The sequence below is a fragment of the Gopherus evgoodei genome, chromosome 6 (assembly GCF_007399415.2).
Source record: "Gopherus evgoodei ecotype Sinaloan lineage chromosome 6, rGopEvg1_v1.p, whole genome shotgun sequence".
Taxonomy (NCBI): Eukaryota; Metazoa; Chordata; order Testudines; family Testudinidae; genus Gopherus; species Gopherus evgoodei.
Window position 1 is genome coordinate 92,925,072 of NC_044327.1, and position 144,179 is coordinate 93,069,250.

Below are 144,179 nucleotides of genomic sequence, written 5' to 3' on the forward strand. Positions count from 1 at the left end.
CTGGGAGTGACTATTCTAATGATTATATTAAACACCTGAGCATGCCCAATGTAAACAGTGGTTTCTAGAAATACATGAAGAGTGTTCTGATCTCAGTTCTCACATGGTTAACAAAACGGCTGTGCCTTCTCATTAATAATCGCCCTTGAGTCATTACGAAACATTATATCTACTGTTTTCTCTCTCTTTCACACACGCACGCAGAGCAAAATGGTTTGAGGCTGTCAAATGAAATTCACGTAATAGAGCGGAACTCAGGGCCGCCTGGGGGGGCGGGGAAGGTGAGTGGGACAATTTGCCCCAGGCCCTGCAGGGGCCCCCATGAGAATATAGTATTCTATAGTATTGCAACTTTTTTTATGGAAGGGGCCCCTGGAAATTGCTTTGCCCAAGGCCCCCTGAATCCTCTGGGTGGCCCTGGTGGAACCTGGAGCTTATGAAATGAAATTAAGTTGAAACACTCCCCTTTGTGATAGATCCTCAATGAGTAGCTTGAATTAGTTGCCAGGGCTCTCCCCATTCACCATTAAGTGGGCACTGAAATATTTTACTTAGGCCTTGTCCACATACATATTTAATTGGCAGCCACCCTGCTTTGAAATGGGACTAGATCAAAGCAAACTAACAAACTGTTAATGCATATCAGCAGGGTGCACCTGGACAGATGGCCCATAGCAGGCTAGTGCAGGGTAGAGTCACATCTCAGCTTGTAGCCAAACCCATAGAAAAGACCCAGAACAGTTTTGATTGGATCCGAATCTGATCTTTCTCTCGGAGTCTGGAGAATATTCAGTTCATGCCCAACTCGAGTCTGAAATAAATGGCCAGGCCCCAAAGAGCTTAAAATCTAAACAGACAAGATAGAAGAAGGATGGTAGAAAATAAGCTCCTATAGTTTGCAGATGAGGAAATGAGGTACAGGGAGATTAAGCGATTTGTCCCCTAAACTCAGACAGGAAATTTGTGACAGAACTGAGCTCTGTCTGCATCCAGTGTTCTAGCCACAAGATTAAACTTCCTTCAATGCCACTCATTTTGCAAGAGGAATACTACCCTCTTTTCTGTCCTCTCCAGATAGTAATTTGGGCTCTTTCTGAAATTAAGGGAAAAATCCTCTTGAAGTCACTGGAGTTTTAAGGACTGCAGGCTCAGACCCATAATAATTTTGATAGAGAATGTTATTTCCTGTCAGTTTGAGCCTTGCATACATGGGTAGGCAATTACTCATCTATTATAGGCTTCCACAGACTGGATGACAGCTACTGAACTCTTGGCTTCAGATTGTTTAGATAAAGCAATACCTTAATTCTTCTCCCCCATTCTGTTAATGGGAAGAACAGCAGCTGGGAGGAACATTTGCTGTGGGTAGTGTGTAGGCTGCATTAGGGATCAAGCATTTAAGCACACCATTTCAACATTTATACAGAACCCATTTAGATTTCAGCTGTGAACATGTTTAATCTTGTTTAAAACCAAGCCCCTTAGAATGTAGCTGCAAAAGCTGAGAAATACTAGAAATTAAGCTTGCATTTACCTTTGAAGCAAAAGGTCACTGCAACTCTGTAAAAACACACCCTTATCTGTTTGTGTTGACAAATAGTGCAATCCTAGCACTTGTAGCCATGGTTGAGCTGGGACTTTTATTGTCTGCCCTTGCAGTCGAAAACTTGCATCTTTCAGGAAAAAATGATGTATGAGATTGAAATTCCTGATGAGCCAAAAATGGAATTTTGCCAAATAGAAAAAAAGTGTGTAATTTTATTTATTTACTTACTTCTTTAGCAATGAGTTTGAACCAAAATCCTAAAAAAACCCAGAACTATAAACTTTGGAGGATTCAAAGTCTAAACAAGGATGTGGATCTGAATTTTGCAGCTGTCCCTAGATGCTCAATGGACTGAACCAAAATCCCCAGGACTCAGGAGGAGTTCAGAATCCAGGTGTGAATTTAGTAGCTTAGACTCATCTCTAGTTTGCCAGAAGCTAGAAGTAGACAGTAGGGGATGGATCACTCGATGATTGCTTGTTCTGTTTATTCCCTTTGAAGCACTTAGCATTGACCACTGTTGGAAGACAGGCTACTGGAGTAGATGGACCAATGGTCCGACCCAATATGGCCATTCTTATGTTCTTTTTTGTCACTAGTTTTATTTTAAAATTTTTAAATTAGCCATGGACTTAGTTCTTAATGAGCACAAGTACCTTAGCTATATTTGAAGATGTTTGAAACACCTGAAAAATCTTCAGTTTCTGAACCAATGTGTGTAGTACCTATATGCACACAATCTGGGGCTTCCCACAAGTTTTATGTTTGATAAGACAACACACTCGTCTGAAGATCCAGAACCAGTGGGCCTGCTTTACAGATCCTTGGACACTGTGAAGCAGTGAGTGTGCAATTTTTAGATATTTCCATGTACAAAATAGGTGTGCAGCTGCATGAATTTCAGTTATGTATTGAATTATAAAATACACCTTATCTACATGTAAGAATCTACAATTTGTTCCATTTTACTAGAGGAAATTGGAGACTTCCCTCTGCCCCAACCATCAACAAACCATTTCCTCCACCCACCAAGCTCCACAAGCAGACTCTTGAGAAAGAGATAACCTTCAGCTGTAAGAAACGTCAACCAATCTTGACTCAGTTGGGGAAAATGTAATTTGGTCACATGGTACTAAGGCACGTAAGTTAAAAACATATGTTACACGAATACAGAATTGTGCATGTGAGCAAGAAGCACTAGTAACATTTGAATGAGACCCATAAATTAGGTTTCCTTACTTTCATTCATGTGAAAATTCAAACATATAGTATCAATACATTAACCAGAGCTAGCTGAAGTACAGAAACATTTGAAAGCTTGTCTCTCTTACCAACAGAAGTTGGTCCAATAAAAGATATTACCTCACTCACCTTGGCTCTATAATACAGAAAACGTATCAGTAGAATTAATATTATTGTTACTTGGCAAATACTCTGTTGGTTGAATAGTGTTTGAACAGCTGTTGTTCAAATATACCAAAAAGAGTATTAATTGAATAAAGTATTAATCAAAAAATTCATCCATCAAGCGCTTTATCCAATGAATACTCTTCAAAACAATTCTACCACCAACATAGATTTCTGCATTTAGAGCTCCCATTCTCAAACAAATGGGAGTCAGATTGAGCTTTTAACATATTGCATATTTCTTTAAGCCTAGAAGAAAAATCAGTGGTTTCTGTTACTTAACAATTAAAAATTGCAAATACCAAGCAAAAAACCAGAAACTGTAAATATATTTACCCAGCAAGTAGACAGGTAGATAAATCACTTTAATTTAACAATAATAAAAACCTTTCAAAACCTGGCTGACATCCAGCCCTGACTATAGGGACTGAAAATAATTCTTAATAGATTGTAGTACAGGGATTTAGATGGATGCAGTAATCCCAGAGAAATTCCTGGATCTCTCTCTCTCAGCCCCACCTCCCCTTTATAATGCATATTAATCCGTTTCCAGAGCATGTGTTCATACCAGAGCATGTATGATAGGACCATAGGAGTCTGGCATTTTGAGTACTGTATTCCAACTAACATCATTAAGGACCTTTTGTTTTCAGATCTGGCATCTTTAAATCAGTTTACCACAACCAGTGTTCCACACCACAAAATCCACAATTCCTGGAGCCACTGAGAAAGGCAGGATGGTCCAGAGCCTGGGACTTGTGAAGCCTAGGTTCACCTGCCTGCTCTTGTACAAACTTTCCATGTGACCTAGGGCAAGTCTCTTAAGCTCTCTGTGCTTCAGTTCCCCATTTGTACAATGAGATAATAGCACTGCCCTATCTCACAGGGTTGTTTGCAGGATAAATCCATTAAGGGTTGTGAGATGCTCAGGTAATAGAGAGAGAAGGGCCATATAAGAGGACCATGCATTCAGTGGCCAGTTTGTTACCGCTGAATTTACCCGCTTTTTATTTCTGATCCAAGAGCTCTAGATATTCAGCTGCTACTTTTTGGTAAATATAAGCCAAAACTAGAACCTTGAATTTTGATTGGATCAAGATTCAAAGCCCCAAGTATAAGTACTCCCTTCTAGTTTTGTGTTCTGAGTTTGATTCCAGTCTGGAAGGGCTTATTTTCCTGTTCTGGGTTGGATGCAGCTGAATTCTCCTGTGAAATCTCATGATTTCTGCCATCTTATGTCAAAATCTCATGAGAGAAACTCACAAGGTTATGGTACTTTGAAATTCAAACCTGAACTCAAAACTGATCCCTTATTAAATTAGAATCAGAGATGCCAGAGCCAGAAGGGACCATTGCGATAATCTAGTCTGATCTCCTGTATAAAACAGGCCACAGAAGTTCCCCGAAATAATTCCTTTGAATTAGACCATATCTTTTAGAAAGACATCCAATTTTGATTTAAACATTTCCAGTGATGGAGAATCCCACACAACTCTTGATAAATTGTTCCAATGATTAATTAAACTCACTGTTAAAATAAATTACACCTTATTTCAAGTCTCAGTTTGTCCAGCTTCAACTTCTAGCCATTGAATTATGTTATATTATTGCCTACTAGACTGAAGAGCTGATTATCAAATATTTGTTCACCATGTAGGTGCTGCCAGGGGCAGCTCCAGGCCCCAGCACGCCAAGTGCGTGCTTGGGGAGTCATGCCGCGGGGGGAGCTCTGCCGGTTGCCAGGAGGACAGCAGGCAGGCAGCCTTCGGCGGCATGCCTGAGGAGGGTTCTCTGGTCCCGCGGCTCCCGTGGACCTCCCGCAGGCAGGCATGCCTGCGGGAGGTCCACTGGAGCTGCTGGACAGGCGACCAGCAGAGCACCCCCTGCAGCATGTCGCCGTGCTTGGGGCGGCGAAATATCTAGAGCCACCCCTGGGTGCTGTAGACTGAACAAGTCATCCTTTAACCTTCTTTGTGTTGAACTAGATAGATTGAGCTCCTGGAGTCTATCACGATAAGGCATGTTTTCTAATCCTTTAATCATTCTCATGGCTCTTCCCTAAACCCTCTCTAATTTAACAACATCCTTGTTGAATTGTGGACATCAGAACCAGACACGGTATTCCTGCCGCAGTCACACCAGTGCCAAATACAGAGGTAAAATAACCTCACTATTCCCACTCAAGATTTCCAAGGATCACATTAGCTCTTTTGGCTCCAGCATCGCATTGCAAATTCATGTTCAGTTGATTATCCACCATGGCACCCAAATCTTTTTGACAGTCAATGTTTCCAAAGGCCATGAACCTCAACGTTAACCTAAAACTAATCCAGATGTAGATACATCTTCAGCTGTAACATTATATAAAGAGGCATGGAGTCAAGCTGGTTGGAGAAGAGAGTGACAACACTTTTATTAACTGCATAAACATACATCTCAGACTGAGCCTCCTTAGGTTTTGCAATCAGTAGGCCCACCCAGGGCACATTGGGTAACAAAGGTATTAGCATTGTCATCCCCAGATTAATAATAGGTAAGGCTAAAATTTTGTCACGGGTATTTTTAATAAAGTCACAGGCAGGTCATGGGCAATAAACAATAAATCATGGATGCCTGAACCAAGCAGCACGACCTGGGGCTGACAGCCTGAACCCGGCTGCCTGACCCTGGTGTTGTGGAAGTCACATAAAATCACGGAATCCATGACCTCCGTGACCAACTCATAGCCTTAATAATAGGATATGTAACTTTACATCATTTCTATTTATCTCATCTCTATTATCCAGTGCCCATGATCAGAGCTGAAGTGTATTACTACAAAAGCAACCACAAGTCACTGATTATGCCAAATATCTGACTACAGGAATGTCTAATGTACAGATTCACCTATAACTGTAAACTGATTAAAGATGCTAGTTTGTAAAACGGATCCTTAACAAAGTGTGTGTAATGCCTGAGCTAACTAAAAAAAATTGAAACTTAGTCTTTGTAAGATGATGTGAGCAGAAAAGTAGCAGCCTGGCCTATGGAGTTTCCATTCTTTCTACCCCATTCAAGCAGCTCTCACAGTACTTTGAGGTGTAGAAACAGGAGACGAACAAAAATTGAAAGTGGAGTGCATTCCAACCGCTCATATTTCAGTGGGAGAGAACCTTCTCAAGACTTTAGAATCTAGAAAGATGGGAGCCGGTGGAAAGCTGGTAGGGTTGAAAAATCTATAAGGTACTTACAATTTTTCCTCTGCTGCGGAGCCCACAAATGGCCAGTTTAGTCACAAAAGTAGATGGCCAAGGGATATGCTGATTCAGCAATTTCCAGTGACCAGAGATTAGGGTTGGAATTTTCAAAGGAGCCTGAGGAAGCTAGGTGCTCAACTCCCAATGAAATTCAATGGGAGTTGGTGCCTAGCTCCCTTAGCATTCTTTGAAAACTCAGCTTGAATCTGCCCATCACTGGTGGAAAGATGATGTGGTTGGATAGAGGGAACAGAGGGCACAATGTGGCCCGCAGAACATTACTGATGATGAGGCACGAGTCAAAGAGAATAGTTTGACTTTTAGATCCCAGACTGAATTTGTGCAGCTGGCAGTAAACTGAGAAGAAACTGAAGTGTAAGTCATACGTATGCCATACACATCAAATCCAGACGTGCTGTTTCAGACTGGAACGGTACTTTAAAATCACTCCAACTAAAATGGCCATGAGTGCATAGATGCACTGTGCTGCTGAACAGGCCTGCGATTGCCTATTTTGCGCATGTATCTTAATCGCGCCTTTGTTTAGGTGCCCTGAGTTTCTTAGGATTAGAAGACTCTCAGGTCATCAGTTTTCTTCATTAATGTTCAACCACTTTAAGAGACAAAGTAATTTAAAAAGAAGTGGTGGAAGAAATTTAAAACTTGTCATGGGGCATATTCATCTAGGGAACTTAATGCTAGGTCTACCTTTGTGTGACCAGACCCATGCTCCTGATTCAGGCAGCACTCCCCCTTACTTCAGATGCAATGTTTCCAGCTTAGAAAGTGCTGGATCATTCCTAAAGTTGCACTCCTGAAATGAGCTCAGCATGAGCATCAATGCCAATGTGGTTCTTCAGAGTTACAGGAGGAGTCAACTTATAATGGAGACCATTACAAGAAGCAGTATCTACATTTATTCTTTATTCTGGGGTATACAGTGTGAAGGTGATCATGCTGGAGAATAGTCAACTCTCAAGCCAACCTGAAAAGGGCAAGGGACATCTGGAATACACTCGTACTATCTCTTGATTCTATTAGTTTTGACAAGATAGGTCTTCTTTCTTCCTGTATATAACATCTGATATTGATGCCTGGCTTATAAAGGGAAATTGTTTTTGAATTCATGAAGTTGTGGGAGGTCCAAAAGAATGAAGAATAAATTATTGGCAAATTTGTTATTTGCAAACTTCACCTGGAAAACTGTCCTTTATAGCTATCATAGATTTAAGATCATAAGTATTTTAATATTATTTGATCTTGTACAAATGCTCTTATGAGTTTTCCCCACAAGACAGGACAAGAAGTAATGGGCTTAAATTGTAGAAAGGGAAATTTAGGGTAGGCTTTAGGAAAAATCTTCTTAATGGTAGGGTTAGTTAAGCACTGGAACAAATTAACTAGGGAAGTTGTGGAAGCTCCGTTGATGGAGGTTTTAGGACTAGTTTGGACAAAAAAACTGTCAGTGATGGTCTAAATAATACTTAGTCCTGCCTCAGTTCAAGAGACTAGAGTAGATGACTTACTGCAGTCCCTTCTGATCCTACATTTCTATGATTCTATGAAAATAGAAAGTACCAGGCAAGCAGTGGAAAGTAAACTAGATTGTTAAAGTATTTTCAGTTTTAATAACTTAAGGTGTTGTTAATAATGTAGCTCTGGACATTTAAAACACTGACACAATATAGCATTCCACTTATTAAGCCAATCCGGATTCCTTTTCTGTTTATCCTGGCTTCCTCTAACACTTCCCCCTCCATGACCTGCCCCCGTAAAGAAGTTTTTGGGTTATCCACCCGTTGTCTTATAATATATAGAGAGTGTAAACTTCTAGCACAACAGACTGGTAGCTCTAGGTACTACTGTAATACAAATAATAAAACCTGACTTTTGACATCCATTTTTTAAAAAAGCCATTCCCCTTTTAATTTTTTTTTGAACACCAAAGTCAATTCTTTTTTCAAAGTTCAAGTATGAGAAGCCCACTCGCTTTAGGGATTGTTTTTATTTCAAAATTTACATGTTGCCTAGCACAAAACAATGGCAAACAACACATTCCAAGGATCTTCCACCAATAATTATGGGGACTCAAAGGTTATTAGATTTCAAGGAGCTTTAGAAAATTTAATTTTTTCCTGTGTGCACTATCCCTTATCAGTATAAGCAACAGCTGCTTGCAAAATAGCTTTGGCCTGTTTATCTCAAGCCCTCCTAAGGATATCCATAGATTTTTCACAGTTACCACCCCAACCCCGCAATTCACTGTACCTGCACAGCACCCTGTTGAAGTCAATGGGGTTCTACATGGGCACAACAGTTAATTTCAGGACTAGGGACTTAGCTTTCATTTTACTAGCGATTTCTTGCAAAGTGACACTCTTGCCTAATGCAATTTAAAGAGTTTCCTCTGCTACAAAGTAGAGTCCTGCAGCAGGACTGGGATCCCGGGGGTACTGCAGGACCCACTGCCATAATAGCAGGAGCGGGATTAACAAAATAGTTCCACGCAGGGCTCTACTACAAAGTTCACTGTAATTGTAGGATGTGTGTAGTACTATATTAAGAAAATGCTACAGGACCTGCTGTTTTCTTGCATTATCTGGGTAATGGGTGCATGGGGAATCTCATACTGCCAGGCTGCCTAAGGTAGAGAACAGTCAGGCTGATAGGGGGTTTGACTGCAGAGATTTTCAACGTAGTTTTATCTTCATTATTTCCCCACCCTCTATGCCTGAGTATGGACCCTCTTGACAACAAAGAAAAGCTGGAAAAGCAAGCAGCTTAAGTTCTTTTTGTCTAAGGAGGGAAACAGATATGGTGAATAGCAAACTGATCTCACTAGAGAAACTCAGCAGTGTGTCTTCTCATTCAGTCATCTTTCCTCAGCTTACCAGGATCACATGATTTGGCAAGAGGCTGTATTATTACTTACAGATAGGCTTGGAAGGGTTAGCTTTTTAATTAGTAAATGTTGGTTAAAAGTTGATTTCATTTTGCTCACACATACACACAACATATTTCCACTGATAATCATTGAAATTTACAGATACGCAAAGCAAGAAAAATGTTGTTTGACAACTTAGAGTTTGATTTAAGGCTATTTCCTCTGGATATTTTGACATGTGATGTTGACAATTTGTGTTTTAGCAGTTATAAAGCTTTAACTTTTTGAATCTCAGGGTCTACTGTTATAAATAATTGTTGAACTCCCCGCATTATCTCCTCCCACCATAATATCCCACAACTATGAAAATTTAAAACAATAAAAATAAAAAATGCTTAAAAATAAACAGATGTTCTGTCAGTTATAAAAATACAATTGAATTCTGCCAGGCCTACTTATAGAGCACCACAGATGTACATTATACAACAGACAATGATAGAATCCCTGCCCCTAAAAATGTACAGTCCAAAGCCCTGATCAGACATGCCCATGATCATTCCATGGCTTGTTTTGGAATCAAGAATAGAAACAGAGCAGCAAATTCTCCCCTTCCATTATTTATCTCCATTAACTTTAATGGAGTCACAGTGATATAACTATGAGGAAAATATGGTCCTGAAAGTTTCAGACATAAACTCCTTCATCAGTGAAAAATGAACTACAAGAAACACTATGACATGAAATGGGTTGACCTTCATGTCACAAACTAATCATGTCTTATACTATATTCTTCATTATGATGATATCACACAACATTTGACAGGATTAAAGAGAAGTTAGTTTCCTATCCACCCGCCACATGTCCCTGAAGTTATCCAAATGTTCTGTCTTATCGAAACAAGAGAGGGAGAGAAATTTGTAGAAGATCAAATGAACAGGATTGGATTAAATTCAGACCTTATGTAAGCAGGTGCAACTCCATTTGGCATTAAGAAGAAACCATTACTAAACTATCTTACTTTGCATTTTCAGAATATCTTTCCTCTGAGGATCTATAAGTTCTTTACAACCATTAAGTCTCACAATATTCTAGTGAAGTATATGAGTGTTGCTATATGCATTCTCTAGCTGGATAATAGCTAGGCCTTATGCACCTCTGATAAGTGATATGTCACAGCAACTCAGTATTAGTCAGGCACAGACTCTCAGAAGGCCTGATTTCTCATCCTCTACTTTGGCCTGGTCTACACTACATGTTTAAACCGATTTTAGCAGCATTAAACCGATTTAACGCTGCACCCGTCCACACAACAAGGCCCTTTATATTGATATAAAGGGCTCTTTAAATCAGTTTCTGTACTCCTCCCCAACGAGAGGAGTAGCGCTAAAATCGGTATTACCATATCGGATTAGGGTTAGTGTGTCTGCAAATCGACGGTATTGGCCTCCGGGCAGTATCCCACAGTGCACCATCGTGACCGCTCTGGACAGCAATCCAAACTCAGATGCACTGGCCAGGTAAACAGGAAAAGCCCCGTGAACTTTTGAATTGCATTTCCTGTTTGCCCAGTGTGGAGCTCTGATCAGCACAAGTGGCAATGCAGTCCCAAATTCAAAAAGAGCTTCAGCGTGGACCATACGGGAGATACTGGATCTGATTGCTGTATGGGGAGACAAATCTGTTCTATCAGAGCTCCGTTACAGAAGACGAAATGACAAAGCATTTGAAAAAAATCTGCAGGCTATGATACAGAGTCCACAGCACAGTGCTGTGTGACAAGTGTAACGGAAAGCCAAAGAATCAAATGGACGCTCATGGAGGGAGGGAGGGGGTACTGAGGACTCCAACTATCCCACAGTCCCCAGCAGTCTCCGAAAAGTATTGCATTCTTGGCTGAGCTCCCAATGCCTGTAGGGTCAAACACATTGTCCGGGATAGCTCAGGGTATAGCTCCTCAATGTACCCCCCCCCCCACCGCTGTGAAAGAAAAGGGAAAAAAATCGTTTTTGACTTTTTACAATGTCACCCTATGTCTACTGAATGCTGGTGGTAGACGCGATGCTGCGGCAGTGAAGAGCAGTATCTGCTCCCGTCCCCTCCCCGGTGGCAGGTGCTACAATATGACTGCTATCCGTTGTCATCATTAGCCCGTGAGTGCTTCTGGCTGGCCTCAGGTGAGGCTGGCCAGGGGCACCTGAGTAAAAATAGGAATGACTCCCGGTCATTCCTAGTAGATGGTACAGAACAGCTGGTAACTGTCCTCATCATAGCAACTGGGGGCTGAGCTCCATCAGCCCCCTTCCTTTCATGTGTAAAGAAAAGATTCTGTACTGCCTGGACTATCATAGCAGTGGGATGCTGGGCTCCTCTCCCCTGCACCGCTTAATGTCCTGCCTGGACTATCATAGCAGCTGGAGGCTGCCTTCCCCCCATTTTATCTCAGTAACAAGTCAGTGTTTCTTATTCCTGCATTCTTTATTACTTCATCACACAAATTGGGGGGACACTGCCACAGTAGCCCAGGAAGGTTGGGGGAGGAGGGAAGCAATGGGTGGGGTTTCTGCAGGGACACCTCCTAGAATGCCATGCAGCTCATCATTTCTGAGGGATCTGACACGGAGCGGCTCTGCTCTCTGGTTTTCTGATACACTGGTTCTCTAGTACACTTGCCCCATATTCTAGGCAGGGCTGACTCTATTTTTAGAAACCATAAAGGAGGGAATGACCCGGGAAGTCATTCCCATTTTTTTCTTTGCGCCCCCGGCCGACCTCAGCCGGGGCACCCATGACAGCAGCAGATGGTACAGAACGACAGATAACCATCATCTCATTGCCAATTTACAATGGCGCAGCAGACGGTACAGAATGACTGATAACCATCTCTGCTGTCATGCAAAGGCAAATGAATGCTGTTGTGTAGTGCTGCAGTATTGCCTCTGTCAGCAGCATCCAGTACATATACGGTGACAGTAAAAAAAAAGCTGAATGGGCTCCATGGTTGCCGTGCTATGGGTCTGCCAGGGCAATCCAGGGAAAAAGGGAGCGAAAAGATTGTCTGCCGTTGCTTTCCTGGAGGAAGGAATGACTGACGAAATTTACCCAGAACCACCCGCAACAATGATTTTTGCCCCATCAGCCACTGAGATCTCAACCCAGAATTCCAAGGGGCAGAGGAGACTGCGGGAACTATGGGATAGCTACAGAATAGCTACCCACAGTGCAACGCTCCAGAAATCGACATTAGCCTTGGACCATGGACGCACACAGCAGAATTAATGTGCTTACTGTGGTTGCATGCACTCGACTTTATAAAATCTGTTTTATAAAACCGGTTTATGTAAAATCGGAATAATCCCGTAATGTAGACATACCCTTTAACTGCTAAATGACACTCCTTTCAGGCATGTCACTGAAACATATGACACTTAGATGATTGAGCTGCACTATTTCCATGTGACCACATCTTCAAAAAATATTGGGGGACTTGTAATGCAAAACTATCTTGATAGATGTGATGAACACAAAGTTTACTGCTGTCAGGATCATGACAAGTGTCATCAGGACTAAGGGTCAGAGCAGGGTCAAACATGAGGCTAAGCGTAGCAGAGGATTTCACAGTAAGGCTCCAGGCTGGGGTTGATACCAAGGATCTAGGGCCAGAACAGGAGATGAGATCCAAATTAAGGCAAGATCAAAGCCAGGCATTCAAGAGCAGAAATGAATATGGCAGCTACAGAAGATCTGTGCTGCTGACTAGACACTTCCTGGATCACCCTTTGGATTTATAAAGGGCAGGGAGCCAATCAGAAGCCAGGAGGCTGCTGCCTGGCAAACCCCTTGAGGAGGAACATTCTGTGATTTGTGTTTGCAGCAGGTCAGGGAAAGTGGAGCATAAGCTAATTACAGCAACCCTTGGGTAGCAGCATGCAGCTGTTTGCTGCCTAGTTGCTCTATAGGCCCATGTTTGAGACCCCCTAGCCCTTATGGTTACTCTCCTTCCCTGAGCACCAGTTGCTGGGCTGGGCTTGTCTAGGCTGTCATGAGGTCAAGGCCATAGACTTGGAACAGTGGCTCCCAGGATCGCTCTCCTGGCCCACAGCCCTCCTCGCCTACAAGTTACCAGAGGGAGCTGCATTTGATTTTTGAGTCCAGCATCTTGTGGACCTCACAACTGTCATGTCCTTGGACCCACATTGGAAGGTGCAGTGGTTGGGCCCAGTGAGTGAAGGGTTTCTCAGTGTAGGGTTTTAACAAGGATATGTGGAACACCAGGTGGATTTTGAGGGATCTGGGTTATTGAAGTCTCTTGGTCAATGTGTTGATTACCTGGCTGATGGAATATGGCCCGGAGTATTGGTAATCCAGTTTACAACACAGCCAGTTGATGCAGAGGTGTTTGACTGAGACCTCCACTCTGCCCGATGGCGAATGTCAGGTCTTCCCAGCGTCGGCAGTCAATGTGCTGCTTGTAATCTTCCTTGGCCTGTCCAGATGTGCCTTGAATTCTTCTTGGATCTCGAGGATCAAGGGCACCCAGTTGGTGGCTGCAGGATTGGTGGAGTTCACAGGTACAGCCAGCTGGAGACAGTGGTGGAAGTCACAGCTGGCCTAGAACAGACTCTGCCTGGTGGAGACATTGTAACAAGCAAACTCTGCAAGGGGTAGGAGGCTTGACCAGTTGTCCTGAAGGAAATTCATGAAGCAGTGCAAATATTTTCTAACACTCAATTCACTCATTTGGATTGACAATCAGTTTGTGGGTAAGCATAGAACCTGAGCAATCATAGGGTTTTGCACCAACACTGCGACACAAACTGCAGACCCCAATCAGTTGTGACTAGCTTCCGGAGTCCATGGAAAAAAATGACATTAGTCACCAGGGGCTGAGCCATTTCTTCTGAAGAAGGTAGGTGCACATTGTGGACAAAGTGGGCCATTTTTGTCAACTGGTGACCACAGTGAAGGCTACAGTATACCTATTAGTCGCATGGAGCTTTATTATGAAGTCCTGGGTAATGGTTGCCCAGAAGTCAGGAGGGGCTCTCAGAAGGCATTAGGATGCTGAGGGGTTTTCATTGCAGCATATTGGTGCAGGCACATGTCTCACAGGAATCAACATACAAGTGGATTGTTGTGCTCATTCATGGTCACCAGTAGGAGCTGGTGGTCACACGAAGAGTCTTGAGGTGACCCAGGTGTCCTACTAATGATGAGGCACAACAGAGCCATGGTACCTCTAACTGCGAGAGTCCTGGCAGAACATACAAGCAGCACTGGACATAAAGAAAGCCATCCTGGATCTGGTGTTGCCCTTGGCTTGCTGCCTCAAGTTCGTTGGGAAGCTGCTCCTTCCCTGCAGCTGAGCAGATCAGTGACACCAGGTCTTGGGTAATCGTGGCATTCAGGAAGTTCCAGGGCTTAAGAATACCTGGGGACTCAGCATGTATTGGCTGGTGAGGTATTCCCCTTTTCAGGACAAAGCACTGGTAGTCTTGTTCTGGTACCCTGCAGGGTATGTGATGGTGAAATTGAAGCCTGTGAAGAACAAGGCCAAGCATAGCTGCCTCTGGTTCAGTGCCTTGGATCAGTAGAGGCATTACATTTTAAGGATCCATGTAAAATTGTATTGGGTACCAAGCATCCTGTAAATAGTTGTACCAGTGGTGCCACTCTTTGAAGGCTACTTGGATAGCTAGAAGGTGAGGAGTTGAGGGGGTGTTATCTTCAGTCCATAGTATTGCCAATTTTGGTAGGAAGTATTCCTGGAGGTTGTTATACATGACTATCTTTAATTAAAAATGAATCTTTAATTCCTGGAGACTCCCGGACAATCCCTATCAGGCCAACCCCCTCTACCAGTCCTGAGTTTGCTTTTTCCTGAACTGAGTCATTCTGGAGCTCATGATGGGCAGTTGGTGAGAGTGTGGCCAGATCCTCCACAATAGTAACACAGTCTACGGTAACAACATTGCTATTTTTCCCCAGGGGTCACATGGCAATGGGTAGTATCCAAGTGCATTGGTTCAAGGTCCAGGTCAGAGATGGGAACCAAAGGGCACCAACTGGGGGTGGCCTGGACCCACTCCTCTCCTCACGTCACTCATGGAGCCTATTGTCAATGTATAGGACAAGGTCAACCAAGGCATCTAGGTTGGTCGGAGTCTCCATGTGAGTTAGCTCATCCTTAAGCTCCTTGTGTAGTCCCCACCAGAACTTGTTGAGTAGGGCTGCTTCATTCTAATCAGTGTCAGAGACTAGTTGCTGAAAGTGGGCAGCTTAGAGGGAGGATGGTCCCTGCCTGGCTAGAGTTTGATACGTTTCTGCTGAAAGGGCACATGGGGAAAAATCATCAAATATGGCACGAAAATGCCTAGAGGAAGCCATTTCAGTCAGACAGAGCCGGGCTTGCTCATTCAAGCAGGGACAAGACCCAGTCCAATACATAGGCCATTAGGAGGCCAACACGGTGTACTACTTTTGCTTGGTCAGTGGGGAGGACCAGCAGGAGGCATTGGTTGTTAACTCTCCCCGAATTTTTGGCAGTCCCTGTTAAAACCTTCTTGGAGGTGGTCTGGGGGGCCTTGATCCAGATAGGCAGCTGCAATGTGTGCCCATATGCAGTGTTCTCATCCTGCAGAGGGGCTGCCTGCTCTCTCAGCATCAGGTTATCTGCCACATGCTGTGCCAGTTCGGCCTGCAGTCTCACATTATCATCATGGCTTGCCAAGAGCCTGGTTCTTTGTTGTGAGTTGCAATAATTGGGCTTGAAGAGTGGGGAACTCTTCCTGGGAGTGGTCAGTCCATTTACTTATCTCCAGTACCCTCTGGGGTTTGCTGGGCAGGGAATGACCCACTGCCTGTCTGGTGCCCCAAGGTAGGCCAGGCAAACTATCAGGATCCTGACAAGGGCAGTCAGGACCAAAGAGCAGAGTCAAACAGAGGCTGAGAAGTTCATAGTCAAGTTCCAGGCTGGAGTTGATACCCTGGATCAGAGTCTAAGGCAGGTTTCAGATCAGGATGCAAAGTCCAAGTGAGGAATTTAAGTGCAAGAATAGTCAGAGCTGGTATAGGAGAGCCACAGTATTGCCTGGACACTTAGAAATCATAGAATCATAGAATAGCAGGGTTGGAAGGGACCTCAGGAGGTCTAGTCCAACCCCCAGACAGATTTTTGCTGCAAATCCCTAAATGTCCCCCTCAAGGATTGAACTCACAATCCTGGGTTGAGCTACCCCTCCCCCTGAGCATCCTTTAGATTCATATAGGGTGAGGAGCCATGAGACTGCTGCCTGTCAGATCCCTTGAGACGGGACTTCCTGTGTGTGCAGTGGGTCAGTGAGTAGTAGAGAGGGAGCTGGTTAGCGTTGCCAGAGAAAGAGTAATGTGCAGGTGTTTGCTGCCTGCTTGCTCTGTAAGCCTGGGTTTAAGACCCCCTGGGTCTTGAAACTACCCCCTGAACTAGCAGCCTAGCTAGAGCATAGCTTTTATAGTGAGAACAGAGTGATGAGGAAAAGGAAAGTGTCTGGATAAAACAGGGTGATCACCAGGCTAGTATTTGACCATCCTTGACAGTTTTTTTAATGGATTTGCCAGTTGCCAGAAAAATAATTTAATCTGCCGTTCTTTTTTTACATGGGTCTAAAGATTTTCATTATCATCACAATACACTGGGATATCTATTGTGAAAAGTTTCTGTGTTCAGTGAAAGATGCTGCAGTGTTCCCGCGTCCACAGTTTAAGTGATAACAGATCAAAATAGTTGAAAATACAGCAGCTGTCTGCCCACCAACACCCAAGTGCACCAGGCATGTGTGTGTGAGAGGGTTTGAGTCATGTGAAAGTGAGGAGTTCTCTGATGTTACCAATCTTATCTGTACATGTTATCTCACTCAGGACCAGCGCTAGGGGTTTGAGCACCCTAGGCGGACAGCAATTTCACCGCCCCACGCGCTGGTCCCGCGGCTCCGGTGGAGCTGCCGCAGTGGTGTTTGCGGGAGGTCCACCGGAGCTGCGTGCGAGGAGCCGACCGTCCGCAGGCACGACTGCGGCAGCTCCACGGGAGCTGCCTGCCGTCCCCTCCGGACACCCTGGGCTGCCGGCAGCCTGGGGTTTCCCTGGGCCAAGGGACCCCCGCCCCTGGGTTGCCGGCTGCCGGGGCGGCGCCCTGACCCAGGGGACCCCCTGGGCTGCCGGCAGCCACTGGCAGCTCAGACTCCTTCTCTGTCCCAGCAACAGTGGCTGCTCAACCATTTAAAAAAAATTGGGGGGCGCTTTTTGGCACCCTCAAATCTGGGCGCTCTAGGCAACCGCCTAGTCTGCCTAAATGGTTGCACCGTCCCTGATCTCACTAGATATAATAAGTGTCTGTTGAAGTGGGGGAGTTGCAGAGTTATGGTGGGTTTGCCTTGTGCGGGGTGGGAATGCCAGTTTTTTTGCATTTCAAAGGATAAAACAATAAGTATTTTGCCAGTTGTGGACACATTATCTGTTTTTTCCATGATCCTGCACCTTCAGCCTAAAATTAATGATTAGGATAAGATACATATTCTAATTAAACCTATCATTTTAATTAGCTGACTTTATGTCCAGTATTATTGTCAGTAGCCAGTGACTGTGTGTTCAAATGAAGGCGGGTGGGAGGTTTTAGTGTGCTGCTGTGCGTTAGCCATCAGGTCTGTCTTCTGTAATTATTTGCATGTGCTTAAATTAGTGGCTTAAATTCCATCTTTAATAATAGGACAAATGTCATCTCTCCGAAATATAAGGAATGAGTGGTAAGAAGTGGAAGGTTCTCATAATATTGTTCTGGCAATAGACATGGCTGGGCACGCACATGGTTAATAATCCTAATTTTTCTAGGAAACCTCAGTTCCTTTCTGATCAGCAGGTTGACGACATCACTATCCAGTAGGAGGTTAAAGTGCTAGTCTCCACAAAGGTCATCCAAAGTTTGAATAGTGGATGATCAATCAGTACAGCTGTTTACATACTATAAGAAGTGCCCCTGCACAGCTTCTATTTTTGGCAGTCCATGTATCTGAGGGCTTAGGTTCTTTGAACGATCAAGATTCAGCACTGTTCTGTACAAGAATTTTGTCCTAATCAGGACAAACTTAATGAACATTTTTTGTTATGTCAATATAATTTATACAGACCTTCCGTTGCTGGTGTGATTAAAGTCTGATTGGGGCCATGTTTAAGCCCACTCTCCTTGACCAGAGGGAAGGGAAGAATATTTATTTTCCTACTTTTAGCCAGATAGCACCTTCCTGTATTTACTGATTTCCTTTTCTAGTATCTTAGATTCTATAGAAGCCTCATATTTGGATGGGCTGGTGGCTACAACACAGCACTGAGAGTCAGGCCATGGCGTTCTAGTCCTGGCTGTGACACTGATATCCCCTCTGGCTTTGGGCAAGGCATCCAGCCTCATAGACTTCAGAGACTTTAATTTCCTCTGTTCAGTAAAGCAGCTGGAGGGCTCTAAATGTAAAGTTTTGGAGTACTACATCATCCTGAGGATGTACTAGCGTACTGTACTATACTATCATAATGGTCCCTTCTAGCCAGAACATCTATGAATCCTTTAAAAGGAACCCCTGCAGTACTCCAAAAGCATTCCTCATCCTCACAAGGTAGAGGATCCAAGGCAGAAGAGCAAAAGTAAAGCAGTGTCTCCGGCTAAGGCACCTATCAGGCAGCTGCAGTTGTATAGTAGGGCCCACAAGTAGGAACTGTAGTAGAGCTTCAGTGGGCAGCTTAGAATCAGGAAGCTCAGACTGTGGGCCCCAAAACAGGTTTAATTTACCAGCCATGACTCGAAGAACCAAACAATCAGGGAGCTAGAAGGAAGGGTGCAGACTGGCCACAAAGAGAATGAAGCTGCTGCTGGACTTGGAGAGGAAACTTCTAATGGGCAAGGAGGATGCTGGGATAGAGGCCTTATTCCACCTCATTTTAGTGAACTGTGGCTTGACAAGTGTTTAAAACTGCTCAAAAAGTAAAGAAATAGCATGAAACACAAGCTGCCACTGCTGCTATCTTTTACTGCTTCCTAGCCATTGATTTCACAACATCAACTGGCAGCAGCATGAGGATGAGTCATACATACCTTCAGTCCAGTGGCTGGCTGACTGCACGTCAAAGGTCAGATTGACTAGCGATTACTGTACTTGAAATGTGTTTGGGGAAAAGGAAAGGTGATTAAGGTCTAACTTTGCTGTTGTGCGCATGCAGTACACCCCTCCCCCTATGCTTTCTCACATAGTCTCTACCTGTTCTTTAGTCCTTTGGCTCCTATTGTTTAGTGTGGAGAGTTGCTGTTTATCTGCTCCTTGCCTAGTTGGCATAAATTGCACTATGCCTACCAGTGGCATTGCTGCTTAATGCCCAGTTGATTAATGTTGGCTCTTGAGTTGCTGGGTCTCTGATTTATTGATTTAGAGCAATGTACTGTAGTCCCCTGGTTTTATGAACAATCAGTCTTATGACGACAAGTTACATGAGTCATTTACCTGCCACCAAAATCATCTTTCTTCCCCTGAATGTGACTTCAATCCTTTAGCCAATGTTCAAGCAGTTGTACAGGTTTGAAAAAGAGAGATTTGATAGCAAAGAAAAGATGCAGTTCTCTCAAAGAAAAAACAGGCAGACTGTGGACCTTTGTTACCATTCTTTATGTACACTTCCACTGAACAATTTATTAATGGATGCACTTTTGAGCGGTTCAATTTTATCAACTTTTTGATTTTATGAAGTCCTCAATCCCCAATTAGTTCCTATATAGGGATTCTACTGTATAGGAAAGAAAATTCACTTAATTGCATCAGGGGCATACGCAGGTTAGCTTTAGGGAAGGAAAAATGGCCAGGAAGAAGGGTTAAGGGGGAGGGACTAGTCCCACAATATCATCCTTCAGGGTGCTTTATTGAGCATGTGAAACTTCCAGAAATCACAGTGTGTGTATCATCTTTTAATCTGAAGGTGGCAACAAATGAAGGATTTACCATTTCTTCCTTTTTTGGGTTCGTAAACTCAGGCAAAGGGACTAGTGTGGAGGGCTCGCTTATGTACCTTATTTTGCACAAATTAGACTTATTTTGTGGGGGAGGGGAAGTTGGCATTCCGCAAGAGAAAGAGAGAGATCAAAATGGAACGGCAACATTTTTGCTAATTTCCATGTGTGTCTGCCAAGGACCACATCTACACTGTCCAGAAATACGCTTAACCAAAATCATTCCACTAGCTGACAATAAAATAGTCTATGGTTCAGAATAACACCATATAAGTTTACATCCTGAAGTTGGATCTTGTGGAAGTTCATTGTTTAGAAGAGAAGCTTGTGTTAACGTGTTCTGGTAGAAGAAATGAGAGAAGTTTGCTATGCTTTCAGTTTTACCAGAAGAGAACTGCAGTGTGTGTGATCAGTTTAAAAACCCAACCAGACTTGATATTGAGAGGAATAAAAATTTAACAGTAGCCCATAGTAAATATTTTAAATAATAATCTCCAATACACATTTGCGATGATTTGGGGAATCTATCTATACACAGCCTCTGAATTCTGGTTGACTTTCTGATACTGCTGCATCACTGACTACTTCAAAGAAAATCCCCAAACATGAATAAAAGGAAAGAGGTGACAAAGCAGAGGTTTAAAAAGAATAAGGAGGCTTGGGACAAGGGAGACGAATAGAAGAGCATGCTTTTGTCCTTTTGATGGTAAGATCAGCTGAGGAAGAAGTAGGACAATGAGAGAGACTCCCTGATTCAGAGGAGAAATAATGTGCAGGATGTGGGATCTGAATACTCTATAGGACTGATCAAATCCCAAACAACCTTCAAAAGTCGGGAGATAATTGGGTCAGGGAACGACCTACAGGTGCTTGTGTCTAGATCTGTATATCGCTAGTGCTAACGCAGCGTGTGTTAGAAACCCTTTACAAAGCCTGTTATGTGCTTCAATTATCATGTCTCTGGCAAGAGAAGCTGTAAACCAGAGTGCCCATGAGGTTGGAGTTCTGCTTAAGCTACTGGAGTGTTTTGGGGGATCACCACAAGTCACCTAAGTGCCATGGGCAACTGGATTGCGAGGTAGGACTTTTGCAGAGGAATAAGAGTCAGTGTTTATGCCCAGGCAGTAGTCTAGAGAGGCCCAAGAGATGGTTTGGGTAGGCTCCAGGATTAAGGGAAGGTTATGAGTACATGGATCCAGCATCATGGGACCCAAATCATGGGACCCTGGCGAGTGTCCAGTAATGGGAGCTCTACTGGGGCTGTGAAAACATAAATAACTATTATTATTTGCATGCTGTGATTTTTGGAGGCCCCAGTATGCAATTATAATTTGCACTATTTGTGCAACTTCTACAATGGAACATTTGCTATAGATAGAACTGGTCACCTGACCTCCCCAGATAAGGTTATAAGCCTTCAGATGTCTGGATTTTTTTTTTTTTTCGTTAGGGGCGATGGAAAGGGAATCTTGATTGTTTTTCCCAAGTCCACCCTCTTTTTCAAAGTGGAGACAATTAGACATTTTCCACTAGCAAAGTTTGGAAGAAAACAACATTGAGAATGACTTTTTTCTTCTCATTTTTTTTTTGTAGATGATTGTGTTCATGCTGCTAGGTTAAATCTGGATACAAGGGATGAAATACTGGCCCCACTGAAGTCAATGGCAAAACCTTCATTGACATCAGTGGAGCCAGGATTACCCCTAGAGTCTGAAGGTATAGGGAACAGGTGCATTAACCTTACATTGATTTTGCAGTGTGACTGGTCTAGGATAAGTACAATTTTTGGTATCATATGTCTGACTACGTCAGAGTTCTTCAGTGGCTATTGTCACTTCACTAAGTTAGAAGAACTAAGTGAGTATAAATCATAAGCTAACTAGCTCCCTTCACCAATATGCACCTTCAATTCTCCTCTATAAAGTGGGGAACAAGCACACCGTAGGAATCAGTGATGTAACTTGTTGAACTAACTTCTCAAAAAGTCCTTAGTGAGGCCTCAACAAGTAAAATGCAGTTTCAAAACAATCTTTATTCTGCTTGAAGACCTAGTACAATTTTTAAAGCAACTTAAAAACAAGACACAGCTCCATCAAATCTATAGCTTGAACAAAATTTCAAGGAGGCACATTTTTATTATTGCCTTGTAAAGGCAATTTACAACCCATCCTACCTTCCATCTCCTCCAAGACCATTTTTTAAACAAAGTCATTTTAATGTTTTAAGACATTTAACAGAACAGAGCTTTATTTTTTAAAACAAGATACAAAAAATAGCAGCATCTTGGGCAGCTAATGCAGTCTCATAGGGACAAGTGCAATGTAACTATCTACAAACACACCAGTCCAGTTTAGCCTTCTATGATAGTAATAGTTCATATTTTTTTTTGTACAGAATGTTGCATTTTGGAACCTTGTCCCATGGGAGGCATTGTGCGTTGAGCTGCCCATTTCTAAAGTGACCCCGAAGAAAATTATCAGGATTCACTTTCCCAACTGAATACCATGCATAGCAAAAGCACTGTGTTATAATCGGCAGAAGTTTTCCCAATTAGAAACATCAGAAGGATTTCCCAAGCATTATAGTTCATTGCCAATTACAAGACAAAGCCACTCCTTTTCTACAGAACAGCTGGCGTTAAACAGAAGATTTGGCTTTACAGATTTGATAGATAAGCGAACCATCCAGATGAGTTGTTTTTAAAAACAGAACTACACAATCTTCTCACTTTATTTGGAAACAACTTTCACCTAAATAGGTTTGTGTGTGTGTATTTATTTTTAAACAAAGAAATGAGTGACAGCATATGCTTGATTGAGCAAAATGACTGTGTTTGGTGAAAGGTGCACCTAGCTTATGATCCATTCGCACCCACACCCGAAATCCAAGCTTCAGTTTAAAGAAACAATAATTTGCTTTCTCTCACTTTTCTTGTGGTCACATGTACATCTACCTTTCAGCAGCCTTGTAAAACATACCGCCGCAACTCAGAGACTTAAGTATTCAAAAACTTTAATCATATTAGATGGAAAAATTTCTGCTAAATTACATTAAAAGCACCATGTTTCTTCAGTTACATCAACATATCTTTGTTTCATGTTCACATGAAGTTTGAGTTTCCAGGTATATTAAAGCTGGTTTAGTTCAACCAAAGTGAGTGAATCATACAATATATGAAGGACATAAACTTCAGCAATCAAAAAGGGTGTTTGGCAAAGCTGCAGTACTGTACAACTCCCTTTGCAGAGTCCACACATGGACTAGGCACCACATCAAGCCAACTAAAGCCCTATTTTAAGGGTTTAAATGATCCTTAAGTAGTGCATAGACCTTGTGCAGGCTAAATTTCACCTTAAGATGCCTAAATGAAAAAAATCTTCTTAGCTTTGTGCTTGTTTGTCCTTGTTTATGCAAGAGAAGACAGGGGCCTGATTCTCACATATACTAGTTTTTCTCCACCATAAACACAGATCCTCAGGTAGTGTAAATCGGCCTAGCACCACTGAAGGCAATGGAGCAACCCAATGGATCCCAGCTGAGAACTAGGCCCACTGACTTCTGTGGACATGAGAGGAAAGTCAGGTCCCAAAAGTCTAACCAGGGGTTCTCAAACTGGGGGTCGCGAGCTGTTAGCCTCCACCTCAAACCCCACTTTGCCTCCAGCATTTATAATGGTGTTAAATATATAAAAAAGTGTTTTTAATGTATAAGGGGTGAGGGTCGCACTCAGAGGCTTGCTGTGTGAACGAGGTCACCACTAAAAAAGTCTGAGAACCCCTGGTCTAACCACTACATCCTTTCCTGAAAAAAGTGTTTTAAGTGATACATCAATCCAGGCTATATACATTTTGCCTAAAGAAAATAATTGTAATACTTTTCCTCCAACATGTTTAACATTTTTAATTTTTGTTTATCCTTATAAGGATATTTTGACATTCTATGAGGGTTGCTTAACTGCTGTATATTGGATGGATTTGAATTTCGAGCTCTGTTGAATGACATTTAAAGCAGAATTATTGGTGAAGTAAAGGAAAGGCATTACAAAAAACAAATTTAGATTGTCTCACTCTGAGAAGTCTGCCTGGGAAGGAGAGATGAACTGTAGGCTTGTATAATTGGAAAAATGATTTTGAAATTGTAATTGTCCTGAGACATTAATGATGGTTGAGCTTTGCTCCCTGATATGTGAAAGATTAGGTTCTGGTAAGATAAAATACATTCCACAGAAAAGTGAAGTCAACAGGCTAAAAAACCAAGAACAAAATAAAAACAAAAACCTCACAGCATCAGAAATGAAGAGGTAATGTAGAAATAAACCACAGGAGACAAACTAATTGCCTAACAGTATTTCTAAAAGGTAAAGATTTCTAAATAAGTACTTAATACTTCGTTTTAAGAGATGTACATTTTTGAAAGGGGAGCAATAATCAGAGAACTCAATGGGATTTATTCCTGCCATTGTGCATGCAACTAACTCCCTTTAACAATAAAGGTTGTTCCACTTGTAGTTCAAGGAAAAACAAATTCATCATCTCTCACTTGGACTAAAAATCTTTAAGATTCCTCTCAGACATCATTGCCCTATTAATCCATAAAACGTGAAGTAGCAGCACGAATTTATCCAATGTTGTGAGTGGATAACCATGTCAGAAACCCACAGTAAATAACCCTTTACAATTTTGGTAAATGGGACACTGACATCCTTTGTTTCTTTAACTAACAGAAATCCTGTAACTCTTTGGTACCTGGAATTTTAAATTTGTTCTTTTAGATGACATTACCTTTCAGTAAATAAGTTTGTGAAAATAACAAAAGTTTGTTATGGAAATTGTAATGTTAAAAAAGCAAGGTTTTCCCATCTGAATTTACTCTATCTTGTACTCTATTGTTCAGAACAAACTTGGGGGTCTTTTTCTAGTAATACAAAAAACAAACACATTTTAGAGAATCTTCCTTCATATGAAATGAAAGGTATCTTGACATGCTGACAAAAAGTCTCTACTATGGTAGGTCAAGATGCTGGATTTACTTTTTACGATGGATTTACTATGTGGATTGAACTTGAACTTGAAATCCAAACTGACTACTATAGTATCCAGTTTTTCATTTGTTCTTCCACAGTAACACTCAGAAGAGGATGCACATCTTTTTTTCTTCCAAATACAAAGACAATCGGGACAGAAGTTCAAAAGACTTTAAGAAGCAAATATAGTGTGGTACCGTATTCTAAAGATATCCTTGAAACAATATTGTTAGACTCAGTGATACTTTGTAATGCTCATATATTTTTATTGAATAAAGCAGCTTTGAAGCTTATCAGGCACTGCCCAACAAAATATTTAGTTAGTTAAAAAAAACCAAAAAAAAAAACCCCACAAAAACTTTTTAAACCTTCTATACAAGGAAAACTGTAAAATATTCATAGTTTAATTCTGAAGCCAACTTTTACTGGCATCCTGTACATTTCTTAAAAAAACAAAACAAAACAAAAAACCCCAAACAAAATGATTAACAACAAAAAATAATACTCAGGAAAAACATTTTCAGGCAACAAAAAACAGAAAAAAGCTTATCCTGTAGGTATACTTGAAAAAGAAATACAAGCAAAAGAAAATTCAGTATTGCATAGCACTGTCTAAGGATTCAGCTTTCAGCAAACAGAAAAGAGAAAATAGAAACAGTTTGGTATTGATAGTTTCCATTGATGATCGTTAGTCATCCACTATGTACATTTTTATATACCATATGCCATTGAAAGTCCCATTCTCTTCAGTCTTAAATATGTTCTTAACACGGGATTTTAAACGTCTAAACAAAACACTTCTTGGCACTTTGCTACTACATCATTTCCTCTGAACAACATACTGTAACCGAAGTCTTTTTAAAGTGTCTCTTATAAGTGAAAGTGCCATTCTGCTACATATCATTCATCAGGAAACGAAATCCACAATGCTCTGTGCCTGGATCCACTGAGTACAGCAACACCAAATCTGAACCTCACCACGACTGAGAAATTCCATTAACAGAATTACACAGACCTGTTGCCCCTTGGGTTTGCAGAATCCCACATTCTAGCTGGTAAAGCTTCAAAGAGATCGTAAACAAGCACCATGGTTCAAGGCCTCTATGTTCCTGCAGGGAGATAGGTATAGCATTTCCCTCTTGTTGTGTTTTTTTTTTCTCAATAAAAAAGCACTTTAGATTAGAAACATACATTCACAGCTTAATACTGTGATCTCTCCCACTGCAGCTGTCAAGAAAGCTCTAGTTCCATCTGAAGACAGACAGCTTTGATACTGCAGCTGAAATTCACAAATCAGGCTGAAAGGAACCTTCTCTCTCCAGAGGCCAGTGTTGTTGATTTTTTTGTTTTAAAACAGAGTATTAAGGTCTTCATCGCCTCTGCTGTGCATATACTGGGTAGGCTAGTGTGACATTGAGAGAGTCATTGTGCTGCACGAGTGATGTGTGTTGGTAATGTAGCACCAGTTCTTTAAGAGAGCTGTACAAGTTATATGGCTCTGCAAATCCATACCCAGTAGGAGTTTTGTTTATGACACAGTGCTTTACTTCTCCATCCACCCTAAAAGGAAAAAAATAGAAAGGTCTTTAATTTGTCAAGAAAGCAAAGTTTACATGTTAAAAAGCAGGCTAGAGAATAGTGAATTGACAGTGAACATATAAATGGTAAATATATAAAATGACAGCATTCTACATTGGAATAATTCCATTCATCTTAAATCTAACCAGAATTCTCACTGTGTCATGCATTACACACTGTTTGGATAGGCAGAAGGTACAAAACTTGGTGGATCGACAGCCAGTAGTTCTATTTTGTCATTCTTCCCCTTCGCTATAAGGTCCATCTGTGGGAACTTTCCAGGGCTGAACTTTGCAGGAGAGAGAGAAGCAGCAATGAGAGTAGATGATCTTATGCCTGACAGCCCAGACCCAAGCCTGCTGAAGTCAATAGGATCAGGCCCTGACAGGATATCTGCTCATCACCCAAGTAAACTTACTAGCAACAATTTTTTTTTAACCTCATTGTCACCCCTGTGCTTTACAAACAATGCAAACAATCAGGATACATACACAACAGAGCAGGCATAGCAGCCCTGTTTGCTGCTCTCCCGAACAAGGAACGTTCCATCCCGTTTTCCCCGCAGCAGATTTTCAGCTTGGCTTCTGTTGATATTTCCCACATTCCATGTTCGCTCGTCATGATGGGGCAAATCCTCATCATCTTCAACCATAGAGTATTGGCTGTACAAATATGAAAAGGATAATCAGAGAAATGTAGCACTCATTGGGACCTCGAGAATTCATCAAGTCTAGCCTTCAAACACAGCATTTGCAAGGGCTTGTCCAAGATTTTTTGACCCCAGGATCTCACATCCAAAGCAAGAATCATATGCCTACACCAGCAAGCCACATTCAGTAGTGTTAGTGTTACAACCCAGCCACATGGGATGGAATTTCATAGTTATTTGGACTACGGTAGCTAGATGAAGCCTTCAACCAGGGTCAAAAGACCTTGACAGAAAACAAGCAGCTGGAGACTGTGGAGAAATGGAATAGTGCTCCCCCTGCACACTACAGTAAGCCTGCCAGCCTGCACTGGTGGGCCCCTGCAAATTTGTCCATCAGTATACTTCTGTCTAGTAGATTTAGATCTCTGGTTAGTAGGTATCTGGTCAGTTTTTCAAGCACTAAGTAAATACATTCATCTCCGAGTCTTTGATTGTAGTTAGCCTCAATCTGTGCTACAATCATTAGTGTCCACTGTTGGAATTCAGTTTCTTTGGAAAATTCTGGTTTCTCTCACTAATGAACACCAGCTACCTTTCTTATCCTGCCACACCCCATTATCCTTATTTGTATTTCTACCACTCTAACTCCAGCCATCTCCTAGACAGGGATCCCAGTTGTCTGTTTATGCTCATTTTCAATGTTTATTTTGGCTATATTATAACTTCAGAAAACAATCTGAATGGTGTCAGAATAAATATGAGCAGAAATCAGATGGCTCATTAGCAAGGAAAGACGTAAAATAAAAAAAAGCAATTTTTTCAAGATTTCATTTCATGTTTGGACCCTATGTTCCCAAACTGTGGCCTTGTCTGCACTAGCTTTATTTATGAGAAATCTCCAATTAGTTCTAGCGTTCAGAATAAAATAATAGAACCACAGGATTAGAAGGGACTGCAAGGGTCATCTCGTCTAATCCTCCTGCCAAGATGCAGGACTAGTTGTGTCTAAATCATCTAAGACAGATAGCTATCCAGCCTGTCCTTGAAAACCAGTGATGGAGCTTCCACGACTTCCTGAGGCAGCTTGTTCCATTGTCCTGCTCTTCTTATAGTTAAGAAGTATTTCCTGAGATTTAATCTAAATCTGCTATGCTGCAGTTTGAGCTCATTGCCTCTTGTCCTCCCCTCTGTGGCAAGAGAGCAAAATTTTTCTCAATTTTTTTTTTTATGGCAGCCTTTCAAGTATTTGAAGACCTCTAATATGTCCCCTCCTTAATCTCCTCTTTTCCAAACTGAACATACCCATTTCCTTCAGCCTTTGCTCATATGGCTTGCACTTCATCCCTTTGATCATCTTTGTTGCTTGCCTCTGGATCCTTTCCAGTTTTGCTACATTCCTTCTATACAGCGGTGACCAAAATTGGACACAGTACTCCAACTGAGCCTAACTTGTGCTAAGCAGAGTGGTACTATCACATCCAGTGATTTGTAGCACCTTATTGACTTTGTTGACTTTCATTTTGCTCTCTATTCCTACCTCCAGGTCATTATAACAGATGTTAACTAACACCCAGAACAGTTCCCTGTGGAAACCCACTTGAGATCTCCTTTCAACCTGACATCATTCCATTCATAGTTATTCTTTGTTGTGGTTGTTTAAACAATTATGTATCTGCACTTTGGTGCAGAATTCTTGTCATAACAATGATGGGAGGGCTAATTGGGACTGGCTGCCTACATTTTCGCCACGTTATCTTCTACCTGTGCTCTGAAAGGTTAAACAACATGGTTGTAAAAATGCCTGTGCCCTGTCCATCCAATACTTCCATGATTGCCAATCCTAGTGGAGCTGCACCAGTTCTATAGCAATAGAAGACAACTAAGAAAAGCTAAACCACTATTTTGGACAAAGCTAGAGTGGAACCATAGAAAAACACATCACTGACCATGCTGCTGCTACCTTTGACCAAGAAAGCCTTCTACACAGGCAAGGACAGAAAGCAACACAGGGTGATAATGTTAACAGGATATGTATTCCACAAGTATTCCACATGTATGACACCCCTTCTCACATTCAGGTTTTATTTTTTTTAAACTATTGATTCATGAAGTTACTCTCTGCATTCTTCTGTTGGTTAGATTTGGTTTTAAAGGGAAACTAAAATCCATCACTATAGCCACTTCACATAACCTGGAATATTCAACAGTTTCATGATCAGCACTTTTCACCCATGATCCATGTGTGGTGATGATCTAGTGGCCAAAGCAAGTTAAAAACCTGTACCCAACTCATTTGCTTTAATGACAGAACAAATACCTGCCTCCACTAAGAAAAGTCATAAACTGGAATATAAAGGCAGAGCAGATTCACGCTCTGGATGAGCTATTCCATTCTGTCCATTTCTGGTGATGGTTGATACTATATCACCACCAATACTTTGCACTTGTAAAGAGTCTGTCTTCAGAATTTCTCAGAGTGTTTTATAAATATTAATTCAGCTATAAAATACCCCTCTGAGGTATTTATATCATATGATCCTCATTTTACCGACAGGAGCAGCAAGGTTAGAGTTTAAGTTCAAGTCTCTTAAGAGGTCAGTGATGGAGTCAAGAGCCAAACCCAGAATCCTAGATTCCAATTCCTCATTATAGTCACCTCACCATACACTTCTCTTAGGTATCAATAGAAGAGCAAAGGATAAGACTGGTGCCCTTGCTAATATTCTCAGTAAAACAGATTCAGGTCCAAATCAGTATCAGATATGCTCAGATACACTGTGCTGTGCCCGAGAATCTTCCAACAGTCATTGAACTAAACATGCTTAAACTCATTCCTGTGTAGAATTATTTGATTTCAGGAATATTCAATTCCTTAAATACTCACTCTTCTGTATTTTCATTGCCCAGCCATTCATTTAACTTCTTTTGCCGAACACCTTTTTGAGTCAACCACCTGGAAAATTAAAAACAGGTTTATACATTTTTTTAATTGGCAAAATTTGGACATTATGGGAAAACTAAATTCTTCGTAATTCATACATGTACTTACATCAAGTACTGGTCTCTTGTCTTTCTCAGCTGTATAAGGTCTGGTTTAATACTGTTCATACGTTTGTCAATCTCTCTATATTCAGCTGCTTGCTTCTTTAAATCCTCTTCTAGTCTACGTCTGCTGTCTACAATTTCACTTATTCGAGACTTCAGCTTCTCATAGTTGTGCATTATTCTGAAGAGAAGAATTGGGTTTGTTATACTTGGTTAGATCTTGGTACATAATCCAGGTTTCCTATTTTCACTTGTAAATATCTAAGACAAGTTTATTTTTCAAGATTCAGTTGCAAAATTTGCAAGTTGTCACCCACTGCACTTCAGATTTATTCTGCTGGCGTTACATCTCACGTATGGACTTTGTATATTTTACTTTGTCTAAATCACACAAATTTTAAACAAATAAGCACTGGTACCAACCTTTGTATTTCTTTTTCATTTCCTTCCCGTTTAAACTTTTCAATATACTCTTTGCTGTATCTTTCTTGTGTCTGGCACTGCTCTTCAAATATTTTTATTGTTTCATTAAACGCTTCAATAGCTGTCCTTTTCATTTGAATTTCCTGAAAATAAAGTAATCATCATTATAGTCCCTATAAAATTGAAGAGATGATTTATTGGCCTATATCTCTGGAAAAGTTTAAGTTATCTTGTAGCAAAATGATTGTACTTTAATATCCCTGAAGCAACGTATGTGTTGTCTGTGGACTCTTCCAATATATGAAAAGCAAACCTTGTACAACTTGCTACAGTGATGCTGCTTTCCAAGAAAGGCAATGACCACATGTAGAATTATCTACTACATTTGTTTTATATATTAGTTTTGTTTTTGCAATAGGAGCCTTTCATCACTGCTTTGTTCTCTTACAGCTATAGTTGGGACTCCTGAAATATTAAGCTGATCTGAGTGATTACTTGGGGTTTCACCCACAACTCCAGTACGCTATAAAATTCCCATCTTTTAAGTAGTTTCTTGTAGGTTCCAGAAGGCACAGTATTCATTCTGCAACTATAAAACAATGCCACTTCCCTGGCATTTCCAGGCTCTGCTAATTATTGGTAAATAAGAGGGAGGTGGGTTGCTATTCATTCCTGCACTGTGTCTAGTTGTCACATCCATGCTCCATACATTTTGCACATGATACTTTTCTCTCTAAAGAAATTCTAAGGTATTGTGGTCATTTTAATTTGTGCCTTCAAGACATGGGGATCAAGACCCTACAAATGGTCAGTATGCAGAGCTGCAGCCAAACCAGTAGGAGTTTTGCATATTGTGTGTTTGCAAGAGTGGGTACCAACCTATGGTTATATTGTGCAGAGGGCAACAGCTCAGACATGAGTAAATGATTCCAACTTACTGAACTATCACATCAAGTAACTTTTGTCTTTTAAAAGAAGAAAAGAAAAAAAGTATCTCAAAGTTAACATTAGCGATTTATATCAGTGTCCTTCTAAAACCAAAGAAGAAGTCCTGCACTCTACAATTCCTGCTTCAAAGATAACTCACCTGAGATGTTCTGGTGTAATCTTCATAGAGTCTGTCATATTCTCGACTCTTTTCTTGGAATTGAGTGTTATATTCATGTAATTTCTTTCCCACTGCTTCAATACTGTCCTCTTTCACAACTTGATCCTGGGAGGATAAGCAGAAGGAAATATATCCAGTAAAGAAACAGTTACACAGTACAAATCTTCATAATAAAATTGGTTAAGAAAAAAGTGACCATGAAAAGAAATACAATATAACTTGACATTTCTCTTACAATATGGAGAAGAGATGTACTGAATGCACATAATATGCACATGTGAAATGAAATTAAGCACAAAAGACAATTTTGCACTGCCAGCATGCAGCATTATGCTGAAAATGATATATTTCATCATTAAAATTGTCATATTTAACCTGATATGTTTATTTCTTAACGAGCTATCTGCAGTGTTTAAAGTTTCTATTATTTGATGTACAATTTGTAAAGTTGCTTTCTTTTTTTTAAGTCTTAGATCCAGTTTATTCTTATCTCAAATATTAATTGAAGTGAGTTTCTCCATATTGAATGGCTCTACACGCTAATAACTTTTCTGTACATAAGCAGAATAAAAAGAGAATAAAAAATGTTACCTGCTGGTACTTGGATACTGGATAAAGTAATTTTACATCCAGTTTAGGATTATACTGGGCTAGAGACTCATTTCGGTAGTGGTTTATTAGCTCAACCACAGAGTTGAAAGTTAATGGATCAGAGAAGCCATATTTCCCATCTCGGTGAAATATTTTGATTAATTTGTTATTTCCCCCTTTCCTGTAAATAAAGTATGGAAAACAGTCAACCATATGTCAGATGCTCTTGCCAAAAGAAAGTAGCATTTTTAAAATGTAGCTCTGTAAAAATATATTCCAATATCAGAGTCTAGCTGAGTATTTTACCTTAGTGTAAGTGTGTAGTCTCCATGCATTTTGGTAGAAGCATCTCGTACCAAAAAGGTACCATCAGCAGTGTCACGAAGCTTCTCATTTACTTCTTCCCTAAAATGAAAGCAAAAGTAACTATGACTACCTCTTACTCATTTCCTCACTGTAATCTGTCATTTCTCCCTCAATCTTTCTTAAAACAGAAATACATCTTTGCCTTTTTCATCAGCCTTCTCTATCTCCTTAAGAACATTACATTCATTTCATAGTTCTACTGGTGAACAAATGGAATATAAAAATGCTGTACCCAATACCCTCCCACTGCTGGAACAGATTTATATTTATGCAAAGTTCTTCCTACTTGTTCATACAAGCCTGCACAATTGGAGCATCCAGTGACACCCTACTGTACCTATATATAGTAAGGTTAAAAATGTTGCTTATATACAACATTTTTTAGTCTAGTTTATTAACACAACAGTATTGTGCCTCAGAGTTCTGGTCTTGGATACAAGAAGGGGGAAAAATGATGGACATACTGCATTCTGACTGACTGTCAGTCACTTTTTAGCCATCTTTGCAACAAAACCATCTATGTTGTGTTTGTGTTGGAAAATGTTCTGAAAAATGGTTCTTAATATTACGATCATTCTTCTGTAGTTAAGTAGAATACAAAGATAATATAACAAATACACACATGCCTTTTTCTGTCTTACCTTGAGATATCTCCCCAATACCATTCAGCATCTTGTAAAGACATGTTGTTATTCATACCGTTGTTAATTACAGTATTAGGTTTTGGTGGTTTAGGAGGCAGTGCTGCAGAGGAGGGAGGAACAAAAAGTTGTTTGTAGCCCAGCTGCAAATTAAATAGTACATGCCTCAAAATTCTAATTTGTGCTATGATTTACAACAATCATTATGTCAAAAGAAAGCTAAAATGATTGCAAAACACACTGTTTCTGTTACTGGCAATCTTTGAAAGACACCGAATAAATCAAGATATTTGACTGTCAACAAACAATTACACCATTAGGATGTACTATACCCAAAGATGTAGGTTACTGAAGAATACATTTCAAGCAAAACACAACCAAAAAAATTTAAAAAAAAAAAGAATTTTGGGGCAAAAATGTTTAAACTGAAGTTTTTCACCTTAGTCCACCTCCTACAACAAATGTCTATCTTGAGATCATTACAAATAACAAAACATGTCAAGTTTCATTTTTATTTTTCCTTCTATTTAATTATCCAAGAGGAATTTTGCTCCTTTCTTGTATAAGAGCTGCTGTGGGTAATAAAAACAGCAACACCACAGCAATACTATATGTTTTAGGAGAAGGAATGAGTTTCTCTGATCCTCACCATTTTGTACAATGATCTGCTAAAAACCACTTTCAGGAACCCATCTGTGACCCAAATATCCCTACTGTTAATCTTAGTATTTGACAGGATAAATTGTGTTCCAAATGCCAAGTCTGATTAAAAACCACATCCCCTTTTCTCAATGTCACCACTGGGTGCCAAAACAGATACTGCAGCATTTCTGTCTTACTAGCTAGGAGGACAACATTGGAATCAGCATTAAAAATGAAACAAGGTTTAGAGTTCTATATTAAATTTTACATTATTTATGTATATGATTGTATAATATGCTTGACTGCAAATGACAATGTTTTTATAATAATAAAGAGTGTGTCAGGATAGTATAACAATTCCAATATCAAATGACTAAATGATACAAACTGAGGATTTAAGTTATTGATAGATTTTAAAACGTTTCCGCCAAGACAATCCTGCATACTGATGTGTAATCACTGTGTCAGGAAACACAAGTGTATTTATAGGAGCTCTTGTCAGTCATAATATAGAGCAGAAATAGCAAAAATGATGCAACATTTTTAGTATGTAAACAGAACTAAGACTACGTATGAGAGAATACAAACAAAACTGAAACACCTGAATTCAATTCAATTCTTATTAAAGAAGAAAAAAGGTATTTACTACAGACTATGATTCTAATTGCTACTTCTATGCATTAAAACCACAATTGAATTCCAATTTATGAAAAAAAGAATTTGCATCAATGACAAAGTAAGTAAATCCTAAACATCTAATCAGGATTTTGCAGCAGCTAGCATAAAGACCAAAATGAACGGTTTTTACAATAAGACTGCAGTATTACCTGGTAGATCCATTTCTATGTAAAACATCAAGTCTGTGCCACAATTTATATCTGTCTTGGGATATTCTATATCCAGTTCTTCCATATTCCAAACACTATTGTACATTTGTATGAGTTTCACTGAGTAAAGCTCAGTTATAAGAAAAAAGAATCAGGCTCTCTTTATAATGGTGTCTTGGAATTCATTTTAAAACCTATAAGGGGCTGCACTGTAACCTATTACATCATAATCCTCAGCCAATCATGTCAAAATAATGTCACCAGACCACTCCTGTTTCATCATTTTGTTCTACACTAACCTTAAAACAATTTCAGTTTCAGAAAGAACCTACATTTAAACAGAATTGCAATATATGAATGATGTTATACACAAACAGACTGAGTATGTTCTCCTTATGCTGACTTTTCCATTTTATTTTTCTGACTCTTTGCAGCATGGTACATTCCACTGCTGGCAAGCTGACAAAGGCTGATATGCTGCAGCATGTAGCTTTTTTTTTTTTTTTTTAAATACATATAGTGGATCTGTGTATACAGATAGGCAGGAAACTTTTCAGTTTCAATAGCCCACTAAGTTTCCTAAAGATGACCATTCAAGATCCTTTAAAAGCCTTTTGTAGCTACTTGACATATATATTTAAAAAAAAGGGAGGGGGGGAATCATGCACTCCAAATATGTAACAAACAGAAATTGCACTTCTAAACAGCGCTGAGATTTCAACTTTGAAATAGTCACAACGCCTTGATACATTTTATATAATATCCAGTGTCTTGCTTCCTTATTCTGTAGTGCAATACAATTGTTAAACATTTTCACTTTAATTTTGAAAGCTTAGAAATAAAATATTGCAATCTCATACTAAAGACGTTAATGAGATTTTTTTTAAAAAAAAGCAGGGCAGTGAACCAAACTAAGCAAAATCTTGAAAAATGACTCTTCTGAACATACAGAGCCTGACAGTCAAAATACATGATTTAGTCTGCCTTTTCCCTTTGTTTCTCTGCCCTACTCTCATCATTTACCATGCTAGTTATTTTCTGAAAGCAGCAGGCATTGTCATTTTCTTATTTATACATCTGACTTTATATCAGCAGAAGCCTCCTTCTATTGAAAATATTTCCTCTCAATCATACTGAATATGAAAAAAGATTTTGACTATTACTCTCTAAGGCTCCTCTAAAAGAATTACTATTACCGCAGCAGTGGGCTACTATGCATAGCACTTATGCATACTTTAATATTCACTATTCTCTATCTAGGCAGAAAACTAGATACCAAAAATATAAGTAACTGAAGCAATTCAGTCATCTTAAGAAATCCTTTTGACCGGCGTATAGCTACAATCTGCACATATTACACAAATACTTGCTATATACTTTAAAATGAACAAAATTATTTGCATCTCCTCAATATTGCACCCACATCCCGACCCCAACTATCCCATTGTAGTTTAATCCTTTTTAGACAAGTACTAGCATGCAAGAAGATGGCTACAGTACCAACATCAATACTTGTACATGCTGGTTTGCCTACACACAATCATGCTTAAGCTCCTCTTGAAGTAGCTTCCCTCTCTTCCCCATTTAGGCAGACAAGCACCAAAGATTCGTTCTTTTGCAGAGGGTAACAGGATACGTAAGATGCTCCCAGACACAAGTCCAAACATTGAACTTGAGAGTTTAGTCAGCCCACCTACTCCTCAAACAGTTGAGTTGCCACAGTACATTAAAATAGGTTATGAGAGATTTCCTACAAAGAATATATTGCTACATATAGTCTAATAGGAGGTTAGTATGATTTTTATTTAAACTTCCATCAAAAACTGCTATCAGGAAAAAAAAAATCTTCCCACTTTTTTTAAAAAAACCATTGGTCAAATTTTAGAGAGCCAGACTTCTAAAATCAGGTTACCGCTCAGCCCAAACTAGTCTAGCTTGCTGTGATTCCATATGGCAAACCAGAACAGGCAGGACATAGACAGGTGATTTTCCACTGCCCCAGCTTAACCTGGTACATTATGACTGGTGATCAATTATAATAAAAGTACTGAAAATATAAACACCCTTATTTCTATAAAGACTTGGGGAGGAAACGCATACACATTCAAAACCACTTACTTTGTAAATTATGCATCGCAAATGCTCACCCCTGTAATACTTGTATCCAACAACCTGAAAAGTTCAGACAGCAATTCTTTCACATAGAAAAGTCTTTTCAAAAGATTCCTTTGTTAGGACACTTCTCTGAATGAATTAGGTGAACAGTTCTGAAAAGATGCTCTGTTCTTTCCAATTAACACTCCATAAAATCCACTCTAAAGAGCTGCAACATGAAGTCAGAAAATCCAAAATCCCTCTTCTACTCTAAACAAATTAAACTTCTGTGCTGTGCAACGGGTATCCACACATTTCTGGTTCATCATTAAAAAGTGAACAGGATTTTAGTACTGTAGAAAAAACCTCAGTAGCTTGCCCAGCTCTCTCAGATAAAGATCTCAGTTTCATGATTAACTTGGGCAGGTTCAAATATTTGCTGAGCCAGGGATTTCAGATGGGGGAGGAGGGAGCTAGAGTCAAAGTAAAAGTTGTCATCAGCTAACAAATGGCCAATGCAGGAGTAACTTTCTCATTTCGCCAAGTAAATGAGAAGACCATTGTAAGTGGATTTAAAATAGTCTCTGTAACAGGCTGCTCAATGCAGTATTAAAGTAACCAAGTGTCAAGAAAAGCACTATGAGCAGCCAGATACAGGAAGTGGCTGAGTTAGTTCAGAAAAAAATAGAATCAAAGGCTTCCTTGTAAAGTTCTGTACCTCTCAGAACAGCCCAGTGCAAAAGTAGCTTGTTTGCATGCCCTACACCACCTCCCACATACTTACAGGACCACAACTACAGGTGTTGATTGAAGACCCTTAGAATGAAGTTCTAAACTGTTTAGTCAGAATAACAGAAAGAGACAAGGTGTGGGAGGTAATATCTTTTATTGGACCCAATTCTGTTGGTGAGAGAGACAAGCTTTCGAGCTTACACAGAGCTGAAGAAGAGTTGTGTGTAAGCACGAAAGCTTCACTCTCGAAGCTTCACACTCTCTCACTAACAGAGATTGGTCCAATAAAAGACATTACCTCAGCCACCTTGTCTCTAATACCCTGGGATCGACATTGCCACAACAACACTGCGCAGTCAGATTAATATCAATGTAACCATTAAACACATGCCTATGTCCATGGTGGTTTCCAATACCAGATACATGTTCTCTTTATTACTTGGTGAGACAAAGGTGGCTTCATGGGCATGTGGTGCAGGAAGGTGATTGGGACAAGTCAATCTTCCAGATTTGAGTGTCAGGTAGAGTACGCATGTTTGAGGGAAGGAAGAGGGAATTAACGGGTCAGTTTCCCCCTTCACTTACATGGCTTCACTCCTGTACCCTCAGTAGTGAAGACAGTTAAGCAACCACTTCAACTGTTCCACTGAAGGAGATCAGGAGTAAGTGAAAGGAGAAACAGGCCTCCTGGGATGGGGCTTAAGACTTCCTGTTTCCTTTACCACACCATAATTAGTATTTCTCCTAATTAGCTGTATTCCTTGGGACCAATTTGGGCTCCTCTGGATTTGCCAAAAATGCTACTGCAACGCCAACTCCTGGCCCCCAAAACAAAAAAACCAACATACACCCAAATTACACAGAAAAAAACCCTGTACATTAATTTTAGTTAATTTTCCAATTAAGTGGTTTCCCCTACAACAGTTCCTTGCTTTGCGTACTAAAGGACAGCCATATTTACTTGCCCTTTGAAGCGGTATTGTCTGGAAATAACATGGCATATTTCACTTGGATGGTAATCGGTCTTTCTGTACTAACGATCAAACCATGAAAGAACAGAAAAACCCAGCTTTTGGTAGTAATTGATATGCACTCTACTATAGGATTTTTTAAAAAAAATATCTAGCCAGTATGATTTATTAAACAGTGCTGTGGAAGGCTCAGAGTTTTGGAGCCATCAGAGAAATCCTGATCTTAGAGCTGGCACAGACTGTTCACCTGCTGGAGATGCCACTTTCCCTTTTCAACCAGCCGCAGTACACTATGGTATTCCCACAAGAGAGCTGAGGGGGAGGAACAACCATCACACCAGCATTGTAATTAGCACACAAATAAGGCACAACTGTGGAAAAGCAGTACTAAGTCCAATTTTTGTTTAGGCTCCAATGACCCATGGAAAAATGAATTCCCACTCATCCCCACCCATGCGATTCAGGCGTGTGTGTCCACATGAATATATGAACACACATGCATTTGCGCACTACAGCTGCATCTGAGACTTTACTTATCTTTACAAGTTACATCACCTCAACTGGTGTGCAGTTTATAGCTTTTACAACTGCTGAAAGATCAGATTTCATACTAATTCTTACTAAACCATTGCTGCTACTTAAAGTGGTTTGCATGCAAGACATACAGTGTAAAAAGCAGGACTGATAGTTGGGCATGGGGCTGAGTGGCGTACAGTTAATTGGTGTATGCTTGTTATAATACACTACATGTGGTTTTACCAATAATTACAAGGCATTGAAAAACCTAAGCTCTACACATTGTCAAAATTTAAAACAGAACAACCTTGTGTTGCCAAGGCTGGAGATTAGTTAACAATGTATTTTGACTTTGTTAAATTAGGTGTAAACCGCATGATTTTTATTAGCTTAGGAGGGGAGCCCTCTGCTGGAGGAAAAACAGAATGTACAACAGCTATAACGGCGAAAAGTCAAAACATCCGTAGCATAGGCCACAATACTCACAGGACTATTAACATTACAAAATGATGTTGAATTACGAGAAACATATAGGCTAAATCTATGGCACTGCATGTAAAGTACTGACAACTGATAACAGTTACTTTTTTTGTTTGTTTGTTTGATACCACAACACACTATAATACAGTTATGAACTAGGGGGCAGATTCTGTACCAGTGAAGTCAGTGGGAACTTTGATACTGATTTCAATGGGACCAGGAGTGAGCCATATGTTTTCCTGCTCTGTTTGTAACTGTACTAAACTCATCTGAAACAACTAGCACCAGTTACACCTTCTGTATATTTCATAACATTTAAGCTGGAAATCTCTCTAACACATTTACAGCTATAAAAGCAGATAATTTGTCTTTCAGCTTTGCCATTAACATTCACGACCACCCCACCAACTAACATTTCAGCAAGTGACATTTTTACCTTTGACCCTATAAAAGCAGTAAAATCTGACATTTCACACCAAAGTTTGTAACATTTGTCACAAGAGGCATCTTTCACAAACGTTATTTTAAAGCCTGGAATAAACTGGGATAATAGCCTAGACAGAAAAGCCAATGTCACTGATGGGGGACAATGTAATATCTTTTATTGGACCAACTTCAGAGACAAAATGTCCAGCTTACCCAGAGCTCTTCTGCTGTGTACCTTGAAAGCTTGCGTCTCTCTCCAACAGAAGTTGGTCCATAATAATTATTACCTCACCCACCCTCTCTCTCTAAAATCCTGGTACCAACACGGCCATAACTACACTGCCAACATCATTCATGACCTGAAAAATCAGCTGGCTTCTCATACCTGTAGGAATTTATAGCCCCAACTTCCAAATACTCTTTTAAAATATGTACATGTAAAAGGACATGCTCCTTGATATTTTTTAAACTGCACTATAGTTACAATACTTTTCTCCTAGCACTGTTGTTTCATACGGCACATAAGGAACACACACCTTTTCCTGATACTATAACCGTCAATTCAATGTCAGAATTCTCAGTGCCTTAATCAGGAGTAGAAGCAATCTCTCCCTCTCCCTCCACCATCTTTATATTTTTGTTTAGCTGATCAAGTTTGGATATATATATTGAAAAATATTTGGTAATTCTAGTCAAAAGACTGAATAGCTGCACAGAACTAGAAAGGGACAATTTAATACAGAAAATGGAACTGGTTAATAATAATTTCAGCCACCAGACATTTTTTTCTAATCTCTCTAATCCTGTATCATTACCTTTTCTTCATAGGATTACACAGATATTGACAAAATGTATTTCATTGTGGTATATTTTTGTGTGGGATTAAACTGTGTCCTCAGTTCATGAACAAAACAATTTTGGGCTGGACATATTGACAGGGTAAGGTTATGTGATTGTGTTAAAAAAATATCAAAAATGGGCCTATGGAGAAATCTTGTTTTTGCCTTAGGATACTCATCATCATAACTACAGATGAAAAGCTACACATGGCTCAATTTAACATACAAGTCCTATTTTTCTTACCTCCTATGGACGCATAGAGAGAAAGAAAGTTTGCATTTTAAAAAACCCAAGCAATTAAAACAGAGGTGGACAAACTACGGTCCGTGGGCTACATCCGGCCTGCAGGACAGTCCTGCCCAGCCCTTGAGCTCCCAGCCAGGGAGGCTGGCCTCCGGCCCCTCCCCTGCTGTTCCCTCTCCCCTGCAGCTATGCCACTATGCGGGCAGTGCTCTGAGTGGTGGAGCGGTGCGCTCCTGCGGAGAAGAGCAGCAGCGTGTCTAGCTCCATCCGGGCGGCATGGCTGCCAGACATGCTGCTCTGAGCAGCATGGTAAGGGGGCTGGGAGGTTGGATAAAGGGTAGGGGATCCTAGAGGGCAGTCAGAGGAGTAGGGGACTGTTCGATGGGACAGAGGTTCGGGTGGGGGAGTAGTCAGGCAATGGGGAACGGGGGAGAGGTTGCATAAGCGTGGGAGTCTTGGGGGGCCTGTCAGCGGAAGGGGGTGTGGACAGGGGACTGGGAGCTGGGGACTTGGATGGGGGTGAGGTCCTGGGAGGCGGTTAGGGGACAAGGAGCAGGAGGAGTTGGATGGGTGAGGTTCTGAGGGGGGCAGTCAGGAGGCAGGAAGTAGGAGGGGGCGGATAGCGGGCAGTGTCCAGGCTGTTTAGGGGAGGCACAGCCTTCCCTATCCGGCCCTCCATGCAGTTTTGCAATCCCAATGTGGCCCTCGGGCCAAAAACTTTGCCCAACCCTGAATTAAAACATCTGCATCCTGTATATGACATGACTAAAATTCACACACAACTCATTTTAGACAGACGTATATGCCAGGTTAAAGGGCAACAAGAAAGAAAGAAACAGAAAGGCAAAACCAAATCACTTTATGAAGAAGTATTAAATCTTTTTAAAAAAGAGGTTTGGTTTTGTTTTTTGTTTTTTTAAAGTCTTTCCATTTCTCATCTTTGAAATTCTTTTCACTAGCTGTTGTCACAAACTGCTCAAGACCAGGAAAAAGATTGCTGAAAGTTGCCGTTCGCTTTTTTAGGAATCTTCCTTTATTTTAATGTCTTGCAACATCCCTGGTTGAAGCTCAAGCTAGAGATGTTAAAAGGCTTGATTCACAATTATACTGCACATGAATATTCTGCAACATACCAGATATTAGAAATGAACTTTGACAGTGGGTTTTGCATCTTTTTACATATGCTTAAAGTGTTCAATTTTTAGACTTCAGTTATAGAAATGACAGCTTTTCCATCCGGGAGGAAATATGTACAGCAAATCAAACATATACAAGATAATGAGATACTTTCTTAGAGACAGTCAGAAGCACGTGCATGCATCTTTCTAAGTGTCATTTCAAAATATAACACATATAAACCCGTTTATTGTACTTTTGTCAGGTAGAACATTTACATTGTTTAGGATTTATAGGGCATTGGGAGCCAGCCTTGTTAAAATAAAGATGTCAATAGTAAACCCCTGCCTCAGTAAATTGCACTTATAACTATTACAATTCAGTTAGTGTCAAGATGTTTGTAAAGCAATTCAAGTCGAAATTCTCTAGTTTAGCTGCCTAAATTATATGAAGGGCCAAATTGAAAATCTGTCCCTAAATCTTCAATGTGAGCAGTGGGGACTCTGCACTTCAAAACAGATTACTCGATTTTTCAGGAGCCCAAGCAGAGATTTGGATCCTAGACCTGCAAAGATTTACTCATATGCTTCTGAAAAATATTCAGGCATGCAAAGTTAAACACAAGAGAGAGTCTTTTCAGGAGCAGGATTGAAAGGAACTAACCAGAGGCTGCCAAGTTTGAAAATTTTGGCCTAAACCTTTTGGCTACATATTAATGGATGGGCAGATATTATATTTAACTGAAGAATAATGTACAGTATGGCAATTACTACAGAGATTGTCCTTTTGCCAAGTATGGACTTTGAAATATACAGATAAGAATGGAAGTTGTTATAACAAATGCTATCAAAATGAAGAGTTCAAACCTAATAGGCAGGGCTGATTAACAGAGAGGCCAATTAGGCATGTGCCTAGGGCTTATATTCATCGGAAGACCAAAAATCATAGGCCCTAATCCTTCACCTGCTTCTCTTTGCCCTAGCAAGGGGACACAGACCACCTGCAGAGCACCCTTTGCTTTGGCACTGCAACCCTAATCCTGGCCCAGTGTTGAGGAGAGGCACAGGGAGGAAGTTGGAAAGCAAGCCCACCGTGCATTCATCCTGCAGCTTGGGGCGGGGCCTGGCTCCCTGCTCTTGTCACACCGCGGTTCTGGTTTGGCCTAGCTGCCCCCTGCAGCATAAAAGTTCTATAACCCTGCACGTCAGGTTGCAACACACTCGCTCAAATCAATGTACAGTGGGTTGGAAGATACCTTGTTCCAATACTCTGAGAAGTCCTGTACCAGCTCTTCCAATTCTTACCCAATCCTGCAAAACCTTACTGCTGTGATCTCTTTACTATACTTTGGAAGCAGAGAGGGAGGAACACTAAAACAATGTTCTGTTCCTGGTGGTAATTTCTTTGTTAAAGTACCCTTTGCTAATATTAGTGTAAGCCAAGGCTTGCAGCTTCTCTATATCAACACGTGCTTGCTTTGCTTAACTGAGAAAGTCGCGCTGCACAGCAGCACAATTTCCTTTGCACAAGTCTAGCAACCCTGCCTCACTCAAACTAAGAAAAGAAGCAATGCTTGATTTCAAATACAATCTGTTGCATAAAGTTTGCTAACCTTTGCTCTGGGTTGTATGAACAGAGTGCTAGCACAGACAGTAAAAACGTGTCAACTAGCTATCCTGAACCAGTTTTGATTTTGCCTGCACTAATAAGAATGTGGATTTTGACAGACAAATCTCTCTACATACCTGGCTGACAAATGCACAAAGCTAAACAGAGCTCCAAATTTGAGCTCTTTAACCAGTCCTCATTGGGCACAGTTCTTTTGAGGAAATATGCTTAGAAAGGCTTGAGTGAGAGCTGAGAAAGGACTTCAGAATTTGTCCGCTTTTAACAGTAAGGAATGCAAAAGTAAATATATACTGCTTCACAGGTCTCTCACATTCTTGATTTTTCATACAGTGGTCAGTAAGAGGTAATACAAATTCTAAGGCTATGAAAAAATCTGCACAAATTATTCAATGCAAAAATTATTTCAGGAGTAATGGATAGTTCCTTAAAAACAAAAATTAACTTCTGCTGCATATCTACTTACTTCCATAATTTTATTACTTTAATACATTTGTTTAATGAGCTTACTTAATTTGAAAAAAATAATAATGCACATTTAACGGCCACCAAGCTGGTTTTGACCTATTTAAAATTCATCCATAACCAATTACATTTTAAAATCCAAACTGTTTTTACCTGGTACAGGCTGTCTCTCATTCCATTCACTTGTGATTAAAACTTCTAGGATTTTTACGAGGTGTTCAGCATTATCAGAACTGTAAAATGTAATGGAAAAAAAATGTAAAGGCTTACATAAATGCCTTTAGAAAAGTAATGCAAAGATAACAGCATAAGCACAAGTCCTATCCATGAATTTATTAACTATTTTGTATAGCAAAGCTACATATCATGGTTACAATATACTAGATAATTAAGATGTCTCACATACCTTCCTAACTGGAATTTGAAAAGCAGAGGGCTGAAAATTTCAGCTAAGGATCTTGCATTCAAGAGATTTTTGCTGGAGGTTTGACAAAGTCTGAAGAAATGTCTGAGCAAATATTGGAGAGTGAGCCAATACTGGTGAGGTATATTTGGAGACCTGATGAGTTTCTTCAGCAACTGAGCATATTCGTCCGAGCTCTGCACTTCTGCAAGCAAACAGAAAGGAAAATGAAACCATTACATGGTTCCCTGGTAAGTATCAATTTTATAGAAAAAAATATTTTGTCCTTTAATAGGACCTTGACTCTTGTTTCTTCTTTTTCAAAAGTGAAAAACTCAAGTAGAAGAAAACAACTGAATAAAAGTAAAATGGAAACAGAACATTCGTTTGGTAAAAACCACAATATGCGCAGTGCATACTGGTAGAAGTCTGTCTTGTGTTTAGCGTCACACATGATTGGGTAATTCTGAGATGCAGTAGATAAGAATCACAGGTGCTTTTCTAACTTTGAAGGTTACCAGCCACAATGTCCTGCCCGTAGAACATGCAACAGTACTAGGCCTACATACTGAAAGTTGTCAACTGTACTGTCTGAAATGACCACTGCCAAAGATATACCTTATATTCATGTTTTTATTGCTTTGTAGTTCATAACTGCCAATGGACCTCAGAACACTCTGTTCTCTAATACATTTACTTTATCAGCACTGATAAAAGGTTAACAATTAGCTCTTTCTGCACACAGATAAGTCCTTGACTTTTTTTTAAACTAGTACATGCACAGTTATTCTTATTTACTAAATGCATCAAGCTGTGTAATATCTCGCAATTTTCATTATATTTATATTGTTAGGTAATTTAAGCAGCTTTAATCAAAACCAGGTAATATATGATAAGTGAGGAAAAGACTTATTTTTGTTTTATGAGCATCACTTGTGGTGTGCAAAAATCCTCCACATTGTATGTATGCTGAGACAGTATCAGCCCCTTCATGCTGGGTACTGACAATCCTAATAAACCTTCCCGCCCCCAGTGAGTGGAAATACTTTCACATTCATACCTTGAGCTCCTGAAATCATTTCACTGTAAACAGATGCTGGAATGACAGAATTTGGCAGGTCCAGAAGATACCTCTTGAGAGCATCTGATAAGATCTGCACATCAATTGGCTCAAAATCCATTGATGAGGCATCTGAAGAAAAAACCCAGATATATGCAATTTAAAAATTTCTGAGGACCTTAAAATTGTCATTTCATACCAAACCAGAACAGAGAACCCAAATCTGATTTATGAAGAACAATTTGTAAGAAATCTCTGAAGACATCTAAACAAGTCTTTGCTAAAATGTATTATTTACAATGTGCAGTGAATTCCCACAGTAGATACCAAAATTGTTCAGCAATACACTGTAAAGTTAAGGGGTCAGAGCCTTCTTCAATCATTAAGAGATTCTGACTAATAAATGATAAGATGTAAATTACGCATGGGAGTCAATAGCCAATCCAGGAAAATATTTATGTGAAAATGTTACAAGTAACAAATTCTATTACTCAAGAAATAGCTTTATAACATGCTTGGACATTGTCTCATGTCCCTTTTAGTGGCTAATCTACATAGAGAATAACAGCATACTATAGCTGCTATTTGATAGAATTACTACTGTAGCTAAAGTAGGCGTTGTTTTATATATATAGGTGACGAAGGTCCTTGGTTCAAACTCTGTAGATGGCCACAGTGAAGGTTGTTATACCTTCACTGGTATTATTTTTGAAGTGATCAGAATGTTTAAAAGCACCTTGCTTTCTTTATATACTAACCTTGTAAAGTATATAAGGAAGACCCTGGATTCTGCATACTTTTAAAATGTTACTATAATGTTACAAATTATGCTTGTGGCAATATTTGTAATATTGTTATAGGGCTGCAAGGTTAGACACACCTGGATATTTTTAACAGGTTTATGTTTTACTTGTAAATATTTTGTGCAAACACTACTATAGTAAGGAGCAATCCATGGTTAGGGCTGGGTGCAAATGCAGTATTTCTATCGGTAGCTGATTCCAGGTTTAGGTCCTGAATCGCTAAACATTTATGTGAATAAACTGAAGCACGTGTAGATATATTTGCAGAATTGGGTCCTTGGTTTCTTAAATAGCAGTTAGAATTTACACACCTGTAATGACCCATGGCCTGCTAGTGTAATTACAACTTGGGATAGAATATTCTATTGAACTTTATCACTTATAGAATTGTCTGTTAACATTGACGTAGTGAATGCAAGAAGTCAAAATAAAAACCAAAATTTTAGAAGTGTTTATTACAAGCCAGACAGGTTTCCTGTCCGACATGAAGCTCTCACAAAAGTTCCCAAGTGCTCCCAAATCTTGGAAGTTCCAAAAGGCCCAATAATTGGGATGGAGAATAAGGGAAGGAAGGAAAATAATTATTTAAAAAGCCCAGTCTATCGGACCAAGAACTCAAACTACATTAGTTACTGTTGCTTTTATTCTCTATGCTGGATCAAGTTCAGGTTCCACTGGTGCAGTGTCTGTAAGAAACATCCCAAATGACTGGAACAAGAGAGTTTTAGTGAGAGCTGGACCTATTTGATGTACAGCAAGCTATTTGTTGCTGCTGCTGTTGTGACCTTTCTATTTTTGATCACCTTTACCAGCTTGATCCTGGAAGACTGTGAGCTCTGCTCAACAGGAATGAAGGACAGTCAGTTCCTCAAAGGCTAAAGCCTTATCTTCCTGTTTTCCAACCAAATTAAGTTTTGAAGAAGAATACAGGCAAACCCCAGTTTTACAATGGTCTCAGGATACAAGTAGACCTTGCATAAAACTACATTTCAGTTGTGAGATTCTATATGGATTTTGAATAAATTAAGAAATTCAGGTATTTGTGGTTTGGAAAGTCAGTGTTGAAAACAAAAATATTAAGACTAAAGCTTCTGTGGCTAACCCCACAATTCCATACCTTTCTCTACCATCATTTGATATCATGATGCCAGCTAGATTTAAAACATAGTGAACTCAAAAATCATTTCCTCCTCAATTTTAATCTTTAATTACTTATAACAACTAAAATTTAAAGAGCAGAGAAATTACTTCCTTTTTTAGAGTTTGCATAATTTGTGCCTTTGACAACACAGTGTGTAATCAGTTTCACTTCCGAGCCTCATGCAGTGGTATGATGCCCTTGTACCCTCATGCACTGCTCTGAAAGGGGAAGTTGATACACATACTTTCCCCCACAGCTTGCAGAAGCTTGGGTAATGCTACCACCACAACAGTAGCGCTCCTGCTCTTCCACAGTTTGGCTGGCTGTTGCTCTGGAAAGATTTCTCATTTAGATGGTTAGATTTTATTAAATTTTTAAGAATCACAATTTATCTGTGCTAAAGGAGACTGGAGGCAGGGGTGCTGGGACAATTAGTATAGTGGGGGTGCTGAGAGCCATTGAACCAAACTGTAGACCATGTATATAATGGAAACCACTTCAAGCCAGGGGGAGCTGCTGCACCCCTACTTCCAGCACCTATAACTTCAGGCAAGAGGACAAGTAGCCAGGTGGGTATCTCCCCACACCACTAGATCTACTGCAGGGGCCAGAGAAGGGGGAAGCCAGATGAGTGTCCGAAACCCCAGGACTCTGGCACAGGGGAGGAAAAGAGAGAGATAGGAGTTGGGGAAGCATGTTGTATATGAGGGGTGGGGGGGTTGGAGGAATTCTACTGCCCTGATACCTAGATCCCTGCACAGAGTAGCATCAGCAGGTAGGTTCTCTTCCCTTACTCTCCAGTATCACCACAGAACCAGGCAGGGAACCTGCAGGAGAGCCAGTAGGCTTCCCTCCAACCCCCTCCGCTGGGCCAAAAGAAGCAGAAGGCTGAATGTATTAATGTATGCACAAAATTGTGTGCAGCTGTACATGCATAAATAAAATTTAGCCCACAGCATTATTGGGACAGTGCATCTTTATCTTGCTTCTGAATGAGACTCCTTTCCTCTCCTAGAGCCCTGCTTTTTATTGTCCTCAAACAGTTAAGTTACTAATAAACATTAAACTGATTATTCTTGGGCAAAATACCAGTATAATGGGGACTTGGAGAAAAATATTTATTCTATGAAAGTGGAAAGGTTAATATTACGGCAAATGAAATGGAATAAAAACTATATCAACTAAACATCAAATTATATAGTTTGAATAGGGGGCATAGAAAAAACATTCAGTCTTAATACAAAAAACTATTTAGTACTTTAAGAAGAACAGTTGTACCTACCACACTCAAGAATTTGTCTTACTTCTGCAATACTGCTTGACCCTTGTGTTCTGTACAAAGTTGAACATTCCAGACCTTAAAAACACAATAGATTGGACACATGAACTTAATATTCCTTATGGCTTTATATAAGACACAACATATTTGTATTGTCCTCAAATAACCATTTACAGTGTAAGTTAGTATAATTCTTATACACCATGACAAAATACTGTATGCTATTGATTTTACAGGGCAATAATATACCACACAGGAAAATATACCATCTCTGCACACTGCTGGGCTAGCAGAAGCTGCCACCCAAGGAACAGTAGAAATCCAGTCAACTCTCATTCCCCTCCCCAACTCAAACAAATCGCCAGGTGCTGGCTTTAGGAGGCCAACAGCAGCAGAAGGAGAAGTTTATACTAGCCAAGGTAAAGGTTTGCCTGCAGTGGAGCAGAGTGCAGTTCAGTAGGAACACCCAGCCCTTCCCTGCCACTCTACGCACCTTTCCAGCTAAGAAACAGCTGGCCCTAAGCCCTCCCTTGTGCATGTCCTATTGCCTCATCTCTCCCAAGTGCCTTCATAAGGCGAGAGGAGATGGGATGCAGGGAGGAGACAGAGAAAATGAAGTGGAGTTGTCCTATCAAAAGTGGAGACACACTCAGGGCCTGCCACCCCAGGAATACAACTTGAGCAGACAACAAACACAGTCTGCCTCAAGGGGAAAAGAATAGTTGAAAAACTGCTTGAGAATTAATAATTCCTTAGCCTGTGATAGTGTATGTAACCCAAAGCCAAAGGGGCTATTTTTCCTTTTGGGGGAATACTTTACTGTTCTTACCCTAAAGCCAATCACTATCTGGTTTTCTGCATATTTATTTTATTGACTTCAGACATGCAGAGCACACACAGTACGTAAGCTCTCAGTACTGGGCAGTGTTGCTGCAGATATGTTAAACAGTTGCCCTGTATTAGCACCATTTCAGTGGTGGAGGGTGTGATCCCTAGGTATACTCTGTAAAGTGCAGACATCCTTCCAAATAAAAGATACCATAATAAATGTACAATATTTTGCTCTATATTTTACCTTAAAGAGCATGCCCAGTGATACAGGTCATGTATGATTTCATTAACATTCCGTATGGTCTCTAGAAACAGTGGCTGACTATGCTGGTTGCCATTAAACTCTGGCTCTCAGTACTGGCATCAGCAGCCCCTGATCCACCCATTAAACGTTTGTGTCTTCCCAGCCTTCAAAGTGTTGACACTGATAGTAACCAGGCCACAAATCCTGTCTTGCCCTCCCATCCCAGCTAAATGGCCATTAGGAGAGCAGGGTACAGGGGGCATCTCCTGGCCACGTAAGGTTGATGAAGGTGACATCAGCATCAGAAGCTGGGGAAAGAAACAAGGGGATTAGGAAGCAAGAGATGGACAGAGAACGGGTTATTTAAACAGGAGGGAAGAGAAACAAAAGACTGAGAAGGCCAGTGGGGGGGGGGGCGGGGGAATGGTATGCAGAGCAGGGGAACAGGACAGAGCGGGACAGCTGGGAATATGGGAAGGGAGGAAAGTCAAAGGGCAACAAATATGGGCTGATTGAACAGACAGTAGCAATAAATGACTGCCTCTGGAAGGGCAAAACATACCTCCCAAAACTTAGCCTCCTGAGATGTTTTCCCCTGCGATCTCATGGCCATGCGGTTCTGTGCTAACTCTTGCTGCCAGATGAGGTTTTGTATTATATTATTCAAAACCTGAAATTAAAATCTCTCGTTTTGCTCTGTAGCAGGTTACCAAGTGCCAGGTGCCATAAGCTATGTTATTACCTCTATAGCCCAAGTAACCTCTGTTGAGCACATACCAAAAAGATAAGGCTCTGACTAGATTTTTTTGAATACCAATTGAGTAATGCGAAACATTACAAACCCTTGGTAGGGAAATGTACAAACTCTGGGCCTGATCCTGCAGCTCCCATTCACAAACATAACTAAAACACTGGCAGACGGTTCATCAGCATACCTTTCTTTTCAATAGCCTCCACTATCTTGATAAGAATTGGTGGAGCGACGTCAGGAGGCAAAAATTGCTCTGCAAGATCTGGAAGTGTAAAAGCTGTTAAAAAAAATCAGTTAAACTAGTTAGATGCAATTTTAGTTTATGAAAGTCATGAGATATACTGCAACCGGTTAATTTTTAAACACTGAACAAAAATTCATTTCTTCAGCTGTGAAAGTCCATGTAGACATTTTGCTCATCTGTTCTGCATGCAAATTAGAACACCACACAATTACTTATCGGTAATTAAAAAAAAACAACCCTCATGCTAAATATCACTGCTATATTTAAACTAAAGATAAACAACCAATACATAATTAGCAAAGTCTTAGTAACTATTCCCCTCATTTGTTTATCTTCTTTTTTTTCCCCTTTTTTAAATGAAGCAAAGACATCCACTTCATGACATTTCGCTCCTCTAATATTCCAACCCCTCACCTTTTGTATTTACACAAATCCATTCTCCAAGACTGAATAGTGATGATAAATAATAACAATAAGGAAAATGCATTTTTATGGTACCTTCATTCAGAGAATATAAAAAATGCTTCATAAATCACTAATAAATATTCACTACTGCTGTGAGAAAGGTAAATAAAATAAAGTAAAAAGTGTAGAATCCACACAGAAGCCATACAGAATCCATATAAAATTCTTATAGAACAGTTTTTTGGACCTGAAACATTTTCTCCTATGGTGCACCAGATGAGGGAGCTATATACATATTTCCTTGGAACTGCTAATCTATTGAATGAAACACATTTCTATTGGTATGAACTCTCTGCAGGAACAACCAACATGTCATATTAATGCGAAAGCTCAATAATAGTTGCAGTTTGTTTTAATTTTTATAGGTTCACAATATTGACAATATATGCCTTGTGGTGCAGAGAGAGCCTCCTGTTTTGTACATGATCAAGAAATAAAGAATAAAAATAAGATATTCTAAAATGAATCTTTTGCAAACTGAAACAAAGCTGCATACTGATTTTATCTGAAGTCAGTTCACACACAATGCAGTTTCTTCACTGAAAGACTGGCTTTTAAACTTTGCATTTATTACTGAGTGAGAACGTTCTTTTATTCAGTTTGTGAAAGAACAAACTGAATAAAAGAACGTTCTCACTCAGTGATAAATGCAAAGTTTAAAAGCAGTCGAGTTTAATTTTTGGAAAGCTAGGATGTTGACTGAAATATATTCTTACTAAACAGTTGCCAGCAATATCTGACATAATTGACAGATTATGATGGATAAAGATGAATTAAATCACTGGATTGGAAATTGGTGGTTGCCTAGGGAGCAGTGATCATGACCTGATTACATTCAACATGGGAAAACAGAGACCAGTCCAAAGCAGTAATATACATACCTTATGCTTCAAAAGGGCTAATTTCACAATGCTGAAAAATGTTATGAACAAAAGTTATTCTGAAGAAAAATTTAGACAGAAAAATGTGAATGAAAATTGAGAATTCTTTCAGAAGAGGTTATTAGATGCCTAAAAAGCCATGATTCCGCAATCTACAGAAAGGACTATTTTGGCTACAAGCCCATCCTGATTCAGTGGTGAAGTGAAGACAGAAATTAGAAAGAAATTAGAAAGAAATGAGTAATATATAACAAATGGGGAAAAAAGGGAAAACAGATACCAATTGATAGAATTTAGATATTATGAAGTGTAGAAAATTGATGAGAGAAGCACACATTAAATGGATTAAGAACTGGCTGACAGATCCCAAAAAATAGAAAGGTGGTGGAACAATGTGTATCATGGAGGTGCTGAGAGCCACTGTACCAAACTGTAAACCCTGTATATAATGGTAGCCACTTCAAGCCAAAGGGTGCAGCAGCACCCTCCACATTCCTAGTTCTAGCACCTATGAAAAGTAGTTGTCAATGGGAAATTATCATCAAACGGGGGTGTTTCTAATGGAGTTCCATAGGGAACAGCACCAGGCCTGACGCTATTCAACATTTTCATCAGTGACCTGGAAGTAAATATAAAATCACTGTTGATAAAAATTTGAAGCTGACACAGACTGGCCAAGGGGTAAATAATAACAAGGATAAAGCAGCCAAACAGAGTGATCTGGTTCACTTGGTAAGCTGGGCCCATTCAAGCAAAATGCATTTTAATATAGCCAAATACAAAGGTTTATATCTAGTAACAAAGAATGCAGATCATATTTAAAGAATGGGGGCCTGGATCTTTGAAAGCAGTGACTCAGAAAAAGATTTAGGGCTCATAGTAGACAAGCAACTGAACATGAGCTCTGTATCTGTCCGTTTCTTCTGTAGGAGGTCAGCGACTCCATGGACAGCAAGAGCATAGCTGGGGAGCCCCTGCGCAAAGAGGCAAGAGAGGGAGTAATCTCCAGTGCTGTCCCAGCCATCGAGCGGATCCAGTACAAACAGCAGGGTATCGGCTGCTTTTGCCAGGTCTAACACAGCATGAAGATTCCCCATGGGTGCCGTCACAAAGCGCCATGGCTGTTTAAGTCGGGGGCAGAGCAGTACAAAACCCTCTGCTCTCAGGGTGACCACCCTCTCCAGCCTGGAAGGGGTTGGAAAAGCCCTGCAGAGGGCTGGGGCTGGGCAAGGTAAAACTCTGGCTGATTGGGGGAAGTGGCTACAGCTGGGGCCATGCCTCAAACTAAGCAACAGGGCATTATAAGGCGGCCAGGGAAGCCAGAAGGAGGAGGCTCCCTCTGCCCATAGAGAGAGAAGGGCCTGGCTGCAGGGAGCTAGACATAGGGTACCTGAATGGAGCAGGCCTAGGGAAAGGCAGAGGAGCTGGGGAGCTCCTGCCTAGAAAGACCCAGGCTGCAGCCTAGCATATGGCCATGAGGTACTGGGGGTTGCAGAGGGCAGCCCAGGGGAAGGGAAAGGCAGCAGGTCCAAACCCAACCTTGTCAGTGATGAGTAGGTTGATACTGCTGTCAGCCCCAGGGTGTGGGGCCAGACAATGACTGGCAGTACCCATATACTGAGGTGAGGTGGGAATAGTAGGTGGGGGTTCCCCTGGGAGGGGGAGACCCAAGGAGAAACAGGTTACTGCTTAGGGGGCAGCACCCCAGCTAACAGGGCACTGGGGTCCTGGGAAGGACACGGGGGCCAGAGGCCAGGCAGATCACTGGCTTGCAGAGAGTGCTCCGGAGCTGGAAGAGCTAATTCCCAGAAGTCACCAGCAGGAGATGCCGCAGGGGTGAGTCAGCCCGTTTACACGCTCCCATTGTGATGCTGTGGCATAAAGGGCCAACACAGTCCTTGGATATATAAACAGGGGAGTAGTGAGTAGAAGGGAGATGATTTACCTCTGTATACAGCATTGGTTAGACCTATACTGGAATACTGCATACAGTTCTAGTGTCCACATTTTAAAAAGGATGTTGAAAAATTGGAAAGTGTAAAAAAGAGCTCCAAAAATTATTTGAAGACTGGAGAAAATGACTTACAGTGAGACTTAAAGAGCTTCCTCTGATTAGCTTATCAAAAAGAAGATTGAGAGGTGGTTTGATCGCAGTGTGTAAGTACCTTCATGGGGAGAAAATACCAGGTACTAAAATGCTGTTTGGAAAATGTGGAAAAAGGCATATAAAGAACCAAATTAGAAACTAGGCACAACTTTTAACAGTGAGGGTATTTAATCATTGGAACAAACTACCAAAGGAAGTGGTGGATTCTCCATTTCTTGATGTCTTCAAATCAAGGCTGTGTCTTTTTGGAAGATATGATTTAGCCAGACAACTCCTTGGGCTCAGACTAGATGATATAACAGTCACTTCTGGCCTTAGAATTTATGAAACTGCTATAATAAATGTACATTTATTCAAAGAATATGACAGTGTCAAATCAAAGGCTCTGCCAAGAAAATCCTCAAATTACAAAATACCAATTGCAAGATATAATCTAACACTAGTACTACTATTAATAAATCTCATTCTGATGTTTGGAAAGTCAAAGGCATAAAATCCCTCCCAATATCAAGGTGAGAATATGTTTTAAAAATAGAGATTACATTTTTTCCATGATGAAAATAACCTTTTGCTCCCTCAGGCAGTTAGCTGCATTAATTATTACTCTCCCTCCTCCCTTTCTGCCAAGTCATGAAATGGCATGAACTCGGAGCAGAGACGCTCACCTCCGTCTTCTAACTGAAGGCAAGATGCAGAGCTGTTACACAAAACTGAAAGGATGGGAAGAGGAAAAAGTGGATGGTTGGGGTAAATGTCATCCAGGATGAAAGGCTTAAGGAGAGAGCAGCGCAGGGAAGGCCCAGTTACAGATCTTAACCCACAATATACTCTTTGGTTCAAACAGAAGAAACTAGAGAGCTACACTACATCAAATTAAGCGAGCAGTGCCTAGAGACTATGAGAATAGGCACATTACAAATGCCTACTTAGAGAAATTAAGTTGTCTTTAGGAAAAGGAACACCCTTTCAACTAATTTCTAACTTGATTTTTGTTTCTGAAAGTTAAAGGTGTAGTGCAGGCAGACCAAAATTGAGAACTTATGCATCTGGCGTCCCTTGAAAGCTTCATGTCATTGGAGGAAGCCACTGGGAAGGCAGGGAAGAATCTCAGAAAACATGTCCTCAGAAAAGGGCAAAGATGAAGGGACACAAACAGCCTCCAACTTACTCCACAACTGAAAGCTTCTCCATACCCAATCTCACTTCCTTTGCTTCCGATTTACATTTTATGCAGGTAACTTATGGCAACGTTTGTAAGCATTCATGAGATGAGAGCGCAATGTAAACAGAGTCCTCTGTCATGTCATTCTTCTGAAAATAGAAGCAGACACTAGGTCTACTACCCATTTTCAAAAATACCCTGAAATGCTAAAGACTATCAATGATGTAAAAACCTTTCAGACATACAATCATTTTCTACCAAAATAAAAAACACTCACTCCTGTCTTTTAATCTTGATATCTTACCTGCTACAACAGAGCTGGTTTTTCAATGGGACTTGTGCTTCCAACTCATTTAGACACTCTTGAAAATTCCCCCCAAAATCTTGGTCACCTAAATCCATCTTTAGGCACTTAAGTCGCCTATTTTTTCCCCCACAGATTTTAGCTATTGGTGGTGTTCTCAATCAGTGGGAGGTGCTGGCACTTAGCACCTCTGAGAATCAGGCTGTGGATTTTCCAGTGTACACGTAAAAGTGCTGACAATGGCCTTTCAACACACACACACACACACACACACACACACACACACACACACACACACACACACACACACACACACACACACACACACACAGAGTATCTGAAGCACATGCCAAATTTGCAAGCTATTTAACCTGTGCTCAAATCCTCTTCTGATATTTCAGTATTGGATTATAAAGACTTCAATGAAATGGAAACACCGTACATATAATATACACATTTAGAGCAAACTTAATTTTAAAAAAGATTAAATACCTCTCCCTCATACTCTCTCTCAAAAGAAAATGTTTGTTTTAAAGGGGAAAAAACATATCATCATAAAATAGAGAGAGCCTGGAGGATTTTGGTTTCATTTTTTCCCACAGCTACAGATAACTACATCGGAGAAATTGATAATTTTGCAAGTACTTCGAATATTTTTGAAACCACAATAATACTGTTTTGTAACTATAAGTGATCAAATATTTTTGAATTCATGACTATTTGGGCTACAAATCCCCATTTCAATAATAATACACAACAGAAATAAGGAGTTTATACCAAAAGGCTATAAATATAAAGGAAGTTTTTTAAAACGTAAAGTTGTCTTAATATGCTGATAAAACGGCAATGCAACTGAACAACATAGATGCACAAGTCATCAAAATTGACAATGTCACAATATAAAAGTTTGAAATACCACTTTAAAAAAAATCAAATTAATTTTTTAAACAATTCTTCAATTTTCTATTCTCTGCTGCTACTTATGCTAGTCAATGTATTTCCTTTATAAAATTCCCATAGCATTATATTGTCACTGGTAATTTAGTCTTTCCACGTTTGGCATAAGACAGAAAATTATAGTCATTTCAAGATGAAAGACCTCAGACAACATATGTCTGCCAGAACAGAGATTTTATACCACTCTCAGAACTAAATGCCAGTTCATAACATTTACACAGAAAAAAGCCAAATGTATGCACAGTGCCCTTCACTTTTGAAATAGTGAAAGGAAATGGCAGTAATTGAATTGGAAAAAATATTACCAACTCTGGAAAAAGTCTGTTTCAACTTCTGAAGCCGTAAAACAAGTTATCATTAAAGGACGTCCTGAACATGGATTAGATGTTCTAAAGCAAAACACAGCACACACCAGGAGATTGACTGTGGGAGGAAAAAACCCTTTTACGCATGCTATTTTCAGTGAAAGCACAAAGAATCAAACCTCATGCAACTTGCATTTAGTACCTGATTTTAAAATTATCTTTTGTTTTGAAGCATGCTGTAGCACAGCACAGAGGCTTGAAGAACCAAATCCACTCTTAAGAATCTGAGCAACTTTGTAGATTCCTTTGCTACAATCCAATATCAGTTTTTCACTTAAAGTAATCATTTTGCTTTTCACAAAACAAATTCCTTAACTTTTTTTTTTTTAATCCCACTGTCTCCAAAATAGCAAGACTCTCACGAGCTGTTATACACTATACTGCCTTCTTTGCCAGCCATTAAGTCTGGGCAGTAGTACGTATCTCAGATAGTAGTAAGCCTTCTGATGATGCATCATAAATGCTGAATTTTCCACTAGTTCTATTTTTACCTTGCCACAGTGATAACCAATCAGAGGAAACAGAAGTCAGGATTCCCTCCAATCTGAGAGCTCTTCTCTCTCTCACCAATACAGGCAGGCCTGAACAGCTCTAAGGCAACAGCAATGGGTGGGAGACTTAGCATACCTTACATTTAAGTGCTGCCAACATAGCTACAAAGTGCAAGATGAAACCAGCACACAGCTGCACCTTTTGGAGGAGTTCTCAGTAAAAAGAGATATTTTAGAGTTAGTACCTGGCAAAGCCAAATGGAAATTTAAAGGTGGAATATTGGATCCATAGGTCTCTGAGCCAAATCTTTCATTATTGCTGGAAGAAGCATGAAAGTATATAGAAAAAATTAAAGGCTGCCCTTTAAAATGTAATCAGATACACTATGGAAAAAAGGTTCATTTACAAGTCTTTTATAGAGGAGACCATACATAAACAATTGAATTTGGATCTGAACCAAAATGACTCCACACAATTTTTTGAGATTTTTAGACATGGGTATGTGCAATTGTGAATACTTAAACTGCACATGCAAATATCAGAGTGGTGCATGCAAGTCTGGTATATGAAAGTATATAGGTCCTATTATATTCATAGCTGGTTGTGCGAGCAAAGATGCCCATTTTATCCACTCAATTGTATCATTCTCATACACACATCAGCTTTGAAAATCACACTCTTCACATTTGAGCAAGAAAAAGTTTGCCTAGTTAGGAGATCCTGATGAACACTAAACTTAAATATATAATAGTAAACGGAGTTATCAAGTAAATTTGGTAATGCTTTCAACATGATTAGCTAGGCAAATGATTAGGAAACAGTGGATGTCAGGAGCCACTCAACACATTATTTTCAAACAATATCCTCAAATTAAATTGATGCCCTCAGTATAATTTATGACATTAGAAGAACCTCCAGATAATTTAACAGCTATACTAAGTATTTCAAGTATTGAAAATTGATGGGAAATAAATAATCTTCCTTAGCTGCTTCACATATAATTAAATCCAGGAAATAAGCAGGTATGTATAATATCTGGTTGCGGGAAAAATGAAAAAAAAGTTTCATTTTACCATCCATATTCCCCAAGTAGCTTCTAAATTTAAATTTAGAATTCATAATGATTGAGTGCAAATGCTTGTGCAGGATATTTTTTAAAAGTTAAATGAAGGTACAAATTAGAGATGAGGCAATCTTTGCACACCTGACTGTCAAAGGCAGCTAAATAGACTGCTTGACAGTTTACAAAAACAAACACCACAACCCAACCACAGACAAACAAAAAACAAACAACCCCCACCCCACCACATTACTTTGATTGTGTGGACTTGTTTATCTCCATACTTGTACACAAATCTGGATTCCAAAATACAGAGAAGGTGGGATTCAAGAAGGCAAAAGCACTATACTCTCTCTACTGATACAAAGGTAGAGATCTACAAAGCCTGGTGGGGAAGCACAGAGTACCTCTTAGTCTTATGAAGGCTTCCCTTCTCTTTGACCATCAGTTGGCATTTGCCATTAAAGAGAGAGCCTGTATCCTAGTTGCTACCTTAATACTGGCTTTCACTAATTTTGGGCAAATACCCTTGGAGGCTTTAAAACTCTTCATTAGTGCAAATGACTGTTTATCAATACAAAATATGGAGGTTACTTACCTGTAACTGGGGGTTCTTCAAGATGTGTGGTCCCTATTTGTAGTATATATGTGGGTATGTATGTGCACCATGCGCCTGAGTCTAGAAATTTTTACTAAGCAATGTCTATTGGTGTGCACATGCACAATAGATCTCATTGTGCTCTGAACCAACCGTATAAAGGGAAGTGCGGACAGACACCTCTCCAGTTCCTATTCTTACCATGAATATGGTCATGATCCACAGTAGAGGGGACAGAGGTTGGGTAGTGGAATACATATAGGGACCATACATTTAGAAGACCCTCCAGTTACATATAAGTACACTCAAAGAAGAAATGAAGCATGTTCCCTTATGTTCATTCAATACGTGGAAGATTAGTAAGCAGTAGTCAAACAGGAGGCAGGTGCAAGGATGCAGACAGTATAGCTATCCATATTACTGCTGAGTCCATAGCTGCATCTGTGGTAGAAGTCTGGACCAATGAGTAATGTCTCGTAAATGTGTGTGCGTGGAACTTCAGGTCATTGCCCTACATATATTTAGTGAAGGTATGTCTCACAGAGATGCCACAGAGGCTGCTTGAGCTCTGGTGGAATGGGCTCTCTTGGTAACAAAGGAGGATGCAGCTTGAAATCCACTTAGAGAGTCTCTGCACAGATAGAACTTGACCGTTTGAGCGCTCCATTATAGTGATCAAAAGTTTGGGTGTCTTTCTAATTGCTTTGTTCTCTGTCGATAAAAGGCCAGTGCCCATCAGACATCTAGAAAATGAAGCCTTCTCTCCTCGTCAAAGGCAAGCAATTTTGGAAAAAATACCAGTAAGTGGATGGCTTAATTAATGTGAAATTCCAGAATTACTTTAGAGATGAATTTCAGGGGGGGGCAAAGAGAGACCACCTTTTTATGACAGATGGTACATGATGGATCTGCCATGAGTGCTCCCAACTTGCTCATGATCCTAGCTGACGTGATGGCAACTAGCAAGGCAACTTTTATTGAGAGATGGGCTAATGGTTCAAAAGGGGGTTTGGTGAGAACTGAAAGTACAAGGTTGATGTCCCATTGAGGTGCTGGCTTCGTCATTGGTAGAAAACTTATAATAAGCCCCATCAGCAATCTAGTAATTGTCGGATGAGTAAGGATGGTATGGTCATTAACTGGGGAAACTGTTGCAAGATGGACCTGCGGGGAACTGATGAGAGGCCTGATGTCTTAGGGGTAAGTGGGTATTCTAGAACAATAGGGATCCTAGTGGAGTCTGGAGATAGATGGCATTCTTGTGACCAAGAGGAGAAGCACTTCCATGGGCCCAAAGAGCATCTCCTGCTTTGATTGAGAATGGATTGAACACCCACTGAACATGATGGCTCTACATCTGATGCTTATCCAGATACCAGGCCTTGAGTTGTCGCTGTCCTTAGTTGGCATACAACACAATGGTACAGTGAGGCATCAGCAGATCTGGAAATGGTCAGATGGGTTCAAATTCTCAGGAGTTCTGAGATTCAGAACTGTGTCAGTCAGTTGGGCATGAGGATGTTCCAAGCCCTGTCATGACAGATTTTTTGCAAGACTTGTGGTATTAGTGAGATTGGAGGGAAGGCATACCTGAGGTGGTCCGTCCACGGTAGCAGCAAGGTATTGTCCTTCGAGCCATGGCTCAGAGTTTCCCTGGAGCAGTATTGGGGTAGTTTCTTGTTCCCTTGTGAGGCAAAGAGATCCCAGGATGATGTTTCCCACTGGTTGAAGATTTGCTTCAGAACAGAATCACAAATTTCACATTTGTGGTCTGTGGACAAATGTCTGCTGAGACTGTCTGCTAGGGAGTTCTGCACCCCTGGTAGTTATACTGCTAAGAGGGTTATGTGGTTTCTGATACACCAGTTCCAGAAGTTGACTGCCTCTACTCAAAGGGGAAGGGTTCTCCTCATCTAATGATAATAATAGTATTTCCATTCCATTAGTGTCTCTAGAGGATGTTACACAGAAAATACTAAAAAGTTAGACTTTTTTAGATCAGTACGTCTAGATAACTTTCATTCAAGAGTTTTAAAAGAACTGGCTGAGGAGCTTCTTGGACCGTTCATGTTGATTTTCAAAAAGCATGGGAGCACTGGGGGATTTTGAGAAGACATGAAGAAAGCTAATGTGACAATTTTTAAAATGGGTAAATGGTCCTTTCAGCGTGACATTGATCCCAGGGAAGATAATGGAGCAGCTGATACAGGATTTGGATTAATAAAGAACTAAAACGAGGGTAAGCAACATGGGTTTATGGAAACTAGATTCTGTCAAATAAACTTTATTTTTTTAATGAGATTACATGTTTGGTTGATAAAGGTAATAGTGTTGATGTATTATAGACTTCTCTATGGCATTTGACTTGGTTATTGCATAACATTTAGATTAAAAACTAGAATGATATAAAATTAACATGGCAACCATAAAATGGGTTAAAAACTGTCTAACTGATAGGTCTCAAAATGCATCTGTAAATGGGGAATCAACAAGTGGGTCTGTTTCCAGTGGGGTCCCACAAGGATCGGTTCTTGGCTGTATGCTATTTAACATTTTCATCATTGACCTGAAAGAAAACATAAAATCATCAGTGATAATGTTTGTAGATGTCACAAAAATTGGGAGAATGATAAATAATGAAGACAGGTAATTGATTCAGAGTGATCTGGATCGCTTGGTAAATTGGGTGGAAGAAAACAATATGCATTTTAATATGGATAAATGAAAATGTATACAACTAGGATCAAAGACTGTAGCCCATACTTTCATGCTGGGGGACTCTCTCCTGAGAAGTAGTGACTCACAGAGATTTGGGGGTTGTGGTGGATAATCAGCTGAACACGAGTTCCCAGAGTGACGCTATGGCCAAAACAGCTAATGGAATCTCAGGATTGCGTATAAGTAGGAAGGTTATTTTACCTCTGTATTTTGCACTGGTGAGACTGCTGCTGGAATACTGTGTCCAGTTCTGGTGCTCACAATTCAAGGATGCTGATAAATTGGAGAGGGTTCAGAGAAGAGCCATGAGAATGACTAAAGGATGAGAAAACATGCTTTATAGTGATAGACTCAGGAGCTCAATCTATTTATTTTAACAAAGAGAAGGTTAAGGGGTGACTTGATAACAGACTGTAAGAATCTACGTGGGGAACAAATATTTAATAATGGACTCTTCAATCTAGCAGAGAAAGGTATAATATGATCCAATTGCTGGAAGTTGAAGCTAGACTAATGCAGACTAGAAATAAGAGGTACATTTTTAACTGAGAGAATAATTAATCATTGGAACAATTTAACCAAGGATTGTGGTAGATTCTCCATTGCTGACACTTTTTAAATCAAGATTGGATGGTTTTCTAAAAAAACTTATGTTCTAGTAATTATTTTAGGGATGTTCTATGCCCTTTTTTATATGTGAGGTCAGACTACATGACTATAAGGGTCCCTTCTGGCCTTGGAACCTATGACCACAATTTAGCTTTGGGATTAGTAATGATAAAGAGTTTAATGGTATTAGCCAAAGGGGCAAACAAGCCAGGTTCTGTTAACCAAGGCTTTAACTGCATTATGTACATCAAGAAGGAAGATGTGGGTAGAGAAAGAGAAAGATGTTAAGTAACAACGCACAGTCATAAATTAGTCAAGTACTGTAATTGAGAGTAGAAAGTCAAGCTGTTGGGAGGGAAGAAGCAGGCTCTTTCTTAAGGCCCTCATTGACCAAGGAGGCTGGATTGGCTATATGAAGAATCAAAGTGCCACTCAGCATGGGAGAGAGATCTGTTCAGGGCTCTGGAGACTATTAGGACAGAGCTATCCAGCACCTCATTAAGAAAATATTTTAAAAGTCAACATAGTTCCTGGGAAAAAGAGAGGGCTCAAACATCTCTAATATTGACTTGTGTGATTACTGGTGGCTTAATAGGCCTGTTTACTAAATTCGGCTTTTTATTTTTTTTATCTGATGTTGTCAACCTGGCAGATGGTGCAGATTCAGGTCACCAGGAAAGCCTTGGCAGTAAGGGAGAAATGCCTTATGCCGAATGTTGCTCAGTTAGATACAGAAGCAATTTGGCCTACCTGGGCTAAAAGCCTTTTGGATTAACGACCCCTTTTTGTCTGAGCAGAGAGAGGTTTGCAAGTCAAGATTTATTGGGCTGTGAACGATACCAAAGGCACGAACAATTCTGACAGGAAAAGAAGTGCGAGAAAGAACCACTGCCATTCACCTGGTGTGAAGCAAAGTACAACTGGGAAACTTGGGGAGCAATGGAGTTGTGCCTAGAGCCACATCAGAAATGTCTTCACAATACGCTGCAAATGAAAGCTTGTCCCCCTACTACAACCAAAACAGTAGGCTGCGATATGATTTGGAGGATGAGAATGATCCATTTAGATGTTCCTCTTCAATACTACTGCAGAATATTTTAGCCACAATCAGAGAGAGGATTTTTATTGGCAGAATTTACCACAGCAGCCTATGGGTACGTCTACACTACGGGATTATTCCGATTTTACATAAACCGGTTTTATAAAACAGATTTTATAAAGTCGAGTGCACGCGGCCACGCTAAGCACATTAATTCGGCGGTGTGCGTCCATGGTCCGAGGCTAGCGTCGATTTCCAGAGCGTGGCACTGTGGGTAGCTATTCCATAGCTATCCCATAGTTCCCGCAGTCTCCCCGACCCCTTAGAATTCTGGGTTGAGAGCCAAGTGGCTGATAGGGCAAAAATCATTGTCGCGGGTGGTTCTGGATAAATGTCGTCAGTCATTCTTTCCTCCGGGAAAGCAATGGCAGACAATCATTTCGCGCCCTTTTTCCCTGGATTGCCCTGGCAGACCCTATAGCATGGCAACCATGGAGCCCATTCAGCATTTTTTTTTTTTTTTTTAGTCACCGTATGTGTACTGGATGCTGCGGACAGAGGCGATACTCCAGCGCTACACAGCAGCATTCATTTGCTTTTGCATGATAGCAGAGACGGTTACCAGTCGTTCTGTACCATCTGCTGCCGGGGTAAATTGGCAATGAGATGACGGTTATCTGTCCTTCTGTACTGTCTGCTGCTATCATGGGTGCCCCTGGCTGAGATCGGCCGGGGGCGCAAAGGCAAAACTGGGAATGACTCCCCGAGTCAATCCCTCCTTTATGGTTTCTAAAAATAGAGTCAGTCCTGCCTAGAATATGGGGCAAGTGTACTAGAGAACCAGTGTATCAGAGCACAGCTGCTCCGTGTCAGATCCCGCAGAAATGATGAGCTACATGCTATTCACAGGGGGTGCCTCTGCAACAACCCCACCCGTTGCTTCCTTCCTCCCCCAACCTTCCTGGGCTACCATGGCAGTGCCCCCCTATTTGTGTCATGAAGTTATAAAGAATGCAGGAATAAGAAACAATGACTTGTTAGTGAGATAAAATGAGGAGGCGGCAACCTCCCGGTGCTATGACAGTCCAGGCAGGACATTAAGCGGTGCGGGGGAGAGGAGCCCAGCATCCCGCTGCTATGATAGTCCAGGCAGTACAGAATCTTTTCTTTACACAGGAAAGGGAGGGGGCTGATGGAGCTCAGCCCCCAGTTGCTATGATGAGGACGGTTACCAGTCGTTCTGTTCCATCTACCGGGAATGACCGAGAATCATTCCTATTTTCACCCAGGCACCCCCGGCCAGCCTCACCTTAAGCCAGCCAGGAGCACTCACGGCCTGATAACAAGGACAGTTACCAGTCCTACTGCACCGTCTGCCACCGGGCAGGGGAGAGGAGTGGATACTGCTCTTCACTGCTGCAGCATCGCATCTACCAGCAGCATTCAGTAGACATAGGGTGACACTGAAAAAAATCAAGAAAAGATTTCTTTCCCTTTTTTTTCACGTGGGGGGGGGGAGTAAATTGACGAGCTATTCCCTGAACCATGCTGGACAATGTGTTTGAACCTACAGGCACTGGGAACTCAGCCAAGAATGCAAATAGTTTTTGGAGACTGCTGTGGACTGTGGGATAGCTGGAGTCCTCAGTACCCCCTCCCTCCCTCCATGAGCGTCCATTTGAGTCTTTGGCTTCCCGTTACGCTTGTCAAGCACCACTGTGTAGCCTGTAGATTTTTTTTTTCCAAACGCTTTGGCATTTCGTCTTCTGTAACAGAGCTTTGATAGAACAGATTTGTTTCCCCATACAGAGATCAGATCCAATATCAGATCCAGTATCCAGTATCTCCCATCTCCCATCCATGCTGGAGCTCTTTTTGGATTTGGGACTGCATTGCCACCCATGCTGATCAGAGCTCCACGCTGGGCAAACAGGAAATGAAAATCAAAATTTCGCGGGGCTTTTCCTGTTTACCTGGCCACTGCATCCGAGTTCAGATTGCTGTCCAGAGCGGTCAGAGTGGTGCACTGTGGGATACCGCCCGGAGGCCAATACCGTCGATTTGCGGCCACACTAACCCTAATCCGATATGGTAATACCGATTTTAGCACTACTCTCTCGTGGGGGGAGGAGTACAGAAACCGATTTAAAGAGCCCTTTATATCGATATAAAGGGCCTGGTAGTGTGGACAGGTACAGCATTAAATCGGTTTAACTCTGCTAAAATCGGTTTAAACGCGTAGTGTAGATCAAGCCTGTGTCAGTCCTCTCCTTCCCCGGTTGGCTTGGAGAGAGCTGAATGACCCGGCAGTACCTTTCCTCCGACATCTCTCTCAATAATGCCAATGACCTCTCATGGATACAGCGCACTCTGTTAAGTGCCTTTTTGTTTTTTGAGGAAAAAAGTAAAAACCAACCAACCAACCTCTCTCCCTCTTTTGGTCCAATACCAGTGCATAGAATAACGTTAAGAATTCTTTCAAGGAAAAAATAATGCTCTTTCCTACGAGGGACTGTGAAGCCCTTATTAACTTGAACTTCAATCAATCCATAATATTGCTCAGAATGCTTAGTGAACATCTGTAGAATCCCGTAAATGAGATAGGTACTTGTGACAAAAATGTTTAAGGGAAGGTGCAAAAATATTTTTGTATAGTTGGAGAGAAAACACCATAATATTTCATAGAATAAACCAACAGCAATACAGCTGATTTTCAAGTGGGCAAATAAAAGTACAATCCAATTGGACCATTCATCTGATCAACACAATATATAAAGGACATAGTGAAAACTGAATCTACCCTCTTTTTTACCCTGCCTACTCATTATAAAGGGAAATAAGTTTACTACAAGTCATACAGTTGCTTCTAGAAATTAATGCTGTAAGTGAGTTGAGTTAAATACTTTGCCTGGATATTTTCAGGCCATACTAGTATAGCTATACAAGCAAAGATCTGGTTAAGCAAGTGTCAAGTTTCATGTGATAGGGTGGAGGGCATGGGGTGAGATGAAGAGAAAAGCAGAAAAAAATCCCTGCCCCAGTCAGCATGTACAACACTGAACAAGACGTGGGGCAATTTTTTTTGGTGGGGGGGGGAGGGGGAGGCGGTAGCAAGAGGTTGTTGCAGAAGTCAGGGGAGCATGCTTGGAGGAAAATTAGCTTGCTATAAAAACTAATATAGTAGTCACTCCTAGATGATAGACAAGTTGCAGAACTAGACAGATCAATGTTCTGATCTGGTATGGCAAGTCATACATTACTATATATTGATCTTCTGCCCCACCAAATGACGGGGACTATTTATCTGTCTTCTCCTCACAAACAAATTTTTGTCACTGACAACAGAGCATGCTAGAGCTCCAGCATTAATAATTGAAAAATCCCTCCACAACAAACTTTAGGAAAAAAGCATCTGACTGGAAAAGCTTGGTGTGATGTGCAAACAAAATAAATCTTAGTGACACTGTGCCATTGGATTAAAGCCAACAGGTGATATTTTGGGATACATCTTAATGAAGAAAAATAGTAATACTTAACTGCTGCAAGTTAGATCCTGCACCTATTAATTTATGTTTCATAAAGTCTTGTTTCTATCTTCTGTTGAAAAGGAAGTGATATTGTCTATGGTGGGGAGGAGTCATGTACATAATGTTCTATCAGATTAGGCCTCAGTAACTTTGTGAATTATGAGCTGTCATCCACTTTTTTCATCTGCTATATAATATACTTCTTAGAAATAGGAGCTATAAATAATCCAACAGATGTTTTTTGTTGGCTTCATTTGGAGCATAGATAATTTTTAAAAAGCATCAGCCTGAAGTTAAGAGCATGTTGTAAAGATTGTATTCTGCTTCCCCCTATGGGTCAGTTTTTGCAATATCCCTTAAAGGTCTAATTGCATGTACATAAGCAGTGTTTTAGCGATGTAGATCTCTCACTAACTGAAGCTGGTCCAATAAAAGATATTGCCTCATCCACCTCGTCTCTGTAATTGCATTTAGTTATTGAAATCAATGCATTATATTACTAACCAGCACTTTCTACAGAAATATATGCACATGATATAATTAAAGAAAAAAAGAGAGATAAGAAGTCGCACTCTGGAGAAAAAAAACCCTACCATGGAAGGCTAACAAGAAAGTTACCAGATCTATACAACATATATTCCATCACAAAGCTACATGCCTTGTTTGTATGAATTTTAATCTGTTGTAAAAAGCATCAAAATGAGCAGAGGAGGTAGAGAGAAGAGAAATAGTAGACAAGCAAAAGGTGTGACAAGTAGAAACACTAAAATAAAAAGTAATTCCTGCTTTTACCTCATTCTGATTTTCAAGCTACCTGTCTGCTCCAAGGATGGGAATGCACCCAGCAGGAAGAGCTGGGAAGAACAGGCGCACCCTCTAACAGAACATTTTCAACCCTGCAATGGGAGCAGAATTGGGCTCCAGATTTGTACTACTGCCTGTCTGGATCAAAAGTGGGTCTCATTCTTTCATTCCCAATTGTTAGTAGTATGTATGTATAGTTCAGTAATTCCCATGCTTTTCTAACCAATACGCCAGTATGAGCCAATACATATTTCAATCTAGGTTTGTATACCATGCCCCTCACCCTAAGTATCTGAGTGACGACAGGAGCACAGTATATACAAAGGCTTACCCAAGTCAATCATTTATTTAAATGACTAATCAGGAAAACTGCTCTCTGAGCTGAAGCAGCCTATGTGATCACCAGGGTGAAAATTTATGACATATTTAGTGGTGGAATGTTTCCTGACCACCCCGCTCATTTGGTTTTGTTATTTTTTACATAGAAGCTGCACTCTTCACTTCCTTTTGTCATGCGCATGTTCTGAGCACACTCTCCTCTTCTCTTTCTTGTTCAGGATGGCAGCTCCAGAATTACAGTATGCCGTGCTCCTAAGTGTGAATCCTGTCCAACTTCCTTCACAGCAAGAACTGTGGTTAAGAACAGAGTGCCACAGAGTGGCTATATCTTAATGTTCCAGCTTGTGGCAGTGGTTTTATAGCTAAAAGAAAGTGGGAGGGGAGGTGGGCGAGAGAGAAGAGGCTCCACTGAATGAATATTAGAGTGTATCCTGGATAGGCTGTGAGCACTACCAGTGTGTTGTATTGAGGACAACGTCTGGTGACCTACTTACCAGATCCTTGCATAACTTTATATTGCAGAAATCCCTAGTCAAAGCACCATTGTAGAAGGCACAGTCCAAACACAGTCCCTGCTCCAATGACCTTTCAGTTAAGCATGTGACTTGTCAGAATGTTAACGTTCCTTAAATTTAAAACCATGCAGTTATTTCAAACACTACTTCTGCATTCCATAGTCCCATTTAAAAAATACACTGTCCAAATTCAATAAGAACACACATTATTTAAAACATACCAGGTGTAGGGAGAGTATCATTTTAGCCATTTACATAGGATTTCACTTACTGTGAACATATTGAGGGGAGTGTTAGGAGGAGCAGGGCTCCCCCTGGCTGACATGTGGTACACTACAAGGGATACAATAAATACAAATTACTCACACACACAAAAATACCTTACCATAAAAGAATATTAAGGTTGCCAAGCCAAAGCACTCAGAAATTAGGAAATGCTAGAATTAAGGTTGCCTGTGAAATCTTAATTTGCCCCCTTGTGCATATGCATTATGGTAAATCTTTAAATTACTTGGATTATTTTTCCCCCACGGGATCCCTGACTCCTTCACTGCACAGAAAGGACAGTGCTCTAGGGATTACTTGGGACTGTTTTCTTGGGTTCCATTCAGGGTCTGGAACGGGAGTATCCTCTAGTGGGCACAGACCCTTCTGCCCCTGTTCCCCTTCAAGCTTGTCCCTATGCCATTCCTGACTTTCTTCCACCCAGCTCTTCACCCTGGAGGTGTTGGGAGAGCTTTGTCATACAACTTGTGTTTTGGATCCATATTCTTAGCCATATCCTGACAAGTGGGGAAGCACTGGATCACTTGTTTGCAGAGACTGCAAATACCTTTCTGAGAGGCTGCCTACTGTTCAGAAGGAAGCAATAGAGGAGCCTTTATCCAAGAAAGCATTTCTTGGAGTTGACAAACTTGCTGATTACTGATCAGCATCATACCTTCCCTGCTTGGGTTAGATTGTGAAAAAGGTGATAGGTCAAATTTCACATAACTAGAGACCTTCAGTCTCCTTGACCCTTCTCAGCCTGGGTATAGACCTGGCTATGGCATAGAAACCACATTGGTTGACAATCTCCTCCTAGCAGTGGATGAAGACAGGTGTCCAGGCTGGTGGTATTATATCTATCAGCAACTTTCAATACCACTGACCACAAGACATTGCTGACTCACCTGCGGACCCTCACAGGAGTGAACAGGGCTGCTCTGCAGGCTGTCCTCAGCAAGATAACCACCTTATCTTTATCCTCTGAAAATGACAATGCCTCAGCAAAGAGGATGACCACCATCTCCTATTGTTTCCAGTGAGGCTGAAGTCAGGCTGCCGTTAGGGACAATGGTGGCCCTTAAGTCACAAACTGTGAATAAGGGGTTCTAAATTTGTGTGTGCACGCATTTTGTCCCTGAGATGATCACACAGACAAGTTTGGGGTACCATCATTCTCAAAATGTGCAGAAAAACCCAAAAGCAGACACAAAAAATGATTTTAAGCTAATTTGGGGAGGGGGGGTGACTCATGATTTTTCCATGTTTGGAGTTGGTATTGCTGATAATCTAATAAATATTTTGCATCTTTAACTTCTTAGGCTATGCTAACACTACAACTTAGGGGTCTGAATCCCAGCTCACGCAGACATACTTGTGCTACCTCTCATTTGAGTTTGCGCGCTAAAAGTAGTAGTGCAGCCAAAGTAGCACAGGCAGTGGCACGAGGGGCTAGCTGACCCCAGTACAAACCCACCCGGGCCATCCCTGGCGCTGCCTGTGCTATTGCAGCTAGACTGCCTATTTTTAGCATGCCAGCTCAGAGGAGAGCTACCACGAGTGTGTCTACACAAGCTGGGAATCAGACCTAGCTCATAGTGTAGCCATAATTTTTGATTAACAATTTAAGGCCCCAGTTCAGCAAAGCACCTATCATATGTAAAGAGTTTAATCACATGCTTAAAACACATCTGAATTCCTAGTCACCTAAGTGGGACTTAAGTTCATGCTGAAGTGCTTTGCTGAATCAGACACAAGGTCATAGTAAGTCTCTCTTACGCCACGATGTTCTCCTGAAGGGCAAACAGGCTCACATGGCCTGGAGAGAGAGAGTTCAAATCTCAGAGAACTTAACAAAATTAAACTAGAGAAAATATAAATAATTTTATATAGTAGAGAAATAGCAGCCACAGCTTCTTTCCTACTGTTTCTTTATTTTTCATAGTAGAAGTATAGATCACATAAAAATTCCTCCATAATTATTTTTGCTGGGGGAAAAACATTTAAAATGGAATACTACTTTAACAACACAAACCTCAGTTTGTCTCACACTCACCCCAGGATTTGCACAACACTCCTACTAAGGCATGCGCTATTTTGGCTTGTTTCTGTATCGTATCAAACTGAATATGGACCAACTAATATTGCAGGCGAGCTAATCATTAGTTAGTAGGTCCTCAGAGTCACTGAGTTTAAGGCAAGGAAGGACCACCAGCTTGCGCTAGTGTTCAGCTCCAGAGAAGTCTTTTAAAGGATTCTGTTTATTCAATAATTTGAGTGAAAATACGCAACTTTGAGGTAATAAGATCTTTCTGCACAAAACAATGAAATTCTGTTTTATCAAGTGACTGTGCACGAATGTGGAAGTGAAGGAAAAATCAAGTCACTCTCACAGTATCCAGCCAGGCGGTTTAGACAAGGAAAACAAAATCTTCGCCTTTGCAACAGAAAAATACTGTGTGCAATTGCGTTTGAGAAGTTAAATTGTTTAGATTTGGAAGATTTACATAAAAATCCTGGCAGAAGCTGATGACGGACAAAAACCAAAACAACTACTTCATCTTGGGAATGATGGAAAGCATTTATAAGTATCCTTCCAGAGAAATGAGAAAGTTAAAAATGAGTATTCAGCAGTCACCCATCTAAAAAATCCCAGCATTAGGATGGCTTTTTTCATTCTGCAAGTCAACATGTTTCAACTCAGGTCTCTTTCTCTTCCTTACTCTGAAAGAGAAGGGGAATTGCATATCTTATTCTAGGAATTTGAAAGAACAGAGCAATGCTAGAAGTATGACGGCAAATCAGTTAAATGTGAAATACATTTTTATTAATTCATGCTATGGTGAACTCACCATAAACTAAATATGGGCTAATTATACCTTAGAGCCATTAAACTACAGCCTGACCTCATATGAATATATTACTGGTAAGGAACAATAAAAGTCAGTATCAGGAGACTTCCAAAAATCAGACTGCCTCTTAATTCACAAACTCGTCCGGTAGAAAAGCAATGGCAAACCTAATAATGATTATTATAATATTTTATTTAAGATACAGAAGATGATGATTCTTAGTCTGGATATAAAAAGATCCTTGAACCCTGCCACCCAGCCACCTAGATTCCTTTATGCACCAGTATCAGGGTATGTCTACACTGGCCTGTACCAGCTGACTCAGGCTTGTAGGGCTTGGGCTAAGGAGCTGTTTAATTGATATTTAGACTCAAGCTGCAAGTTGTTAGGGTCCCAGACCTCAGAGCTAGAATGTCTACACTACAATTAAACAGCCCCTTAAGCCTGAGCCAGAATCAGCTGGCACAGGCCAGCCATGGGTTTTTAATTGCAGTGTAGACATGTGTTTGATTTCTCATTTTAATTTGCTTCACATTCCTCACATACCATACAGGTTACTGTCCAAAGGTCCTTCTGAAGAATATGAAGTACTGCCACGTATTGCACAGGAATTCAAAGTAATCTACTCTAGCGCCTTCATAATCCATTGTAAATTTGTTCAAACTTTACTGTCTGAATGATGCTAGGAGCTTGACTTATTTTATTCAGGCTTATTTGCTAAGTTAGCAATTGGACTAATTCAAGGAGTAAGTCTCTGAATTGTACTGTCCATTTAATCTAAACTGGGACAACAACTTGTCTTTCTCTATACATTGTGGAGCAGTGCTCAGTTTAGACAAAAACACCACAAAGTTTATTTTTGGTAAGAAAGAAAAGATGGACAACTGGAAAGAATAGCTAGGTTGGGAGCTACTGAGAAGCTGGAAGTTGCACTAATATCTGCTAAAGTATGAATGTCTGTGCCCATGGGTGAAATCCTGACCCTACTGAATTTTCCAATTGACTTTAATGGGGCCAGGATTTCACCTTGTATGTTTTGGTGCAGTTAAGTTGAAGTGACAATGGGAATAACATGAAGATGCTTTCTCTTTAAGGAAATCCAAATTTTAAACAATTGAGCTTCTGGGACAAGGCTTGACTTCCACTCCACGCACCCCTGATGGGCTCAATGAACTTGCCTGGGATATAAATTAAAATAGAATTTGTCCTTCTATAAGTAATGGTCAGATTATAGATCAAACAACATCTTAAACAAAAGCAGCAAGTTCAATTTGGGGCACAGAATATTTCGTTTTCCTTTCAACCACTTATCACATGAAGTAACCACAGATCACATGAAAAGGACCTGGTGGTGCTGAACTGGAATGCTTGAGGGTGGTTGTGCTTAAAACAAAACAAAACAAACCAACCAACCACCACCACGTGTATTTGACTAGGAACTGAAGAGGTGTTCCTTGCTAAGTTGATTTCAAGTGTTTGAATCATCCTCATTGCTACAGGGAAGAGATAGGGGGCACTGCTTCTCACTGCTACTCCTGCATTGCCAGGACAGGTGTTACTGGGATAGAGGAGCACTCTGAACATCTGCTGTTCTTTCCCTGCTGCAGCTGATCAGCAGCTCGCCTGCTAGCCACCCCATATTGCAGGGGAGAGCAGAGGGAGTAGCTGTGGTGGCTCCGGTGCTTCCCTACTAGACTGTGAGAACCCTCAAGAGGAGCAGGATAGGAGCTTGAGTCAACTGGCTCCATCTGAGCCTACAGGAGCACTAAGCGTACAATTCAGTATGCCAAAAAAATATAAATCTGCCATATGTTTGTTTAAAGTGTTGCAAGCATAAGGCAGATTCCTTTCCCATCTCCACAGATCATGCTGGAAAATCTGACAGCTGCCTCCCCCCTTATGTTATTCACTACCTTGACCAGCCCACTCGCCTCTTCAAACATAATTAAAAATACTCTATAATTAATAAATAGAAGAAAGGCAAAACATTCTAGCTGCTTCTTCGAATATATGGATTAATGACTAGTAAGATATCCACAATTGCACAAGCTAGGATAAAAATGTACATAAAAGGTCTTCCAGCTATGACTCAACAAGGCGCAGCCATAAAACAGGTGGAGGTTTGCTGAGTTGAGAGGCTTCTGGCTGGAGAGAGCTTCTTCCATGCTGACTAGTGAGGACTTGGCTCTGGCTGCCCTTATGTTAAGAGGCCAGACACTTTCTACTTGTTTTTTGCTACCCTGTGAAAAACAGAATTTCATTTTTGCTTTTGTGCCCAAGAGGAAATCCCTTGGTTTTCTTCTTGCCAAAAGACAGAACCAAAGTTGACTTTCTTTGACCCTGCTAAAAGGGGACCTCTCCCCCCTTTTATTTTCCCTACTTACAAGGAGGAATAAAGGGAGCTGCTTATTCGGACCCTGCTGAGGCAGGAACAGAACTTCCGTCCTGCTTGCCAAAATTAATTCATTGCAGAAAACTGTTCCCTGCCCAAAGAAGAGGAAGAACTTGTCTTTTAAATAGACTTCATTTTTCTTTAATGGGCTAATGATCTCTTATTCCCGAGGATATTGCAGATGTCCCCATGCAGCTCCAGAACACTTTTGTGATCTTTGTATTCACAATCCATTTAGTTTTACCTTATTGAACGTGAACGTGCAGCTGGAACTAACTTGTATCCTTTCATTTTTAGAAGTTTCTATAAAGTTGTATGAAGTTGCGCTACTTTAAAAACTGTTGATACTGCAGCTGCTTATATAAACTACCTTATCCACATATCACCACCACCAGAATTGTGGTTCTTTCAGGATTCAGGCACTTTTTGTAACATAGTACAAAAATGGGGGTTTTGTTGTTGTATTTCATACTAAGCTATTGACTGTCTCAATGAGGAGACACTAAAAGGAACTCACGTAAGACTACAGCCTTGTTGTAAACAGAAACACTGGACTTCTTAACCCAAGACTTAGATTGTTTCTCAGAGTCATCCAGTTCTTCTGCTTCTTTTTCTCGCACTTTAGTCAGCTTTGCACTTCATCTCCACCAATGCTTAAATCAGAGGACACTTGGGAGACAAAGCCTAAGGCATGTATGCAGGACTGTCTGTTGCAGGTTTATAGAACATCACACCCTAGGGTTTGTACTTGGTCTAATGCACAGAAGTGCGTAAATGATGGCTATGTTGATGGTATCCAGTTAAGAGAAAATAGTGAAAGGGAATATAGCAATTCTTACCTATGCTGCCTGAAGTTGCTGTGCAAAGTTTTCCAGCAATAGACCAGAATGAGAAAATGTGGTAAAACGTAGAGATGTAAAAATTCAAACTTGGCTTCTGTCTCCAAGTCAGCTTTAAAGGGGACCGATCCTGTTCTAACCTGGTGTGACTGAATAGGGTACCAATTTACCTGTATAACTTTAAAACATATTGGGAGTTGCTATCATCCCCTCTTACAAACCAGTAAAATAGAATCAGAACAAAAACTTAGAGACTGTTCCAAAGTCCATTTAAGTCAATGACAGCCTTTCCACTGACGCAGTGGGTCTGGATCAGGCCCAAAGTGAGTTTCCTAATCTTATTTGAGAGAGAACACAGGCTTCTTTGCAGCCTCAAACGAGAAGTCAAATCACACTAACAGTTATTAGAACAGAGAGTTATAGATTTTTCAGTATATTAACTTGATCTTGAAATAAGAAAGTTTCATTGTTTACTGCTGAACTGCTATCATCCTCAACACAGTAGAACAGACTGGAACCACATTTAATTATACTTTTTCCTGTTCACTTTATAGCTTCCCCATGCTTTAAAACACACTACATACACTCCCTCCTTCCTTGGCATTTGGTCCATTTATTTTTCTTTTGGCATTCTGTAATTTTGCCAGCAGACAAGCTTTGCTTTTAATAAGTAGATCTGCCAATTTAAACACCAGTCTCCTTCGGCAATCAAATAATGAAACACACATGTATGTACTTGCACGTAATCTGTCAGATGCCTTTACAGCCTAACACAACGATTCCTGTAATTTGGGTTTCTCATAAGGACGTACATTCATACACCCTTGGTTTTCACAAGTGGAAATACTGTGGTTCTTCATAAATCCTGTGCCCGTCCCCACAGACATTTTCATTTGCACGCACTCTTTCTTTACGTGCCAAAGATCCAGCAAGACAGGAGATGTCAAAGGAATGACAACTAGGAGGATTGTGCAAACAGTCTCAGAAAGAGAACATACACAGTACTTCCCGGCACCTCGTGCTTACAGGGATCAGGTGTCACCAGCCCCACTCACTCACTTGATCGCCAGGAGTGTGGGAGCCATCCCCAGGCAGGAACTGTTCAGCAGCAGCATGACCTCCCCCGCAGCCAGAGACTTGTCCTCCCACTTTCAGTCCTGGCAGGGAGGTGGGGGTTGTGGGGGGTCTTTGCTCTGCCGGGCCAGCCCGACTGAAGCCTCTCCACACCTGAATGGGTGTCACCAGTCCTTTGGCTCTGAGGAAGCCTTCTGCAGCTTCGCTGTCAGAGCCCTGCGCCCACATTCCTGCTACACTGGGACTGCAGAACAGGGCTTGGTGCACAGCCACACTGCCAGCATAAAGTGCAGGGACAGTTGTATTCCTAGTGGGGAAGAGCAGAGACCCCTACCACTCCCATGTAGTGAGTGAGAGAGGCTCTGTGACAGCAGGGTTGCAAAGAGCTCACTGCACCTACACCACAGGCAGTGGGGTGGCCTCCCCCGTGGCCAAAGGCTCGTTCTCCTCCTTGCAGTCCTGGCCAGGCGTCTTTGCTCTGCCCTGTGAGAACCACAGCTTTCCTCCCTTCACCCCACACCTTGCGTCCACAGGGGTCGGGTGTCTCTGACTCGGAAGCAGTTCATGGAGCCCTCTGCAGTTCCACTGTGACAGACCTGCTCCCTCACGCCTGTGACAGCAGGGCTGCAGAAGGCTCCCTGCACTACCACAGGGGTGGTGACACCCAGTCTCTGCAGGCACATCAACGGTCACCAACTAATATTTTTTCCCCATTGATTTTAGTGTCAGCTGAAATTGAAGTTTACCAACAGCTATCAACTAATATTGAATCCTACCAAGCCCAGTTGCAATGCACACACTCAACAGGGCGAAATTAAGTTTGCACGTGCAACCTTAGTTCTGGCATTTCTTGACTTTTCAGCCTTAATGTTCTTTTAAACATACTTGTCTGTGTGTAATACATTCTATGTACAGTATGCACCCACATCAAAATTGTAAAACTCCATGTTTACTCTAGCACAGTAATGTTATAGCTACAGAGTATTAAATTTAAACTGTGGCCATTTCATTTCCTCACTTATGAGAAACCATAGTTACTGCCATACTAGTTACTCAATTGTAACCTAAGAAACCAAGTGTGCTTGCCAGATTATCTAGTTTTCTGGATCTCTCTTATTTACATTAGTTAGTGAAGATATTGGAATACAAAGAGAGCAATTTGGCTAAACAGAATCTACTTATAAAGTGCCATGTTTTAAGCACCAGCTGCAATTAAGTCTGTGAACCATAATTGGTGGTAAGAGTACCATGACTCCAGTCAATCTTTATTTGTACAGGAGATAAGCATGGTGAAAAAGTTAAACCAACTTCATCAAATGTGTACCAGCAAGAGGGGACAGAGATGACTAAGTGTATGTGGACACTGCAAATAAAAACCTATGCCAGCTGATTTGGGCTCACAGGGCGTGGGCTAAGGGGTGTTTCACTGCAGTGTAGACATTCCAGCGTGTCCTGGAGTCCAAGCTCCAGGACCCTGCAAGGTGGGAGGAACCAGAGCTCAGGCTGAGGTCCGAGTCCAAACATCTACACCACAATTAAACAGCCTCTTAGCCTGAGCCCAAATCAGCTGGCACAGGCCAGGCACAGGTATCTAATTGCAATGTACATATACCCAGAGAGACAGAGAGACTACCATAAGCTATGGGCTTGATACAGGAGTTAGTCGGTGAAATGCCATGCCCTCTGCTATGATCATAATGGTCCCTTCTGGTTTTAAAGTCTCAGAAAGGACAAAGAATAATTGTTTTCCTTTAAATTATGGATATAGTGCATTATTCACTAATTTGATGTACTGCCATATGGTGGCGCTACACCATAGAGCTGACATAATTATGTCTTCGGTGGTCCAAATCCCATAGCAAAATGTCCACTGACCAAATTAAAGGACTGCAGGATGTGTCCCAGTGCTGCTAATCCTTGACTATAAATTGGGCCCTAATCCCAATGAAATGAAAGGGGGTTTTGCCGCTGACCTAGGCGGGAGTAGGATCAGGGCCTGTTCTATCTTATATTACTATTCTTTTAAACAAGCAAAGAACCCCAACCCCAATTCGTGCAACATTTACAAGCACTCCAGTACTAAAAATAACTTCTCATTGCATCTGATAGGCTTTTGAATACAATATTTAATATTTATTTAGAAGAGAACTGCTCACATCTTTTTAACAAGCACAGGTATGTTCCATCTGAACATTTTGACATAGTTTGTTTACCACTGTGTTTGACTGACTGGATATTTAGAACAGTAAGATAAGAATCTTCTTTGCTTTCCATTATTTGGTTGGTGTGCCCTTACCGTGTCATAATAAAACCCGAGATATTTGTCTTGGAGGAAACATCTGGAGAAAAACCATACCAGCCTATAACTGTCTTCCCCTTTTCACAAAGCTATAAAAACTAGTCAAAGTTTCTTATCTTCAGTCATCATCGAGATACCAATTTGTTTTTCACTGTGAGATTTAACATAAGTTTGAAAAACCACATCTGGTATTTACAGATCTGATTGTTAAACTAGCATAGTCCAGGACAATAATTAATATTCTATGCAACAGATGGGTGCAAAATGTTCCCTTAGCTTTGCAGAGCAACAGAATTCTACAGTCAGCCAATAACCAGCTCAAAAGAAGCTGGGGATCTTAAAACGTTCTGTGGTAAATGCTATTAACCCAGTGATTTACTATACCAAAAAGAAAGTATCCTGCTAAGAATAAGATTAGGAAAATGTAGCAGTTTAAATTTGGGACTGCAAATTACACAGATTAAACAATGACGGGGTTAGTAGATGTAAGCCCTAAATTTGAACCCAAGAGGAAATTAGAAACACATAAAAGCAGTAGGAAATGCAGGCTAATCCTTCAACTAATGGTAATAAATCACAAATACAGTGGAGCAAAAAATTCAACAACTCCCGGTGCCCTCGAGGACCCCTTACTAAATGAACAGAGGTCCTTTATTTCTAGATATTTGATACAAAGCAAGCTTTTGCTACTTACCATTGTGTAACTGAATATGTATTCCTCAACACTTTCTCTTGCTAACAGGCCAGAAAGTGAAGACCACAAAAAGAATTTAAGTTTCAGAACAGGCTTATACTGGAAAAAAACCCTCACTAAGGCTTGCTTTTCATAAGAAAATTGCTTATGTAGGCTAATGAGTAACTATGTTATTCTGGCTTTAGAACAATTGACTAGATTTGGATTGGCAGGAACATAGTTTAAATTCAATTCAAACCATTGTACAGAATCCGCTCCAAACTACTCAAAATAACTTGCCTCAAAAATGTCAAGAGATGACATTTTCTGAAGTTGCTCTCCAGGGAAAAAGTACACTGCAAACAAGTAAAATAAACATGAAGTGAAAAAGTAATGGCCAGATCTTGCCTGTACTGCTGTGAGAGGCACAACGGGGCTGGAAAGCAACCACATCTGGCTAGCTAGGAATTCCCCCAGTGGTGGAGCTCTCAATTGCTGCAAAGTCAACATAGCTGACCCTTGCATCACCCCCTATATCTGGCTTGCATATGGGGCTGGTTGGGGCACGGAGAGGACATGGCTGCAGCACAGTGCACTCTGCCCCTCCCCAGACAGTTTACAGTCCTGGGAGACCTCCAACCCGCATCAGCTGGCACTGAAGCCTGTAGGGCGAGCACCAACCAGCTCAGAAAATCAGGGAAAGATAATGCACTCCCCAACAGCCTTTCCCAAGCTGGAGGCAATCTGGGCGTAACTCTTTAAATAATGTAGACATTTTTACTCCTCCATCTAACACCATCAGGTACCAAAAGAAACCAAAACCTAGCAATGGAGCATTGGGATGCACTATTGACAGTGGGATGCTGCAGGCAATATGAAGGTGGAAAAGTCTGCAAGAATCTTTCACCTTCGATTCTTATTTCAGAGTTTTAAAGGTTTTGGGGGTATTGTCATGTGATGCAACCTTAACTGTCACTGTATGCAGTTTTTCTTTGTTAATTTACTAGTATTTTTATAGAAGTTTGGTGAACCTCCAGGGGACAGCTCCCTAGTTTGAGGGAGTAGAGCTCTGTGTTCACTGGCCTAACCAAAAGCCCAGTGACAGAAGGTATCAGAAAGGCTGTGACATGCTGCAGTAAATTCTGTGCATCTATAACATTTTATCCCTGTTTAAAAGTTACTGGAGGTAAGTGCACCAAGAGCTACCCTCCCTATTTAGTACCAATGACATAACCTGTTAGCTGAGGGGAACCTCTGAAGGAGTTCGTATCATCACTAGAACTAGTTAAAAGTCCATTTCCCCCTGAAAATTTTGAGTTTTTACCAAAATATATAAAAAAACCTAAGTATTTCACCTGAAAGTGGTTCAAAGGTGTCTCATGGTGTGGGTGGTGTAGTTTGGGGGCATTTTGCTTCCATTCTCCTCTATGGGCCATGCTCTCCAGCCGAACTATAAACCCTGTGATTTACCACCTTCTCCCGTCGTGGTAAGCTGTGTCTCACAGGAGTCCCTGGTTGTGCTGCATCATGACAGATGTAGTCTGTCCAGAAAAGCTGGCCAATAGAGGAGAAAGGACTTGTAATTTTGATGCCTTATGCGCCCTATGAGGCACTGCATGTCATTTTCAATTGAAATATTTTGGTTGTCAGCCACAAGTTTTATGACAAAATATTAGAATTTTCCTTTGAGAGCAAAAACTTTCCATGATAATTTTTTTAGGTCAAAAACCCAATTTGATGTCAAAACACATTTTTGACAGAAATTTGTCAACCATCCCAAGTCATCACTCCATGGCCAATCACACTTCTGAATCCCAGATGCAACCAGAAGCAGCTGCATCCCAGAGTGCAAACCTGCATCCCAGCAGCAGCTCTAACCACTGCAGGAAGGCTCCTGTCCCTGCCTCTATGAAGCATACCTCTCAACACGTCACATGTGACAGCCACCGACTGAACCAGGGAACCCCAGAGCTAAAAGGATACGTTTTTACCACTTCTGCTGAAGAGCCCTGCTCTCACATTAAGGAGCTGCCACAAACTCTCATCCTCTGTGGATTGAATGGGCCCCCCAAAAAAAGAGAGGCATAACACACAATGACGGTCAATTACACAAGTAGAATGCCTGACACATTTTGTGTGAAACACATTTTGGTGAATCGCATCATAGTTGACAGATTAGTTTTCTATGTACCAAATATGTTTTAGACAGATTTTCCCGCTGTGCGAATCACATGCAGTCAAATCACCCTCCCCACGGTAGGTCAGCAATAGGTTTTGAACACCCTTATCTTTAGCTCTCTAGTTTAGACCCTTGATACTTGAGCTACAGTATTCATTATCAGCCCCCAGACCTGGACTTCACACACACTTTCCAGGGGGTTACCCAACTATTTACTAGTCAGCAGTAGAATATTGGTGATCAAGAATCCTGGATTCCACCCTTGTTTCTGGGAGAGGACTGTGCTTAGAGATAGGATGTCCAAAATTGGTATAATCACACCGACAGCTAACATGGTGCAGCAAATAAGATTGAGGTTTATCACATTAGATGCCTGCCTCGGTTCTATTCCTACTCCATGAAGTGACTTAGCATAAGCGCTTTGCTAATATTTCAAAAACGGAGGTAGAGATTCAGCAGCTTTTTGCCAGCAATTTCCAGGGTTGGAATTCATAGCCTTAGTCAACAGTAAGGGAAATAAAAGTGCACGGAAATATAGACAGTAGCTAGAAGAGATGAGATTTGAACCCCAGGACTCACCATTCCTAGCGCAGGAACTTTCTCCTAGGCTACAGAGGTAGGAATTTCATTTTTTTCCCTCCTGCTAAAGTGAGTCAGTGATGGTACCCACATCAAACAAATGGGAGCACTAAGACAAACTCAGTGTGTCCTTATTAACCCCCCACCCTCCCAAAAAATAGATATAATAAATGTAGCCCTTGTCCATATGGTGTAACTGATATTGGCATAATCGAAAACAGAAGGAGCAACAATGGAGACAAATGATAGATCCCAGAGTGTTTTAGATTTCTTGTAAAAGGGATAAAGAACAATCTAATAAAAGACTGCCAAAGGGGGTGATTTTTAAACTCATTCTCCCTCAATCAGTTTATTTTTCATCAAGCTTCCATTCATTCAAATTTCACTCAAAGTTTACATTTCTAAGTCTTGTTTTTTGCCATTTCAGATTTTTAAAAAAACAAAATAAACGTTTAAATCTCCAGTGAAGACTGCATTTGAGTTTATCTATTCAAGAGTTTAAATACTTATATCAAGCCTGGGCTCCTACTTATATTAAACACTTATTACCATCATTATTAATAACTTCTGATACCATCCAATTGTAAATGATTTTGTAATAACATTCAAACTATGAAACTGCAGACTAACATATAGGTGCTATTACTCCACACTGCCCTATGGAATCCAAACATCAGTTGTGACAAAGGGAAGTTGAGTTGGTACAAGCAGTTGTACCTCCTTGTAATTCATCGTAAGACTTTAGGTGATAAGTTATAGACATAGCACCTTTCCTTGACAATGCCAATTAAGGTGAAAAAAAGTATTTTAACTTCAAAAACAAAACAGCAAGATATAGGAAGGCAATTGTAATAAAACCATGTGAAGGGTGAAGCGATAGCTCAGTGGTTTGAGTATTGGCCACCTAAACCCACGGTTGTGAGTTCAATCCTTCAGGGTACCACTTTGGGATCTGGGGCAAAATCAGTACTTGGTCCTGCTAGTAAAGGCTGGACTTGATGACCTTTTAGTTCTATAAGATAGGTATAGCTCCATATATTACTATAAAGTTACAAAATACTCAACTTTTCAGCAAAGAGTCCTGTGGCACCTTATAGACTAACAGAAGTTTTGGAGCATGAGCTTTTGTGGGTGAATACCCACTTCGTCGGACCCACGAAAGCTCATGCTCCAAAACTTCTGTTAGTCTATAAGGTGCCACAGCAGCAAAGAATCCTGTGGCACCTTATAGACTAACAGACGTTTTGGAGCATGAGCTTTCGTGGGTGAATACCCACTTCCTCAGATGCATCTGAGGAAGTGGGTATTCACCCACGAAAGCTCATGCTCCAAAACGTCTGTTAGTCTATAAGGTGCCACAGGATTCTTTGCTGCTTTTACAGATCCAGACTAACACGGCTACCCTCTGAAGGTGCCACAGGACTCTTTGCTGCTTTTACAGTTTCAGACTAACACGGCTACCCCTCCGATACTCTTTTAACTGTAAGTTATGACAGTTTTAATAGTTTTTTAAATTAAAATGTGCAAACAGAAACCAGTCTTAATAACCAAACAATAGGATATTAATTTCAATTACATTACTAAATAAAAATTATATTTTTTCTTCCCTTCAGTGTCAAAATAATGTAATTAAGTTCTCAAGCTTAGGGTGATTTCAGTCTAATGACCAAAGTACATAAGACCTCTCACTATTCTTAAGTACTTATCATGCAATTGTCCTTCTCATTCCTAGCTATTAAAATAATGTAATTCATCAGATTTCAGCCTTTAGGCTGATTTCATGGTAGTTTATCATGGAAACCAGCTTGGAAGAAAGATATACATGTGAAAGATTTGATGGCCAGCTGTATTGCTAACATCTGTGTTCTTTCACACAAGAAAATGTGGATGTGCAATTGGCACCATACAACTATTTAAAAGGGTATGGTCATTTGCTGGTGGTACAGAATTATTCTTTCTTGGCAAGTACTCAACAGCTGTAAGACACCATGTGTTGCTGAATCTCAAAGTTTTAATTTTCTCATGTACAACCTAAGTGAAAAAGCATTTACTAGTCTAGTGTCTATTTCAGACAGACAGTCATGAGTTATAGATGCTAGAACAGCTACGATGATCCTGATTAAGATGAGGAGGCCACTTGGTACTTGCCAAAGTTTAAATCTGCTGTGCGTGAGAGACATATGGAGCTATTAAAAGTAGTGAATGGATAGTACAAAAGGCTGAAAGTCACTTCAAGATCAGTCAAAATGATTGTTTTGTACTTTTTAAGGAAAAACCGTAATGAGCTAAATAATAGTACAGATTTGACTAAAATAGCATCAAAATAACTGCAGAACCAAACTAACAAGTGAGCATTCCTTATAGCATAAAACATGTAGTTTCTTTGTCAATCTGGGTTTTTGCAATACCAGTTTGTTTACTTTCCTCCAGCAGCCAGTGAGGTCAGGCAACAATCATGCAGCTCCCTATGTCTTAGTATTTAACATACAATTTAAGCTAAATTTTACAAATATACCATTATACTTTGTGCAATGCAAACAACTTGAAAACTAACTAATTCAGCATAAAATCTCTCATCATTGAACAATTACCAGCTGAACTAGCACGCACAAACATAAAAATGTATAGATTACTGGATTTACGGAGTCATTTTTCTTGATTTGAATAAAACAAGAACATCGTTAGGATTTTTTTTGGCCTTACAAGTCTACTAAGAACACAATTTCCATATTCTTTTAAAAAACATCTAAGCGGTTGGTGAAAAATGAAGCATGATTACTCTTTGAGCTAATTAAAAAGGGCACTTGAAGACAATGTCCTTTGACAACTATCTGTTCAGCATTTCACATTAACTGCAAGAACGGGTCACAGACAGACTAGCTTCCCTCGTGCTAGACATTTGTCTTTATGGTTTTTATTACATTACAGAGCTCATGGCATGTGAAATGGAGGGCAATTATTCAACAGTATCCACAAAGTCATTAAGAAGAAAAAATCCGCCCTGACTGTAGTGACTTACACCCAATGCAACTGATTGCACACAGAGTGTAAGCCAAGGCAGAATTTGGCACAAGAGATCATTTATATCATCACGTAGTAGGCCAAATGCCTTGATCCTATGGAGAAAAAGGTTCACAAAAATGCCTATGATGATGGAAAAAGTGACATTTTCTCCAGTATTTGTTGTTTTAAAACATTTTGCATAGTAAGGCAACACATTTTTGAGGCACAAACAAACAAGATACACAAGAGCACTTCAGACTTGGAGGTGGGGAAAACACACACACACCCCGTACCCTGTGAAAAGCCTTTTTTGAGGCCAGAAGCCAGCAATCCAATATGAAAAGTGGCTTTTAAGAAGTTGAACTTTGGTGCTCATCTTTTTTAATCTTTACCATAACAACCAACTGCTTGGCCTTGTTGCTATGCTGCGAGGACCTGACAACTACACTAGCCTTTCTAACTTGCAGATGATCATGACCAAATACAAAGCACCTAAGAGAAGTCTCCCACAATTTTCAGAGTAGAACTGTTCTGCAAAATATACAGCTATTTTGTATACTCAGTTCTCATTATTTTGTACACTTTGTTTTTAGCAGCTCCATCTAAAATCAACAGCTCAACAAGTGTATCTCACAACAGGTACCATCCACAGATAGAGTTTCCCTCTTAATCATTTTATAAGGTAATGGAGGGGATATTTTCACTTTTTTTTTTTTTTTTTTTTTTTAAATCGGAGGAAGCAGCAAAGGAAAGCAAGAAGATATAAAAGATTCATTGCTATGAAGTTTCACAGGCCCATATAATTTAAAAGTTCAGAAACTAGGGACTTGGCAAGGCAACTTTCTTCAACTATTAAATGCAGTTTTAGAAAACATTAAACTACAACTAACCAAACCTAATGTGGGTTAATAGTCAAAAACCATGGTCAATAAAGTGACAACTTCCTACTCAGGGCAAGCCATTTCCTCTTGTTTTAACTACTGTAGAATCACTATAGCTGTGAAAGTAAGCCGTGTTCTGTTCTGCCTCCGCTAGGTGGCGGCAGACTGGAGAATCTCCATTCCTGTTCATGATGCAACAGGTAGTAAACTTGATACATTGGCTGATCTGGCAGTTAGAAAAATGTTTAGATTTGTAAACTAATGAAATCACCAATGCACTACCACATTGTCATTTTACTGTCATGTTTCTGGTTACAGCAGCACAGTAAGTCAAACATTTAATCCTGGGGGAATTCTGAACCAAAAAATTTTCAAAAGTCTAGACAATATTTTAAAGTTCTGAAAACTTTGTCAAAATAACACTATATAATCACACCAGTTTCAATTATTTTGTAATTTATTTCAAACTACTTATCAGCAACTGTGTCTGTAACAATATAGACAAAAAAATTCCTTCAGCAGTAGAGAGCTAAGGACACCTCTACGAAAACCCAGCATCTGCTTCTCTGCCCCGCCCCCCAGCCCAGCAGGGGAGCCAGACACCCACGCCCCCTACCCCAGAACCCAGCTGTGTGGCCCCCCCAGCTCAGACACTTGCACATACCCCCTATTCCTCAGAGCCCAGCTGTGCCTCCCAGCCCAGACTCTCACATCCCTTCCCCACAGAGCTCAGGATCCGGAAGGAGAAACAGCCTGATACTGGGTCCTAATCTTGTACAGCATTTCCAGCATGCTGCCTCCTTCCTTCAGGGCAGGCTGGGTACTGCAGCTGCTGGATATCCTCCAACTCCTTCCCATTATCTTCCATTTGTGAGCTGGGCTCTGCCAGGTCCAGTGCCCCACAGTGGTGGCCAACAGCTCTGCAGCCCATTTTTGTGGGAAGAAAAGGAAATTCTGCACATAACATTAATTTCTGCGCAAATTGTGCATTGCACAGTGGCGCAGAATTCCCCCATGAGTAAACATTTCAAAAATGAAGCTCACAACTCTAAGGTTGTTATGACCAGTATTAAGGCACCAGGAGCAATCCTGACAACTTCCTAGAAGCCTTCATTTAACTGGCAAATCCATTAACTTGATGAGATTAAGACTCTTCCCTTCTCCTGACAATTTCCTTCTTTTTCCACCGCATGGTAGGGTTGCTAGGTGTCGTTTTCAACCAAACACCTGGTCGAAAAGGGTCCCTCCCTACCCCGGTGAAAATGAGCAAGTGAGTGAGGGTGGGTGAGAGCAAGCGACAGAAGGAGTGGGGATGGAGTGAGCGGGGTGAGGCCTTGGAGAAGGGGCGGGGGTGTTCGGTTTTGCTCAGTCAGAAAGTTGGCAACCCATGATGGGCTGGGAGGGAACATGATCTATTTCCTCCACACCTTGCAGAGGAGGATGGACACTCATCCTCAAAGAGTGTGTTTGTGTAGGGGAAAAAGGAAGGAAGGAAATAAAGAGCCCTTGGCATCTCCTCTCCTCACACCACTAGGGTTTATCTGCTCACTCTTTCCTTGACTGCCAGCAGAAAGTGCTGAGCTCCTCTTCCCCTCAGCTTTCCAGTGCAGCAATGCAAGTGGAGCACCAAATCAACATTATTTCTGAATAGTGGAATCTTAGAACTATGCAGTCTCACAGCATCAAGATCTGTACAGCTGAGCTTGCATGTCATCAGATAGCCATCACTTCTCTAGGAAGTGGTGCTCCAAGCATACTTCTCAAATGCCCCTTACTTTGTAGGTCATTACTCATTTTAGTCCCCAAGTTACTTATATTCCACCTAAAATGTCTCCCTCATTGATATTATTGAACATTATTTACATTGCAAAGAAATAATTGCATTGAGGTTAATTACAATAAAGGAATGAATCATATAGCATTTAAAATTTTCTCCCTCCATTTTGGTCTTTGCCACACACAGCATCCCACAATTGGTCATCGACAGGTTAAGCAGGAGGGGAAAGGGAGTCCCAACACTTTATGCCATGTGCCATTGTGGTGGGGTGTGCAACCCACTCAGACCCTGAAGGGGTTAATGTGGGCCTGAGAGGCCAATTACAGTATCTGGCTGCACCTGGAGGGAACACCAGGCTTAACTGAACATGAAGTCCAGGTGGGCAGGAGCAGGCTGGTTAGCATAAAGCCAGGAAGTCAAGAGCAGAAGGCGGCTGCAAAGAGGGAGTGTGCCGTCACTCTCTGGGACCAGAGAGGGGAGAGGAGAATAAGCCCTGGGATCCTAACCCTGGAAGAAGGGTCAATCCCAGAGGAATTGTGGGGAAAGAATGCCTGAGAGGGCTCAGTAGAAAGAGCCGAGGTAAACAGCAGCAAGGAGTACAACTGGGCAGATCTTGGCTGCTCATTATTGGGTTCCAGCCCAGGGACCCTCTGTAGAGAGCTTCTAGGAAATGGCAAAGTATTGTTGGAGATGCCAGCTGGGCAGCTAGTCTGGAGGCACTTTGTTATCCTGGGAGGACTATATAATGTCCTGGCCGGATGACTGAGTCACAAAGAGGGAGTACCCTGAATCAAGGAGAGAGAGAGAGAGAAGGGTCACAGTGTCAGTAGCCAATGGAAGAGGGCACTACACCATGCAGGAGCTGGTCTCCAGAGGAAGGCACAAGGAGGTTCCCCCTACAATGAGTGTACCCCATCACAGCCATTGTGTTTGACTTGCTGATTTGTAACTATATAGCAGGACAGAGAATGAAGGGTTTAAAAATCTATGCTGAATTTCTGTGATGATGCTGAACGGCCTCTACTCGTGATTATTAATGCTTTGCATACCCTTTGAGCGAGTTCATTGTTAACAGATGTGACAGTTTAAATTGAACAGGAAGTAACCAAGCTTTTTAGAACAGTAAATTAAGTGAAACAAATGGCTAAGGTGAAATTCTGGTTTGAGTTTGCAGAATGAGATGGGCAATTTTTAAAAATGAGGACAACTTAGTATACAAAATTCAATCTGAAAACATTTCTGTAAATTAATGAAACTTCAGAGTCTAAGATCCACTTTCAGCAAACTTATTCAGATATGCAAAAATTATATTCTATGAATACATTTGGTCAGATGAGAGCTGAGTCAAAAAAACAGGGAACTTAACAGGGCTACAAGTAACCTGTTGATTTTGGAATCGGAGAAGGATTTGTAGGGCAGAGGAAAGGAATTGCTCACCTAAGCTGTAAACATGAACTTATTATGTCCATTAAAGTCATACAGATGGATTCCCCACCTTGCTACGGCTATTTTGCAATGTGTAAACTTCAAGAGGCTACAGAAGGCTAAGAGAGAATCCCCTCTCAGCTCGGGAACATTCCCCTGGTGGGAAGTGGCTCTGCTATCTAGAGTGCCAGCATCCCTATGCCTCCCTTTTTCCTCCATACACCAGGTGCATGTCAGGGCAGGAACTCTGTACCAGTGGCATAAGGGAAGGCTGGCTCTGTGCAGCATAGCCCTGAGCGGCACTGAATCAGCTCTCCCTCCCACCCTTCCCCCCAACCAAGATCCCACCCAGATGCAGTAGAAAAATCAACCCCATGCAAACCAAACATGTTCTGAATTCAGAGAAATTGGAAGGAGGAGAGAAGATACGCAAAATGAAAAATCCTAAAATTTCATGTAACTAACCAGAATTCCAGCCCTCCCCATTCTCCCATAAATAACTTAAATGGGACAGTCAGTTCAAATGGTGCCCAAAATTATAGTTTAAGTTTAGTAAAAACTGCTTTTACAGAATTTAAGATTGACAAATATTCTAATAGCTTATAATTTTGAATAATAAAGATTTCTATGCAGTTTATAAACAAAGGCTTTGATACTGCAAATGTTAGAAGTAATTTTAATTTTACTCGCACCATTACATTTAATAGGACTACTAACGTGCCGTTACTCATCTGGGCCAAAATGGTGGCTATGGTCTAGTGCAGGTATCAGCAGCCTTTCACAAATGGTGTGCTGAGTCTTCATTTATTCACTCTAATTTAAGGTTTCGCGTGCCAGTAATACGCTAACGTTTTTAGAAGGTCTCTATCTATAAGTCTATAATATATATAACTAAACTATTGTTTTATGCAAGGTAATAAAGGTTTTTAAAACATTTAAGAAGTTTCATTTAAAATTCAATTAAAATGCAGAGCCCCCTGGACCGGTGACCAGGACCCAGGCAGTGTGAGTGCCACGCATGCCAGAGGTTGCCTCCCCTGGTCTAGTGAATGGAAACCTGAAAGTGAAGTTGACTAGAAATTGACTAGAATGAGAAAAATACAAAAAACAACAAAAAAAAACCGTAAATAGTCAAGATTATTAAAAATTCTGTCAACTTTAGACATTGGCAGATCAAAATTAATTTTAAGGAACTGGTATGGTACAAAGAACTGTCTTTCTGATAAGCTCACTAAAACTACTATCATTGTGTCAATATACACATATAGTTGGCTCAAATTACAGAACAAATAAAAAGCACAGACTATAGACAGACTGATGCAGTAAAGAAAGATGCCATTATTTCCAATTCCCTCACCAGTCTGTCACTTTGATTTACAGCAGTTTCAAACTGTTAAGCAATGAAAATATAAACTTGACCAAATACAGTCAAGCAAGTTTCTCAGCAAGCATTAATATATTCAAAATGCATTCTAGGAGTGTGCAGAGCAATACTTATCATCCTGGGAAGAATCTCATTGGCTTGCTGCCATGGCAGTTTGGCTTGTAGACAATACTAACTGTTCCATTCCCTGCAGCAAGTTTGAAACCAGAACTAGCCATCTGAAAATCAAATGCATTTGTAACTACTCTACTCTTATTTTCATCTGTTACTGTAACTGGACTGTATCTCCCCTTTCACCTCCAGGTCTCATTCCAGTGACACCCTTGCCTCCCCTCCCCCTTTTTTGGTCCAAATGACTTTTTTCTTGTGTTTATATTGAACATCAGTTTCTATTCCCTCCTTTTAGTTTGATTTCCCCCTTCCCCTCAACCCACCCTCTTTTTGTCTCCAGTATTTGGTGCACATACCCAGACCTTATTTTTTTAAGACGTGTGTGTGCTGTGTTTTATTTAACAAAAAAATATAAATCCCTTTTCAATCTTCTCTTTTCAAGTTTGTCTCAAGTGAACATAGAAACGTAACTCTTCACACTGCCACTTAACGTTCAAAGTTCTGTATTCCCCTCACAACTGTGCAGAGAACGCCATTCAATCATCGTTACGTGCTAACTGAATAGTCAACTCTTACAAGATACACAGAAACTCCTGAATTCAGAGAAGTCTTGGGGAAGTAAAGAATTTTTCACCAGGAAGTTACAGGTCTAGGACTGCAAAAATGATTTTTAAAAGTTTCTGCAAAAACTCACTCTGGCTGTTGGCCAATCTCCTTTCAAATTACTAAATTCTCTGTTAAAATTTGGCACGTTTTGCAGTTCTGAGTCACCAGAGCCCCAAGGTAATCAAAGAATTCTAATCTTGCATTTAATTAATACTCTGGCTTGAGGCAAGAGCTAGGGGAGATTCTGCCACTGGAGCTCTGGGCACTGTCCCACTCAAAAGGGAGATACTTATTTTCGTCTGGATTTTTACCAGCACAGTGCACTCATACAACCAACCAACAATGGGCTCTAAGGCAATGGCAGAATTTCACTGAACAGCCGGAGTCATAGCTTGCAGAAGTGTCCATAATGAGCACATTCATAAGGGGCTCCAAAGCATCAACATTAGCTGTGTGACTTCTCTGAAAAGTTTGACGGTCACTATACAGCTCTGAGGATAACTTTCTAAATTGCCCTAAAGTAAGTGTGGTGGAGACCTGTGGAGCTCAGGCAAGTTACTGCGTACCCCCTCCATTTCTGACTCAGCAGTTACTGCCCGTTAATGGTGACTGCCTCAGCACATAATGCAATAAATGTATTCTGCTCCTAGCCTGATGTATTTTCAAATGAACACTGCCTGCTACCTGTGTTCAGAGTGCTGACTCCTTGTTTTTACTGCCCACCCAAGTAAGTTATTCTGCAGGTAACATGTTTAGAGCAGAAATAACCAATCTTGACTAGACTTGTAGTCGCATCAAAATCATCATGTTCCAGTTGCCAAATAGACAGTGAAAGGTTGGGACTTTGAAAAGTACCTACTTGAGTCAGGAACTTAAAGCTCATTTGCAAAAGTAAGTTAGGCTCTTCCAAACTTAAATCCCATTGAAAGCCAATGGGATTTAGAAGACTGGAGCAGATTAAATTTTTAGATGCCTAAAGATACAGATAGGATACCTAATGGGATTTTCAAAAGTGTTTAGACACCCAACTCCCACTGAAATGAATGGGAGTTAGGGCACAAATCCTTAAAGATACATTGGCATTTATCTGCCTCTTAGGTCCCAACATTCACCATTTAGGCACCACTGACATTTTCATAGGCACCAGCATCTAAGTTCCCAAGGCACCTAAGTCAACCTCTGTAAAGCCACCTGAGCGCTGATCCTGTTCCACAGCCAAAGAGGGGCTTAAAGCTATGGCTTAAGTCTAAGCCTCAGAGACACCAAAATAGGATTCTTAAAGTAGGCAGGGGAACACTTATCTCACCAGTGGGGCCCAATCCTGTAGGCATGCTCAGAGCCTAATACCTGTTACTTGTCAACCCCTACATCAGGGAGGTCAGAGGCAGACTACCAATAGGCGCAGGGGCAGCAAAACACATGCAGAAAAGGAACGAGGGCATACAGCAAGCATAAGACAGGTTTCAAGCACAAGCAGGAGATACAGCTCTGGATGCTAGGGCATGGGCTACGTAAAAGCTGACCCGGCTTAGGTGCCTAACTCCAGAAGATTCACAGCTGATGATCTTGAGTGGAGAGGTGGCAATCTCTGGCCCATCAGCCATGTGCCCCGGGTCAGCCACTTAGATGCCTAAGCCCTTCTTCTCACCACTTCACTTCTGAATGGCTTAGGAAAGTTCATGCCCAGGTGGTCAGCTTCTGAAAATCCCTTTCTAGGTGCCTAAACTCTCTTCATGTATTGTACGGAAAACTGGGTGCCTAGTCTGGGGCAGGTCACCTAGGGATTAGGAATTACAACAATGAGCAGAGCAAAGCATAAGTAGTTTTAAACACTTGGGCCTGGGTGCTTTTGAAAATCCCACTACATGACTAAATACTTTGAATGATTTAGGCACTTCGGGCTCGAATTTAAAAATGGGATACAGACGCTTTTAAAAATTTTACCCAGGGTTTAAGTTCCTATGATCAAAACACTAAGAGTTACAAGTAATTCATAAATATTTGAGGATGAGTTACTGTGAAGAATAAGTCATGAGAGTTCTTTATTAAGCCTCCACCACATTTTGGAAGTGTCTCTTAGAAATTCCCATTTAGTTACATACAATTTTCTTAATTCCCCTTCTGGGCATTGTAGATTATCAAAGCAGCTATGTATAAACAGAGCCTCATAACCAGCTTCCATCCCACTCCATCCGATTAACTGATGTCATGATTCTGAGTAACACCACCTCTATGGTAGCACAATGTGATGTCATTGTATATGACGATTGTGCCACCATACAAATCAGGGTGATCTAAACAAAAATGCTACTACATGTAGTTAATAACTGGTAAAAACAAACAAAATAGAACAAAAGGAAACTATTGCAGAAATGCTTTAAAACAAAAAAATCACAAGTAATTGTTCTGTATCTGAAATAAGGACTAATGCAAAAAGTGTCTTTTAATTTAAATATCAAAATACTGTCTGCTAGGCTTGCCTGGTTTCTTTTGGTTTAAGGCAAATATCTAAGACTATGTCTTCAGTGACCTTACAGTGGCACAGCTATACCGCTGCAGCTGCGCCACTGTAAGGTCTCCTGTGTAGCCACCCGATGCAGTAGGAGAGAGCTCTCCTGCCTGCATAATTAAGCCACCCCCAATGAGCAGTGGTTGCTATGCAGGCAAGAGACTCTCCCACCAACGCAGTACTGCTGACACCAACGCTTTTGTGGGTGAGATTTTTGTTCATCAGGGGTGCGGTTTTTTTCACATCCCTGACCAACAAAAAGGTTTTGCCGACAAAAGTGTTAGTGTCAACATAGCCTAAAAGTCTGAATCTTAGTAGGTAGATTAGACAAATCACCTTGACACAGATATTTACTTAAAATTTTCAATTAAAACTCCTTCTAATGTCAGCTACGGACCACAGGCCAAATCCTACCTTCATTCTGACCACCGTGTTGCAGAAGTTAGGGAAGAATGTGCTTAAATGTAGGAAGTTCTTTCTCCTTTATACAGAAAGAAACTAGACACTTTCTGGAAAGGGGATACAGTAAAATAACTGGAGTGTCTTCTATGGTCAAGCTATTACTTATTTTATAAATATCTGATCTTACTATAAGAGAAAATGTTAGATATAACCCTGGTTGAAAATATTTCTATATTTTTAAGCCATTAACAAAATAATTTTACAGTGGGAATGCAATATTTGCAGAGAATTCCTGCTAGTGAGTTGGAGGCACCAAAAATGGAAAAACTGCCTTCAGCTTTTAAAAACTTAAACAGTAATATCTGCTCATTCTCCATATGAAATCTTTATAGGATTTCTATAAATTGCTGACTACAGTACATTTGCCAGGTTGTCCTATACATATACTTATATTTAAATGAAAACTGTGGAACAGAGAGAAATCTGATGAGGAAAAAAAAGTCACAAGAAAAACAATTATTGAGCTCACAGCACTAACCTTGCTGCTCACTGTCTGCTTCAGCTTTTGCAGAACTTGGTGCTACAGGAAGGGGTCGAGGAGGACGAGGCTTCGGAGTCGGGGGAGATATTTTTTTTCTTCCAATATATTCTACGTAAGTTCCTGGAAAATCTCCCCTCTCCCCTGTGGTTTCATTACAGCCGTTCAACCAACCAATTTCCTCAGGCTTCGCTTCTTCCCCTTCAGTAAATCCAAGTGCTACTAAGGTACCTTTATTCACAGTTAATATATCCCCTAAGTGCAAGTCAATGTCTTCTTCTCGCTCTTTTTTGTAGTCATATAAAGCTCTGTACTGGTATCCTTCTGCACTCATCTTGGCAAATATTTTAACATTCAATAATGTAATTAAACAATAACAAAACTCAAGTTGTCCAGATTAATCTTTATGTACAAACAGATTAAAAATGTACTAAATGGGATAGTTAAAATGTCAATAGGAGTTCCTAAAGAATACAATCCTCCAAAGATTCAGAAAGCACCAGGATCTGGTATTATGTTGCTGATGCGTTCCACTTCAAGTCTAGATCAATATTCTTCCAATTAATTCCTTTTCTGAGTTTCCTGGCACTCCTGAGACCAAGAATTCAAGCTGAATTTTACAGCCTGTTACACCTTCTTCTGATGTACTTGCCATAGAACACAAAAGAGAGATAGCTCAGTGGTTTGAGCACTGGCCTGCTAAACCCAGAGCTGTGAGCTCAGTCCTTGAGGGGGCCATTTAGGGATCTAGGGCAAAATCAGTACTTTGTCCTGTCAGTGAAGGCAGGCGACTGGACTTGATGACTTTTCAAGGTTCCTTCCAGTTCTATGAGATAGGTATATCTCCATACATTTAACATCCGTTAGTGAGCTCTGCACACATGCTGTACCTAGAAATAGAAGAAAAAATGAAGATTCATGACATTGTTCCAGACTTCATTAAGCTTGCAAGACTTCAACGAAGTTGCATTTAAGTTATATGCAAGACATACTTCTCAAAACATGGGACAGGTCCTACATTCCCATGGAAAGGCGGAAAAGAGGGTCAAAGTCACATCAAAACTATGGCCATTTACACATGCTAATTTTCCAAAGTCTTATCTGGTCAGAAGAGACCAATTTAATCCTTCAGTCAAATAGGAAGTATGTCCCTCTGAACCTCCATGTCTCAAGACACATGGCATACACTATGGATACTGGGGGACATGTAGAGGGCTAGCTGCTCCACACTTCTTCCCTCAGCACACTGTAACCTGGCAGCAGGACTCCATCTATTGCCTTTCTGCTAGCACATCACAGGAGATATGCCACGACAGAATGGGAACCCACTAGAATTAGTGATGACATGGTCAGAATTCATGTCCAGGGTATTCCCCTGAGGTTTTAGCAGAAAATGAGGATGTGCAGAATTGTTTTCCTGTAACCCCAGGGACCTTCATACATGCTTGCATAGAATAGCTTACTTGCTGTTTGAGAAACAGTTGGGGGAGGAAGAGGAGTGACAAATGATGCTACTTTGACTAAGATACCCTCCCTTCAACAAATTCTTTGGGACCTTTTAGCACAGCTTCCTTAATTTTCATGCTCTGTGCAACAGAAGTCAGAAGTAATCCTTTCCTCTCTCAATTTTTCTTAAGTTATGCTACTTTGTGGTTTTGGTTAGGTGAGGGTCTTCCCCCTCAATTTTTAGTTTGTTTTTCCAGTGGTAAAGTATGTTACTCAGCAACTGAAAATGACACACACAGACCACCTAAGAAGGAGCATGAGCAGCGCTGCAAGGGTGGATACTTAAATTACTTAATACAAGAAACTATTGGTCTGAAAGTTCAATCAAGTCTAACTAGAAAGCAATGAGTAAAATACACTGTTGAAAAATAACCTTTTAATACACACTAACCAGACAGACAGAACAACAGAATCCTTTAAAACTTTATTATTTCAACTGTTATTCCTTTGCATCTACTTGTGTCCAATCATAACTTGAACGGCTGTGCTGGGATACCAAAGAGCGCGAACTATTCATTGTTGCACTGAAAAACTTTTAAAACGCAGCACAATAAAAAGTCTTAAGAATTATGTAATATGAGTAGGCAATAATGTTACTGTGTATTGAAGTGCTATGCAAGTGTAAGAAATGGTTATAAACTAGTTTAATGTAGTAGAAAAAAAATCAAGACTGAATAGTCCTATAACGGAAAGAAGAATGTGAGAACAAAGGGCCAGATTCACTGGTATGTTAGAAAAATTTTGCCTTGCTCAGGTAGCATGAAGTTGCCCTAAGCCCAATTTAACTGGGCACTGTTGGATTCATCAGGCATAGTAGAATTCTCAAGAGACACAGAGTTGCCATAATGGTTGCTGCATCACCCTCCATCCCAGCTACCAAGGGAGGAGGAACATAAAATCCTTGCTCCTGGTAATTTCTGGCTGCTATAATGGCACCTGGAGACTAGCACACCATTGCAGTTGGACTGGGAAGGAGTTACTGAAGTCACACTTGCACATACTTAGTGGCCCAAACAATGACAGAGAAGTTGCAGTTAGTATGCTGGAGCAGAGGTGGTGTCTGCCAGGAAAAACGGTTTCCATAAGGCTAGACCACAACATAAGTCAGTTTTGGGTGGGGGGACAGCAGCCATTTTGTCCCGCTACCAAAGTTCTTCACATAAAGCCCAGTCAGTCTTTATACACAGATGTGCAAACCTGGTTAAAGAGTTTTTAAAAACAGCAATAAATAAGTCTTCGATATTAGTTCAGCTGTACAGCAATGCTCTCTTTAGAAAAATCAACAGTGTCACCAGTTCTTTATTTTGTCCAGTTAAGATGTTACATAAATAAATATTCCAAATGGAGTTATATTGTCTCTATCTTCAGATATCTGAGTTAAAAATAAATAGCTAAGAGACTGCCTTAATTATTATTCAGCTAGGAGAGTTTAAAAGGAGAAAAAAAGGACATACCATTGGCAAGAAAATGTTATATTTAGGGAGGAAATATGAATGAATAGCCAGGTGGCAGATGAGGTGGAGTAGGGTGCAATGGGGTAGAAGGAGGATTGTAAACATACCAAATGCTAATTTGTTCTATTTGCAGCCTAAGGGCTTGATCCTGAGGAGATAGGAGTACTTGTAACCCTTATCAATCCCGAATTCTCAGGCAGAATTCCACTCACTCTATGACGTGCCTTGCGTTGTGCTAACACTTACTTAAAATTCAACTGTAGATTGCTAGAGGTTCCTACACATCATCCCCCACTCAGACTTTTAACTATTTTTCCCCACATCCAAAAAAATAATGTTCTGGCACCCACATCTGTGGTACCAAAGCATTTCCTCCCACAGCAGCATTCCTCTGTTGACTAACTAAAAAGGAAGGTATCTGCCTTCCACCTCCGTGAATAAATGCTGCTTTCAATCCTTGCCAGGCTGGAGGGAGACTTGCTTTAATTTGCTCATGTTCACATATATCCACAAAATACTTCTATATCATCAGGGTAACAAAAATCCATTCCCTCCCTGCCCTCAATAGACTACTCACAAGATACAATTGTTCCTATCATACATGCATTCATATGACATTTCTTTCCAAAGATTCCCTAATCCACTGTGGGGAAAAAGAAAATTCCTAGGAAAAAAAAGTGTCCAGCATAAAAACTTTCCTTCTTTAATTATCACATGAGCTTTGTCAGCAGACCAGATCAAAAAATGTAGAGATGCAGTGCAATGCACTGAAAGAAATGAAATAGAAGTTTATCAATGGATATTTGCTTGACTAACTTCTCCCCACTAGGTGTCTACAAGACGCAATTCAAATTTCAGTTATCTCTACAATGAAAGTGTGATGCTACTATCCTCTAAATAAAAATAAGCAAGATAAGCAGTTTGTTTGGTTGTTATTTTGCTAAAGAAAAGAAAGTTAATATAATAAACCAATGAAGTATCATAAAATATATTGTGTATGATTTATCACACCATTTAGAATGCTTTATCCTTAGATGAAGCAGTTTAAGCATCTGTGGTTTCCTGCACTGAATTAATTCAAATATTTCTACACAGACAAACTATGTTGATCAATCCCAGATTCCAGCAAGGAATGTCATTCTGAAATTTAAGCAGACATTCCATAAAATATTATATATACAATGACTGCAAGGCCATGCTGGAGATAAATGATATCATCTTGGATTTTTTAATTTTAATTTGGGGGGGGGAGTATTTTTACCTAAGTGTCTTTCTATCCTATTAAGAGGAAGGATAAGTAATCCCCTCTGGAATCCTCTGACAGGCAGTTAAGAGGTCACCCATAGACTGAAATCACTTCTGCAAGGAAATCAGCTTTCCATTAGTGTAGGATTGGGGGACAAACTAATAATTGTCAGCACAACATATTACAAGTACAGCCAGGGCTTGGAGGCAGGGATTTGGCAACCAAGTGTACTTTTTCCTCCCACTTATGGGCCAGAATCCTTGAACCATTAGATTGTTTCTACAAAACGAGACAGGAAAGTCGCAATAGAATAGCTTTTGTTAAGTGTTTCTTCAAATACCATTATTAAGATTCAGAAAGCAATGCAGTTTCTCAAAGCAGTATAAAATATTCCCATACCAAGCTGCTAAATGTCTCTCTCCAGTGAAAAAAGTTTGTTGTAGAAATCTGTATATAAACCTGCTAAATTGAGGACATTAGTTATATTACTAAGTAACTCTGAAAGGGTTTTTTAAATATAAGGGGAAAGTTTTGAGAGATCACAGGGAAAGAAAGGCAAAGCATAGTTCTTACCATAAATCTCCTAACATAATGCAAGTAAATATTAATTTATTTTTAAAGTTTCTAAACACAGTCCGTTTAAAAAAACAGGAATAACTGCATTATGTACTTATACCCCCGAGTTCTAATGAAAATAAAGAAATGGGATAGTATTTCATGTGAAGTTGTACGGATTGCTCATATTGGCCACGAAGAAGAGATTGAATGCTGACCTTTAAATCTAAAGTTGCAATGTTATGAAAGCTTTTCAACAATATAAAAATGTAACATCTTGCTATGCTCATACACCACAGGCTGTAACAGTATCACTGAAGTAGGAAGTGCCGGCCACTTGTTGGTTTGCTAAATCAGCCAATTCCTTTATTAAAAAGGAATCACTAGTACGGTGTGGGGACATCATGCCTGCTTTGGTTCCAAGTTTAAAAGTTGGGAGCGTCCTGCGATCCCTTCTCCCCTCCCCAAGCGCCGGTGCAGGTCGCGGCACGGTCGAACCAGGGGCACAGGCTGCACAAGCCGCTGCACACAAAGAGCCAAGCGGGCTGCACAGAGCAAACCCCGGTCGCTCTCTCGCCAGCTCGGCCACGGGGAGGACTAACTAAGGGCTAAGCCAGGTTTTAACAGCCCAACGCCTCCCGCCGCGGGGTCACAGGCCGCCCGCAGCACAGTCCCACCACGCTGCACGGGGCAGCGCTTCCTGCCCTGCCTGACACCACCCCCGGGTCGCGGGGCTCAGAGCCTGCCCTGCTCCGCGAGGCCCCGGCCGTGCAGGAAGGAGCCCAGCGCCCGGCTCGCTCGGGCAGCTCTTCCCCGGGGCTGGGGCTGCGGCTGGCAGGCGGGGCCGGGCGCGTGCAGCCCTTACCGTCCGCAGCGGCTCCGCGCCGTCCCTCGCTCCCTGCGGCCGGCACTGCCGTCGCTCCCCGCTCGGCTCCTGCAGCTCCACTCGCCGCCCCAGCGCCCCTCCGCTCCGTGCCCCCGCCCAGCCCGGCGTGCGCCCCTCCTCCCCACGCCCGGCCAACCCGCTCCGGCTGCAAGGGCCGGGCACCGCCCATTCGGCCGCGCTGTCATGCGGCGGGCAGCCTCTGCGCTGGGGGTCGGCAGAGGTCCCGCCGCCGCCGCCGCCGCCGCGCTTCCACCCGGGGGCTTCTCCTTGCCGGCCGGGCGCCCCCCGGAGCCGCTCGCCCCGCCTGCCCATTGACCCCCAGCAGCCCCGAGAGGGAGCAGAAGGAAATCAAGGCCCGCAGCTGCCACTTGGTCACCTTACCCCGCAGGGACCCCGGGGCCCGTTGGCTTTTCTTGGCACTAGGGACAAAGCAGGTTAGGATGCGGGGGGCTGGCGGAGCAGCCTAGTTGTGACTGTTGTGCCTGCCGTCCCGCAGTATGCGCGGCGCTGTACACACAGCCGCAGGCCCCAAGGCAGGCCAGTGCCTTGGGGCCTGGCAGTGTGAATCCAACTCAGTGCAGCAAAGGATACCAATGCACAAAGGAGGACAAAGGCTAACGGGAGATGAGAGTTGGGACAGTGAGAGATCATGGTCCTCTCAGCATCCTGATCCTCTTTGGGTGTGTTTTTTATAATAATGTAATATATGAGGGTCGGGTTGAGTGTCCAGAAGACAGGCCTGACTGTATCCGTGTGTGTATATGGGTACCCACTGCAACGCAGTGTTGTCTTCATTGGTGGCTGCACCAACAGCATGGTGTTGTGTCAAAACATCATCTTGTCACAACGTGATGACCGTTCCCAAGTTCTCAAACTTGACTGTGGGACAGTCCTATTTAAAAAAAACAGGGCTAGCCTGCAAAATCTGGGACAGATGATAACGAACCCTTGTGTACTCGTGGTACATGCTCTAAGCTGTCATGAACCCAGGTGTCACTACTATGAACAGTCCTGGCATGGGGTGAGGGGAGGATAAAGGAAGAAGCACACTAAAATGAGAGGCAGTGGGAGCCAAGATACTAGGCAGGTATAATTATAATTTTACAGTGTCAAAGAATGCTAGGCTTCACACAGTGCAGATTAGTCCCTGCTCTGAAAGAATTTACACTCTAAATTGTATGTGACAACAGCAGGTGTAACAAAAGCACATGGGTTGCGGCAACAGGATCATGCATTAAGGCATGCACACATCGTGCTAGAATAGGTATTTGTCTGTAAATAACAAATATGTATACACGTGTTATTATGATTCACTTGTGGGTGTCAGTGTGAAAGTGGGTCTTGAGAAATTTCAGTGAGAGTGGCTTGGCAGGTCAGTTCTGGGAGGACTTGTAATGCATAGAGGCCAGCAGCATGGAAAATCATACAGAGTCAGCTATGCAAGAAGCAAACAGGTAATCAAGGCCATGTAATGGGGAGAGGGAGGAGGGTATGAGTGGACTCAGTCACAAGATAAGGGACAAGGCTGGATGTGTAGGCGTGGGTCGAGTTATGCAGAATCTTGAAAGCAAGGACAAGAAATGTAAGCTTGATGTGGTGGAACAGGGAGAGCCAGTGGAGGGATTCAGAAGGGCGAGATATTGTCAGATTGACTAGCCAAGAAGATGATTTTAGCAGCTGTGCTTTGTATGGATTGGAGAAAGGTGGTGAGTGTGGAGGAGGTCAGAGAAAAAGTGGTTGCAGTAATCAAGACAGGACATAAGGGCATGGATAAGAGTTTTGCCTATCTGGACAAAGGGAAAAGGTCAGATCTTTGAAATGTGATAGAAGAAACAGCAAGACTTAGACTGATGAAGTAATGTGGATGCCCAAAAAGGTATATGGTGTGGAGCCTGATGATTAAAACAAAAGCACATTTTCATAGGAAACTGCTCTGTTTTTAGTGATTCATTCCCGAAAAAAAAAATCTGTTCATCGACTGATTCTAACCATTTTAGGTAGGGAGCAAAACAGATTCTCTTCAGTACAATCTAATTAGTTTTCACTCTTTCTAAAAGGTTAGTGGACATGGAGGAAACTAAATATTTTTTGAATTCTGGCTTACTGTTGACCCTATATTTTTCTTTTTAATCAAGGAATTTTTAATCACAAAACTCTGGAAAATCCTGAACTCTATTATTAAATGTTACATTTCTCTTTGGTATGTTAAATTAGTTACTACTGTTATGTAGGCCCAGTATTAAACAAATGAGTTTTAGGCTGGTATTTAGTATTTTGTAGCAGGAGCATTTTTTCACTGATCTGACACCAAACATTTTTAATTAGAACATAAAATCAAACTATTTTTTTTCAAATATGTTCTCCTGAGGCAAGTTTTCCCATGATTTCCTTCTAGGATTCTGTGGACTATTTAAATTGTTTTCCTCCTCTCTGAATCTCCAGCCTCATTGTAACCTCTGCCTTTGCATCCAAGGATAACTGAATGGACTCCCTTTAAACACCATTAGCACCACTTCTGTATCAGTTCTTTAGGTTGACTTATCTCAGCACTGGTGCTTTCTGCTTCTGTGTACATCAACAAGCACAACAGGGCTCCATTCGTGATGGGGACTTGCCTGAACATTCCTGTAATTTATATATTAAATACAGTAAATTGAGGGATGTTGAGGGAACTACCAGGCCTATCCATCATACACTTGTTGAGGGCTTAAAAAATGCAGGATTAAAGGCAAAGGTAGAGTAAAGAAAAAAAAGAAAAGTACACCTCTTCTGTCCAGACTGCTATCTCTGGCATTTTCTGTAGCCGAGGGCAGAAACCACATGAATTTTGAAGGGGGTTAGAAGGCTGGTCAGAAAGCCAGTTCCAGGTATTGATCAGTTAATTAAGAATTTAAAGAGACCTCAAAAGCCTCTGCAGTTCAAGGCCTTGAAATGTGAGCACAGAAGTGGGGAAAATTCTATTGTGGGTGCTTCTCCTCTGAACAGCTTCTTGGAAAGAAAGACATGACCCAGGCCTGCAAGCCCTCTGCATATAAAGCTTGCATGAATTTCAGTGGGAGTTACACTTGTGGTTGATAAGGCCCAAAGTTTCTCCTGAAAAATTTCATTAACGAACTGAAAGGCAAAGCCACAATGTAACATAACAAGCAAGGAAAATTGTCAAACCAGGTGATTGGGGAAAAGAAGTAAAGACAGAAGTGGAGGAAGGGTGAGATAAAAGAGAACTCAGTTCACCAAAACTGGATTATCAAGGTGCAAGCCACATTCACAGGAGGTGTTTGCTGTGAAGGACATCTTTAATCTTCATTCATCAGGGGCTCCACAGAAGGACTGCTGGCAAAGGCTGCCTAAGGGGGTGCAATAAATCAGCAGAATTTCCATCTACCCTAAGCATACCATTCTCTGGAGCTGGTGCTGATCCCTTTGAGGTTTGTGCTTGCTGTCTGTTAGCAAGTAGCTGAGTTGAGCCATTACACCTTTGGGTAGACTTTCCGTTTACAAAGGCCCTGCCTGTGCAGTACTTGAGAGTGAAATTAGCCCAGGGAGCATATTTCCTTGTAGCAAAGAGGTTCTGCCTGATCTCAAGTTGGAAATTCAAAAAACCAAAAACTGAGGTGAGAGAAAGGAAACCAGAGTCGTATTTGTTTAAAAGATCTGAGATGAGGGGAGTAGCATCTACCGAACAGGATGAATGGGGAAGGCAGAGTTCCCACAACATCAAGTCTCTCACTTCAATTTCCCCTGACAAATCCCTTTTGTGCATTCACTGTCAGATTACTTTTAGGAGGCAGGAAAGTTTCAAAATTCTTCTGTTGCTTTTAAAATCTTTTAAATTTCAAGTCAGATTCATCTCTGGGTAATTCCATTGATTTCAGTGGATTTACAGTGAGGATGAATTTGGCCCCGGGGGAAGATTGTATGGGATGTCTGCGTGTAAGGAAGTTCTGTTGGAAAGTGCTCTGGGAGGAGTGAATGTCTGCATCACTTGTCATCAACTGACTGAGTCCTGTGGACACTTGAGATGATATCATATTATTCTGGAATAGACAGATATTGTGTGTGTGTGTGTGTGTGTGTGTGTGTGTGTGTGTGTGTGTGTGTGTGTGTGTGTGTGTACGCGCGCGCACACGCACGCTTCTTGGCCTTCTGGCTGAGGAGTGAAAACATTATGTAAAGTCTGTGGCTATCCCAGCAGAGTTCACATTGTCTTTGCTAATTTACTTATGTAAAACCCCAAAGGATTACGCAGAAGTATGTGGAGTCAGGATAAACACAGAAAACCAAGCCAAGTTCGTTGCAAACATGAAAGAAGGGAGAAAAAATCACAATGAAGAGAAAGAATTAAAGGCTGTGAACTGTGATGTATTCCTGTCATAGCTTGGAGAAAGGGCATATAGTATTCCAAAGAATCAAGCTTAATGGATAGCCTTTGGAAGGCATAACAGTAACATGAAAAGCAAGCTGCTTCTTTGCTTAAAAGTGTTTTTAACATCAATACATTGCCACTCACGACCTACAGAAATGGCTGAGGATGCTAAAAATTACACAGGAATGTATAAAAGAAAAAGCCCAAGCTTGCTATCATATTGAGATGCATGGAGGCAAACCCAGCCAAATACATGCTGAATAGATTGTAAAGAAGCTGAACTGGCACATGAGTAACAGTCATGCTGCAAGTAAAAGAGGTGAAGAATGGACTAGTTTTGTGACTCATACAGATATTACAAAGAGCAAAGGCTAGCTGCTAGTTGTATGTCTTACAATTCCATGTGAGATAACAAAGTCATATGTACTTATAGTCCCTACATATTGCAAATGGAGAGCTTTGGCAGTACCTACTAGCTTTGTTTGATTAAAAGCAAGAATGTTTAGAGAGGTAAGTATGAGACTTTTGTTCTGCAGTTGACAAAATATGGCTATGATAACAATATCTCCGAAGCTCCTAAGATTTTTCCTCAATCCACCAAGATCACCCCGAACCTGACCAGGCACATAGGAAAAGCACATGCATGTCACTCATCTGAAGGAGCCAAAAATCCTGACCAGTCATACTTCTGGACCTTCCTCTTTGGTTAAACTTTTCCACAATAATTAGAATAATTCAGAATGACTCTTAGAGCAATTATCCAAGTTCAATACACCCCAAAAGAACCCTTACCCCAAGAGCAGTTTTTTACAAACAGTAAAAGGAGAAAAGCCAAAGAATTTTTTACATTCACTAGGGACCTTGATATGCTAATCTATTGACTAGAAGGTGCTCCAATATTATGGTGATGAGCAAACTTACAAACACTAGAATGGGCTGGGAAACTATTTTGTTCCTGCAAAAAATGTCAATTGAAATGAATTCTTTTGTTTTTGTCAGCAAAATTCTTTGACATTTTTTAGGTTTTATGTCAAAACTCAAACACTGTGGGTTTTTTTCATTTCTCAGCCACTGAACACTGAATTTTTTATTTTTTTCTACAAAACCCCAGAAATTTTCAACAAAAACGTTTTTCGCAAAAATTTCATTTTGTCAGAAAGCTATTTTCTGTTAAAAACAGAACGTCAGTGGAATGTTTTTGACCAGCACTACAACGCACTGAGAGAGATATTTAATGGTTCTCTTAGCTGCGACATCGCAGAAAGTGGTAAAATAATGTATTACAGACAACATATCTGCAACTGTGACATCTGTGTTTATTTTTCAGCCAAGTAAAATGATATAAACATAGATTCTGCCTCTTATTAAATATGAGTAATTCTTTTTCTGTTGCTGAAGTTCCATTACAACCCCTCCCACTGCTCTGTACAGATTATTTCATGTTCATGAAAGGTATAGGTTAGATAGCTCTGCAGACTGAAGTGTTCTGTGTAGACAACACATACATCAAGAGTAAGAGTCTTACGAGTTTTTACAACTACCATATCACTGATGCACCCAGTGTAAGTCAACACTGCCTTAGAGGGACCCCCTAAGAATTAGAAAATGTAATTAAATGTCTATAGCCATTAAATTTATATATTTTCTTTTGAGACTGTTAATAGAGGTGACAGTTGTGAGATGGGTTTTAATACGGACATCTGACCTTGGGAGGATTCAGATTCCATAATGATGGGCACTATGCAAAAAAAGATAGATTTACATAACAGGATGGTGTGTCCCCTTTCAGGAGTAGTGGGGGAGAAGGACAGGCAACCGCAGTTCCATGACTTGTCCCCTTTAAGGAAACAGGTGTTTAAGGGAGCAGCAGACAAGATGGGAGATGGTCTTAATCAGGTAGCCATCTCCTAAATATGATAAAACCCAACTGCTAAGTGACTGTTAGAAGGGGAGAGAAGGCAGACAGCCTGGAGAAGAGAATTGCAGGAGCCTATTGAGTCAGGAGAGAGGTTCCCTGGGATGGGAACCAGAACCAGAAGAGAGACTGGTGATCTGGAGAAGTCATCTTGAATCACAGTACAGCCACAAGAAGAAGAGTTGTGAGTCTCCTGAACCAATGGGAAGAACCAACAGAGACCAGGGCCGAGGAGATCTGTGGAAAAGACTTTCTAGAGAGGCCAGAAGCTGCAGTGAGACTGGCAGAGCCCCCTAACTCAGAATGAACTGTATCAAAACTGGGAACTTGAAGCCCTGGAATAAGGGTGACATGGAAGCATCAAGAGGGAAGGGTTGGGCCTGAAAGGGCCAAAGACTGACTTTTGTAAAGACATCATAACCCCAAAGGGGGTACTTGAAGTACTCAGGACTATGAATAAGTTACTCGGAGAACCAGGAGGGAGAAGAGGACGGGTGCCTGCAGGACCACATTGGTCCATGAGAGGTTGTGCTCTGGAATGCCACCCTGCCAGTTAGATTTAGATGAACTACAACTCATTTTGTGTAAACTCTCATATGGTAAAGGCTCTCCAGTTTATTCCATGGACTCAGTCATCTGAGACACCCAGTTGCCCGTAAAACAATTATTCATAGCAGTCAGTGATCAGTTTAAGTAGTGATACACCTAGCAGATAGGCAGCACCTTCATGTCTTCAAAGCATGCAAGGCACAAAGCCCTGCCATGCAATATTTTCAACTTGATGGTGAAAGTTTTGGAGTAGGTTGATCTTCCAATTTAACAGAATTATTTTTGGAGGGGGAGGGGAGATATTTCAATATAAATATGATTGATCCAAATTCTGCATGACAGTAATATGTACATAAAATGTTCATGCATAAAATGCCTCCTTGAGAGATATCAGTAGCTTGAAACTAACAAGAAATTAGGGCCTCATCCTATGAAATCAGTGGGAGTTGAAGGTTCAGGAGGAATGCAGAATCTAATCAGTTTCATTCTGCTGCTTGGGCTAGGGAAATAACCTGTGCTGAAGCACCAGACAAGAATGATTCTTTGCTGCTACCCTGACTAGAGTTGTTAGTTTTAAATCTTAGTCCTTTGGGATAAAGTTGCCAAATGATGAATTTGTGCCAACTTGACACTGTGTTGATATCAAGCTACATAACTTGACAAGTGACAAAACTTCATAATGTCATGTTGGAATATCATCTCAACAAAAGGTAACAGATATTGTTCTGTCAGGCCCCAAATGATAGCATTGACAAAATCAGGGTTGTTTCATAAAACTGAGATAGTAATGGATGTAAGGGAGTGGAAGAGTGTTTCTCACTTTCACATATGATACTAAACTACAAAAGCAGTGCCTCTATTGTTCCTCCACATAACATTTTTCTGATAGGAGTAGCAGAGTGAAACTTACAATGGTTGTGTTAGTTCCACCCCACTGTTGCAGCCAGAGCCATTAGACAAGTGCCCTAACCAGGAGAATCTTCACTTTTGTTTTTTGACACAAATGAAAATAGCAAAACATGTCCTCTGACATAAGCATTTTCATGTCTAAAGTTGCACACCTACATCTAAGACATCATTAGAGGACACTTTTGAAAATTGGGACCATAATATAAACATATATACCACTGTTCTCACTGCAATTGTCCTTTTGTGTAGTGTGTTTCTGTTATTTATAGCTGCTATAAAAATTCTATATTATGAAATAATATGCATTACAATAAAATGTTTTTAAGAAAAAAATTAATAAATATCAATATAAAAGAAACATAATAAAATGAGTGGTTGCTGTTTGATATACAACCCTTTGGGGGGAAAATTAATTTCAGTTGGCATTGGCAACTTTAAAAAAAATGTTTGCCAGATAATAAATTGTTACAGAAATATTTTTTGTAGTACTGATGTGTTTAATCACCAAAAAAAGTGATCAAATACATTTTAGTTAGTATTTTTAAATATAAACAAAATTGTTGTCTACAAGTTATTTTCTTACAAAAGTGAAAAAGAGAAGGTGTCAGCTGTCTAACCTAAAGGAATACTGCAGAGAAGTGTTGTTTTGATTTGTTATTCTTAAAACAGGTACCCATAACTGTTTTTTCAAAACAAGTATGCCCAGGACTTTGCTAAATTGGAAATAAAATCAATTTGCTACTAATAGAATGAGAGCAATACTATCCACATGCTTCAGTTGTCATTTCCCTATTATCAGTGAGCCTCAGAATAACAGAATAATTTAATGTTTTTACTTGCAGCTGAAGTGGTGCAACTCCCACCCAATTCTCTTTTTAACTGTTAAACCACAAAAAACAAAAACCAAAAAAAACCCTCCTATACTAAAATGAAGTTGAGAGTTCTGAGGAAAGCATGTATTCAAAGATAAGGCTGCTGATACGCAGCCCCTTACTGTTAGAATTGTTCCTTGTTATTGCACCTCTCATGTGAGATGATGATCCTGGGCTTTTGTACAACTTCCACAATTCCAGAACTTTATTTTAAGTGTTGTTTGGAATATAGGCTGTAATGGGTAGGGAAAGAATGCCTGGAATAGAGTTAGTTAATCTATTCAAGTAATATTTGTTACAAATGTTGTATTTTTTGTGTAAGCAGAGTCAGGATAAGCTCTACCCTGACATCTGGTGGAAAGAATTTCAGAGAGTGTATTTGCATAGGCACGCCTACACTATCCCAGACTGCTGAGCTGTGGGACTGCTTGGTGACAAATGACTCACCCTCAGTTTGGTGGTACTTGCTAGACAAAGGACATGGGTTCCAAAACCCAGTGAATGGAGAGAGGCTGGGGACAGGTATCTGTGCCTGGTGGTGCAGTCTTCTTGTGGAGCCAGAAGCACCAGTTCCACCCCCTCCTCTCTCCACTGTGGAATGTCAGAGTTGATTTTTTTTATTCCCTCAAGAATCTAAATACAGGTTACTGAGCTGAACTCACTTTGGGCTAATGGTGCACTAGCACTGGGGCTCCCCCACTAAGAGCTGAGATCACTATGAGTTGAAATCACTAAAGAGCTGAAAGTACTGAGCTGAGAGCACTGAGTACTGTGCTAACTAGTGGGGGAGCCTGAAGCTATACTGTGGAACAGAGCAGCTGGCGGAGTGGAGCAGTTGTGGGGACGGCTGGTGGCAGCAGAGCGGCTGGCAGAGCGGAGTAGCTGTGGGACAGGTTGAGCGGCCCACAGAGCGAGCGGAGCTGAGCAGTTTGCAGAGAGAACTGGAGCAGCTCATGGAGCAGAGCAGCTGGTGGAGCGGAGCAGTTTCTGAGGACGGCTGGAGGAGCAGTGTGGAGCGGCTGCTAAAGCGGAGCAGTTCGTGGAGAAGGCGGGAGCAGAACCCACGGAGAGGCAGGGCAGTTGGCCCCGGACCACGTAAGGTGTCCCTTTCTACCCAGGCTGGGGGGAGGGACCTCTACAGATAAACTCTCGAACCCTGGGGTGGCATTGACCAGAGACTTTTGGGTTGTTGGACTTTGGGGTGATGGGACTTAAAACCCTAAGGGGAAAAAGGACAGTGCCAAACGTACTTGGAGGTGGGTTTTTGTTTATGGTTTGTGTTATAACCCTGTTTGTGGTGTTTCTCCAATGGGATGCTGCATTGATTCCTTCCTTTATTAAAAAGATTTTGCTACACTCAGACTCCGTGGTTGCGAGAGGGGAAGTATTGCCTCCTAGAGGCGCCCAGGGGGGGTGTGGTATGTGAGTGTCCCAGGTCACTGGGTGAGGGCTCGAGCCGGTTATGCATTGTGTTACTGAAACGGAACCCCTGGATACTGAACCCGGCCCTTGTTGCTGCCAACTCAGAGGGGCAGAAGGGTTACATTTGTATAACAAAGGAGGGAGAGGGGTTGGCTAATAGATATCTACAGCATCAGCCCCTCAAAGCCATGTGGAAAATACAAAAGTGAGTTAATGCAGCCTGGAACTGCATTAGCTTTTCAGCAGCCAGTGTCAGTAGCAGACAGCCTGAAACAAAAGCACCAAAGGTTGTGAATTGTCCCATCCAACTTAATTCTGCAATCTGCAGCTCGGGGAAAGCCTTCACCACTATCATCCCAGCAGAGAACTCTATAGAGGTGCAGGTACTAGTGTGGCTTAGTTTCATCTCATCATATTTCTTCTAGAGAAGCCAACCCCTTTAAGAGAAGGTGTCCCCGGATGGCCTGATGCTGAGGCGTCACTCGCTAAGGAAAAGGAATTCTGAAAATTATAGTTCCTCAGGAAGAGTCGTGTCTCAGGGATCTCATGACTGCCTGTGGAGGAGCCATATAAGAAGTAGCCTGTGCTCAACACAGAGAGGCGAGGGTTGGGAAGGGACCTTACTGGGGCTGTGCTGCACTGGCTTTGTGGAAAGCCTGGGATGAGAGATCCCCTGGGGTGAGAGGGGGTTATGATTCTCTAGCAAGAGCAGCAGCTGATGGAGCCTAGTCGTCTTCTTTTGCATGGCATAAAAACATCAGTGTTAGATGTCCAAGTCTAGACTAGTGACTTGATTGCCTCAGGTGATGCAGATTGGATGGAAGAGATACCACCAGGATATGATTGTGTGAGACATTGGTTGATGAGGTGTTCCAACTTTTGAAGTCACAAGTAGGATTGTGTCTCAGTTCCCATTTATGAAGGAGGTAGGTGCATCTGCCTTGTGATGTGGAGCGGTGGTTCAAAGTGGACCATATTTTCTGTGGGAGTGAAAAGCCAGTGGGTTCTTTGGTTGGGTCCTTAATCAGGTGTTTGTTTGGGATGGTGGCATCCTTCCATCTTGCTCACCATTGATCTTCAGGACAGAACCCTGAGTCTTCAAGCTCTTGAACTGAAAGCTAAAGGTTTTCTGGATTTGTGTCGGAATCTCAATGTTATTTAGGTCTTCACATATTGGAAGACCCTTGTTCCCTCGAATATGATGGGATTCCCAAAGGATTTTCACATTGTGATGAATGTGGGATGGGTGGATGTGTGCTAATACAAGAGTCACGGTTGTGGCATTAATTTTACTGTGAGTTGTGCCTAGGGCGCTAGACTTCTTAATCCAGTTGTGTTTGTAACTAGTTCTCTGGCTGCCATTGGTTCCCCAAAAGATAAAACACTTAGGAATGGCATTTCAGACACTGGGCTGTTGAGCTGTGACTTGAAAAACATGCTTTTTAGGGAACAGACTATTTTAAAAAAGGATGTATACCTTGTGAAGATTCTGCACTACAGACTAAAACTCCTATATGATTGTCATCTGGAGAGGACCATCTATGCGGCACTTTTAATAAAAGATGATGTCTCACTTTAATCCTTAAAAGAAGTCCTGTACTGCAGTCCATTGAAAAGTGACTGTTTTCAATGATTTATTGTGGTAACAGGATCAGAAGGGCACCATTTATTCTCAGATTGGATGGATGCCCACTCTGTGTAGGTAGGCAGGGCTCAGATGGGATTTTAGTGAGGCATTGGCTTACTGCTGGTTCCCAGCACAGTGGTAAATTTTACCTTGTAGTTTTAGGGTGTCATTGTAAGCTTTGAAAACAAACAGCTGGTTTTTATTTTGGGGTGTATAAACAAATACTTTATTTTGCACACAAATCTCCTTTATGAGACTTTAGTATGTACTGAAGAGTCCCTCACCCTCTCAACAAAGACAGCAGAATTGGGAGCTTAGGCAAAACCTAGTGGGTAGCTCGCTAGAGTAGTACTCAGGAGACCTTAGCTCTAGTCCTGACACTGCTACTGGTGGGTCTTGGGCAAATCAATTCAACCTTCTTTCATTTGCGGACCACTAATATATTTCGAATGGAGGTGCATTCCCTTTGGAAATCTTAGACATAGTTTACAGGTCCGTGGACCACAGGTTGAAAACCACTGGGTTTGAGCTTTACAAGCAAGTATGCACCCAGGCGGCTAGATGGGCCACTGTGTCCTCGCTTCTAGCTAGAGTACTTCTATAAGAGCTGCCATTCGCATGCCCAGCTGCACTGTAGACGTGCTCTAAGAGAGGACAGGCAATATTTGTATGATGGTAGCCAAGATGGTGGTCCTACTGAGTGGGGACCTCCAAAGCTAAAAGTGAGTCTCAACAGCTTGAGCTAAAAAGTCAGGCTTTAGGTGGGGACTGTAACAGATGCATCCTCTGCATGTGACACAGAGGGAGACAACTAACCCATTAGTCAGTATGGGTTACATGTGTACCCTGGCGGTCCTCCAGAAGTTTTACTGTGAGAAAGCACCTTCAGGGTTAGTGGCCTCACTGAACCTATTCCAGCAAAGGCTGCAGGCCACCAAGTAGACCAAAATATTGCACAAACATGTTGTACATATGCTCACTCTTTGCATGCTGTCCCCATCCTCCACCTGCTGACAATCAGGCCTATGATAACATCAGTGCAGGATTACTTCATTGAAGCTCTGCCCCCTCCCATACATGTCCATGGGGGATGGACCTTGGCTGTTGGATTCACAATAGTTGCAACTCCAACAGCCCTACCTTCACCCCACCCTCTGTTTCGCCCATTGTTCTGGGTGGTAGGAACCATTGTAGGGCGGATTCCATGCATATGCTTCCTGCATTCTTGCCCACCTCCCCACCCCACATACTGGAAGTCCATGAGTTCTGCTGCCCATCAGGGTTTTATACCTACAAAGATTCTGATGCAATGCTGTGAAGGCTCTATTACTCCATCAGTTGGTGTTATTTTCATGTAGAAGGAAAATACATGGGGGATGGGGGACAGGTGTACAGTTTTTTTTTCTGTTTAATGTCTTACTGCAGAGTTGCCTAGAATTTCGCTGAAATTCTTAGACTAGTTTTGTTCATAACATTATATATGATATTCTACTAAACTTTCCTTTTGGCATCAGGACCCACACTATCTGAGTCCTCAGCGGATGTAAATTGGCATATATCTATTTATACCAGCTGAAGATCTGGGTTTAGTGCAGGTACAAAGGTCTGCACTGGCCAATCTCTTTTGTGGAACTGGGCCTTAACTTTGTCCTCTCCTGTGTAAGTATTAATTATTCATGTAATAGATAAGATTTGATTGAACTTTGCCATCAGGGTACCAAGCAGGATTGTTAAACACTTGCAAAATTATATAATTATATTCCCTCATGTCAGCTGTCAAGTCTCCAAATATAGGAAAAAAGAAAATATACTTTTAGCTGGTGAGCCATGTACAGTGTCGAAATATTATTAAATATCTCTGTCTCTCTCTTTATCACAATATTTGGTGAAATTCCTTATCTGACCTATCTGTGTGAAGAGTTGCACACTCTAAATCTCCGTACCAAGTGTTAATGTTATGCTTGCTGGAATCCACTTTTGGTTTCAATATGACCAAAATGTACACTACACTTTCGTTTGTTTTTAAGTCATGCTCAAACTAGCAAATAAATAAAATAGTTGCTTTTGTAAGGAATATAAGAATAGTAAATAATTTATGTTCTTCTGGTTCTGAAGTGCAACAATGTGAAAACGAATGAGTAATTTGTCGGTATGGAATGGAATTTTAATCTTTTATGAGAACATCTTGGCTGTGTGTATGTTTATCTCTGAAAAAAGAAGCTGTAATTCTGCACTGGACAATGGATGAATGTTATCTAATGCAATGTGAGAAGGTGAAAATAATTAAGCAAGAAGCCAGTTACAAACTTCTCTCCTAGATCAAGGATTTTGATCATTAGCTTTCCAAGAGAATAGTTTCCCTGTAAGGGACAGAGGTATCACGTCAGATGCTTAGCTCTTCATTTCATAATCTGTCATTGTTATAAGATTCAAAATGGCATTGATATGAAGAAAGGAAAAATGGGAATTTTGCTTATCCCTTTTTAACTACTTAGTGAATTTAGTCTCTAAAAGGACTAAGGAAGAGCTTTCATAATCAACAAAGAGTCCCACTCTCTCACCAGTATTAAGACCTTGTATAAGAATTTTAAAGGACACAGCTCCCAAGGTAGGGTTTAAAATGGGCCAAGCATGCTTTCCCATTCTAGGGAACAAACTTTCTAAACAGTAACCTCAACTTGCACCTGCGTTTGACTTTATGCTCCCATTTAAAGGTCAGCAGGATGATTAGGGGGCAAATCTAGTAGCTGATAGTATGAGTACTCTAATTTACATTTACAGTTCATTATGAAAGAGCTAATATGCCAGTTCCAAGGAGATGAATAAATAAATAAATCTATCTTCCCTTTTTGTCATGTGCCATTCGCACATGTAACACTGGAAGTGTAATGCTTCAGATGACTTGTGTCTTCATTAGTCAGCAATGCATCCCAGAGCACATCCTATCACATGCCTTGATCAGTTTTACAGACAAACAAGAACAAACCATCTTGATATGGGATCTACGGACAAACTTGTCACTAGATCTCATCCCGAGGCTGTAAACTAAGACTCTGTGTTGAACCTGCTGAGTCTGCACTTACATGTTACCCTCAAAGCCTTGAGATAGTATCTCTGATAAACTGCTGATCAGTACAGATGTTTAATGGTTAGCGAGGGCCCCCTCCCAACACACCAAAGTACTAGTTCTTTTTTCTTGGCAGGTGGATGGGCCCTTTGGCTGTGCCCACGCAGATTGTTTTAATGTCTGAGTTACATGTTCATTAATGCATTACATTTTAATTTGTCAGGTGCAGCATTGACATAAGACTTGAATTAATGCTTCATAATAAAGACAAGATCAACACTACCATAAAAATATAAAACAAACTTCCCCCAAAATGTGAAATGTAGCTTCTTAGTCAGACATCTCAAGCCTCTGTTCTGATGTTAGCTCTTTTGATATGTGAGAGGTCTAGTCAGCTTCCCGTTTGATTCTGGAGTTTCACAATCCAGATTATTTCCTGCTCATATGTCACTTTTTTGGCCAAACAAGGAGGTGAAATGACTAAAGCTATTATCTGACTAAGCAGGTGGCCAATATCGATTACTGTTATGAAATATTCCATACTCATTTAAATCTTAAATAAAAAAGGACTTGAAACCAGCTAATTTCCTGTACTTGTCTAGTCTATGTAACATTTATTTCTATTGCTCATCCTCTTTCGCTGAGCCTTCCCAGTTGTCAGTTACTAGATCCTCAGCGCCTTCCTCTTGTCTTAGGGTATGTCTCTGTAACCCACACACCTCCTGAGTGTGGTGTTGTGTCCCAGCTAGTGGCATTGAGACCACTTAGAGAGATAAAATGAGTCTGCTCTACAGCCTTAGCTAAGAGTCAGTTGGCTTTTCGCTCATGCGGTAGAGGTTCATGCAGTAAGCTCCAGAGGTCTGCAGTGTGATCCTGTCCGCCAACGACCCGGGTCTGTTGGTATTGCCTCTCCACTGCAATCAGAGGCGTGACAGCAGCATGGGAAGTCATACCTGCGCTAGCTTTGATCTAGCTAGCTTGAATAACAGCAGTGAAGCCGTGGCAGCACAGGGTCGGCGCTGAAGTACATATGCATGGTTCCAAGCAGACTTGTACAGCCCGTGCTGCTGATATTGTTATTTGATCTAGATACATCAATGCTAGTTTGTGTATGACAAGACATGCTGCAGTCACACCTCCGATTGCAGTGGAGACATACCTTTGTACTATAAACTGTTTAGAAGAGGGGTCGGCAACTTCAACACATGGCCCATCAGGGTAGTCCGCTGGCGGGCCATGAGATATTTTGTTTACATTGACCATCTGCAGTCACAGCCCTTCACAGCTTCCAGTGGCCACGGTTCACTATTCCCGGCCAATGGGAGCTGCGGGAATGGCAAACTGTGGCCACTGGGAGCTCGGGGGGGGCATGCCTGCGGATGGTCAACATAAACAAAATCCTCATGGACCACCAGCAGATTAGCCTGATGGGCCATGTGCCGAAGATTGCCGACCGCTGCTTTAGAACATGGGTTGTATGTTACTATGTTTTTTTTAAGTACTCAGGACAATAGGGCTTCAATCCAGATTGGGGCTTCTCAGTGCTATTGTGATATAAATAATCAATTACTGTTACCTTGTTTAGTCACTGGACTTACTCCAGTAGATGAAAAGGGCTTCTTCTTTGTCCGCTCTGCATTCCTGCTACAGTGACAAAACCAAGCCTAGATTATTAATCCCCGGTTTTCTTATGTGATTCTAACATTGGATCTCCCTGCCTACACTAACTATGAAAAGTCGTTTCTTGGGTCTGGTCTTCATAGTTTTATCCTTTCTCTCGGAAGGTGAGAGGTGTCTGAGATTCTTCTTGGATTGCTTGGCCCTCTCACAGCAAGGTTATTCTCAGATCCAGGTATGGCGCTCTTCCTATTTGTAACTAGCCCCCTTTCATCCTAGTCCACGAGCTCTTGTCATTCTTACATGACTGCTATATGAAACAACCCTGAGATCTGGAGATAAGAACCATTTTAGACATAGAAAATCAGAGGCCTAAGGATCTGGAAGGTAAAGGGTGATTCCCATGCCCATGTAACCCTTCAAAGGTGACCCATGTTTCCCCTCTTCCAGCCATGTAACATCCTTCTTTCTATATTTGCTTGCATTGGCATAACTGTTCACAGCCAGGAGATCCAAGTGTGATGGATTAGACCCCCCTTTCTGGGATGCCACCTGATGTGCTGGGGTTTAACTAAGCTCCGCCCCGCTCAATCAGTCTGGGTTCCCTCTTACTGAACTAGGCTCTCCAGCCTCTTGCAGCACACACACACACACACACACAGAGGTAGGGCCACACCCTGCTGCAGACACAGATTGAAGTCAGCTCTGTGTGAGAGGGCTCCCCCAGCACTCACATGCCCACTCCCTTTAAGGGGCACAAACCCAAAAGTTTTATGGAATTCGCCCCCTCCCTCAATGTGGAGGGAGATATGCACTACTTCTTGCCCCCCCCCCAGTTAGAAATTACATACATTGAGTTTTGTTATAAACAAACAATAAGTTTATTAACTACAAAAGGTGAATTTTAAGTGAATATAAAAGATAACAGACAGAACAAAGCAGATTACTGACCAGATAAAGCAAAATATGCAAGCTAAGCTCAATATACTTGAGAAACAGGTTACAAAATGTAAATTCTTACCCTAAATGTTATTTTAGGCAGGTTGCAAAGTTTCTGTGATTCAGAGTTCCAGTTATATTTCTTTTCAGACTGGACCCCTGTCTCAGTCTGGACTTCCCCCTTGCCTTCCCTTCAGGTGGCTTAAGCAGTCTTTCTTCTTGAGCAGGCAGACCATGGAGAGAAGGAGCCATGTTTGCCTTTCTCTCCACCCTTAAATCGGGTTTACATAATGCGAGGCTCTTTTGTTTCCCAAATTTGACACCCCCCCTTCCCTTCCAGTGGAAAGTTACAAAAAGTCCCAGGTAATTTTAGTATCAGGTGACAAGACCACCTGACCTAGCAGTGTCACAGTTATGTCCTGGGATGCTTCCCAGGAGGGAGCAAGATTAGTATTTTCATGGTTTTGTTGTTCCTTCTTGATGGCTCGTCAAATCTGATGACCTGTCATGTAGTGGGTGTTTTCCCAATACACACCCAGTTGTAATTGTTGCATAGTCCATGTTTCTAACTTTAGATACAGAAATGGTACGTGCATACAAATTGGAAAATCACATTCAGTAAATCATAACTTTTCCAATGATACCTTACAAGACCCATCTTGCATAAAGTATATCTCAGTTATGTCATACCCATTTTATAAGCATATTTCCATAGAGAGTATGGAGTGCAATCTCACACCAAGAACCTGGTTTCTTTTGGTGCTTAGTTAGTGCTGCTCCTTAACTGGCCAGCAGGGATTTTACAGCACTTCCCTTCCCGCATGAAAGCTGAGAGCACCACCACTGTAGCCTTCTGAGCCATTACCAAAGGCTACTCTTCAATCTCGGTTTCCCACTTGGTACCAAGAAACATTACCAGCACCTCTAGGCCACCAGGCTGGCTCATCATAAAGGTCTCATTGTACTTAACTTCTGTTTTTTCCCCTCTCTTCTCTTGGGAGAAGGTATATGTCCTTTACTAGAACATCCTTCTTTGGCTTTGACAAATGCAATCTTGCCCCATACATATTCATTCTCAATGCTGCTGCAAAGATCGTTTTCCTAGCCTGTCATTTTGACCACATTGCCCGTCTCTTTGCATCCCTCTGCTGGCTCCCCCTTCCCTTTAACATCAAACACAAGCTGCTCATCTTCATTTTCAGGCCCCCTGAATGGTCTAGCCTCACTCTACCTATCAGCTTTCACTCGCTATCAAAATGTCGACTGTTGCCTTCAAGAAGCTATGATACCAGCCTCTATTGCCCACTTGTTAAATTTGCAAACAGGCACCTTTATGCTTTCTCCCTTGCTGCCCACACACTTGGGAGGCACTCCCTGTAAAGATCCACAAAGCTGCCTCATTATCCTCCTTAAAACTGTCCTTTTCCATGATGCCTACAAAAAAACCTGACAATGGTTAGGCTGCTGGTGTGCTGAGAGCACTACTTAGTGCTATTCACAAGTATATCATTGTTTCTTGGTACTCCCGCATCTGTCTGTCAGTGTCCATCTGTTGTCTCTTGTCTTATGCCTATATTGTAAGCTCCTGTTGGTCTGTACAGTGCCTAGCACAGTAGGGTCCTGGTCCATGACTAGGGCTGCTAGGTGCTACAATAAGACAAATAATAACAGATTTCAAAGTTAGGTGCTCTATCGGTATTGAAATTCAATGGGGTTTGGGTGTCTAACTCCCACAGGATCCTTTGAAAATTCCAACAGACCTGTATTTAATCTATGTGTCAATGCAAGTGCTGTAAAACCAGAAAACTGTTTGATAATTGACTGGTTGTTTAAGTCCTTTATGCATTTTTCATAGTAATTCTGCTTCAATGAGTTTAAAATAATAAAAATCTGAGATGGAAAGGGCTTATTAAGTTTTCTTGTTCATGCATACACATCTCCAATGCAGATTTGTTCCACACAAGCTATTCTCAAATGCTTTGACCAATTTCTATGTAAGTGACTGACACTTTTGATCTTTCACCGTTCCCCTGGGGATATTATTTCACATTCTGATAGTCTTTGCTATTAGAAAATGTTTGCTGATATTCAGCTTTAATTTTCCCTTCTCCGGCTTTAGTCAGAACTAGTCACATCCCTTTTTGATCACAGTAAACAATTTCTCTCACTCCTTGGGATTAAAAGAAAACATTCTTGTGATTAGCTTAGCTGGTACATAATATTGTGCCAAACTAATGCATGCAGGTAGCTGTCAATTCGACAGCTGTGATCTGAAGCAAACCTGAAATCAAACATTAAAAAATTGCTGAAAAACCAAAAGAAGTGGTTACATCAGTTGTGGCAGAATAACCAGCTGTTTCTGAATATTCATTCAGAAACATGAAGTCTGCCTACTGACTTCAGAGGTCACTGAAGAGTTTTTGTAGGATCTGATCTTTGTAATTTCTTTTGCCTCATAAGCTCTTCCCAGCTGGACTTCCAGAACAAAAAAGAAAAAAAATGAGGGGGAAGATGAGACACAAGTGGAGGGGAGAAAAGATCAAAGGGTATTGAAGGGCTCCTCCCTGAGGCATGGAAAGGGGCTTTACATTTTATTTTTTCCTATTGTACTGTGGTGGCCATTCCATTGGAAATCTCCAAAGTGTTCAATTTCTCTTGTCACCTTGTTTCTCTTGGTACCTGAGAAGCAGCTGTGTATTTGTACTGCATCAATTTTCTTGGGCTTGTAGCGTATATGTTAATATCGTCACTTCCCTTGCTCGTTTCGCATTTCTTGAGTGTGTGCTATTGTTGGCTACGTATTCAAATACCATCTGGGTTTGGAGTCTTCCAGTTTATGATGTCATCTCTGCAAACACTGAATTTCAGAAGTCTGTTTATACTCTCTGTAAACTGAAATGCTCAGTCTAAAATATTTTCAGATGCTAAATTATAATCAAAACATCATATGGTTGAATTATGCAGGATTCTACAGTTATGAGCGAATCCTATTTAGGCTAAGAATATTAACATTTGATTTAATATACATCTGAAGTTTACTTTCTTCCTGGGCCCAGACTCTAGCCAACCACATTCAGGGACCAAAGAATAATGATAATGAAGATACACACACTATTTTTTCTGGAAAAAGAGAAACAAAATTCCACTATTGGCCATTGCCATTTCCCTGATAGGCTTGAATTGGGGGAATTGTTAGTTACTTGTTAATTCAATTGCCATCTACATTTTTGTAAATTGCTTGAGAGGTAATGTGATGGAAGACTTTATAAATCCCCAAAGAAATGAGTGCCATTGTTCATGATTACACTATAGTCGGAATCAGCCACCTATTGAAGTGTGTCAATGGAAGCAACAGGTGACATGGTGAAACGGCTCTGCCCTATTAGGGACCGATCCAACTCCTACTGAAGTGAATGGAAAGACCTCAATTGACTTAACTGGGAACTGGATTGGGCTCTAGCTTTCAATAAAATCAAAGACATCTCTCAGTGCATCAGCCCATTTGGCACACTTTGAAAAAAACGATTGTAAATTTTGAAAATGAGTCCTCTTGCAAAGTAGGCCAATTGGTCAGCTGCAAACTTGGCACAGCTGTGAAGAATGTGTCCTGGGCAGTCCGCAGGAACATGATGTTCTTTTTCACTTCTGAGAGCTGTGGTGACTGAACTAAGGGCTTAACCCAAGACAGAGACGGCTCAGCGCTGAAATAAAGGAGCTAAATAAAAAACAAAGAAATAAACAAATACTATTCAAAAGTAAAACTCAGCTTGGAAGAAAAAAAAGTAAGAAAAACACCACAATCTAAAAAGTTAAACATTTTTAGAACAAATGTTCTGGTTTATTGTGTGTCTTGGAACAAAACCCAGCAAAATTCAAAGAATTCTCTGGCAGAAGCTTATGGAACTTGACCTTTATATCAATACAGTGCAGAATTGATGCATAATTCCTGAAAAAAATACTGTGAAGTATTTAATTTTTATGCTGTAATCATGTCAAGGGTGTAAAACTAATCAGAAAAGGGGAGAACCTAGTAATCCCTGCATATTCAAAGTGCTACACGGAATTTTTGTTACATGACTCCCAACCCAGCTAGAAGTCTGTGCTGTGAATTTACTTCTACCCAAACGTATAAAGCCTGCTGCAGTGGATGCATCCACAAAACTGTAGGTCCAGTTTTAGCATCTGCATCAATAACATTCATTTGCAAAAACGAGAGTAACCTATTCAAATGGGTGTTGCATGCAAACATAGAAAACAACACATGCGCACACTGAGGCAGGTCCACATGTGGGGTCAACTGTCATGGCTCCGTTTATTTCAATGATATGATATGCTATGATATTTAGGTGAGGACACCAGCTGAGGATCTCACATGGCTCACATGTTTCACTGAGTTTTGAAAACTTGGTACTCAGTGATTTTGCACGGTAACTTATCTAGACAGGTCTAGGGGTATGCCTACACTAGCTGAAAGGTGTAAATTCCAGTTCCAGAAGACAATGCATTAGCTCTGATCACGTTAGAGTACTAAAAATGGAAGTGCAGCCACTGTGACATGAGCAACAGGACAGGATAGCTGCCCCTCATGCATATTTAAGGTCTCGAATGGGATCACACTTAGGGTGGCTCGCCCCTTCTGCTGTTCCCCCCACCGTGGCTACTCTTTTTAGTGCAATAGCTCAATCAGAATTAGTGCATGAATGTCTCCCTGAGATTCTAATTACAACTTCCAGCTGTAATGTAGACATAATCTAGCTCTGCTCCCTCATTACTGCAAGTATGGTGACAAGAATATTGCCTCTGCTTTTTTCTTCTCTTCAGGGTGTGTGTTTCAAACATCCATAAAGTAAGAGAAACTGTATAATCAGCAAAGTAGCGTCAAAGGGATTCACTGTACATTTACAATATTTTGAAAAATATCTTAAAACTTCGCTTTCATTTCTATGGTTTCTTACAAAAGAAACTCCTCTCAGTTATAAAAATCAGGAGTAGCACCATTAAAATTAATGGCACTACCCCAAAGTTCAAGTAACAGGGAGGGAGAAGGAGGGTATGTCTCTGCAACACATCTTAGCCAAAAATTCAGAGCCAATGCCCTTGAGTTCTCTTAACTCAATACTCTACAATGGGTGGGCAAAATGCAGCCCGTGGGCCAGATCCAGCCTGCCAGCTGTTTTAATTTGGCCCTTGAGCTCTCACTGGGGAGTGGGGTCTGGGGCTTGCCCTGCTCCGACACTCCAGCTGGGGAGCGAAGTCAGGGGCCACTCCACGCAGCTCCTGGAAGCAGCGGCATGGCCCTTCTCCGGTTCCTACACGTAGGGGCAGCTAGGGGGCTCCACTCTGCACACTGCTCCAGCCCCAAGTGCCACCCCCGCAGCTCCCATTGGCCAGGAACCATAGCCAATGGGAGCTGCAGGGGTGATGACTGTGGATGGGGCATTATGCAGAGCCACATGGCTGCGCCTCCACGTAGGAGCTGGAGAAGGGACATGCCGCTGTTTCCAGGAGCCACTTGAGGTATGCGCCGCCTGGAGCCTGTACCCCTGAGCTTCTCCCCATGCCCTAACCTGCCCCAACCCTGATCTCCCTCCTGCCCTCGAAAACCCTCAATCCTGGTCCAGAGCACCTTCCCGCACTCCAAACCCCTCATCCCCAGCCCCAACCCAGAGCCTGCACCCCCAGCTGGAGCGCTCACGCCCCACACCCCAAACACCTGCCTCAGCCCTGATTCCCTCTCCTGCCCTCCAAACCCCTTGGTCCCAGCCCAGAGCACCTTTCTACACCCCAAGATCCTCATCTCCAGCCCCACCCAGAGCCCACACCCCCAGCTGGAGCCCGCACTCCCCCCGCCCCAACCTAGTGCTCCTCTCGCATCCTGAACTCCTCATTTCTGTCCCTACCCCAGAGCCTGCACCCCTAACCAGAGCCCTCACCCCCCTCCTGCGCACCAACCCAAATTTTGTGAGTATTCATGGCCCGCCATACAATTTCTATTCCCAGATGCAACCCTCGAGCCAAAAAGTTTACCCACCCCTGCTCTAGAATTTCATGTCAAGAATTATATGGACACTTTAGACTTGCATCTATTGGACATAATGGCTGGACTGCAGTGAGAAAGTAACATATCACAAAATATATGGTTATACACCAAATGCCTTGGGTGCTTTCCACCACCCAAAAAGTGCAGCAATCTAAAGTAAATGCATTTCTTGAAGCACATTATTACCTTTATAAAATGGCTTCCAGAACATGTTTTTAAAACAGATATTAAAAAGTCATTGTCTCAAAGAATTTTTAAAACATTTTTAATTAACATTTTTATTAATGCTTAAAATATTACAGACTTCAGGAGCCCAGAGCTTCAGCTGCTTTTCATAAACCAGCACGTACATCTTTCTGTTGAAATCTATAAGCGAAAGTTCTCATTCTCAGCTGCTGGCTCCCTGCTGGCCTCCCTGACTCTGGTTCCAGGAAACTAAGCTTGGGTGAGTAAAAATAAGTTAAAAGATATTTCTAGAGAGCATTTAAAAGGTCTTGTTTTCACTGATCCAAGCTCCTTTTTCAGTTGTGGAAATCAACTGATGGTAGCTGAAATTGATTCACAGAGGCTAGTGGCAGACTTCCACGTCTATTGCTGTGGAAATGGAGTGTAGATTGGAGGAGGGGCAGATGGTTTTCAATACATACTTTATAAAAACTGTCACCTGATCTTTCTTTCTCCTCAAACCTGATTGAAGAGGCTGCTGGTAGCTGCAGCCCGCCAAGTCGCTTGTAGACTTCAGCTGTTAGTAGAGGCCTGGGAGCTACAAGCAAACAAACAAGAAAATACACTTACAACATGATTTTTCATTGTCCTGCCCCTTGTGTAGTTATTTACAATAGTACAAAGGGGTGTAAAATGCTACCGAAGTGTAATGGAAGTGTTCTACTCCTGCCACTTTTTGTACTATTGTAAATAACTGTGCAAGGAGTGGAACAATGGCAAAGTGGACCATTAGTGTCTCATAAAGAGTCATGGACTTAAGTATCAGGGGGTAGCTGTGTTAGTCTAAAGAAGTGAGTTTTTTACCCACGAAAGCTTATGCCCAAATAAATCTGTTAGTCTTTAAGGTGCCTCCGGACTCCTTGTTGTTTTCGTAGTCATGGACTTTATCAGTCAGGGCTGGTCTACACTGGAAACTTACATTGGCATGGCTACATCTCTCAGGGTGTGAAAAATCCACACCTCTAGGAGACATAGCTATGCCGATCTAACCCCCAGTGTAGACAGTGGTAGGTCTTGGACAGAATTCATCCATCAACCTAGCTACTGCCTCTCAGGGAGGTGGATTAACTACAGCCACTGAAGAACCCCTCCTGTCGCTGTAGTGAGTGTCTACACTGAAGTGCTGCAGCACTGCAGCTGTCCCACTGTAGCATTTGCAGTATAGACATAACCTCAGTCTAACCCTCAAAATACATCTTAAAAGAAAGTACAGTCCAGTGCAGAATTCCCAGCAAATGGGCGTGCATGTGGGGGTTTGCAGCAGGAGTTAGTAGGACTAATTCTGTGCTCGGTTAGATGGTTCCAACTACCTTTGACTTAAAGGGCAGTTGTATCCATAACTGAGAACAGAATTTGACCCAATGTATGTAGCTAAAGTTCAGAAGGCATTCTAAATTCTCACTCGAAATTCTTATTTTCAGTTCATTGAACTTCCCTTCTGTGATAAAACTTAATCCTTGTGTTCAGTCACTCTGTGATCAGCACAGAGCCTGAAGAGAAAGGCCAAAGGTGACATTATGCCCTCTGCCTCTCAGAAAAGCACTTGAGAGACCACAGAGGTTTGGTCAACTTCATTGCTTCAGTTGCCCATGGAATACACTTCTTCAGCTGTCACTTCGTGAATGATTATGTAAGAGTAAACGTGTTGGGGTTTCCCACACAGTCTACGGAAATGCTGGCAATTCTGCAACTGTAAGGAGAAAATGGACCATTGAATTAATCAAGTCCTGTGGCATATGTCTAGATTCCTCTGTATCAAGCTGGGTTGCAGAAGTTTTTAGAAGTCTATTTGTCATAGCTGCAACACCCTTAGGTGAGCCGTACAATGTAAAAGCCAAGCCTATTTGTTTTTATTGAAGTGAGCTGTCACTATTCAACCACTTGTCTCTGGAAAAGGGTTTGCAGACATAAAGTATATGTAATTCACGTTGGGATGGTGGCTTATTTAAAAACACTCTATGGCAACTTTAATGTTGTACTTTTTGTATAAGATAACTTCTCATCCAAACAAATGGGGAATCTTGTTTGATTTTCTGATTAAACATAGTGACTACTTAATGTCAACTCTTTCAGTCCATTTATCACTGGGCATAGATTTCTCAACAGGAAAAACCAAGCTTGATGGAAAATATGTGAGATTCAATATATGTCATACTCATCCCGAAAACAGTTTAATTGGGACTCCACACAAAAACTTGGTTATACCCTAGATAGCTGCACATTTTTATCAAGGAGGCTACAAATTTGTTAATGGAACATGCTTCAAATGTCATTCGTAAAAGTTTTATATTAACACAACCTCAACTTTAATGAGGGTGGAGATGGAGTAAAGTTACAGTCTGATTTATTACAAGGAGCATCAGTTCCTGGAATAGTGCAACTGGGATGAATAACATATGATGAAGAAATTCCCTTTTGTCTGACTAATTTTATTTAGTGTTTCTATTTCAATGTAAAATGCTGTTTTAATAAATAGCCTTTTATCTGTCCAAGAGCATCATATTTAATGCCGTCTAAATGTAATGTGAAATTGTATGCACAGAACATATCACTTACAGTTTTAACTAAATTATTTACATTCAGACTTGCTTCAAAGTTCTTGGCCCTTTCTAACTATTCAGTTCGCTGTGAATTATCTCTTCAGTTGCCAGCTGTATGACACTGTTTGTGTTAACAAAGGTGAAATAAAGTTCATGGAAAGTATTAATTTTCAAATAAACAACTTAATAGGTCCCTGCCAGTCAATTCATGTTACACATAGGGACTTGTCATGACACAGTGTTATTTTCCTAAGTAGAAGTAGACTTTACCATAAGAACTATCCAACTATTATAGCAGGGCCTATAGCAGCATTGTAGTTAGAGCACATACATTAATATAATTATAATAAATAGAGGTTTTCAGAAATTTCGTAGATTATCTATTTAAAACTGCTTTGAGTTGTAACATAGTGTAGCAGATAAGTTGTCAAATGAGATCATTTAAAAATATAAATAATTAAAAACAATTGTAAATCAAAAGATGCAAATGGCCTAAAGCAACTTTACTTTGGCTTCTGTAGGAGCAGGACTAGGTCTCTTAGCCTCTTTATAATTTACACTGTAACACAGTGGTTTTCAAACTTCTTGGGCTGCGAACCCCTTTCCAAGTAATGTAATCCACTGATTACCCTCATCTGAGATAGGTTCATAATATATCTGCGAAAATGGGGGGGGGAAGGGTTTGTAAGGGATATTGTCCACCATTACAAGATTTTTCTCACATACCCCTGACGAGAGCTTGTGTAACATTTTTACCTGTTTTAGATTTATTTATTTTTGCTAACTTCAGATAGCAACATCAAAGAATTAAGTTTGACATCTTTTTTACACATGTGGCTTGATACATTTTTTGTTTTTATGAAGAACATAGGGCTGGACTGTGCTACAGTGGGATGAGGAGAAAAATGCAAGGAATTTCTCTCATTTATCTCCTGGATAGGGACCAGGGCTTGTTGCAGTAAACTGTGGGCACACTTTGTCTAGATGTTATACACCAGCCATACCAAGGTACCATTTGGTAAGAATGGATGTATAATGACTAGAAACAGATGCTTGTCTTTTCTATACGGCTAGCAAATATTCTTCTCATCTCTTTTGTCCGAGATATTTTCAGGAACAAATGGACTCCAGCTATAGTAATGACTTCTTCCCCTTTGAACTTTTAAGTACTCTGACCCTGATTCTCCTGTCTTGCATCTTGTGTAATCATTTATAGCTTTATGAAGTGAGTGTACAGAAAAGTGCAAGACAGTAGAGAATTAGGCCAACTACAAAAATTTTTGAGGGAAAAAACCCACAGGATCCAATGCTCTCCTGTCATGAAAAAATTACTGAACATCACAAGCTGAGCCTCATGGAACAGAAGCCACATATTCACTTCCAAGGGGCAGATTTGCGGCCTTGGGTAGTGGGGGTTGGGGAGTGCAGCTTGTGAATAGCCTTCCTTCTGCCCTTCTCTCTGGAGCCCCACTCTTCCATCCCTTAGGATGCTTGTATTGTTGGCTACTCCACAGTGGCTGTTCACTACTACTCTTTGGGGTGGTGTAGAAACAATGGAGGTGCGGTTCATTAAGTAGTGGAGTTTAGTTATAACTGCCACCTAGATTCCCATTCAGAAATCTACTGGGTCATATGGAGAATCTGACATGGAAAGTTATCGCTCCCAAGACTCTGTTCCAGCACACTTCAAATCCATCCTGTGCCTAAGAAAGTTCCCAGGGAATGAGAAATATGCTGTGAACCTGTTCCTTCCCCATTCTGCACTTCCCACCTTAGTTATGTCAATTGCTTCTCTTCTCTGTCAGTGTCACTGAGAAGGAGAATCAGGCCAATAATTGGCTTATATCTCCTCGCTGAGTGAATTCAAGGCTCGTTGCTTGTCCTGTAATCATGCACTATGTGGTAAGTCAGAGTCCTGGTGTGGACCCAGCATTTCCAAGATAAGATTTTTAAGTTTGTGTTGATTCCACATATGTTCATTCTTTTTTGCAAAGCATCTACACAAAGCTGATGTGTTTGTGCTTCCCAGCCTTGATCATCCAAGAGTGGACAGCTATTCAGAAGGGGGTAGGAGATTAATACGTATCATTGTTAGGATGACTGGGCATCATGATAAATTATCCCAACTCCTATCTAATCCTATTTACCACATTTCTTAACAGGTTTGCTATATGGAAATCAGGTTAAAAAATGTTCATGGAAGTGCATAAGCAGCCTTGTTCTTAGAAGGCAAAGATAGTATGTATTGGTGTGTCTCCAATAAAGCAGTTTCTAAGAACCTTGAGATCTCAGTGACCTTTGAACACGCATAGTCTTTCTACATACAGCTGAGCGTGAGATTATTTATGGAACATTTCTGAAATAGTAAGTAGGAGTCCTAGCCAAAAGGTTGCCCATCAAGATTTCTCAAACTTTTAAATTACAGATGCATCCAAATGGGCTTAAGGTGACAAGATTTCATATTAGACATCTTTCTGTAAGATATGAAGGAATGACATTAAACTGAGACAAGTCTGGCATAACTCCTGTACATATGGATCAATAGCCTTTTCTTTCCAGACAGCAATTACAAAGCACTCCAGTCAGTGCCTCTTTAATGTGAAGAAAAGAGTGTTGGAGCCTGAAACTTCAATGAACTTTGGCAGAAAGAGGAGCCTGAAGAACTTTTGGTGGCAATATCAAGTTCCTTTTGAGGAGGAGAGAGATGAAATGGTCAGTGACTAAAAGCTATCAAGAAGCAAGGTGAAGAATATGGAAAAAATAATTATATGGAAATTAAAGGGAGTTAAGGAAATCAGTAAAATCAGGAAGAAAGTTGCAGACATGAAAAATGGACTGAAACCTACCTGAAAAGATACCGTATTTATATATTTTTTCTGTCATTTTCTCTGTGCATTCAGGATGTCTGAACACTGTTGCAGCCTGATTGGTTTGCTGGTTAAATATAAAAAAATCCACCTTTATTTATTTTCCCTATTGATTACAATTCTGTTCTTAAAACTATTGTTTTGCCGATGGTGAGTAAATGGGAATGAGGAATTAACACTACAGGTATTAAGGTATTTATGTAATATGGGGTGAAAACTCAGGATATAAGATATGATTTAAGATATAACTAGCAGAAGAGAAGAACCATGTCTTCCTTTTGTTCTATTTCCAGTGTTTCTACCATGACTCATAGATCATAAATTCAGAAGGGATCACTGTGATCATCTACTGTGATCGCCTGTACAGTAAAGGTCATCGGGCTCCCCTGAATTTATTCCTGTTTGAACCAGAACATGTCTTTTAGAAAAACATCCAATTCTGATTTAAAAATTTCCAGTGATGGAGAATTTACCATAACCCTTTGTAAATTGTTCCAATAGTGAATTACCCTCACTGTTTAATATTTGCCCCTTATTTCTGCTCTCAGTTTGTCTAGCTTCAACTTCCAGCCATTAGATCTTGTTATATCTTTGTCTGTTTGACTGAAGAGCCTATTATCAAATATTTGCACCCCCTTGGAGGTACTTATAGACTGTGATCAAGTCATCCCTTAACCTTCTTTTTAGTTAAACACAACAGACTGAGCTCCTTAAGTCTTTCACTATAAGGCATGTTTGAATCATTCTTGTCTCTTCTCTGAATCCTCTCAGTTTATCAACATATTGCTTGAATTGTGGACACCACAACTGAACACAGTATTCTAGCAGTGGTCACACCAGTGCCAAATACAGAGGTAATATAACTTTTCTACTCCAACTTCAGATTCACTGGTTTATATATCCAAGGATCATATTAACCCTTTTAGCTACAACATCACATTGGGAATTCAGCTGATTATCCACCATGACAAAGAACCTCCTTTTCAAGGTCACTGCTCCCAGAATGAGAGTCCCCCGACATCCTGTAAGTATGGCCTGAATTCTTTGTTCCTAGATGTATGATTTTACATATTAATATGCATACTAGTTACAATTACATTTTGAAATCTCAGCAATTTTAAAATTCATTTAATGTGTGCTATGTAGATTTTGTATCATTTTAGTTTTGTAATCAAAATGTCATGTGGTCCTAAGCTAAGTGTCAAATGCCTTACTGAAGTCTAAGTATATTATTTCAATACTAGTACCTTTCTCAATCAAACTTGAATTTCATCTAAAAAAGATATCAAGTTAGTTTGATGGTGGGATCCAGGTTAGCCCTCACTGAAAATGCCAACTCAAGGCAGGCTGCACAAAGGAGAGCAGATACTCCCAAAACTGGTGGTTAACACTGAAGTTAGACTCATCAACCAGTCACAAACTGTGCTTCTGATCCCCCACACTGGTTATCTAGAGACTAAAAAAAGAAATCACACAGCCCCCATATTGCATTCCAGTTCTCTGGCTCCTAATTAGCACATTAGCCCAGTAAAGTGAAAAGTTACTTAAAAACTCTGCTCACTTATACAAAATGTTCTTCTGACCCCAAAAGGCCAGCCACACCAGGTCAATATTAGTTTGGATCTTACCCAAAATACCATGCTGCCAGCCATCCTTTAGCATCTGAAAGTAAAAGTTTATTATAAAGAACAAGAAGAGACTTGTTAAAAAGTATAGCAATCAGATATATACAGAGACTTCAAAGTCCATATATCAGGTTTTTAGCAGTATTGGTGAGTTTGCTGGCTTGAAAGTCCCTCTGGAACACATCCTCAGCTTGGATGGGTCATTCAGTCCTTTGTTCAGAGCTTCAATTTGTAGAAAAATTACTCCGGAGGTAAGAAGCAGCAGGAATGGAGATAAAATGGAGAATGTGCAGCCAGGGCCACCCCAGGGAGGGCGGGGGCAAGTGGGACAATTTTCCTCAGGCCCCAGGGCCTGCAGGGGCCCCCACGAGAGTTTTTCAGGGCCCCTAGAGTGGGGTCCTTCACTTGCTCCGGGGCCCCGGAAAACTCTCGTGGGGCCCGGGCCCCCGGAGCTTCTGCTCCCAGTCTTCGCCGGTGGGGAGTCCTTCCGCTTCGTTGCGGAAGGACCCCCCACCGGCAAATTACCGCCGAAGCGGGACCCACCGCCAAAGTGCAACTTCGGCGGCTGGGGGCCCCCGCCATGGGTCTTCGGGGCACTTTGGCTGCGGGTCCCGGAGCGGAAGGACCCCCCGCCACTGAATTACCGCTGAAGCGGGGCCCCCTGCCACCAAAGACCCCAGGCCCCAAGAATCCCCTGGGCGGCCCTGTGTGCAGCTGCCTTTTGCCATGTGACTTGTACTTCCTTTGTCCCAAAGACAAGCTTCACAGCACATGACATGGAAAAGCCTTAGAGGTCCCTGTCCACAGGCATGCCCCTACATGTCTTGCTGACTCATAAGATGTAGCCCCTGCCTTCTCTCAAAGGGTTAATTGTACAGCTGATGGCTTGTTAACCTACCAAAGGCAGGCGTAGTCCTGGTGCCATTCTGTCTGGGGGTGTTACCCAGAAACACAGCATGCGTATTTAAATACAGATATACCATACACAGCTCACAATACAAAGGTGATACAAACATATAAATACAATGATCATACTTGGCAAATCATAACATTTTCACTGACATCTTACACAGCATATCTGGCATGATTCATTGCAATTTTATAATATTGGTATTAATAATATAAAGTGTCTCAAAATTCCATACAGAGTCACAGATGGGTTTATGGAAAATAGAGTGTACATGACTGCTATTAATTATATTATCTTCCTTTAATTCTTTATTAATCAAGACGCACGTCGGCTTTTCTATCATCTTGCCTAGGATCAGTCTCAGACTCAAAAGGCCTACAATTACCTGAGTCATCTCATTTACCCATTTTAGATATTACAACATTAGCTTTCTTCTAGCCTTCTGGGACTTCCTCAGTGTTTCAAAATTTGTTAAAAATCATTGTTAATGGTCCGTGGAGATTCCTCATAGAAAACAGCAGGCTGCAAGGATCTAGATGTGAACCTTAACTGGAGGCAGCAAACTGAGTGACTATAATGAAAGGATGGGAGGGACTCTATGAATGATTATGTCTGCCTTAATGTATGGGCACCAACTGGCACAGAATGCCTGATCCACCCAGGATTGAGATCTACACTATAAGGATGAAAGTACTCTAGACACTTTTTCACAAATCTGGATATGTTTCATTTACCTTATCCAACTGACTAGCATTACTGATGATATTCCACTGCAATTAACTATCCTTGAACAAAGTCTCCATTCTATTAGATAAAACATAGCTATTAAACCACATCAGGTATTCTTACTGTAGAAATCCATTCATGGTATTTAATGCAAACAAAATATTATATTCTATGATGCATCAATGCAACGGTTACATGCTTTTACTTGAAAACTCGTATCTGGTTGCTTTATTCTTTCTGAAGAGTCTAGTTTATTGACAAAAGAAATGCCTGTTTATATTGACATTATTATGCACAACTGTAACCTCGGGATGTGAAGACCCAAGGAAACACCTTGCAACAGCTGCCAATGTGATGGCCTAGCCTCTAGGCCATCAGATGAAGTAGATTCAGTATAATTAATATGAGCAGACTGTGTGCTTCTATGCGATGAAACCACCTCTCCGCTACCTGCTGCTGGAGATTATATACTTCCTTGCTAATAAGGTATAAAGTAAAATGTCCACTTCAAGATTGCTCTGTTATATAAAATGATAAAAGGAAAGGATTCCCCATCCCCTTCTTTGACATCTTTATTCAAATATTTTATCAGTTAAATCCAGGGCTAAGGCTGATGCTACTCTGCCATGTGTTTGTAAAAACTGCATCAATGAACTCCATTCCTTGAAAGCAGAGAAACTGCACAGATAATATGAAGTTAAGGCATATGCATGCAAATGAAAGTATTGCTGTTTAAGGCCTATTATTGGCAAAATACTTTGTTTAGTGAATCATACGTTCTTGTAAATTGTTTCATTAGACATTTTTAGGATATTTATAGTATTGGAAGTGTAATTAACTGACTTCAGGTTTAAAGGAAACAGCAATATTCATCTTTAAAATGTTGCAGGGTGGGGGTGAGGGGTTCGGAAAAAAGAGATAAGCCTGAACCACCACATTTGGGTCCATATCTGGACTGTCTTCACCCCTGCCCTGCTAAAAGGCTTAAAGCCTAAGGCACTAGAACCCAGGTCTGCGGGGCCTACGATAGCCGATGTTCCCACATCACCACCAGGAGACTATGCAGGAGGTGCTACAGTGTTACAAGGAGCACTGTAGAGATTAGGCACCTGAGGAAATGCCATATAAAGAGTCCACAGAGACAGCACCCTGCAGCCTTCTGATTGGCCCATGCTCACTCTTTCTTTCTGGAGAGAGGCCCACGAAGTTGTTTGGGTACCCATATAGACTTTTGGTTAGTTGTGTTCCTAGATCGCAACTTTCTGTCTGATCTCTAGTCTCTGGTGCCAGCCTGACTCTTCCCTCCTGATTCCAGCCTGGTAATTACCTCTGATCTCTGGCTCTGGCCTGATTCTGACCCCGACTCTTGCCTGTTGAGCCCACCTATAGTGATTACTCTGATCCCTGCTTTCTGATTATTGCTGTGTGGCTGTCCTTCACTTGTTTACATCAGCCCAGCTGTGATGGCTAGGCCAGACCTTATGCCCCAGTCCCTCACATAAAGTTGCGTGGACAATCTTAAATTTGACATTTCCTAACTCTTGAGTGTTTGAGATTTTCAGCTTAAATACCTTTCTTTTAACATAATTTAGTGGACGATTATAGACATATCACTATTTAGTAAATCAGTCTGGGAAATGTTTTGCCTATAGCCTGAACCAAATGCTATTTTTCAGGTTTTGGACATTCTCTGTCGCCTCCTCCTGCCTTATGAATTAAATTGAATTAGGTTTTGGCTTCACTGGGGAGTCTAGAGACCCTCTTCTATGTCCTGACATTATTTTCCTTTAAAGAGTGCAGCATCCCTCATTCAGTGGCGTGACTCAGTAGTCCCTTCACTGGATCCCAAAGCAGTACTCCCCTTCATGTTGTTCTGTGTCCCTGGGGTTTCTTGGAACTTATTCCTAGAGGTGGAATGCAGACTAATGAAATCCCAGAGCACGCAAATAAATCAAATAAATGAATCCAAAGTACTTGCAAAGCTGAACACCAACCTCTTGTAACTTACACAAACCATAGACGTGCACATTCACACTATGTACCATCACTCTATGACATTGTAGCTTCTTTAAATAGTCTGTCCCTCCCTAGACAACTTGTACAAGCCACAAGTATAAAATCTCTCCTAGTCACGGCATTCATTGCTATATATTTCAGTAAAGAGCAGATGGAGTCATATTTTCGGTACAAGAGTGGGCTGAAGAGGGAGAGAAAACACTAATGGTTGTCATCATCCCCTTGTTTTATAAGCCTTTCTCATGGCAGAGGAGCCATGTGTTATCCCTTCGCTGGCCGGTAGTCAATTTAAAAAGTATTTCAATGAGAGAGGATTATGAGAGTTTAGACCCAATTCCCATTGCAAATCCCATCCTGAATCTCTGATGGTCTCACCAATATAGAACAGACCTGCTAATCCTAATTTTTTAAATGTGGTACTACAAGGACTTTATCGTTATCTTCTGCTTCAGAGAGATGGGAAACAAAAACAACAACAAAAGAGACCCTGCTGAGGGGGATGGGTCTCAGACCCTGGCCTCCAGCCTGAGTAGAAATGTCTACACTGCCATTTTTAGTCATTAGTGTGAGTCTGAGTCAGTTGATCTGGGCTTCAAGACTCTCTGCTGTGATTTTTTTTGTTTTTTGGGATTTCTTTTTTTTTGGCAGTGTAGATGTACTCAGATCACACTGCAGAATATGTAAGAAGTAACTGAATCAGTAGTTGACTTTTATTTTAATGCAATGTATGTGTCATAAGGTAAAAAGGCTCTTTCTTTCCGACTCAGAGTACATTCATGAATCCAACGTTTTAAATTTGTGTCAATCTTAGAAAATAAATAAATCTCATATTCAAACGGTCAGTCTACTCAATCACTACTGCTTTTTCGGAACACTATTATTGGTCTTCTGTAAACTCTTTAGTCTACAGCAAGCCACCTTATTTTATAGGTGGCCAACTTATTAATTAGCATATTAATAATAACAGAAACTGGGCGGGCGGGGGAATAAATATTTTCAGTCTCTTTTTCTGCACAGATTGAGATGGCAAAGAGGATAGTTCTGACTCACATGGTCAGGATTGTGTAAAGTGAAAACCTTTTATAATGTTAGGGCTGGTTAAAAAATATTGTTCCAAACTGCAATGAGATATTCCCCCTTGCCCCTATTTCTCTTGCTACCCTTTCCTCTCTTATCCCACTGTAAAAGAGGAAATGGGAGAAAAATGAGGGGAAACAAACCTCTCCTGCTCAATTTTTCAATTAATTTCAAATTTAAATGTTTCGGTGTGATGAAAAATATCTGTGATAATTTCTATATAGTTCAAAAAGCCATTTTTATCAAAACCTTTGATGAAAAATATCAGCTAGCTCTAATTAGATCATTTCCCCCCTATATGGGAGCTGAAGAGAGGCTGTGATATTTATTCCAGTCCACCAGTTGAAACATCACCATGTCTTTATGTTGCACAGTGGCTTATGAATTCTAGCCCCGTTTACTCAGGCTTTGTGAGGCAAGGAATGAATTTCACCCTAGAAGTGAACATTCACTGTAATCAGAACCTCACGATGCATATTGCAATGCTTTTGAAACAATGGAGGACTTCCTTTCTTCATCTGTATAAATGGAGGTTCGCTATATCTCAAATTCACTATAGACAGGTTCTACTACTGTTCAACATAGCATACTGGCCACTTAGATTTTTCCCTTAAACCTGCTATGTGTTTCTGTTTAGCCTTTTCATCTGGCTTTGATCCCATCACCAGTAGTTTCCACTTCCGTCTTTAACAGAAATCTGCCATCTAATATATGTTCAGCCTACAGAACACCCAGAATAGGTGAATACATCAGATGCTGTCAGGTGTTAGAGTAGGGCCCCGCTAGGTCTGAATTGTTGTTAAAGTATCAGCAGCCCACTTTTTAACATGAAAAAAATGGCTACCCTTTACTGCAATTAAGAGTATTATTAATCTAGAATTCAGATTCCAAAATAAAGTGAATTAACACCATTTTCCGTAACAAAGCTTATTTTGTGGCCTCTTCACTCTGGAAATGCACCAACCAGCCAGAAGCTGTCTTTTATGAACTACTGACTATCCAGCTGAGCTTGGATATATCCACAGTATAAGTATAATGGCCAGATGCTCAGGACATAGTTACCACTGGACATCAATTTTTGGCATCATAGACTACTTGCACCTTTAAAGGGCTTCCTCCTGATTCTGGGAACAGCCTAGAGGTAAATAATAGTATCAGTCAAATGTAAATAATCTCTATGGAAAAGTCTCTGTTTTATACATTGATGTCTAACTTAGCTTGAGTTGCTATTGTGACTCTCAATCTATCTGGGCCAGGGGTTCTTAAACTGGGTTGGGACACCAAATTGGGTTGCAACCTCTGTTAATGGGATTGGCAGGGCTGGCATTAGACTTGATAGGGTCTGGGGCCGAAGCCCGAGCCCCGTTGCTTGGGCCTGAAGCTGAAGCCCAAGTGCTTCAGCCCTGGGTGAGGGGGCTCAAGTTACAGGACTCATGCCCAGGGCTGAAGGCCTTTGGTTTTGGCCTCTTCGCCTGGAGTGGCGGGGCTTGGGCAGGCTTAGCCCCCTTCTTCCCCCCCCCCCCCGAGGTTGTGTACTAATTCTTGTCATCAGAAGGGGATCACAGTGCAATTAAGCCCCTGATCAAGGCTTTTATGTGCTGACCCATCACTGTGGTGTTACAGGTGCTACTAAGACAATAGCCAAACTGATACCAAATCTGTGGATAAATTCCCTTGACAATGCCAGGTGATGGGATGCTGGGCCAAATTCCTCCCAGGAAGAATAGCGTTGACTTCATAATATCAGTGGAATTACCCTGTGCAGCATCGTTGTGCCTACAAGCAGGCAGTGGTAGAGCAGCTTCACTCCCATTGCACCCACCCTGGGAGCTCTTGGGGGCATTGTGCCTCAAATACAATTCCTAATGACACAAAGAACCCATGGTATCTAAAAGGCCTGATCCTGTTTTTCCTGCGCACTTTGAGATTAATAGGAATGGCATATACAATGGCTATAAGACTGAGTCCCTACTATATATAGAATCATAGAATATTAGGGTTGGAAGGGACCTCAGGAGGTCATCTAGTCCAACCCCCTGCTCAAAGCAGGACCAATCCCCAACTAAATCATCAGAGCCAGGGTTTTGTCAAGCCTGACCTTAAAAACCTCTAAGGAAGGAGATTTCACCACCTCCCTGAGTAACCCATTCCAGTGCTTCACCACACGCCTAGTGAAAAAGTTTTTCCTTATGTCCAACCTAAACCTCTCCCACTGCAACTGAGACCATTACTCCTTGTTCTGTCATCTGGTACTACTGAGAACAGTCTAGATCCATCCTCTTTGGAACCCCCTTTTAGGTACTTGGAAGCAGCTATCAAATCCCCCCTCATTCTTCTCTTCTGCAGACTAAACATTCCCAGTTCCCTCAGCCTCTCCTCGTAAGTCATGTGCCCCAGCCCCCTAATCATTTTTGTTGCCCTCTGCTGGACTCTTTAGAACTTTTCCACATCCTTCTTGTAGTGTGGGGCCCAAAACTGGAGACATTGCTCTAGATGAGGCCTCACCAGTGTCAAATAGAGGGGAATGATCACGTCCCTCGATCTGCTGGCAATGCCCCTACTTATACAGCCCAAAATGCCATTAGCCTTCTTGGCAACAAGGGCACACTGTTGACTCATATCCAGCTTCTTGTCCACTGTAACCCCCAGGTCCTTTTCTGCAGAACTGCTACCTAGCCATTCAGTCCAGTCTGTAGCAGTGCATGGGATTCTTCTGTCCTAAGTGCAGGACTCTGCACTTGTCCTTGTTGAACCTCATCAGGTTTCTTTTGGCCCAATCCTCTAATTTGTCTAGGTCCCTCTGTATCCTATCCTTACCCTCCACCGTATCTACCGCTCCTCCCAGTTTAGTGTCATCTACAAACTTGCTGAGGATGCAGTCCACGCCATCCTCCAGATCATTAATGAAGATATTGAACAAAACTGGCCCCAGGACCAACCCTTGGGGCACTCCACTTGATATCAGCTGCCAACTAGACATGGAACCATTGATCACTACCTGTTGAGCCTGACAATCTAGTCAGCTTTCTATCCACCTTATAGTCCATTCATCCAGCCCATACTTCTTTAACTTGCCGGCAAGAATACTCTGGGAGACCATATCAAAAGCTTTGCTAAAGTCAAGAAATAACATGTCCACTGCTTTCTCCTCATCCACAGAGCCACTTATCTCATCACAGAAGGCAATTAGGTTAGTCAGGAATGATTTGCCCTTGGTGAATCCATGCTGACTGTTCCTGATCACTTTCCTCTCCTCTAAGTTCTTCAGAATTGATTCCTTGAGGACCTGCTCCATGATTTTTCCAGGGACTGAGGTGAGGCTAATCGGCCTGTTGTTCCCCGGATCCTCCTTCTTCGCTTTTTTAAAGCTCAGCACTACATTGGCCTTTTTCCAGCCATCCAGGACCTCCCCCAATCACCATGAGTTTTCAAAGATAATGGCCAATGGCTCTACAATCACATCTGCCAACTCCTTTAGCACCCTCAGATGCAGTACTTCCAACCCCATGGACTTGTGCTCATCCATCTTTTCTAAATAGTCCTGAACCACTTCTTTCTCCACAGAGGGCTGGTCACCTCCTCCCCATGCTGTGCTGCCCAGTGCAGCAGTCTGGGAGATGATCTTGTGAAGACAGAGGCAAAAAAACCCATTGAGTACTGTAGATTGCCACGTACTTTTAGGGGCGAAAGAAAAATGCAGACCTGTTATTTACCAGGCTGCACATGGCAATAGACTGTATAGGTAAGGGATGCAAGGAGGGTATGGGTCATGATGCAAACTGCAGGCATGCACACAACTAAAATTAATTAATTTAAAGTTTTATTGGGGATAATTACAAGGGGTAGGGGAGCAGCGTATGAATAGCTAATAGGGTTAATGGAACTTAAAACATACAATGGCTAAAGTATTTACTATCAAACAATATTTATAAACAAAGATGCAGTAAACAATATTTATAAACACAGATGCAGCATTTAGTAATAACCAATACTTACGGATACAAACCAACTCATAACGACCCGCAAATGTAGAAACTCTGCTTAAAACACGTGAGCTGAGAGAGGCTTCGAGGTGATCAGGCTCGGTTACGGGTGTGCACAAGGTACACAGGATTCGTTTTTCTTTCTCCTCTTCTGCCTGCACATGGCAGACCAGCCTAAAATACCCACTATGACATCATAGAAGTGTCATAGGGGACGGGGCCCAAAAACTGTGTGTGTTCGTTTCTGATTGGTACAAGCAAAGTTTACACCAAGTAGGGGAGCAGGTGCCTAAAAGTCTGGCTTCACCCCCAAAAGGTAAGGAAATGCATATAGTTTAGAATGCGTTTAACACTGAATGACAAAAGAAGAGGCCAGGGCAATACCGGTATGGGCAAGTTTTTACGATGCAGACAGGAGCTTATCTTAACAAGTACGTTAGCTTTTTCCACATCCTCTGTTATTACATTGTCTCCCTCATTCAGTAAGGGGTCCACACTTTCCTTGACTTTCTTCTTGTTGCTAACATACCCGAAGAAACCCTTCTTGTTACTCTTAACATCTCTTGCTAGCTGTAACTCCAAGTGTGATTTGGCCTTCCTGATTTCACTCCTACATGCCTGAGCAATATTTTTATACTCCTCCCCTGTCATTTGTCCAGTCTTCCATTTCTTGAAAGCTTCTTTTTTGTGTTTAAGCTCAGCAAGGATTTCACTGTTAAGCCAAGCTGGTCGCCTGCCATATGTACTATTCTTTCTACACATCAGGATGGTTTGTTCCCGAAACTTCAATAAGGATTCTTATACATAAAATAAACTCCAGTATAAAAAGATAACTGGTTAGTTTATGTCACAATGAACCTAACTTAATCAATAGTAAGTTTCCCTTTGACTTTGGAGGAAGTACAATTGGCCAACATTTGGCACAAATTATAACCTATTTAAATGACTCACTCTGACTGGCCTAAGTCCTTATCTTGTCCAGGGTTAGTGTCCAAACTTAACCCATTCCTGAGGATTGGCTTCATGAGTAACTCAAGAACTGTGAGTACAGAAGTTTCAGCCTATGTGTAATGAAAGTCAACTATAGTTGCCAGTGGAATTGAACCCAGGACATTCAGAGCTAAAAGCATGAGTTGTTACAGCTTCACTGAAAGAGCTGAGGGTTAGATCTACAAAAGGACTTGTTGGAGTATTTAACTTTTAGGCACTCTGCTGCTCCGGGGTATCCTCAGCATTGAGTTAGGAGCCCAGTCTCACTATACCATGCCTAAGAGTGGAGTTCGTAGCAGCCAGCAAGCTGAGTAGGGAACTGGTCCCTCAAAAGTAGTTTGGTGTCTAATTCAACTTGGGATTCACAACCAGGAACCCATTTGTGGAGTTGGGCACCTAAACCAAGTCAGTCCTTTCTTGAGAAAATCTACCCCACTCCACCAGTAATTAGTAAAGAAGTCAGTCTTCAACTCTCTGCTCTATCTGCGGTGGGGGCTCCCTGATCCCAGTTGAGTGCCCTAGCCGCTTGGCTATTGGAGATTTTGGTGCAGGTTTTTTTCAGTCTCTCCTGCTGGAGCTGTTCCACTTTGTGTAAATAATTTAATATTCATTAGAATAGGGAATTGAATGGGGCTCTCCTACATCCCACATAAATGCCCACACCACTAGGCTATACAGTCAATTTCACACTGCCTCTCTGGTTCAGTGACTATTCCCAATGTCTTCAGGGATCAGAGACCAGGTTTCCAAGTTCTAAAACCATTGTCCTAAAAAGGACCTACCAATAGTTTAAAATTTCTTTTATCATATTTTCCCCACCTGTTCTCCTCCCCCTTTCTAGCCACTTTGATGGCCGTGCCTTTCACCTGTCTGGCAAAATGTCATTTATTCAATTTCCTCTAAGAGACTTTCCCCCAAACTAGTACTAGGGCTGTTTAATGAAAAGTGCACTTAAAACTATCACAGAAACCAAATTTCTCACGAGAATTCAGTTTGATCTTCAGCAATTCAGTGTAAAAGCAGCCAAAGAAAAATTGTACCATTATTTATTACTCTTCTAAGATGCTATAGCTCTAACTGTGAAGTCTTTCTCTCATCTTTCTGTCCTATGCCAAGGAAAAAGAAGAGTTATTTAAATCTATAAATGAACCTTCTCAGAGGCTGACTAAATCTCCTCTTCTGGTCAACATTGTTCCTGATGCAATATTGCAGTAAGACAGGAATGTGATGATGCATTATATCAACATGTCATGTTCACAGGATTCTTTAGATGATTTATTGCACTAATATGTCAGCAACAAACCACCTTCAGTACAGTTTTTTTAATTACAAATGTAACTCTTTCCTCAGCACATGGTTCAAGCTTCTGCCCTGATGCTTGCTAATAGGAGTGGCTTCTCTCTCCTTTCTTGCATGGGTTGGACCCTGACCTCTTTGTTGCAACACCTGATGCCTCCACCCGAGGTAACTCCTCTCTGTGCCCGGGACACAAGGGATACTGTCCCTTGGGAAAATGTCTAATATTACTATTCTTAACAAGGCATATAGCCCAGTACACAAACAAAATACATTTATAATACAAACCCCAATAAATGAAATGCCACATCCAAAAATAACGTAACAAAGGGGGAGTCTATTGGGGATTGCAAACAGAGGTTCTAGGGAAGGAAAGGTGTATGGATAGTCCATAAACACTCAAAAGTTAATACAACAAATTCCCCACCTCCCACCACTCACAGCTATACCATAGCTCCCAGCTCCTTCCCTGGTACCTTCCCAGGTAGATGAAACGCTCAAGATGTGTCCGGAGATGCATGTCGCAATGCTGGCCGGTTTAAAGAAAATGAAAGGGGCTGTCTTATAGTGTTTTCACCTCTGAGTGGTGAAGGATCTTTTCCTGACTCCTTGGTCCTGTGGTGGTCTCAGCTGGTTCTAGATAGCCAGCAACATGCTGGTTCTCTGCATCCCTGGGCACTGGTCTCTGCAGGGCTGGAATGTCTAACCATGCCCTGGATCCCACAACAGCCCAAATACCACCTATGTGTGGAGGAGGAGTTAATCAAAGACTCTCTGAGCTGTTCTGCTTCTCTCTCAGCTCCAAAGTAAAACAAAATCCAAAAGAGAAACTAAAACTAGTCCCTTTGTCTCTGAGTCAGGCTGTTCCCTCCCACTGATTACCACTGAGAAATCATGGAGGATGGGTGAGGTTCAAGAGGGCTGCATAAGTGCAAACATAGTACTTATCTTTAAAAAGATGAACAAAGGGGACCTGGGAATTATAGGCCAATCAGCTGAACTATGATACCTGGAACAGATTATTGAACAGATTATTAAACAGTCCTGGAACAAATTATTAAACAATCAGTTTGTAAGCACTTAGGGGTTAGCAGGGTTATAAGTAATAGATTTGTCAAGAACAAATCAGGCCAAACCAAACTATTTTCTTCTTTGACAGTTACTGGCTTGGGGGATGGAGGGAAGCAGTAGATGTGATATCTTGATTTTAGTAAGGCTTTTAACACAGTCCCACATGGCATGCTTATTAGTAAAGTAGGGAAATGTGGTCTGGAAGACATTTCTGTAAGGTGGGTGCACAACTGGTTGACAGACCATACTCAAAAGAGTAGCTATTGATGGTTTGCTGTCAGACTGGGAGAGGGTATCTAGTGGGGTACCCAGGGCTCAGTCCTGTGTTTGATACTATTCAAAATTTTCATGAATGACTTGGATAGTGGAGTGAAGAGAATGCTTATGCAATTTGTGGATGATACCAAGCTGGAAGGGGTTCCATCACTTTGAAGGACAGGATTACAATTCAAAATGACCTTGACAAATTAGAGATTTGGTCTGAAATCAGCAAGATGAAAATCAATAAGGACAAGTGCAAAGCACTTCATGTAGAAAGGGGAAATCAAGTGCACAAATACAAAATGAGGAATATCTGTCTAGGTAGTAGTACTTCTGAAAAGGATCTGGGAGTTATAGTGGGTCACAGATTGCATATTAATCAAGAATGTGATGCAGTTGGAAAAAATGGCTAATATTTTGTGGTGTACTAATTGGAGTGTTGTATGTAAAACACGGGAGGTAATTATTCCCTTCTACTCAGCGCTGGAGAGGCCTGAGCAGGAGTACTGTGTTCAGTTCTGGGCACTACACTTTAATAAAGATGTGGACAAACTGGAGAGAGTCCAGAGGAGAGCAACAAAAATGATAGAAGGTTTAGAAAACACTGCCCTATGAGGAAAGGGTAAAAATACTGGGTATGGTTAGTC

The 144,179-nt window shown here is 41.2% G+C and overlaps 1 protein-coding gene across 3 annotated transcripts; it reads right to left on the reverse strand.

Moving 5' to 3' along the window:
• Window positions 1-24,824: 24,824 nt before the first annotated feature.
• On the reverse strand, window positions 24,825-95,716 carry PIK3R1 (phosphoinositide-3-kinase regulatory subunit 1). Of its 3 annotated transcripts, none has more exons than XM_030566902.1 (15): window positions 94,976-95,716; window positions 51,187-51,279; window positions 49,180-49,254; window positions 45,954-46,085; window positions 44,897-45,098; window positions 44,644-44,723; window positions 33,513-33,615; window positions 32,812-32,910; window positions 32,506-32,686; window positions 31,894-32,019; window positions 30,807-30,949; window positions 30,388-30,564; window positions 30,223-30,291; window positions 27,181-27,351; window positions 24,825-26,671 (listed from the first exon to the last, which is right to left on the reverse strand). In XM_030566902.1, exons 1-15 carry the CDS (start codon window positions 95,307-95,309, stop codon window positions 26,482-26,484), a joined length of 2,175 nt encoding a protein of 724 aa, XP_030422762.1. In that variant the 5' UTR covers window positions 95,310-95,716; the 3' UTR covers window positions 24,825-26,481. The 3 variants fall into 3 exon arrangements, with proteins under 3 accessions (XP_030422762.1, XP_030422763.1, XP_030422764.1); XM_030566903.1 differs by lacking the exon at window positions 94,976-95,716 and adding an exon at window positions 57,630-57,913; XM_030566904.1 differs by lacking the exons at window positions 44,644-44,723; window positions 44,897-45,098; window positions 45,954-46,085; ... (1 more) ...; window positions 51,187-51,279; window positions 94,976-95,716 and adding an exon at window positions 34,982-35,151.
• Between the last annotated feature and the right edge of the window lie 48,463 nt (window positions 95,717-144,179).

Coding starts and splice junctions, on each gene's coding strand:
- PIK3R1 (XM_030566902.1), bottom strand. CDS start 95,309: ATGAGTGCAGAAGGATACCAGTACAGAGCTTTATATGACTACAAAAAA. Junction 49,255..51,186: donor GGAGGCTATTGAAAAGAAAG/GTATGCTGATGA, acceptor TGTGTTTTTAAG/GTCTGGAATGTTCAACTTTG. Junction 30,565..30,806: donor AATGAAAAAGAAATACAAAG/GTTGGTACCAGT, acceptor TCTTCTCTTCAG/AATAATGCACAACTATGAGA.